The sequence below is a fragment of the Cryptomeria japonica genome, chromosome 11 (genome assembly GCF_030272615.1).
Source record: "Cryptomeria japonica chromosome 11, Sugi_1.0, whole genome shotgun sequence".
Classification (NCBI taxonomy): Eukaryota; Viridiplantae; Streptophyta; class Pinopsida; order Cupressales; family Cupressaceae; genus Cryptomeria; species Cryptomeria japonica.
Window position 1 is genome coordinate 570714062 of NC_081415.1, and position 144179 is coordinate 570858240.

Genomic DNA, 144179 nt, shown 5'->3' on the forward strand with positions numbered 1-144179 from the left:
TCTAAGTCTCTGGCCAGAGCATCTCGTAGCCCGTTTGGATAGATGCCTACCCCGTATGGGTAGATGCCTATCCCGTTTGGATAGATGCCTATCCCGTATTGGATAGATGGAATCTTACGTCCCGTATGGACAATTGCCTAACCCGTATGGTTAGATGCTCATCCCGAATGGATGAATGCCTAATCCTAAATGGATGGATGCCCAGAGTATGCAATTGAATAAAACATAATGATTACATTAAACAAAAACAAACAAACAAAAGAATACTCATTTTTTGTTGAATCAATTTTGGGTGGGTTATTTACATGTGGTATCAGAGCAAAGGTTCAAATCTAGGCCTTGTGCTCACTTCAATTTATTCAACTAAGGGAATGTTTTACAATAGTATAAATTAATTTTTAAAAATCCTAAATAAAAAAAAAAACTAACTACATAATTTAACTTTCAGGTAAAACCTAGAATGGCAAGAGGAAGAGGAAGAGGAAGAGGAAGGGGTAATGGAAGATGTACTAGGAGTTAAAGGGAGGAAAACCATGAAGAAAACCATGAGGAAGATCATGAAGAGGATCGACACAACCCAGGGAATAACGGAGATGGGGTCCAAGCTATAATCGACCTTCTAACCGAACAAAGAGATAAAATCAACTTCTTGGAACAATCACTACAGGACCTTAGGGAAAGGCAGAATGACTATGAAAATAGAAGTGGTACTGAAAATGGAAACCCTGGTAGCGATCAAGGGAATGTGATGGGTAATAGAAAGGAAAATAACATATTGGAACTCTCCAAGGACTTAAAGAAAATCACCCCTCCTAAGTTCGATGGGAGGCAGATTGGTGAAGGGGCTGAGAATTGGCTAGATGAAATGGAAAAATATTTTGAGCTAAGAGATTTTAGCGAAACAACCAAGGCTTTATGGGGTTCTTATCAACTCACAAGGGAGGCAGCTAGTTGGTGGACCAACACCAAGGAACAAAATGGGTATAGCAAGGATACGGTCACATGGGATCAATTTGTTCACCACTTCCGAGATAGGTGGCTCCCTCAATTGTTCTTTGATGAGAAAGTGACAGAATTCCATAATCTACGTCAAGGGTCCCTATCCGTTCAACAATATTGGGATGAGTTCGCCAAGTTGCTTAAATATGTGCCTATGTACCAAAAGGATGAAGAAGGCCAAGCAAGGAAGTTCATTTTGGGGCTAAATACCAACATAGGGGCAGAGGTTGACATGCATGGACCCAGAAATATGAATGAAGTACTTGAAAAGTCCCTAAGGAAAGAGAGGAAGATTCAAACACTAGCAGGGCGGAACTATAATGGGAACCACTCATTTAAAAGGAAGCAAGAATTCAATGGAAACACTAATTTCAACAAGGGTCAGAGGAATAATTCTTCCGAAAGGAGGCCACCGCCTAATCAATATCAAAGGAATGGAAATGATAATAACAGGGGCAATAATAACAGGGGCAACTATAACAGGAATGACCAGCAGAACAGGATAACTTATCCGCCCAGGGGCAATGAAACAAGGAATGGTCCCCCTAGAAATCAAGGTAGGAGGGGTCCTCCAGGCGGATGCTTTATGTGCGGGGAAAACCATTTTGCCAGAGAGTGCCCCAGGATGCAAGGACAAATTAGGGCCAATCAACCCCAACAAGGGCCCCAACAAAGGATTCATGCAGCGGTTAGGAACCAAAGAGGAAGATACCAGAATGTTCCCGTGGAAACTACAGGTACACTATTTGAACAACCAATATCAATTCTAATTGATACTGGATCATCTGAATGTTTCATCTCACCTGAATTAGTAAACAAATATGCATTAAAAGTTAATCAAATGGAGTCATCATGGACGGTTCAATATGGGGATAAGGCAGCTAGGGAAGTAACTAAGTGTTTACCGAGGGCAAGGGTACAATTCCCTGAGTTCGAAACAAGGGTAGATCTCTATGTGGCACCCTTAGGATTATATGATGTAATTATGGGAATGAGTTGGTTAACAGACCATCAAGCTAGAGTAGATTGCTATAACAAAGTTGTTGAATGTTTGGATGATGGGGGGAGAAGGGTCAAAATCCAAGGAAAGTTTAAACCCATTAATATAGAAACTATCTCAGCAATGCAATTAAAGAAGGAAAGGAGAAGAGGAGGACAAATCTATATGGTTGAAATTGATGAAGGAAAGGAGGGAAATACACCAACATTTGAAAATACCCCTTTCTTAAAGGAGTTTAAGGATGTTTTTCCAGAAGAATTACCCGGTTTACCCCCTAAGAGGAAGTTTGACTTTTCTATCGAAGTTCTCCCAAGAGCTAAACCAGTATCAAGGGCACCTTACCGAATGAACACAACCGAATTACAAGAGCTCAAAATGCAATTAGAGGAACTCTTAGCTAAGGGATTAATAAGGCCAAGTGTATCACCATGGGGAGCGCCAGTTTTATTTGTTAAGAAGAAGGATGGAACCTTAAGACTATGCATCGACTATAGGATGTTGAACAAAGTCACAATAAAGAATAGGTATCCCTTACCTCGCATAGAGGATCTTTTTGACCAAATGAAAGGAGCGGCAATTTTCTCAAAGATAGATCTCCGGTCAGGGTACCATCAACTCAGAATTAAGGAGGAAGACATTCCGAAAACAACCTTCAGGACTAGATATGGACATTATGAATTCACAGTAGTTCCTTTTGGTGTAACTAATGCCCCAGCTGCATTTATGAACCTAATGAATAGTGTACTCCATGACTACCTGGATAAATTTGTTTTGGTATTTCTAGATGACATATTGATTTACTCTAGAAATGAAGAGGAACATTTAGTGCACCTACAAATTGTTTTGCAAAGGTTGAGAGAACATAAGTTATATGGGAAATTGTCCAAATGTGCCTTCTTTGAGGAAAAGATTCACTACCTTGGGCATATAATATCAAAGGAAGGAATAGCAGTCGACCTAGATAAAATAAAGGCAATAGTAGAATGGCCAATCCCTAAGAATGTTTCAGAGGTAAGAAGCTTTATGGGGCTAGCAGGTTACTATAGGAGGTTTGTGGAAGGGTTCTCTAAGATAGAAAATCCCATCATCTCGTTGCAAAGGAAGGGCAAAAGGTTTGTGTGGACCGAGCAAAGTGATAAGACATTCCAAATCTTGAAGGGAAAACTAACTTCAGCACCCATTCTAAAGGTACCAGATCTGAATGGACACTTCACAGTCGTAACTGATGCTTCTATTGAAGGGTTAGGAGGAGTACTTGTCCAAGATGAAGGGGTAGTAGCTTACGAATCCAGGAAGCTAAAGAATCATGAAGTCAATTATGCACCCCACGACTTAGAATTGGCAGCAATTGTGCATGCCTTACAAAAATGGAGACACTTCTTACTAGGGAAGCCCTTTGAGCTAAAGTCAGATAACCAAGGACTAAAATACATCTTTACCCAACCTCACTTAAATGCCAAACAAAGAAGGTGGTTAGAGTTTCTAAGTGAATATGATTTTGAAATTGAATATATTAAGGGGAAAGAAAATAGGGTGGCAGATGTCTTAAGTAGGAGGAGACACTTGATGACTATAGCAACATTCAAAACCTCTTTCAAAAGGCAAGTAATGGATGAACAAGGACATGACCCATGGTACGAGCAAGTCAAATTGACTTTAGAACACAACCCAACTGATCCTAAGGTCGAAGGGTATACATTAGATGAGGATAGGTTGCTCAGATACAATAATAGAATCTATATTCCTAATTTAGGGAACTTAAGGGAAGTAGTCTTGTCGAAGGCTCACAATGCCCCTTATTCAGGGCACCCAGGAGTTAACAAACTTTATGCAGATCTAAAGAAGTTATACTTTTGGCAAGGGTTGAAGAATGATATTGTCAAGTATGTAGCTAAATGTTTGGAGTGTCAAAGAGTAAAGGCAGAACATAGACACTCAGCCGGATTGTTGCAATTGCATGATGTACCTCAACACAAGTGGTAAGCTATTAGCATGGATTTTGTGCAAGGGTTACCCATGTCACCTTCTAGGCATGATGCAATAATGGTGGTAATTGACAAACTCACTAAGGTGGCACACTTTATACCAGGAAATCTGACAGATGATGCACCTACCTTGGCTAGACGCTTTGTTAAGGAAATATTTAGGTTGCATGGAATACTAGAGAAAATCATATCAGATAGAGATGCTAGATTCACTTCAAGGTTTTGGACCACTCTTCAATCAGCTCTAGGAACTCAACTAAATTTTAGCACCGCATACCATCCTGAAACCGACGGTCAGACAGAAAGGACAAATCAGATTATGGAAGACCTGCTTCGCATGTACTGCATGGACCAACAGAGGAAATGGGAAGAGTACCTACCTTTGGTAGAGTTTGCTTACAATAATACATATCAAACAACTTTGGGAATGGCACCTTTTGAAGCTTTGTATGGTAGACCATGTCGAACACCTTTGAGTTGGGATAGTCTTGAAGATAGAGTGATTATTGGGCCAAATATGTTGAAAGAAATGGAAAGGAAAACTAAGGAAATTAGACAAAGATTGAAGGAAGCCTCAGATAGGCAGAAAAGTTATGCAGACAAAAACAGAACACCAAGGGAGTTTGAGGTAGGAGAGAAAGTCTTCCTAAGGGTTAGGCCACACAAGAGTTCCATAAGATTTGGGAAAAAGACTAAGCTTGCACCTCGTTATGTTGGACCTTTTGAAATATTGGGAAGGATTAATCTAGTTGCATACCGGTTGGCCTTACCTCCCCAATTGAGCCGAATCCATGATGTCTTCCATGTATCTCTTCTTAAAAAGTATGTACCTGATGAGAAACACATTTTGAATTGGGATGCTTTACAGGTCCGAGAAATGGGAGGAATAATGATAGAGCCATTCAGAATCTTGGAGAGGCACCAGTGCCAGTTGAGCAACAAAGAGGTTGATCAGTGCAAAGTGCAATGGGACCAGTATGATGAAAAGAATGCCACGTGGGAGGACACTAAGGAGATGCAGTAGTTGTTTCCTTTTTTGTTTTAAACATGAACTATAAACTCTTTTGAATGCATTTAATAAGTGCCTCGGGACGATGCACAAATTAAGGGGGGGAGGATGTCACAACCCTCCTTTATCACCTTTGGATTAAAATACAAACTCTATTATATTTCTTTTGGATAAACTATTTAATGAATATTATAAAGGAATAAAAATAATAAATCACACACACACATGAAAAATATACTTTTTTTTTTTAATTGTTTATTTAAATTTCCTCACCCAAATCATGGCACATGTTGTAGGAGGAATAAGAAGCTTCTAGAGGCTTCTCCACCACCTTGCATGTAACTCCTCCCACTAAGTCTAATCAATTTGCATGAAGGCCAAATTGGGAGAGAATCTATTTTTTTAAATTAAAAATTAGGTAGTGGAATTTGGAGATTTTTCTTATAAAAGATGTACAAGTTTTCAAAGAAAGGAGTTGGTAATTCCATAAAGAAATTCTTCAAAAAAAATTTTCTCTTGTAGTCATGTTTTCATTTTTCAGCTAAGATTTTTGCTTTGGAGGACTTCTCTTCAAGTTTGAAGGATCAAGGGAGATCCATAGAGGATTCTACACCATATTCAAGCACCCAAGTTCTTTCAAATTCAGTTTTTTTTTCATGTATCTTATTCTTGCTGCAAATTAGAGTAGATTAAATTGTTTAAGAAATTAGAATCTTTTGTTTCAAATTTTGATGAGAAATAGATTCATTTAATTTCAGATTCTTGATAAGAATTAGATCCATTAGTTTCAAATTTTTGATAAGGAGTAGATTAAATTGTTTAAGAAATTAGAATCATTTGTTCCAAATTTCGATGAGAATTAGATTCATTTATTTTCAGATTCTTGATAAGAATTAGATCCATTAGTTTCAAATTTTGATAAGTATTAGATCCATTGTTTAAGAAGTTAGATCCATATATTTCAAATTCTTGATAGGAATTAGATTAAATCGTTTTATTAAGTTTTAGATTGATTCTTGTTGAAGAACTAAAATCAGAACTATCTTTGTCTCCTTTCTCCATAATCATTTCTTTGGTTATTGATTTAAAATCTGAAACGTATATTTGAAGAGATCTCGCTGTGATTTCTTATTTTCTGGTTATCTAAATCCTCTGTAGAAATATGATTAACATTTCTTCTTTGTGAAAGATTTTCTCTCTGTGTACAAAAAAATCCCTCTCTGGTTACTTCTCTATTGTATTTTGTCCCTGGAACTTAATCTGTATTCTCTCTAACATTAATATTGTTTTTACATACCTATTATCTACTCTTCTCTGAGTGATTTTCAATAATCTGGAAATGCAATGCTCCTACATATAAAAAAATGCACACACACACACACACACACACACACACACACACACACACACACAGATATATATATATTATTTCAAACTTTAAAATTTCCTAAACACTGTAATGCACGACATTCAAGAAAATTTATGGGACGGCTAGCATGCAGGGACGGTTTATAATAAAACCGCTGCAGGGGGTATGGAGGGGCCCGCGGTGTCCCCTCAACCCTGCGGGCCTGCGCATGCAGGGCCGCAAGGGTGATGGGACCCGTGGTCCCCACTCCGCAAAAAACAAAGCCCTTTTTACCATTTAGTTATAATTAGTTTTTTTTACTATTTCGAAATTTGAAGTTTTTAATTTGGGTTTTTTTTTCTAAGTCAATTACTATTAATTATTTAGTTAAATTTTTAAGTTTGATAATAATGACATTTAGGAAATAATGATTTTTTTTCCTTATTGTAAATTTTAAGATATTGAATTTCGACTTAAAAAAAATAAAAATTGGGATTAATGTGTAGCAAATTCGTAATTAAATTATCCTTAGTAAACTTTATAATTGTAGACTATATTCTCTTAAATTGAGTTACTCAATCTATTAAGAATCATCGGGACACTTGATTGGCCTTTAGAGATTAACTTACATTAGTATGAGTTGAACCAAATGCTTAAATTTAATCGCTATTTTTGGATTCGCTAAATCTTCTTATGGCTTGCAAATTTCTCATGGAATAATTACTTTCATTGACGGTTCATAGCATGCGAATTATTTATGAATTAATTACATTTTTCTTGCAAGTACACATGTAATTACTATTATGCAAGTTTCGTGATGGTCATTATTATGCAAATTATACTCCAAGTAGTTATTTCAATTAAATAAAATTTTACGCTTTCATTTCGTAATTATTTCAAGCATGATGTTTTCGTAGTTAGAAAACTAAACAAAGGAAGTTGGAAAACCAAAACTAGCAGCGTTCGGTATATACGGTGCCTCTGGGTCACGCTTACGGGTAATGTCGTCGTGTTGAACTACTGCACTTAATGCCTAATAAAGCTGCATTAATGACGTCTGTAGCATCGTCTCTATAAATCGCCGGGGAGTAATAAGGGACACTTGGAAGTTAAAATCCAAGGGGCGGGTAATCCCCCTTGGATCGATAATTTAATAAGATAACTTTTAAATGATTTTCACATCCGTTGAGATAAACCATAGTAAGCCCCTTTTAGGGATGGTCAAGTTAAATGCTCTCATGAAGGTTGAGTAAGAATCCTAATTGAAAGATAAGATAATTAAATTGAAAAAGAAATTCAATGCATACTCGGAAGGAATCCCGTATGGATTCGCTTGACTTCCCGAGGCTTTAAGCCAAATTCCGAGGCGGAATTCAAGCTTGTATTATTTTAATTACTCCTAAGGACGGCGACCTCGGTGCACTCTTGTTAGAAGAGTGTAGTACTTAGTGAGTGGCTCAGGACCCGAATGGTCCCAATGAGTCTAAGTCTCTGGCCAGAGCATCTCCTATCCCGTTTGGATAGATGCCTACCCCATATGGGTAGATGCCTATCCCGTATTGGATAGATGGAATCTTACGTCCTGTATGGACAATTGCCTAACCCGTATGGTTAGATGCTCATCCCGGATGGATGAATGCCTAATCCTAAATGGATGGATGCCCAGAGTATGCAATTGAATAAAACATAATGATTACATTAAACAAAAACAAAAAAAAAAAGAATACTCAATTTTTGTTGAATCAATTTTGGGTGGGTTATTACAACCTACACCTGGTCCAATAAAAATTAAATACGCTTTGCAGAATTGGTTAGTCAAAATAGACTCGACCATCTTGCATGCCTTTGCAGAATTCTATGTCGTCGATCTTTCATGTCAAGCTACTCTCTCATAGAGAACACCTTCAGCGTAATTAATTTTGAGTAACTTGTCTTTTAAATTCATATGACTCATCCCTTTAAACGGTGTTTGTGCCAACCTTGGTAGGTTATACCTGAGCTACGAGGATGCATACACCAACTGTGCCTTGATGATTTGGACTAGGCCTACGTCTAATATTTAAGAAAAAAATAGAGTTAAGCAAGATCCCAGATGATTGGACAACCACAATGAATGATCAAACCAAGCAGGGGAATGAACCTTAACAGGTTGTACATTGTAATCATCTTCACCAATAAACGACGACCATTTTGATAATTAGAGTCCTATTTTTATCCAATTTTAATTAAATTTGAACTTTCAATACACTAAGATATATTTGTACTAATGTGACAAATTTAAGATGATCACCTTGAGATTGATAATTCGATTTTTTAAATTAAGATATCTGAATTTTAAATGCTTGTATATGTGCAGTCGCATGTGTAAAAATTTGAGTCAATATAGTGCCAATCTTAATCAGAATTTTAAAGAGAAATTAAACGGTAGCTAAGAGCTTTGGTAGTTATTATTCAAGGCCGGTAATTTTTGTTATCCACTCAGGAACAATACACACTGCCACTTTACCCCTCTCATCTGTGACAGTAGTATGCTTCCTGGTATGATAAATAGAAAAAGTTCAAGTTAACCAGTTCTTCAAAAACAGGCGACAAACTGCAAAAGTCTGGTTTGCGTTTCGATTCTAGGGTGGAATGGTCTGCGGTTTGCCTTGGGTTCTGCCTGAGCACCCACAACGTACCTGGTTGCCTGGGCAGAACCCAGGCCAGACCCAGAAAAGAATATGCAATTTTGGGCAATTGAAAAAAATTAGAACAACAAAACACTTAACTAAACCCGAATTCGCCTCAAAGTGCTCACATTTGATTCATTTTGCCTAAAGTCGCTCATATTACATTCTTTTCACAAATAGAGAAAACAAAACTGAAAACACAATTTTGCATCAAAGCTGCAATTCTTCATTAATTATGACTCATGAGTGTGTTGACTCATGAGTGTGTGTGTGTACATATATATACCTGATCCTGGGGAAAAAAGTTCCACCATATTGCATACCCTAACTTTCAATCTGTACCCAAGCCCGAATTGAACAAGGCAACTTAGAAAAAGAATAACATTCAGGACAAAAAGAGATTTGAACATAAATGGTCAGTAAATGCTTTCTTAGAATATCACTTGGTGGTTATCACACATCAACCAATCTTGGCAAGATCTTGTGGGTAGTAAACAGATTAACTTCATGAAAGAAAAATGTGCAGCCGATATAAGAAATTTAGGTGTATTTGGCTTTGTCCTTTCTACCTATTATCAATAGAAACAAGGTTTAGGTGCAGGTGGCTGGTTCTTTCTATTTAGCAAGATTAGCTTTAGTGGTTGTTAAACATCAAGAGTTAAGGATAAAGGAATAACATATAAATCCTTTGAATTTGTTATAACAACAGAATTTGAGTACAAGGAAGCCAGGGTGAGAAACAATGAACAAGTAGATCTCAGAGTACACTGCACTTGATGGTTGGGATTTGTTAGCGCATACAGAAAGTCAAAGGCACAATTAGGGATACATGGCTCAGGAACTGAGTCAAAAGTGATTAATAAAAGTCCTGAACATGATTTATAATAGATGAATGTTCATAACAATAAATGGAAGATGAACTTTTCAGAAATTAGAAATGACATGTAACCAAATTCTGAAAATGTGTAAACTAGTATGAGTTGTCATTATCGGTGTCATCATGGTAATTCAGATGTAGTTCTCAATGAGAAATTGGACCATATATTACAACGGAATTTGACTAAGTAAAAAAGCATACAGAACAAAATTACCTGAAGAGGATGGTTGACTAACTTCCAGTTAAATTTTGACCTAATAACCTAAGAGGTGTTTCACTTCAAAAGTATTTCTTCATAAATGGTGAAAACTTTAGAGGTGCTTGTCTACAAGAATGGTACCAGCCTATATGTTTTCTATCAGAGGAAACACAACAAAGAATTAAGCCCTTGTGGTTTTATAAGGATTCTAGTCTAGCTTTCTTCCATATCTTCTATTATTTTATATACTAAAACCGTTTGAATTTCATAGAACTGCAATCCCAAGCAACATGCTACTGGTAACTTTGGGAAATTCGTGGGAACGTGTGAAAGTTTTGAATCCAAGAATTAATATTTTCCGAAGTCCTCCCCACCAACTGCTGTTTCCTCTCTGTCAAAAAAGGGAGCTGTAATGCCCGGAAGATCCCCACCAAGCTGAGATTTGGCCCATTTGGGTTTAGAAGCATCCACATAGATTATCCTCCCATGCAGAACCTGGACAGATTTATAGAATCTTTCAACATACAAATCAATATAAGGCATCTACAGAGAATTGCACAAAAAGAATGAAAAAATGTACCTTGCCACACATTTCACTCTTCGCCTTTTCAGCATCTGCTTCAGAAGCATACCAAATAAATCCAAATCCTTTTGATCTTTGTGAACCCCTATCCATTATGATTTTGACTAGAATGGCCAAGGTTTTGAGAGAATGTAGTAAAATATTAGTATATAGGCAACATGCATCTCAATTCCACAAATTAACCTTTCCTGGGGAAAAAAAGCTTGTACATACTACATACCATCAACTACTTCACCAAACTCCGAAAACTTCTTTCTCAAAGCATCCTCTGTTGTATAGAAGGAAAGTCCTGGCATACAGTATATTTACGGTCAGGATTTCAGTTTTACATTCTCTTCTAGTTTAGAATATGTATACCCCTAAACATATTTGAATGGGAACATGCAGTTGGTATATACATTCCTTGGTTTATTCATAAACTTGGGTTCTTAACTGTCTAACTGAGATGTCCAAGAAATAAAAAACTAAACTTTTAACAATACAGTTTTGTCTCTTCATGGAATTTGATGTTTTCGGTGTCTATTTATTAGTTCAAAGTTCAAAGCTTGAATAAATAAACAGTGACCAATCCTTAGACTGTCACAATTAGAAATGTTTGAGATACAAAAAAGGAGTATCTACTTCTAGAATGAAATTCCTATTATAAGTTACTAGAGGATGTCGCTGAATGATGTACACAGAACTATTCTTGCCAACTAGATTGTCAATTAAATAATATTGCTATAAAACATTTTGGACAAATCACATTGTGGAGTTACAATTCTTGCTGTTAATATCTTAAAGCAAAAACCAGATGATAATTTAAAGCACTGATTTGAGTATGACATATGTTTCCATTATATAAATGGATCTTATTGTATAGGTTGCAAAAATCTTTGTATCTTTATGAGTACTTTAATGTAGCAAGAAAATATAGATAAATACATGGAATAATTACCAGTTCATATATTTTTAAATTGTATTGTCACCCCCCAACTTGCCAGCCATAAAATATTTCCGTTAAGGGGCTTCAGATTATAACAGATGCTTATTAGAGACTTGGATGATGTGATACAACGTTATTTAGAATTACTTGAGCTCATTGGCAACCGCATTGAAAAAATATTAGAGAGAACCATGGGCTTTATTCACTTGTCTTTTATGTCAAGGTTTCACAACATTTCCATATCTAATACCTTAACCTATTGTTCATAAGTTAGCATGGAAGGGGATAGAACTTGAGGGGTGGTAAACAATGCCAAGGCATGACAAGAGATCATTGGGTGGTCCATGTAAACTTTGATGTGTCATCACCCTACTTCTGAGGAGTACCATTATCAAATCCTTTTCTCCTTGATTATATTTGAAGTATAAAAATTTCTTCTCCCAGAATTTATGACCATTGATGTCACAGTTGCAGTAAAGAATTACAGTTTTTTCTCTACTTGTTTTGGTGTCGAAAGGTTTGGGCTGATTTTGATTGTGTTAAATCTGGGTTATACATAAGCGTCTTTGCTCTCAGTAAGGAGGAGCGTAGGACCTCTGCTGTTCCATATTTCATGATTACAATTCTAGGGTAATTGAGTGCCTATTGGTACCCTTTGGCATAATGGAGTCTAATGAAATGCAAAAAGTTGCTGTTGACAAATCTAAGATAGAGAATTTGTAACATGAATCTACCGAATAGCCAATTTCAGCAGAAATTCAGGGATTGTTTTTAGATCGAAATCCGTTCTCTGAACATCTTCATGGGAAGAGGAAACCGATTGTTCTATTCATAGCAGTAAAATCATTCTTGGCAATAATTTAGCAAATCAAAAGATCATGTTTTCAAAAAATCAAAGATAAAATCAAGAAAAAATAAGGGAAATTTTTAATTATCAAAAAATACACTAAAAAGGAAAAAAAAGCATGCTGTTTTTTAAATTTAAAGACATTTTAATTGTACAGAGATATAGAGCAAAGAAAAATGAGTCTTACCCCATGAATTTTGAAAATTAAGTTTTTTTATTTATGTTCATATTGCAAATTACATTGCATTGCACAATGCATAGATGATAACTACATAATAGTAGTTTCAATTAGAATCTACTTTGTACAAAATTAGTCTACAAACTAAGTATAGAGTTTCAAAAAACCCCACATAGCCAAGACTCTTGCTCCTACGGAGATGCCATGTCCCCTTTTCCAAACTGGTACCACTAAGAAGACCTCTAGCCTATCTTTATTTCCCATAGGCTAAAAAATTAGGTAAGGCAAATGTATTTTTTAATTGGGCCTGGAAATTGCATATTTAAGGGGCAACTTAATAATATTATCTATACAGTTTAAAAAATGTTTTTAAACATTAATTATTAAAAATGTTTTTAAATACTTAGGCGAGAAATTTTTAAATGAAGGTCCCAGGTGCTTTGGAGAGGAATATAAAGGTGGGGATCGGTTTCATTTGGCATTTTGATTTCACTTCCTGGATTTGAGGTTTGGCTCATTCCTTGCGTCCACAGACAATAACCCTTGGCTGATTCAAAGATCTTGAAGGATGAAATCCCTCATCTCTATTTAGGGCAACTCTTCAAAAGGGTTGCATTGGAGCTAAATTTTGGCAATTTCATGCACATATCAGGATTGTCGCGATTTGATTTGCAAGAAAATATCTTATTATCATCAAAGTGATTCCATCACTACATTTTCAGATTTTTCTTCATTTATTGTTGCTCATTTATCATTTATTTTTTAAGCATCTACATGCTAAGATAATTCTCTACCATTGAAGGTTTATTCCTAGGTGCAAACCTACACGTCAAGGCACAATTGAGAGGTGACCAGAATTCTGAACTGTTTTACTAGCATTTCTGGATAGCCGTACAGCACTAATTTGCAATATTTGTGAAGTGACCAGCATTTGCAGTCTCCAGGATTTGGCACCAGCCATAAGGAGGCTATAAGACAACAATTATTGCTGTTCTAGAACTGTTCCAGCTGCCCAAACATTCATTTCAAACATGTTGCAACTGCACAACTTCCTAGCTTCCACCATACAATCCTTCCTGTGTCGTACAACTGCATTTATTCATTGTCAATTTGGAGGGTTGCTGCCTAAGTTTCATCTGAATAGGTCTATGTGGGTGGATTCATGACATTCTATGATCTGAAATTTGATGTTTATGCAGCCATTTTGATATCAGCAGTTTTAATTTTCCAGCAGTAGATGTTTGAAATAAAAAATAATCTTTGGGTTTCAATTTGATGTTTTCAATCAAAATCAGATCTGAAAATAATTACTGCTCTATGGTTTGTACTGCTGTAAATTCATAAATCTACGAGTACAATTAAAAATTTGGGCATCTACATGATTGATTTACTATTGTGGTTGTGAATGCGGGTTTATATCAGCATATGAGGGTGAAGGGAGTGCTATAGGAAATCATAGAACCATGGTGGTTATATACGGTGAAAAATGATAATGACAAACTATTGCAAAACTCTAAAGATCCAACCACAAGAAAAACCCTAGTTCTACAATAAAATATTCACCATACACCAATGAAGAAATCTAAGAACATGCAAATCAACAAATTGAAACAATAATACCATTCAGATGCCAAGTAGAGTTTGATCTCTATTGATCTTGTTTGATATATTTGCTCTCAGATTTTGTATTGTGCACAAGAGCTCAACAAAGAACGGAATTATGGTTGTGAAGTCAATTGATTGCAAGAAGGCCTGATTACATATGTCATTATTTTTAGATAGCTGATTAGGATTGCAATGATGAGAGAATCCTCTTATATAAAATACACTTTAGCAAATGGAGGGATTTAAGAGGTGAAAAAACTAGATGGTCGGCTAGGATTAAATGGAAAGTAGAGGAAATAATAAAATATGAAGGGGGTAGGTAGAAGAAGATTAAAAGATAAATGGCATGTGTCATAGAGGGGAAAAAAGCTAATAAATTAATTAAATAAATAAAGATTTATTTAATTAATTCAAGAAGTGGGACCAATTAAATATATAAGATTTATTTAACTTAGAGAAAAGATAATTTAAATAAATAAAAAATATTTATTTAAGTAGAGAAAGCCTAGAAAAGGATAAATGAATTAATTAAATAAATAAAATTTATTTAATTAATAGAAGACTTACGATAAAAAATAATTAAATAAATAAAAATATTTATTTAATTATGACAAGACAATTTTAGGTGTCTACAGCGGCTTTGGCATCTAAGCCCTTCCAACCCAAGTTCCCATAGAGAGAAAAAGATCCTCAAGAGGAAGAAGAGACAAATTAGTAGGAAGATAATTTTGCAGAGTATAGAGCTCTTGGACCATAGTTTCATGCCCAAATGTCACTCAATAATTTATGCAACTTGAAGCTGAAGCATAGGAAGAATAGAGAAAGAAGTACAAATGCAGATCTCACAAGGATCTAAAAAATAGATTGGGTAAGCTAATCATTCCTACTTTTCGATGGCACAAATAGGAGTACTGCTTGTGTGAAATATACCAGCTTGAAAAAAACTTTTGCAATTCCTAACGGCAGATAAGTCTACAGTAGTATTGACTCAACTAGGAAAGAAATTGTGCGACCCAGGATTATTTTCTCAGATGATTAATAAATCAACACAGAAGATACTCAACAGTTTCAGAATAATATCCAGATGGTTTCATGTTTCTTTCATTTACCTCAGTCCTTAGCACAATAATGCACCACCTGGCAATGTTCAGGAATTCATATCATACACTGGCAGTCTGCATTCATACAAACAACCTCCCTATTCACTCAGCAATTATGAAATGATGACATTCTACTCAACTCAGATATACAATCTACCTCTGTGTGGAAGCAGAGATAAGTGAACTTAATCTTCTATGCTCATGGCCCTTGACTGATATGTATGGATGGCGATGGAACGGTCAGATGCTTATGTTTAAAGGTGCAAGCAGCTACTTCTGTCATGAGTTCTTTAGGCTGCATATGGTTTCCAATTCTCCTCTGAGCTTATGCTGACTTGACCTGATTTCCGAATTGATATCCCGTCACAACCTCACATCCCACCAGGCACCTGGAAGTTGCACAATCTTCCTCGGGAGCTATTGTTGGATCTGTTATTCCTGAGATCTCCCTGTATCCTCTCTTGATGCATTGAACCTGTGCAGTGGTGCAAATCAGAATTACCCAGATCAAATGTTGGAAACAATATTACATGAGCAAGGATAATGATAAGCAATAACTCTGGCAGGGATTCTGTCCCACCAGCTTATAGGTCGCCCAGGTTTGCATCTGAGCAGGCCTGATTTTGCATTCATTTAACACTGAGATGATGAAAACCTTTCCCACTTGTCTTTGAATACCAACCAGTATGAATACAAATTTTCCCAAGGTCAGCCACAGGGAAATAATCGCCCAAACATAAAAAAGTCGGCCAAGATTAAGGAATGCGACCTTAATAAATTTCTATCCAAGTCGGCCTAGAAACCATTAGGAAAATTATTTAATATTTTCATCTATTAATAATTTTATTTATTATTTACTTTCTATTTTGGGGCTGGCCGACCCAGCCATAAATTGGGGACATTACCTTGTGTTCCAATGCAAAAGCTAGACACCTACCTTTCACTAAACCCTGTGTACAAGGAAGAAGGTATCAAATTTGCTACACTTCATTTGGATGGCATAGCACATGAGTGCTGGTATCATGGATTGATTATCCAAAGACACGGTTTGATTAGCAATTATGATGAATTCAATCAGAGATCGACTGACAAGTTTGATATGAAGTTCTTGGAGAGTTGCTTAATTGAGATAGAGTGGTATTGTGGACAGTTATGTGTAGGAGTTTCAAAGATTACCAGTTATGGATATGGATGTTTCAAAGAGGGGACTTGATCTTTTTCATAGAGGATTTGAATGAACCACTTGGAGGTTGGGTTAAGGTGTTTGATCCTCCATACTTATCAGAAGTCAATAGGATAGCTCTAACCTTAAAGACTTCAATTCTTTAAAAACAAATTTCAGCATAAGGCAACACCTCCTGCACTATAGAAGAAAACATTTTACAAAGAAGTCTCACATCAAAAGGAGATGCCATGGAAAGTAGGCAACCAAGAGGAATCGAAGAAGGAACTTAGAAGAAGGCACACTACATTGAGGTAGCTTTGGAGGAGGAACCAGAAGTAGGGGATCCTGAACCCGAAGTTTTTGAGATAAAACAAGGGAGATCGAAAAAAGAAGTTTCAAAAGGTACTCTTTCCGCAGTTTAGACACTCCTAGGTATCATTCATTGAGTTTGTAGATATTTGTAGAAATAGAAGATTATAGTATTGATTGATAGAGGAGCAACTCATAACTTAATTGATGAGGGTTTGGTATCCAAGAGAGGATTACATAGAGGATTTGGATGGGTTCAATGTCAGTTGCAAATGGGTTCACTATTACTTGCACTAAGAAGATACAACTTGACATTATTTTGGGAAGACAGAGAGCGTGTAATGATTTCTCTGTTGTTGAACTAGGAAAAATCAACATGGTTTTGGGTGTGTAGTGGCCACATTCTCTTTGGAAGTTCACACAAAACGAGCTAAAATTCAAAGTAGAAGGAAAGGAGGTAACACTATAAGATATTGCCAATGGAGGACCAACAATTATTTCAGCCAAGAGGTTAGATAGATCTTTTCGTAAAGGCCAAGTGACTTGGGCAACATGTTGTTTCATAGCTAATACAAGATCCTCCAAAGGTGAGAAGTCTTATCACGTTGATATTTAGTCTATTTTGGAAAAGCACAATTATAATATTCAATAATTTACCTCCAAGATTTTCATTGAATAGATGATTTCAACACATCATAAAGCTTGTGACTAGATCCAAGTCAATTATCACCACCTCTTATAGCCATCCAAGAAAGCATAGGGAAGAGAGAAAAAAAACAGTTAAGGAATTTTTTATATGGGACACATCATACCTAGCTTTAGCCGATTCGCATCTTTCACACTCTTGGTCAAGAAGGATGGTACCATGATGATGTACATTGATTACAAGGCTCTCAACAAGAAGACAATTAAGAACAACTACCATATTCCTAGGATCAATGAGTTGATAGATGAGCTTCATGAGAAAGTATACTTCTCCAAGATTGATCTTCACTCAGGATATCATCAAATAAGGGTAAAAGAGGAGGATGTACACACGACAACTTTTAGGTGTCACTATGGGCATTATGAGTTTTTGCAATTTGGCTAGAGAGATGAACCAGCCACTTTTCACTAGCACGAATCAAGTATTCATTAATCAATTGAGGAAATTTATGTTGGTTTTCTTTATTAATGCACTTATCCATGCCAAGACTTGGGAGAATCATTTGAGACACGGTGGTGAGGTGCTTGGTATTTTAGAATAGCAATCATTCTATGAAAGGTCATTTCAGTATGAGTTTGGGATGACAAAGATCTTGTATTTGGGGCATAGAATTAGTGCCCAAGCTGTTTAAGTAGATGAGAAGAAGATACATGCAATCCAATATTGGTCCCCTCTTAAGATTGACACAATTTTGAAGCTTCTTTGGTTTGAGCAATTATTACAAGAGGTTTGTTAAAAGATTCTCACAATTGGTTGCACTATTGATAGATTTGAACTAAGTTATTGGTTCAAGTTCCAGTTCAATGGTTTGGTTCACGGTTTCGGTCAAATATTTTTGGGGGGTTGGTTTTGTTTTGGGTTTGTATAGGACTTTTGGGGCCATAGATTTGGTGTTTTTGACGTTGCAACCTTATAGACAATCTTCTATCAAAGGGAATGGAGAGGAAAATATCAAGCCACATTTATATGGGCCTTACAAAGTTTTAAGTGGAGAGGTTTCTTATAAGATTGAATTGTGAAAAAAAAGAAGCAAAATCCATAATGCGTTTCATGTTTTATGTAAGAGGGCACTCGGATGACATGTCACTCCTGCTAAAGACTTGCCACCTCTTGATGATGAGAGTAAGTCAAGTTTGGTGCCTAAAGCTATCATTGATGTGTAAGAGAAGAAACTAAGGAATAGACATAACATAGAATTTGGTGCATTGGAAGAGCCTTTCATTTGAGAATGTTACTAGGGAGGGTGCAGAGATTTTTGATCATCCTAATCTACAATTACTTACAAACAAGCAATTTTGAGAAGAGTGGACTATCATGTCCCCTTTTCCAAACTAGCATCATGGAGAAGACCTCTAGCCTATCCTCATTTCTCATGGGCTAAAGGATTAGTTAGGAAAACACATTTTTTAGATGGACCTGATAATTTCATATTTAAAGGGCAACTTAACAATATCATTTTAATAGATAAAAAGTGTTTTTAAATGCTTCATTATAAAAAAAAGTTTTTAAGTACTTTGGTGGAAATTTTTTAATTCAAGGGCCTATTTTGGAGAGGAATAAGAAAGCGGCGCTTGGCTTCACTTGGCATTCCACTTTCTAGATTTGATCTTTGGTTCATTCCTTGCATCCAAAGACGAAAACCGAGGTTACCAGGAGACTACTACTAAGACTGGTACAAGAGATTGGTACCGATACCAATATGTCTATTTTTGAAAAACAGGAAATGGGGGTACTTGGAGATGCCAATTTTTTTAATATAATTTAATAATTTATTAATTTGCTAACATTAAAACTAAAAGTATCAGTATCAATTGCAATGAAAGGAATCTAGGATAGCCATATCAATTACTGCTATACACCCACTCCCACAGGTCTTGCCATCTTGCAAGGTTGTTTCATTGGTTTATACATTTGTCATTTTTAAGGCAGAAGTACTTGTCACATATGTCTTTTCAACTATGGGCAGGTTGTGCAGGAGTCGTCCAGTTATTATAAGGCAGCTCCGGTGTTTTCTCGTTCCAATGCAAATCAGAATGATAAGAGTATGTCAATAGGAAATAAAGATTTAATAATTTATTTAGCATTTTATTCTGCCTACAGGAACAAAGATAAATGCAAAAAAGAAAGGTGAAGCACAGATATGCTGAAAAAACTTATCATATATCCCTGGTTGCATGGAAGAATACAATTGACAAGCAAAAATAAGCTCGCGTGACGGAAATGGTGGAAAATAAACTCACGCTATAGGGAAACAGGGACAAAAATGATATCATGTTTCACAATTTAGGTTTCTTTTTTAGGCAACTGTTTCTTGAATTTCGGGAGGTCTTAGTCTTGGAAATGCGTACCAGTTCCCAAGATGCATCCCAAGGGGCCGGAGACAAGTCTCCTTGCAACTACAATAAAAACCCTTATCTAATTTAGAGATCTTGGAGGACAAAAACCCTCTTGGATTTCCACGTCTAGATTTGGGGAACAAAATGCTCATATCCATTTAAGGCATCTCCACATAGAGGTTGCATTGGAGTTGAATTTTGGTGATTTGATGCACACTTCAAGAATGTGGCAATTTGGTTTGCAAGCAAATATTTTCTTGTCATTAAAGGGATTCAAATCATCACTACATTTTCAAAATTTTCTACATTTATTGTTGCTGAATATCATTTATTTTTAGAGTAATTTCATACTGAGATAATTCTGTACCATAGAGGGTTTATTTTTGGGCACAGCCATACAAGTTAGCGCACAATTGAGCACCAACCAGCATTCCGAACCATTTTACTAGCATTTTTGGATGGCTGTACAACACTAATTTGCAATATTTGTGGAGCGACCAGCATTTGCAGTCACTAGGGTTTGGCATCAGCAGTAAGGAGGGTATTAGAGAACATTTATCGCTGTTCAAGATCTGTTCCAGCCACACAAACATTCATTTCAGACTTGTTGTGACCATACAGATTCCTAGCTGCCACTGCACAATCCTTCCCCTACATTATAAGCTACATTTACTTTTAATTAGAGGGTTGCAGCCTGAATCTCATCTGTACAGATATATGACTGAATTTATGACATTCTATGATCTGAATTTGATGTTCATGTAGCCATTTTGTTATATCAGCAGTTGTAATTTGCTAGCGACAGGTATTTGAAATAAAAGTCAGTCTTTAGGTTTCAATTTAATGCTTCCAATTGAATTCAGATCCAAAAATGATTATTGTTCTAGGGTTTATATTGTTGTACATTCATAAATTTGCAAGTACAATTAATAAATTGGGAATCTACATGAATGATTCAATGTTGTGGTGTGAATGAGGGTTTATTTCAAGAGAGTCCAGCCAATTTTTTCATTTCTAGTTTGCTGTTTTCAGTTTTCATGTTGCTTCAAACATTCAAAATAATACAAAAATTATAGTATGGGCACATTATAGAAGGACATAATGGTGAATCTCCTGGTCAAAGCCTCTCTTGATTCATTCAAACACATCATTATCAATGTCCGCCTCCCAAGGAATTTCAAAATCCTTAACCTTGAAAGAGGGTTTCTGTTTATTTCATCATATGCAATTTAATTAGAATCTAAATCAATCTTGTCAAGGTCAATTGGCTGGTTTTCCTTGATGATACCTGATTTTTCTCCTATTGAAATCAAATTTGAAAAATAAAAGAAAACAATATTTACAATTACATGTATTTATGAGCTCTAACCCTGATCTTTCTTAAGCTTCAAGCATAGGTTTTGGTGAACAAACACCAAGCCAATCGTCTATTGTTGCATCAAATGGTTGTGTTTCTTGGAATGTATGTGTTCAAACACACTCCAAGAGAGCTCAAGAGCCAATAAATTGAATGGATTGTCAAAATGTGCATCACCATACATCAAAAAATTTTGATTTCTTGGCAACAAAATTCACATCGTCCGTTTAGGATAGGGAATTGTTTCTCCATGCATCTCAATAGGCCATGTGTGATCTTGGCATCGCCTCTAGATAAGGGGCTACAAAACAATGGTGGATTTTGATAGTAACTAGCCACATGGAGAGGAGAATGCATTTGTCATCAATAATGTCCAACAACAACATGTACCTCATTGGTGCTATCCATCATCTCATACTCATACTCCATGGAGAATTTATCCCCATCCATTAGTCTCAACTTTTTCTAGAGGATTTGTAAATTTGACAACCTATTGTGCCTCATCTAAAAAACTCATAGAAAAAATGTACTCTGCCATGCATTTGCCACTATTTGATTGGTGTAGCTAGATTTCATTTGCTCATTTGAAATAAACATTCATTTTTGTTGCCAAGGAGTTTGCAATTCAAGGAAGTGTGGAGCAAATGTTGTCACCCCTGGTCGAAGTATTCCTTGCCCTCTATGAAGATGTGCATCTTTGCAACACCCCTATGTGATTGTAGATGAACTTGGTAATAGTGTGGGCCTTTTGCAATACCTTCTCAACCCATTCAAGTTTTATAATGTCCTCTAGGGTTCGATCAAGATAGTATGCTATGTACATGCTAAATAACATAAAGGGATACTTGTCAATCAAAAGTCTCCTGGTAACAACACAAGCAACATGTCTACAATAAATTGAATCACATTTTGTGGTCATACATCTATGATCACCTCATCAAATATTTTAAACAATCCACCCATGGATTTGACCCTATTTGATGCATCCATGAATTGCAAAAAGATCATGCCAAGATTGCACAAAATAAGGAAGTTGATGAGAATTTGGATCCTCTTATTCATCCACTTGTCTACAATTATAGTGTGTCTAGTTTTTGCTTGCTCTACTTGATGTTTGGGAGCATTGGTAATGTCTTTTGCTATATCATTCACCATATCAATCCTCATTGCCTCATATGATGCAGCTTTGAAACCAAGATCTACAATTGCAATGGCATCTGCCATACTGTTGACGTGTATTTTGTACACAATCATACACAGAATAAAATACCGACAGGCATCTTATCCTCTCTTGAGAAAATAGTCTCTAACTGCTGAAGATCTGCAAAAGGATCAGTTAGATGGACTCCAAGGTTCTTTTAGTGGGGTCTCCACGTGTGGACAAGCTTTTAGTGGTATGATGTGATTTGCTGTTTCCTTCAAGGCTTCTTACGGATTCAATGGTTCGAAGATTTCACTAATCTAAAAGGAACTTTCAAAAAAACGGAAAAGGGACAGGGTTTAAGTAAATCTAATCTAGCCTAACCCTAGGAACGACTTAGCATGAATGAGATTTGGCAAGACTCAACCAATTTCAATTTCGCCATAAGACAACAACTCAACTGAAATTAGTGCGATCTTCTAAGGTAATAATGGTGTTCAATGCATCAAAGACCAAGGACACTACTACGAAGGTACATATCCTAGATGCGAAAATGCTTGAAGGTTAAGGACTCAAAGTGTTTTCCAGTCGACCACGCAAGGCATTCCTACAATCAGCAAGAAGCTAGTGGTTTGGATTGCGAATCCTACCAAATATCAAATCTCACACTTAGTCTTTCTAATTAACAAACTACTTTGATTGAGCGTGATTCAAGTACATCCAACAACCATGAAGATAACTCAAGAAACTTGCAACAAAACACCATAACTTCAATATTTTATTGATTTCCAAGTCATCATATACAACAATTGCTTGAACTTCTCTCTTCAAGACTCAATCTTGCTACAAAATAAAAATTGCTTACAATTCTAATCTCTCTATTTCACTCTTAACTCTATTCTCTATTAACTGACTATTACAAATGAAATGAAAAATGGGGGTATAAATAGCATCCCCAATTACAATGAAAGGTCCAGATCTAAAGCAAATCAACGGACAAGATCATGACACCCAAACCCTAATTAGGGTTTGTTACAAATGACCTCCTTTTTACTGAACAATATTAAATACATAGCCAAATATTAAATTTGGCACAAAAATCTAGGAGGTATCAACCAATGAGAAATAAGATGTCATGTCATCTGTAACAACCTTTCATCTAGAATCTTATTCCCTTTCCAATTTTCCTTCTTAGCATATGCAATGAATTTCGTCACGATTCCTTCGATTTCTGTGATTGGAATCTCGGGAAGATTCTTGATACTCTCTTCTAAGTGGATAACCTGATCAAATGCATCTAGAAGAGCTGCGTCCCAAGTAGGTTCAAGTTCCTTTGTTCTATCAATCAGGAGCATGGTGGCATACATTTGATCATACTGCTCATCTGTAACATCTGCGTCCTTGCGAAAGATGATAGTGATTCTATCCTCAAACTCTTGTAAATCCACATCTGTCTCGACCTCGATCCTTCTGCCAAGAATGGTACGAAGTACCTCAAATACTCTGTCCTGGATCGGATTGATCACCTCCTCAACTTGACCACATCTAACACTGATGTCCTCAAAGAGAACACTCTTTATATGGAGTAAGGTTGACCACTGAAACAAACTGTGAGAATCACCTTCTAAGATCCTCTCTTGTGCTAAAATTCTTCTAGATGTATGTCTTATAACTTTCAAGACAGGGATGACAACGTCCTTGGTATGGGCAAATGCAGCTACTGTTGCCATCAATCTGTGGATTATCTCAAGAACTTGGATAGCCTGATGGGTGATCTTCGACATCCTTGTAATAAACTCAATGGCCACCGTGTGAGATCTATCCATCCAATTACATGTACGCTGAACCATATTCCTGAATCTTTCTGCTTCATTAATTGATTGAAGGGGCAATGCCTGCAATGGTGATCTAACTGGATCCTGACGTCCCAAAGGTTCATTGATGTGACTGAAATATGTCCTCCATGCACCGACCTCTCTCTCGAGCTTTCTATTCTTTTCTACTTCTTCTCTAAACTTATCCTTCAATGCCTCAAATGTGTCGGTGGCATCATCTAAAGTCTGCTCTGCTGTGGATGGTCCTAACTCAATAGTCTGTATATGATAGTGTTCTGCTAGGATCTCACCCTCATATTTGTCTGCTGCCGGTGTAGCTATCTGCAGTTTTCTAGATCCAGTCTCATCTCGAATCATCTTGGACATCTTTGTAGCCTTCTTCTTCTCTGTTGTCATATGTGAGCGTCCAACAAGGCTCTCTAAATCGATTGCACTGTCCTCGTCCTCAATTACGATCACCTTAGTCAATCTTTCCTTCAACCAATCTGGGATATTTGATCTTGTCTCTTGAACTTGAATTTCTTTGTGTACTACTTCTTCTTGTCTGGGAGGAGATGTTACTTCATTATCATTATCTAAATCATAGTCTTGGAGAGATCCATCGGATGAAACATGCTGTGCCTGTTCTTCCTCCTGTCTGTCATTCTGTACCATCGATTCCATGGATTCTTCCATTCGAACTGTTCTATCTTCTGGCCTGGAAGAAGTACCTGGTGTTTGATCTTTGTTAGCACCTTGCTTTTTCTTGGAAGGCTCTTTCTTTTCTGATCTTTCCTTTCTCTTTGAACCTCTCGGATGGAGATTGCTCTCACTGGCACATCGAAGGTTACCTTCTCCTGAATTCCTAGGATTAGGATTGCCTTCACTAACACTGGCTCCACCTTCGGCTGGCTTTTCTTCCAAAGTAAAAGACATGGCTATGCCTTGTTCTCTCAACTTCTGATGTTGAACGTCTACCCATCTGCGAGTACAAGACAAGACTGGTGCCATCAAATCGTCTAAATCCACGGCTTCGGGCTCATTCCAATCCAAACTTATTGTTTTGCTTTCTCTATCATATGAAGATTGGATGTGCCTGCCGTTGTCCTGAGCTTGGTCGGCCACTCTGTAAATCTTACATTTCCTGATGAAATCCAAAGGCAATCTAGAATGTATCTTGCGTTTCACTTCAAGATCATCTAGGAGATTCATCATAAAATCTTCAATTTGGTACTCATGTCTAAATCTTCTACCGACTGTCTCCTCTAAATGTCCATGAGGATCAAAACTATTCCTCCAAGCAAAAGATGAAAAAGGATACAAGGCTAACTCCCTCTCTGCGTCATCCATGGCTGAGACATTGGGACATACCTCAACTGAATTACCCAAAATAATAGGTACCTGAACTCCATTCTGATGTCTGTGTCTGAATGCCTTCACATATGCTGCCAACTGCCTTGTTACTTCAAGTAACACAATTCTATCTGTCGGGTACCTTGGCAACATGTATGGAGGTAAAGGACATCCATACACTCTAATGTAAGTGAACTTGGGAAACTGAATGAACCAAGTACCGTACCTCTTGATTAATTCCTGGGCATCCTGAGATAATCTGTTGTGAATCCCTCCTTGCAACGTCCTGGTGATGTTCATCGTGAAAGTATCATTGATTAACTTGTAGTTCTTCCCTGGTGGATGATGCAAGTAGGTATAGGATTCACAAACTCTGACCTCGCCGGGTCCTCTTCCAATCACTCCTCTGTGAGGTAGTCCTGCGTACTCAACGCTCCTGATTAAGGCATAGATGACGTATGAACTCATGTGGAAGGACTTAGTAGCCCTGAGTCTTCTCAACTGTACGTCCAAGCAATGGCTAATTATTCTAGCCCAATGTATTGTACCCTTTCCTTGAACAATCACCTGGATGAAATAAAACATCCATTTCTCAAAATAGAAGGCATGAGGTGCTCCTGTAACTCTGTTGAGCATGGTGATCAAATCTCTGTACTCCTCTTGGAAATCAATCCGATGTGGTGTGTTCGGTACTTTGCTCAAACGGGGACGACTCTTAAGTAGCCAGTTCTTGTTGATTATGCTTAGGCAAGCATCTGGATCATCATCGTACACTGATCTGGCTCCTTCAATGCTCTTGTATATCATGTCCCTGTGCTCTGGAAGATGGAAGGCTTCACTTATGGCCTCCTCTGAAAGGTACGCCAAAGTGTTTCCCTCATTGGACACAATTGTCCTGGACTGTGGATTGTAATGACGGGCACACTCGATCATCAACTCGTGGCACTGAATAGCTGGAGGAAAACCGGCCGCCTTGATAATGCCACTCTCTATTATTCTCCGGGCGACAGGTGATGGCTTGCCGATGTAAGGGACCTCTCGGAACTTCTTCGTGCTAAAGTTTCCCAAGTTTGTATCTCCAATGTTGCTCCACTTGGGCACGATCTTGGTCTCCACTTCTTCGGTCTTCTGATCTTCTTTCATGAGAGCCGAGCGACTGGTGGATGCTCCCGCCTTTGGGGTCGCCATACCTACACAACATTTCATTATAAGAAATAGATTTTGCAATAAATAACGTAAATAAGAGAGATAGATTTTAGGAAACCTCATGATAAGTCCCTAGAGTTATCATTTCCTAAAATACAACGATTGAGCTAAGAGATTTACAATTCAAAATTTGAAATATGACGATGAATGAATAAAACAATAATAATTAAATCGCCATACCTCGATAGGGAGCTAACTCTAGAATGCAAAAAACAAAATTTGCCTAGGCAAAATTGAGGTATGAAGATAATCTTCAATATGATCCCCTCAAACTTGATTTCGCCACCTCTGGAGAGAATGTGATCTTCAAATTCGCACAAATAAAACACCAAGTCCTTAGCAAATTCACCTTAGGCGTGGTCTTGGATGGATCTTCAAATTCGCTCTACCTTTGATCTTCAATGCAATTCGCACCCCTTCAAACACACCTCGGACGCCTCACACCACCTTGGGAATGTCTAAGCGCCACCTTAGTTTGAAGTCGCACCACCTTTGGAATGTCTAAGCGCGCCACCCTTGGTCTTCAATTGAAATCGCACCACCTTTGGAATGTCTTCGCCACCTTGGATAAATGAAACTCGCACTATATTCGCCTCTTGTCAACTCGCATGAAAGAAGGTAAAATAATGATGTAGAAAATGATAATTCTACCCCCCTTATATAGCGCTTGCATCCTTTACCCCTTAGGCCGACTTAATAAAAATAAAACCATTTTTTAAATGATTTGCAATGACATAACAAGGCCGACCTCCATATATGAGCGCTTAAAATCGATTTTTTATTAATTAAATAATTAATTATTTAATGCCTTGCGTTTTTTAAATTGCAAATTTCGATTTTTAAATAAGGCAAAAATAATTAATAGATGTTTAACGCCACATTAAATGCCAATAAAAAATGGATTTTTAATTTTTAAATTGATTTAGCATTTAAAGTAAATTCGAATTGTTTAATTTGGCGCCAAAACTGGAAAATAAAGGGACGTACCTCATCGCTCTGGTCCCTTGGAGAGGGACAGGAGCGATCCATAATTTTGATCTAGATTCTTGCGTTTTCAACGTTCAACTCCTTCATTTCCACGTCCCAAATCGATCATCTGGTGGTCCTTCGAACTTGGATTTCTTTTCTTGTGCGAGCAAATGCATCCCATGACCATTATCGCCCTGGTCCCTTGGAGAGGGACAGGAGCGATCTCCATGTTTTTGCTTGAAATTCTTCATTTTGGTACGATCCTTTCCTTGCATCATCTTTTGAATGTTATTTAAAACCCTGTGCGTCCTTGATTTTCAAAGAATATCATGTGTTTTGTCTAACATCGCCCTTGTCCCTTGGAGAGGGACAGGAGCGATCTCCATGTTTTCACGTTCACCTTGTATCTTTGACCTTCGAAATATCATTGCTTGTGTCCTTTGCGCTTATTCCCATTCGCTTTTATCATGTGTTTGGATGCATTAAAGGGACCATCGCCCTTGTCCCTTGGAGAGGGACAGGAGCGATCCATTATTTCTCCTTGATCTTGGTGACTTTTAAACTTCGATCCTCTTTGCAATGTCCTCCAAATGTCGTCCTTCGCACTTCCTAACCTCGCCTCGCCTTGATCTTTGAAGGAACGGGAGTGTTTTAATAGTATCGCCTTGGTCCTTGTCCAAAGGACAGGAGCGATGGGAGACTTTTAACTCGATTAGCAATGTTTGGACGTTTAAAACTCTTGCAAACTATCTTCAAACGATGTCCTGGAGCATATGTAACCTTGTGTATCTTTGTCTTTACGTAAATCTTGCATGGATTAATCTAATATATCAATATCGCTCTAGTCCCTTCCTGAGGGACAGGAGCGAAGTTCATCATAATGAGCTTGTTCTTGTTTATTTCAACTTACAATTATCTTCAATGCGTGGAATGATGTCCTTTCGACCCTCTTGGTAACTTGAAACTTGTTTGCCTTTTGAAATTTACGCCATTATGTAGATATCGCTCTGGTCCCTTGTAGAGGGACAGGAGCGATCTAGGTCTTTAGAGTGCAAATCCTTCCATGTGATGACCTTTGCAACGTTGCGCTTGATGGAAATGCCTTGAAATGTCCTCGCCATCCTTCGTCCTGACTTGGATCGGCCTTGAACCTTGGAGGGACGACCTTGAACTTTGGAGGGACGCATCATCACCCTTGTATCGCCCTGGTCTCTTGGAGAGGGACAGGAGCGATCCTTCCCTTGTGGCTTTCATCTCACTTTGCCATGCGCTAAGTTTATATTCAACGGATTCGTCCTTCTTTACTCTATCCGCCCATGCCTTGACATTGTTTGTAATTTTGCAAAAAAGGCAGTTATATCAAAAATCGCTCTGGTCCCTTCCTGAGGGACAGGAGCGAACTAGGCATTTAACAGTGGTATGGACGTCCCAAAAATCTTCAATTTATATTCAATGTGCTCATCTCATGTTCTCCTTTGTTTTTGAACGTAAACTTGCCTCGACCCTTGTCTGGATTTTGCAAAATGAAGGAAATCGCTCTGGTCCCTGGGAGAGGGACAGGAGCTACAAGGTACCTCGCCCTAGTCCCTTGGAGAGGGACAGGAGCGATTTAGTCAATATAGGTCATTTTCCTTCGTTTTTTGCATCTCAAATTATATTCATTTGGCAAAGTATCTTCCTTCGGACGTCCTCAAATCATTAAGTTTTCAAAATCTTGCAAGGACAAGGCGAAATTTGAATCGTAGCTCCGGTCCTTCACTGAGGGACAGGAGCGATTTTCCTCCTGGAGGCCTTTCTGCGCTCATGAAAATCTTCAATTTATATTCAAATGAAAGATCTTGTCGTTCTCTATCACTTCAAACGTAAAATTTGTCCGGACTCTGCAAGAATGATGAGATATCTGAAAATGAGCTCCCGTCCTTCACTGAGGGACAGGAGCGATTTTGCTCCTACAGGCCAAAATAACAAGATTTTTCACATTTTAACACTTCACGAGGCGAAAACAAATCAATTCCAATGCTCAGGATCAAACTTCAAAAAAAAGTCAAAATTTGGTCAAAATATTCAGTCAGACAAAAATTCACATTGACGGTCATCATTTAGACAAGTTTAAGCTCTGCATGAACATTCCAATTGAAAATTAGACCATTTTGGCGAAATCATTGCATTCAAAAATTTGCATTCTAGAAAAGAAGCTCAAAAGCTCTCAAAAATGACTGGATTTTGGCTTGAAAAGGCAAAACTTAAAACCCTAAGGCTTAGCCCTAAATCCAGACAACTAACTGACTAACAAAACCCTAAAAACGAAAGCGAAAACAAGCGAAAAACAAGCAAAAAGAGGGGGTCCCCATTTGCGATGGGGCGATGTGTGAAATGGTCACAACACATACCTTGTCAATATGGAGACTCAATAAACTTGAACGATAGGCTAAAATAGTACCAAAAATTTCCAATGGCCTACTTTGCTTGTTCATGGGCAATCTTCCTCCTGTTGGGATTAGGTGTCTCAACCTTGGAGTCCTAACATTGGTTATTTAATAATTGATGTATTCTAATTTGTTAATTTCCTAAGTTGCCATTCACTTTGTGGGTCCTCTTGGTGAGGTGGCATCCTACATGGCAGTGATGAGATGGCATAATCTTGTTTTTTAGGAAATTGGTGTCCACTTGGAAGATTCTACATTTTGGGAAGGTGTTGTCGTATATTTTCCAGTTTGGACTGGAAATTGATTTGGCAATTTCTTATGTTGACTAAAGAGTCTTGGCTTGTGTTTTCTATTATGGATTGGAGTTGTATTTGAGCAGTTAATATTTATGGTGGAGATCACTTTTGACAAGTGGTGTGAGGTAAGGAAAGTGCATATTCCTAGTTATGGGAGTTGCTATGTTGAACTTGCATTACACTGGGCAAGATAACCATTTTGGATGAGATAGGTGTTAGTGCTTTGGAAGGTTGCTATGTGCAACATGTCATGATAATGGTAATTGTATTGTTTATGACATGACTTACCTCTAAGCTTTGAAGTTGGTTTTGGAAACCATGGAAGCCTACTACTTTGTGTTGAGCTCTATAAATATGTGATGCCTTGGCTTATTTTGTATGAGAGGTTGAAGATTTTGTGAGACATCGTTATGCTGCCGGAATTACGCTTGAATCCTGTAATAGTGTGAAGACTCTTGAAGAGAATTGGCTATGTGCATTGTATTGTAACTGTTGTTGCTGATAATACAATTGGAGTGTGGGTTTTTTCCTAAAAGGGTTTTCCCACGTATATGTTGTGTTATGTGTTTATTCTGTTTTGAATATCTATTAATGTTTAATTAGATGTGCATCTGAATCTGTAATTGTTAAAGGGTTTAGTAATTTTTGCATTCACTCTCCTGATAGTTCAATGTAGGAAGTTGTATGCCGCTACCTGGTTTCCTTTCACCTCCATCCTATATTCTTTCAAGTGGGTTGTGATCTTGGCAAAGTATGAGGTGTAAATAAGGCATCAATGTTTCCTCTACTTTGAGTTTGAGTTGTGTGTTAGAGAGCTAGGTGCCAATTGAGAGTCCCTCACGAACAACTATTGTGATTTCTTCTCATCCAAAGGGCCAACCCTACCACTTGAAGAATTTGAACTCACTTGTATCCTTGTTCTTGCCTTTTTAACTTATTATTTGAACATGCCTTGAGAGCCATTGCACCTAATGTGTGACATCCATAGGGACTTCTTTACAATGAGCTACATCATGCCCTAACTTTTTGGCATATGCCACTTGAAACAATATATGCTTGCTATCAAGCCCTCAAAAAATGCATTTTGCCTTGTTTGTACCTGAACCTGATGTTTCATGTCTATGCAAAGTCTTTCATGCAACATGATGAGAAAATTTGCAAAAAAATATGAATTTAGCCTTTCATATTGAAAGGCAAGAGTTATAAGACTCCAACATTATAACTCCCACAATTGAATATACCTAGATTTCCAACATCAACTTGCCCAATATACCACATCTCCACATATACCCAAAGGTACATGGAAAAGTGAAATGCAAAAGAACAATCCTCTCAATATACCCAACCTTATGATATGCAGGGCCTTATGATATACATCACCTCCCTATATACTTGACAAAGTTCCCAAACTTGCGTGAGTCAGGCGAGTTTGCTGAGTTGGTGAGTTGAGCAAAGCTCGGCGAGTTTTGCCAACTCGGGACTCGGACTCGACGAGTTTTCTCGCCGAGTCCAAGCTCCAAGACTCATGCTGCAGCATGTAAAAATTTTGACTTGCAAAAACAAAAAAAAACAAAAGCTTTTTGACATGTTTTTTTTTAATTTCTTTTTCATTTAACCCTAAAAGATTTTCTAATTGCTAGGTGTGAGAAGAAGAGAGGAAAAATGAGAGAGAGGAAGGAAAACAAGAGGCCATAGGTTTGCAACCAGCAAGGAAGAAGAGCATCAAGGAGACCACAAATCACATTGGGGAGGCCATAGGCTTGCATTGAGAGCATCAAGGAGTCCATAGCAAGACTTCTCAACTCATTTGAAAGAAGTAAGTGTTAAACTTTGCAGATTTTGTTGGTTTTTTTTTGGTATGTTAATAGATTTTTTTCATTTGTTCATTAAATTTTTTTAGTTTAATAGTTAACTTTCCAAATCTTGAATGTTTTTATATTTTTAGTTTAACTTCAATGAGAGAAGCAGAATAATAGCAAAGTGCAAACCCTGCATTTTTTTAGAAAAAAATTGTAAACATGTATTTACAATTTTTTCTTAAAAAAAAGTAGGGTTTGCTGATTTTTTCTATTAGTTTATAACTTTATAAAATTTTCTTATTGCAGCAGCCTTCACATTTTAAAAACATTCATTTTTCACAATGCCTAAAACGAATGAGGCTTGGAAATATATTGAAGAGTTTCCTGGCAGACAAAAAAATCAAACAAAATGTTTTTTTTGTAAAGAAATTAATTTCGGCGTCATCAATAGATTTAAATACCATATTGCCGGCATACCTGGCCTTGATATTGAGGTATGTAAATTACAAACTGTTGAGGCGAAACGTTTATGTTATGTCCAATTAGAAACACATGAACAAGAAAAGTTAACTAAGAAGAGGCAATTGGAAGAGTTAAGTGCTATTGGCTCCCATGCACCCACATCCGCATCCGCATCCACATCCGCAGGTTGTGTTGGAGAGGGTTCTTCCATGCTGATGGGATGGGGTTTGGGATAGACTAGCCTAGTCTATGCTCTTGGATCCTTTCCTGGATCACTTGGTGTTCCCCTCACACCCTAGGGTCTCTAGGACTTCCTTTGCTTGAGGAATCCCCTGACCTTGCCCAATCCACCCACCAATGAGTTGCTTTGCTGCTCCTAAGGTCTCACCTACTCATGAGACTCAAACCCCTTACTATGGCTAATAAGGGCTAAGGTTTGCTTCACACTTTCCAAGGTCTTAGCAAGGTTAAATCAGGTCTCAAACCATGTTTTACATCCCTCCATGTGCCCCCAAGAAGTTGCTACCTTCATCCTTTCTACCGATTTCACTGTTTTGTGTTTTTGCTTGCAAAACAGGGCTACAAGGATTAGGACCAATTAGGCCTCCTACCCGGTCCTTTAGGGCTTTCTCTCACAAATGATGCATACACAACCCAAACTCCCAAAATGGACTGCCAATCAATTGGCAAGGGCTCAAGGATTTCCTAGGTTTTGGGCCTCCAAGTGGCCGTACAGTGCCTAGAGCGAATTTTTGGGGTTTTTAAGGGTTTTGTGAGGGTTTTGTGGTCTGCCTGGTCACAATGAAGGTTTTGTGTGTTAGCCACCTTGTTTGGATTGGTGGAGGCTCCTCCTTCACACCAATGATGCTTCTAACACTCCTCTGTACTTCCTCCAAAGGATGTACTCTCCTCTGTCCAACCTTGCTCTCCAAGACCTCTGCAATCTAGCCCCTCCTAACCGGGCACTGTCCAGTCTCGCCTAGGAGTAGGTCTTTGCTTGGCCTTCCTGCATTTTCAAGGGCCCTGCTTGTTTTGCAATATGGTACAAGGTCTTCACTCTCATTCCCCATGGTTTCATGGTGGTTCCACAACAGGGAATGGAGTTAAGACTTCATTTACACAATCCTGTCCAAAACTGGACAGTAAGAAGACAGTTTACAAACTATTTACAAACACACTCACTCTGCAAGTAAAAACCTAAATTAATTGCTTGAAATGAAAGTATTTACACCATGACAAACATTCCACACAGATTTGGACGTTTCTCAATCCATTAACTTGCTTGTTTTCTTCATTCAAACTGACTGGTAACAGTTTTACAGTCTCAGTCTGATCTCTTTGCTAGGGCCGTACTATGTCTGACATCCAACTCATGAATTTAGGGTTTGCAAGTACTTATACTACCTTTGCCTCGGTCTGTGTGCCCAAACTAGGGTTTTCCATGCTAACCTAAAGAACTTGACATCATGGTGGAAAAGTTGCTTGACAACTTTTAAAAGTTGTCGTGCAACTTTTGCAACTTTTGAGCAACTTTCCCTATGTTGCTTTTTATGACTCCTAGACCAACATTGGGCCAACCTAAGGACACCACCTAAACACTTCAAGGACACACACACCCTCCATTTTCAAGAAAATCCCAATCTTGACTCATGACCCCTAAGATCTCCACTAAGACCCTAACTAGGACCTAGTCTGGCACACATGAGCTCACAGCTCTTATTCATGTACAATGGCTTCATAAGAAGCATAACACCAACAAAACAAAGAAAGAGAAAGAGTTTGGAAGGGTGCTCCTGCACCACATGCCTCCCTTTCATCCTTGTGCTTTTGCTAGTGCTAGTGCTTCTACTTCTACTCCTGCTAGTGGCACTATTACCTTTCGCCCTAGAGTCCAGAAATCCAAGTTGGATAGTTATTTTGTGCCACGCAGTACTCCTGGGGCACAACCCTCACTTGAGAGCATGGGTTAGAACAAGGAGGTTCATGATGCTGCAAGAAAACAAATTTGCAAGTTTTGGTACTTTTGCAACATTCCATTTATTGCAGCCAGGTAATTCTTTTTTATTTGATTGCTTTAAGTTTAAAAGTAAATTTATAGTTTGAAATTGAACTCTACTTTGTCTAATCATAATCTATTTGTGATAGGTCTCCTTATTAGTGAGGCATGGTAGATGCCATAACCATTTGTGGTGTAGGGTTTAAAGCCCCTACTAATGCTGAGTTAAGTGGCCCCCTCTTGTTAGAAATGGTTGAGGATATGAAAGTTGAGCTAGAGGACCACCGACAGTCTTGGAGCCAAAGGGGTTGCACCATCATGACAGATGGTTGGACGGATAGGAGGAATAGAACACTCTTAAATTTTCTTGTTTCCTGCAGAGGTGATTGATCATTCTAATTTCTACTTCCCTAAATGCATTGAATAAATTAAATTTTGATTTGTTGAAACTTGATTGATACATGATAATTGATAATTATTTTGCTCTATTTTCAGGATCCACCATGTTCTTTAAGTCTATTGATGCTTCCTCACATGTGAAAAATGCCACATACTTATGTGAGGCTATTGAGGAAGTCATACAAGAGGTGGGGGAAGAAAATGTGGTGCAGGTGGTGACAGATAATGCGGCAAGTTATGTTGCTGCAAGTAAACTTTGAACTTTTCAAGTCTTGATGGAGAGGCATCTATGATTATTTAAAATTTTCTTAACACATCAAAATTTCTAATTAATTTAAAATTGCTGCAGGTAAACTTTTGATGGAGAGGCACCCAAAAAAAATTTGGTCTCCATGTGTGGCCCATTGCCTTGACCTCATGTTGGAGGATATTGGTAAGCTTGAATGGGTGAAATCAATAGTTGAAAGGGCCAAAAATATTAGCAAGTTTATCTAAAATCATGCATTGGTCCTTAGCATTATGAGGCAATACACGGGACAAAACGAGTTGGCTCGTCCTGGTAACACGAGGTTTGCCTCAAACTTCCTCACACTGAAATCCTTGATGAAATCAAAGGCGGCTTTGAGGTGTATGTTTGTTGGTGAGGAGTGGACTTCCTCATCCTATGCTACAACCACTACAGGGATAGATGTGGTAAATTGCTTTTTTATGAGCCAAGTTTTGGGACCCCTTGTGGAGAAATCGTGCAGGTAAATTTATTACAATTTAACATTTTGTAATTTACTTTTGATTTATTAACAATTTACCTTTGCAATTTTGCTTTTTTTTATTTAATTTGTGACTTAATTGTTTTTGTTTAACATTATGTGTAGGTCACTGAGCCCCTCATAGTTCTCCTACAAGTTGTTGATGGGGAGAAGCCCTCTATGGGCTATATTTATGAGGGTATGGATAGGGCCAAGGAGGCCATTAGATCCATATATGCAGGAGACGAGGATAAGTATGGCCCCTTTTGGGAGATTATTGATAGGAGATGGCAGAACCAGCTTCACAAACCCATCCATGCAGCAGCCTATTACCTCAATCCGGCATTTCGATCCCGTGATGACTTCACGGCGGATGAGGAGGTTCTTAGTGGCCTGTATACAATGGTACAGAAGTTGTGTACTGATGGCATAGCCTCAAGTACAACGCTCCAACTGGATAAATATAATAATCAAGAAGGGGCAATCTTCGCAAGCAGCATGTGCATAGAGGCTCGGACACAATTGCAGCCACGTAGAAATATATGTAAACTTAAGATTCTTAAGTTCATGGCTTATGCATTTTAATTTTTGATTTTATAATCTAGCCTTAAAGTTGGAAATGAGATTGATTTTTTTTTCTTTTCGTTATTTCAGATAGATGGTGGCAAATGTTTGGGCCCTCAACCCCGAACCTTCAAAAAATTGCCATCCATATTTTGAGTCAGCCATGCAGTGCTTCTGGATGTGAGCGCAATTGGTCCATGTTCAAGCACATCCACTCGAAGAGGCGTAATAGATTGTCTGCGCAGAGGTTGAATGATCTTGCTTTTGTTCATTACAACCTCCGTCTTAGGACCAGACAAATTTTGGACACTGACTCCTCTCCGATCACTCTAGCGGAGATCGATCTAGAGTCTAAGTGGATCATTGAGTCTACCGATCCCGTCTTCACTGAGGAGGACCATGGGTGGGTTGACTAGGTAGACAGAGAGGCTGAGGCTGTGGCTATGGCAGAGGAGGATAGAACACGATTTGGCACAAGCATAACTGATGTTGATTATTGTGGCACCTCACAGACGGAGACTATGGCTACTCAATCATCCAGAACCTACCTTAAATGCCTTTGTAGGAGGCAGACAGACTACTCTTGGGCTGAGGCTAAGGATGAGCTAGAGCTTGAGCCATAGACTTGTTTTTGTTTACAGTTACATATATGTTTGGGAACATTTAATGTCGTGGATTTTATATACATTTGACAACATTTATAAATCTATATATCTATGTTTTCTATTTCCTTCAGCTACAATTTACATTTCTACACATGTGATGGATGTATGTTTATGTATGTGATCAAATTAGCTTCTATTTGATGATGTTATAGTGTCTTTAAGCTTTATTCAATAATGGGTGCATGAAACAAGTTTTAAATAGTTAAAAATCTCTAAATTTCAAGGGTTTTTTAATTTTGCCAAGTCACAAGTCGAGTCGGCCTTGACGAGTCCGAGTCTAGGAACTTTGATACTTGAAGATACATGGAAGATAGATAGATGTATGTGAAACTAGGGTGGTATGGGTGAGTAGAGTGGCATTGAAAGAAATGGCATGTGAAAGGTCTTCAGTCTATCTAATGGCATAACATAGAAATGTTTGCCCATTCAATACCACGATCCCCCTACATCAATTTTGCATGCAAAAACATATCATTGAAAGAAGAAAGAGGGAGAATAATAGTAAGGTAAGATAACTATAGAGAAAAGTATATACAATCTCCTAACTTCAACCTCTATAGCCCTCAAATATACCTTTTTGGCAAGAATTCCTAGAGTGCTAGAGGGTAATCTTGCCAAATATTGTGTTCGGTGCACTAAGGAGGGGCTTAAAATACCAATTTGTTGCTGCTATTTACATCAGATTCCTTGCAAATTTTAGTACTTCATAACAAAATACAACATTAAAACACATACAAAGTTAGACAATTGCTAAAAAGCTCTCCCTAGACCTACACATTCAAGAACTGAAACTTCAAGAAACTTGGCACCTCAGCTTCCATACACTTCTAAATAGTATTAAAAAATTAAACCATCATAGAAACAATCTTGCAAACGAGTAAACATACAAAGAGATTTGAAGCTCCAACCATCCATAATTTAGGAAATCGTGCTTCTAGAAAAGACGAGTGAGAACTTTTTAACCATGATTTTTTTCAATTACAATATATGATCCATCGTCAAGATGAAACACATATTAGATTGCAAATATGAGCTCCTTGTATAGATAACCTGTTATATTATATTGTATGCCAGGTAGGTCCAATTAGATAAAAGCAACATGGATGAGGACCCATTGATGCAAAAACACAAGTGGGTAATGAGTCAAATGAACAACCAGCTAACAGTTGCTGAGAGTTACACAACAAAAGCACAAGAACAAGGAAGGGCAAAGAAGAATCAGCAAAACACCCAATCTATATTATTTGAACCGCCCCAAAATAGTATGAAACAATGTTACCCAACCCAATGAATATTAAGCCTACTTACAAAGATTCTTTGCGGTACAATATACCCTCTATAACAAGCTTAGCTATGCCTTTGAACACTTTGTTCTCACTCTCAGCTCCAACTACAAGAATATGTCTGTGGCACTTCAGCTAAGACTTCAACTAAGTGTCATATAGAAGGAAATTTCCCCTTTTATGCTGATATGGTGATTAATTATCTTCCCAACAAATGAGGGAACTAAAAGGGTCCTTGCCACACAACATGTGTATAATCAAAACTTCAAGAAACTTGATGCTTCAGCTTCCAACATGCAGTTCTGGAGATACCCTGTTGTTTATATATGCCTCTAAATGCCAATCCAACACTTAGGACCATTCGAGAGAGTCTGACATAACCAACAAATGAGTGTGTGTCGCTTTCCACCTATCGGCCAGAGAATGGGTCCTTGACATATCCACTATAAAAAGAGCCCGCTCAATCCTACATGGCTTTCCCAAGCTTCCACAATAACATGTGGCACTGTGATGACACACTCAGCTCTGTGTGGCTCTGCTAGGATTCACTTTGTCTTTAACTTAGGCAAGAGTCTAGTTCATCCTATGTGCCTCATGCTGCACTAATGACACAACCAATGGCCTTTGTGCTAACATTGTAAATTGGCCAGCCTCCCTATCACACGATCAAAACTGCAAACTAATATTCAAAATGCACACTGCAAACCAAATACACAACATCTAACACACTGTGAAGAGCAGGAACTAAAATACCCCAGGGTGCCCCTGCATAACCAATATTTAAGTCTCTTCTGAATCCATTTAGGAACTTTGTGGTGGTCATTTAATTTTGGTTATACGGTTTGATTAAATTATTGAAAATATATCAGAAAATCATTGCTTTAATCCATAGTTCTAAGACTCAGACTCGGTGTGGACTCGGCAGCCCAAAATAAGACTCAGATTCAGGACTCAGCACAGAATCAAAAAAAAACTCAGCTAGTGCTCGGCAAAAAAAACCCGTATTTTTACAAAAAAACAAAAAGAAATTAATGCATTTGGAGAACATAAAATCCTAATTTGAATATCAATTTGTCATGATTCAAACATTACACATGTCATATAATCTTCAAAGTTCAAACACTTAATATTTGAAATTTCATAATTCATACTAAATAACTAGTGGGGGTTTGGGAGTGGACACGCTAATGGGTTTGAGGGGCAGCAATGATAAGTTGTGCAAGGTGATAGATATGACAAAAAACCAATGATATAAGGGTTGCAAGGAAACGACATTTTGTTTCCCCACGGGCCAGAAGAGGGTTTAGGGGCTATGCCCCTAATAGAAAAATAAAATTGGATGATTGAAAATGGACGAGTTTGTACTATCCCTTGGCTAATCTGACCCTATTTCGCTTATTTGAACCCCAATGAATATTGTCAAACACTTGGCATACAATCTTTGAAGCCGCTGTAGTGAATTCTTTATTTGTCTTCTTTGGGTTTGTAGGCTGCAAATGAAGTTATGGAAAGCTTCTAACAATGCAAAGTTGTTATAGAAATGATATACTAGCTGTTTTAGACCTTACACACACATGGAATGACTGAAATTAACTAGTACAGCTAGTAGACATTAAGACAAACACTTGTCATGCATCCCAAAGTACACCTACAGCCATTAGGCATTTAAGCAAACAGTTGGCATGAAAGCTAAGTGGCTGATCAATGTTGAATGTCACCTGGAATATCAATCGACCCCAATCTGTAGGTGATGAAGGCGGCTACAAGGGTTTGCAGAATGTAGAAGAAGCAGCCAAAGACTCCTTATTCAATCTTCATCATAAATCTGAACAAACATCCCCAATTTGGTCTCCACAAAGACCACAAAATTGGCAAGGTACTGTAGTGCGACACTGTAGCAGCAAATAAACCCTTTGTATGATGTTCTCAGTCTGCCATATACATATGCCCTCAGCTATGCCAATAAATCTGAAAATAAATCTCCAATCAGCACAATGTCAACTTTTGGATGAAGCCAACCCTAGGAGCAACTTCAGATGAATATCTCACACCCTCAGATTGTTGATGCAATGAAGTCTTCACGTTCTCCAATGCTGATACTCTGGACAAGCTGCAGAAACCCCAACTTCTTCTCCAAAGCCAAGAGACAAGTCTTCTCATCAAAAATAACAATGATCAATCCCCCTTCTCTTCTTTTCAAAAGCCTTATACATATTTCCCATGAAGGTTCGATTTTCTCCAATAAGGCATTAAATCAATTAATGATATTAAATGACATTTAATGATATCATATTTTCACTTTGTCATTTAATATTTCACCTTGGTAAAAGAGCCACAATTAATTAATTAAATGGTCCCCTTTAATGATACTTGGACCCTTACTTAAGTTATAATATTATATTATAACTTAATAATATAAGCTCAAAACATTAATGTTTATTTAAACTAAATAAACATTAATATCTCCATTAATACTCAACATTTTGAACGCCATCTGAGCTGGGAGTTGACATGATGAAGTTGCATATGACCATACCCCTTTACTAAAAATAGAAGGGGTCCATCTCTAACATCTCAAACTTACTATAAATAGTAAGTATAGCAAATGAAGTCCAAATGATACCAAAAGAAAGCTAGATCGAAACACACTGAACTCTGGAGACGAGACAAGCCTCAGGAGACCCTATATCCATACTCATTAGCCTACGAGGGTCAGAATGATAGGCTAATCACCCAAAAACCATGTCTGCTAAAATGGGGACATTATAGTCCGCCACTCCTGAAATTGCTTGTCCCCAAGCAATATCGGCTACAAATAAACTCGTCCACCTAGATCCCATTTGAAGACCTGTGTAATGTCCCTGGTATTACCAACCAACTTTTGTAATGCCCACACCAAGGGCACAACTAACAAGACCTGCCAAACTAAATCAACCTCAACAGCAGGTGTCACAAGAACATGAACATCAAGTGGAAGCAATTCTGAAAACTGACAATGTTTGCTTCCCAAAACTGTGCAAGATAAGCTGCCAAACATATCATCTAACACATGCGCAACTGAACTGTGCATCTGAGACAAATCATGTACATGAGAACCTGAAATGAGACTACCAACGATGCACACCATGTACATGAGAGAACCTGAAATGAGACTACCAACGATGCACACCATGTACATGCAATGAAACCTACCAGGGAACACCAACCGGAACTCGGATGCACACAAAGGATACCTCAACATACTCGCCAGTGTCCCACATAGTATACCTGGATTCCAAATCCAAGGTAGAAATCTGCCATGTAAACCTCCCTCAGACTTTCGCTGCTCAACACTGATCGCCACTTCACCATGTGAGATGTGGTGAAGCCAACCCATGCGACCTATCCAAACTGCAACACTAACTATGTCATCACCTGGTTCCCAGTGCAATCTATACACACATCCATCTGTACTGTGAAGATAGGAGTACCTAGAAACATCTGCTACGCAACATCTCTCCACAACCTCTGCTAAACCCTCATGGATGTGATATCCAACTAAACCATCATGCCCATTGTCACCATAGTCTCTCTGAAGCCATGTATCCAAAGATAGCCTCTGTGTCATAGGAGTAACAATCTCCACCGGATACACATCAGCATGATGGGAAACTGAACACTACTCGAGCAAGTAGCCACCAACAATCAACTGAGTCGAGTACTTGCAATTGCTAGTTCCATCTACTGAAAATGGTAACTCTCCATCCCACAAGGGATGATATAACCCCTGAGCCAATCCACACCTACGCATCATCAGGTCATCCACGTGTGTATCAAAAGGAAAATGATGAGCGTTCATCACTGTAAAGTTGCAACAAAACGCTCCAACCTCGATCAAGGGCTCATCTCTAACAATATTGGAATCAAGAGACGACTCCAACATCTGATCCTTAATAGCTACTTGGGTAGGGGCTCTGGTAACCTTCTCTGCAAACCCAATCACAAAACCTCTATCAGAAAGCATTGTAGTCATAGTATCTACAATTACTCCCACACCACGCCTGATGGCGAGAGAACCTCAAATGAGAGTATCCTTGGTGGCTCCAAATGGACCCTCTCGAAACTCAGGACTCTCAAGAAGGTACTCAACAAATGAATCTGTGCAGTAAAAACAATATAAGGTTGAGTCAACCTTATCCTCTAAGACCTGCAGCTAATCACTCTGACTCTAAGGAACAACAAGATGGCATCCAAAATCAGCTGCATGGGATGAAGTAACAGATTTGCTTCCAGGAGAGGGAAACAAATCTACATGAGAGCCATACTCCCAACCAGATGACACTATGCAAGTTCCATGTGAAGTGGATGGAGTAACGTCGTGTACTAACACACAACTCTCTGGACAGTCCACCACTGCCACACAAGAGCTATCAACAATCTGACCTGTATCATTTGTCATAGCACTAACCTTGGGAGAACCTGATGCAACAAGTGGTTCTCTGCTACTCTCAACCCAAATACTCATCCCAGCTAAGTCACTTGTACCTGCATTAGTGACGGATGTAACCACATCCTCAACACACCCATCACTACAACCCGTGGGTGTAAACTTATCACCAAGTGCTGCTATAGGAAACTCAACTGTATCCACAGATGGTGAAGACTGTGCTAAACTCAACACCATGGTAAGTTCCTCAACCTGTGACTGTGACTCACAAAGGGCTGATTGAGTGCTCTCCAACGAGTCCATAGTCACCTCAAGCTCATGGGTGAGCTCATCAACCTCCTCCTCCTTTCCCTTCAGTGCATCGTAGCAAGTGCAATCCCACTCGAGAAGATAATCCCTATCAGCAAGTAACTGCAAGTAATTCTGTTTCATTATCCCAATAGCTGCTCGAAGTGCATGGAACTCTGCTAGGGAAAGGCTACTATCACCGTGCTCTTATGTCTGAGAAGTACTCCAACCAAAGGTCACCAACATCTGTCGAGCGACATCAAAATGCTCCAAAGCTGTAGCAATCATATCATCATTAACCTTCAACTGCCCAGCCAAATGATGATACCCCTGTGACTCATTCTTTCCACCCAAATCTGCATTATGGTATGAAGTTGAATCAACATCACTCACCTCATGATCAACAACATCATGTGTGCAATCAATTGTGCACACATCAATATCTAAGGTACTACTGCTATGTACCTCGTAGGATGGCTCAACTGGCAAGGTAGAAGTTGTTGTTATAACAATATCTTCACACACTTCCACTTCCAATGTAACTACATAGCCATCCAACTCATGACTCTGGGATCCTATGCCAACACATGAATCTTCAAACTTGTTTTCTAAGGTGTGATCTGAAAAATCAGACTCAAAATGACATGAATCCACGTCACACATTACACCATTAGTACCCAAATCTCGAGTACCTTCATGCGGCAACTTAATAGAAGCATCTTGCACATGTGTAGTCACTGTTCTCTCATGCTGATACAAAATTTCATCGCTGCTATCATGTAGATCAAAACTCTTATGAGCCAAAATTCCCATGCAATCCTCATTCTTGACACTTGTATCACGAGTGTCAATACTCAAGGTCACTCCCACAACACTTTCTAAACTTTCCATGACTTTCAAATCATCATTACGCTCAAGTGCAAGGCTGCTGTCATGAAAATCAGACTTGTTATCATGACTGATAACAACTTCTTGAGTGCCAATAATCACCACATTCTCTTCAAGTTTCACCTTCTTATCCTTAAAAATAGATGTCATATACCGAGCAATTCTATCAAGTTTTGCAGGGTGTGAAATCAATTCATCTAGCTTCTTTTGGTTTTGTTTGAACTTCTCCAATGAGGAATACACTTGCTTCATATTCTGGTCCCACTGATTCTGGGTACTTCAAGTAACCATGATTAACTAGCTGAATCAATCTACCCAACAGATTGGCAGGAAACCGTTCTGATACCACTGTACTATCCCTTGGCTAATCTGACCCTATTTCGCTTATTCGAACCCCAAGGAATATTGTCAAACACTTGGCATACAATCTTTGAAGCCGCTGTAGTGAATTCTTTATTTGTCTTCTTTGGGTTTGTAGGCTGCAAATGAAGTTATGGAAAGCTTCTAACAATGCAAAGTTGTTATAGAAATGATATGCTAGCTGTTTTAGACCTTACACACACATGGAATGACTGAAATTAACTAGTACAGCTAGTAGACATTAAGAAAAACACTTGTCATGCATCCCAAAGTACACCCACAGCCATTAGGCATTTAAGAAAACAGTTGGCATGAAAGCTAAGTGGCTGATCAATGTTGAATGTCACCTGGAATATCAATCGACCCCAATCTGTAGGTGATGAAGGCGGCTACACGGGTTTGCAGAATGTAGAAGAAGCAGCCAAAGACTCCTTATTCAATCTTCATCATAAATCTGAACAAACATCTCTAATTTGGTCTCCACAAAGACCACAAAATTGGCAAGGCATTGTAGCACGGCACTGTAGCAGCAAATAAACCCTCTGTATGATGTTCTCAGTCTGCCATATACATATGCCCTCAGCTATGCCAATAAATCTGAAAATAAATCTCCAATCAGCACAATGTCAACTTCTAGATGAAGCCAACCCTAGGAGCAACTTCAGATGAATATCTCACACCCCCAGATTACTGATGCAATGAAGTCTTCATGTTCTCCAATGCCGATACTCTGAACAAGCTGCAGAAACCCCAACTTCTTCTCCAAAGCCAAGAGACAAGTCTTCTCATCAAAAATAACAATGATCAATCCCCCTTCTCTTCTTTTCAAAACCCTTATATATATTTCCCATGAAGGTTCAATTTTCTCCAATAAGGCATTAAATCAATTAATGATATTAAATGACATTTAATGATATAATATTTTCACTTTGTCATTTAATATTTCACCTTGGTAAAAGAGCCACGATTAATTAATTAAATGGTCCCCTTTAATGATACTTGGACCCTTACTTAAGTTATAATATAAAATTATATTATAACTTAATAATATAAGGTCAAAACATTAATGTTTATTTAGTTTTCTCCATTAATACTCAACATTTTTTAACGTCATCTGAGCTGGGAGCTGACATGATGAAGCTGCATATGACCATACCCCTTTACTAAAAATAGAAGGGGTCCATCTCTAACATCTCAAACTTACTATAAATAGTAAGTATAGCAAATGAAGTCCAAATGATACCAAACAAAAGCCAGATCGAAACACACTGAACTCTGGAGACGATACAAGCCTCGGGAGACCCTCTATCCATACTCATTAGCCTACGAGGGTCAGAATGATAGGCTAATCACCCAAAAACCATGTCTGCTAAAATGGGGACATTACAGAGTTTGAGCCAAAATATGAAAAAATGGACAAGTTTGAGTTGCAACAGACCTGTTTTGAATAAGAAAGTGCAAAAAGAAGTGAAAAAAATTTTAAAACCCCATTTTTAAAGCTGTTGGACATCCCAGTTGATAACGAGAGTCCCATGTTAAGACTCGTGAGTCTGAGTCTAGAACTCACGCAAGTCTCATGCCAGGACTTGGCGAGTTTTGGCCAAGACTCTCAAGGACTTGACTCGCAAGTCCATGGCGAGTCGAGTCGGTGAGCCTTAGGACTCGCGAGTCTTTGCCAAAACTTACCAAGTCCAAAAACTATGCTTTAATCAATTTAGTATTTAGAATACTTAGTATCTAATATAATGTGAACAGTTATTTATATGAAGAACTCTCAATTACATTTTAAAATAAAAAATGCAAATTGCTAACCAATAACAAAAACAGCTAATCCATTGGGCGGTGCGGGAACTAAAATGACCCAGGTCCTCGCCTGAATCCATTCACAAACTTCGTGGTGGTCATTTACTTTTGGTTATATGGTTTAATTAAATTATTGACCTTATATCAGAATTTTATTGCTTTGATCTATTTAGACAGACTAAATATCTAATTTAATATCAACTAAAAATTGTTTATATGAAAAGCTCTTGTCTACAATCTAATAATTCAACCTGACATCCTCATAATAGATTATGTAATATAATCTAAAACATCTTGAAAAGCTTTTTACACAATTCTTTCCCTTGTTGCACCAAATAAACATACTTTAATAGATCCTACACTCTGCTTTGACCTAGAGGACTTTAATCTCATCTCATGGATCAGACGTGCAGATATGTATCCATTTTTGCCAATTGAAATAAACATCCTTCTACTTTTACAATTTGAATTAACTAACTTATCAAGATTTCAATAGAAATTAGTTTCAGCAATTAAAAACATTTTAGACACTATTCCTAGGCTAAGATATATATAAAGTTCTAAAATTAACCAAAATGTATGTATTGGCAGTAAGTTCCGTATCATCAAATAGAGAATGACTTATGAAAAATGCTGATTTGGAAAGCGTATTAATTGGGGAATAGTTACACCATACCTCCGACGAAGAGTTTTGTAGTTATTCCTCTTGTATGGCTTGGATAGTGAGAATAGAGGGCGTCATCCTTTGCTACCAACACACGCCATGCTGCACTGCTTTTCAGAAAACGTCCAATCCCTGCGACCATAGCCATCTTAAACCCTAACCCCCAATCAGTTAGTCGTCATTACCCTTATGCTTTCAGCTCCACAAATTCTCTGGAGTTGGAAGTACAAATCCATAATACGACTTGAGGGGAATACGTTTGTGGGTTATTTCCAGGGTTTTATATAAAATTAAGCACTTCAGGACTCAAGAGGCTGTTTCGTTCGACATCCGGCTCCAAAGGGTTGTATGGTTTTTAATTTTTTAACATTTAATTAGTGGAAGCATAGTTTAGATGATTTTAAAATTTTAACATAATTAATGTTTACTATTCTGAATGATCATGATTATTGATGTACTTAATATTCTTTATTTTTTTTATTTTGTGAGTTTGGCAACATTAAATTTTAAATATTTGTCATATTTACCATGTTTTTAAAAATTGAAAAAAATAAACATTTGTTGAAATTACTAATTGTTATAAAAAAATGAACTTTAATTTTAAATTTTTTAAAACAAATTAGCATTTTGAATTAATATTTATGATTTTTTCTATTCTGAGACATATATATTACCATGTCGATATTTAGATAGCTATATGTAAAGTACATGGAGAGATTTCTATAATTGAAACCTAACTTTTATTCAAATGTAATTGTTATTGAATTATTAACCTAAAGGCATTGTCCATTTGTATCTAAACTAAGTGTCCTATACCCAAATACTTCCAAATTAATACGTGGAAAACTCATATTCAATCACCAAAATTAACCCTTACCCTAGTTGTAACCTAACTATAAGCCTAATAATAATTGTAATTGAAACTTATATGTAACTCGAGTTGAATCATCACTTTGTGTAAACTCTAACCCTGATTGCACCCTATCCATAATTAAACCTTAACCCTCACCCCCACCATAATTAAACCCTCACTAATATATAACTCTCAATTGAATCCTAATCCTAGGTTGATGCTAACATTATTTGATCCTCAATCCTATACCTAAACCTAAGCTTAATCCTAAAACCAACTCTAAGCATAACATAATTTGAACCTTAAGTAAACACTAATGTGATTCTGGTCTTAATTTTAATTAAACTCCAACCTTAACTCTAAACCTAATTAAATCTTGACCTTAAATAACCCTAATCCTAAACTATATAGTAATTGAATCATAATTGTAATTAAACTAGAACATTAATTAAACTTTAAGCCTAAGCCTAGGCCCAACCCTAAAAATAACCCTATTTGAATCATATAACTAACCCTAATTGAAATGTAACCCTAACCCTAACCCTAAACCATACCATAATTGAACAATAACCCTATGTAAATCCTAACCATAACCATAAATATAATTGTACCCTAAACCTAACCCTAGAATAGTAATCCTAATTGAATAATATAACTAACCCTAAATGAACCCTAACCACAATCCTAATTGAAACCTAACTGTAATGATACCCAAACATTCATTTTCACACATATAGTCCTAAACCTCAAAATTCAAAAAAAAAATACAAAATTTTCCCACTCCAAATTTTTATCATTAATGTTATTTGAATTAAAACATTTTAAATCTTGCTCCCCAATTCATTATAAACTCGTGAATATTTGATTTAAAATTTTACATTTAAATTATAATTGAATCAATTTAATATGAATTAAGATTAATAATTATTGTAATGTTATCTTCTTTGCATTTGTTTTTTTAAGAACATCCAAAAGACACCTAATTCATTTTAATATTTTAAAAAAAAAAATATTATGTCTATTTGCATAGAATTAATTAAGATTTTTTTATAATTTGTTTATATGAAAATAAATATAATTAAAACATCGAATTAGCCATAAGATCTGTTATTGGTCAAGACCGGCTTCTTGCTAATCTTTTTGCATTTTATACTGAAATTTATTCTCGATTCCCATCAATCTACGTGGATATTATGCTTCATTACGAGATGGTGTGGGGCCTTGCTAATGTCTATTTGCAACCTTTTATGTTCACTATGTCCGACTTGGAAATTGCTTTTGATAACTACTACTTGGCAGTTGGAGAGGAATCCATTGTTGGGTTCATGAATTTGATGGATTTGGTGTCAAATGCCAACTATCCAAGCCTCCTCTTCATTGTTTGTGCAGGCATTATCTATGATGAATTTGCAGAGTCGATATCGATGTTAGAAAGGATGAATGATAGAGTCCATCCTCGAGTTTTATCTGATGTCTTGGATTGTTTTTCTACCCTACTTATGTGTTTTGTTTCGACATCCAATGCATCTGCATGATGACCCTTTGTTGATTCCTCCTTTGTAGATGGTTCCGCCTAAGAAAGGCCCTAGCCAAATGGTGCTTTAAGGTGCTCCTCTTCTAGAAATTTTTAATGTAATTTGGTATATAGCTCTTGAAAATTAGCTCTAATACTGATCCATATGTATAGTTGGGGGATAGAATGGTGGGTTCTTTTTGTTTATGGATTTGTTGGCAACTCTCAATTAGGTTGTTGGCACTAGCCACTTTTATCTAAAATAAAAAAGAAATTAGAAACAATATATATTAAAAAAGGAAAATTAAAAAGAAATTAATGACAAATAAAAAATCAAAAGTTCTTCTTTCAGTTCAAATTGAAGCAAACAACACAATTCTTTAGCATGATTTGGATTGGATTCGAAGATGTATACAATACTCACTAAGCCAACATAAATAATTTCCTATGCAATGGATCTCCCTGCAATGACTTCATTACCTTATGACATTGTAAATGAGAGTGCTATTCAAATTATAGTGTCACATGTTTGTGACCTCAATACAACTATAAACATAGTATGATATGATGAGAAGTAATGTGACTTGTCACTCTAATCTGCTAGGTTGCATTATTATAGTCAAGACATAGAAAAAGGTGATATAAGAATCTATAGATGGTTATGAAGAATACATAAAATTGAATGTGTGTGTGTGCGCGCGCACAACTTCTAGGCATGAATGTAGTTTAAATACTATAGTGCATTGGTTAGAGTGAGTATTTACTTATATATTTAATGGATTTAGTCATGACCATTTCATGTGTGTGAGTCATAGGGCATCCACATACATGTGACAATGAGTGGCACTTATTTGGTTTTCTTTCAAAGCTTTTTGCATTTGCATAGATCTAACAATTGAGACACAAAGAACCAAAATATTTTATTGGCTCTAATTATTATTGTGCTAATTAATATCAACATCATACAAACAACATTGCTACATTCTATTTACATGACATCAATAATCGGTTCATCTTTGAAGATAGTGAAAAGATACAAATGCATATAAAAAAAAAGGGTGCCAAATATCATTGATAAAGATGTAATCAATTATTCAATAGAAAATTGTAAAGCATGCAAATATTTTAAATAAATAAAAGCTACCAAGGTAAATAAGTCTCATGTTGGTATAACTATTTTGATGGCAGCAACTACATATGCTTTCTTACATTTTCTTATATTTATTTTTTAAATTATATTGTATGTCAATAAATATGTTCTCACCCCCTTGTTTATGGGGTCAAACAAGATGATATGTCTTCAAATGTGCAAAAGGATATCAAGTGGAATCCACTTGACAAAGGATAGGTAAAGGTTATTTTTTATGAGGCGACTTGGAGCAACCCAGGGCCTACCAAATTTGGACGTGTAGTGAGAAATCATGAGGGACGGGTATTATGACTAGTCAGAGCTAGATTGGGGATCGCAACTAACAATGAAGCAGAGTTCCACACAACCTAATTAGGCCTACAAGTAGGCAGATTTATACAATGTGATAAAATTCACCTTAAGGGCAATTCCCAAATTGTGGTAAATTCTATTTGCATGGGGTGTGTTGGAATCCAAGAACAATGAGAGGGGGGGTGAATCAGTGTTCTACCAGAATGATCAATTTTAACCTTATTAAAACATGCATTCACCAACCGGTAAACCGGTACATATAAGATTGAAAGAAGTAAAGAAATCAATAAGCCAATCACACAAATGAATACCATAACATAGATAATTATACGTGGAAAACCTCAAAGAGGAAAAACCACGATGGGATTTGTGACCCACAATATCAATCCACTGGCCATATGAAGAGATGTTACAAAATATGGGGGCTTGCACCTACAGGAAGGCTTACAGCCTAGAGCACACTGCTCATCACAAAAGAGTCTCACTAACTACAGTTACTTTGAATAATAAAACATAAAACTGAACTCATTTAATGCATCTGATATGCTTGATAGAGTTCTAATTCAAGCTCTGGTTGTTCTAGTTCTGATACCCTAAACCCATATCGGAATAACCTCTTACATAATCAACATTCCTCGCATTACAATTATCTCTCTCTCACTCATATTACATTACATCATACATATATATTCCAAAATGATCTAATCAACTAACCTATATACCTAGAGGTTTGAATCGACTTCTTGCTCAGATTGGAAGAAAAAAAATGAAGTATGGGAGATTCTTCAAGAAGGAGGTTTGAATGTTTTTATGGAAAGGCTTTGTGGCAAAGACCCTATTGTCACTAAGCATTTCATAAAAAACTAGAAGAGTGGTAAGATTCTTGTTGGCACCCAGATGATGCAAGTGGATGAGGATGTCATTACGGAAGCTACGGGTATGGTGAAAGAAGGTATGAAATTTTATAGAGATCAAAGTGTTTCTGACAAGGCTGCAGATAGGTTTCCTGTCACGGATGGTGAAAAAAGGAAATTGGTGAAGGCAGATAATCCCTACTATTCCCCTAAGTGTATTTGCAAGTCGTGGAGGTTTGTGTTGTTTGCCACCATCAGTTACATTACTCTGGACGAGAGATTCACAAGGGCTTATGGGCATCACTTTGTGTTGCTCAACCACTTTCGCCATGGTGATAAGGTTAGTCTACCTTACTATCTTTCTTGCTCTATGGATCATACTATTCGTGAAATGCAGAAAGATTCTCAAAGAGATCACGCCCTTCACCAGGGTTTAATGGTTTTAGTTTACAAGATGTTGAAAGGGAAAATTATTGAGAACCCCATTAGTAAAGGCAAACAAATTAGGGATGATGATAGTGAAAGTGAGGATAGTGGGTCAATCTCTATTCTGAAACTGAGGGTGAGTCTGAAGATTTTAGCAACAAGGGGAAGACCAAGGTAAAGAGCAAGGGGACTGCTATAGACTCTGATCTTTCGGACTCTGAGGAGGAGTCTTTTGATGATAAAATCATAAAAAGTAAGAAGAGAAAGGGAATGGGTAAGCAAACCCAAAGGATCAAGAAGACCAGTAAGGGGATAAATAAGGTGAAAAGGAATATTATTATTCCTTTTGATGAGGATTCTGAGGCTGAAAAAACGGATAAGAACAAGGGTAAGGAGGAAGATGAAATGTTGGATGTTGACCATGGGGAGAACCTGGAAACACAAAGAATGCAGAATGAGGGTCAAGAGACCAACATGGGCAATCAAAATGTCTGCCAAGGTGCCATAGGTAATGATAGCATCAAGGGTTTCTGTGAGGTCATTAGCAAAATGGCGAAAGAGATTGGTGATTTGAAGACTGATCTCAATATGATCAAAAGGGCAACCATGGGTGAGAAGCCTCTCTCTATGAGTCAAAGAATTAATGGTTGTTATTAAGAAGGTTGAGGCTATTGAAGAAATAGTTAGTAAAATTCTGGAAACGGAAAAGAAGGTGAAGGAGCTGGATGGAATCAGAGATGATAAAGGTCTGGAAATTAACTTGGACAACCTAGTCAATAGAGTGGATAAGATGGAGCTTACTGTGAACAGATCCTTAAGGTCATTGTCAACCATATTAACATGCTGATAAATAAATTTGAACAAATTAAAGGCAAGGAAGATGAGAAGGTTCAGACAGAGAAGACGGGTCATGAAAAAAGAACAAGGGCCAACACCCAGAAGCAGGTGGGCATCAAGGAAAAAGAGCTCAATGATATGAAGAACTCTATGGTCAATATGAAGTAGATGGTGGTTCATGTGGAATAACTCATAAGAAACATCTAGTTGTCCTTGTCTTTGTGTTGTCTTGGTGTTGTCTTTGTGTTGTCCTTAGGCTGTCTTGTGATGTTCTCTTTGTCTTGTGATCCCTTATTCTTTTTCTGGGATCTAATCTTTGTATGGGTGTCCAGGCACTGTTATTTCTTGCTAATTTAATGCTTTATCTTTCTCCTGATATGTAATCAAGGTCCTAGGTTCCTTCCAAAAACTTGTTTTTTATTAATCAAAACTAACCTATATACCTTTATAATCCTTCATGCCTTATGTTGGCTTACATAGATAATTGCAAAATGAATATACAAGTCGACTCAATTACATATATACATAAATATCAAAATTAATTGTCAATAGTCGGATCTCCCAAATGATGTTGGCCTCCTATACCGGTATCCTAATGAAGTCATGCCGATCTCCAATGTCGATACCCATAGAATTCCTCCTACCGATGAAGATACTTGCTGGTGCCGGTGAAGTGTCTGCTAGTAAACAACCAAACCAAAATATGAAATTCGAAACATGTTGCCATCAATGACAACATATTGAAACTGATCAAATGAGTGTCAATTGCCAACAATCTCCCCCTTTGGCATTGATGGCAACACTCAAGTGAAAAATGATAATGGTTTCCATTTGTCGGTTTCACCCTGAGACTGTTCCCCCCGAGTTGAATATCCATCAGTGATCATGACCTAAACAAAATACTCCATACCTCCCGATGTCAAGAATATATTTTTCACCTATACCTCCCCCTTTGACATCAATGCCAAAAAAATACCAAAAACTGGGACGAAGAATGAAAGATTGTACAAAGAATGTCCCAAAACACCTTACCGGAGCTGAATATATTTGAAAATTTCCGGATAGGCTTTCTCCAAAAGCTCTAGATAGGTATCCCAACCTGATTTGAGTATTCCAGAAATATATACAAGTCCATTAATCATGTGAGCATATGACTCTTTATCCTTAAGTTCTGTCAGTGTGGGTTTACCAACCATATCAATACACTCCTTATGTACACTCAAAGAGTCCAATCAGGGACTCACCAATCCTCTCAGACCTCTAGCTCTTCTTATAATTTTGTCTTTACCCCTCTCAAGAGCTAAAACTTGAGCTTCCAATACCAAAATCTGATCATCAATAGATGTAGTCAAAGAGTTTGATCCATCAAAAGAATTAACTATACCTACAATCTTCTCCTGAGTATCCTTAATCCTTTTATCTAAATCTATTGTAAGTAAACTTGTGTTGAAACACACTCTATATATATTTGTGCATTGCCTTAAGGCATTATCAATCAACTTCAACTTATCATTAATCTCCTTCTTCTCCGACTCAATCATCTGATCAAATGTTGTTCTCTTGGTTTGTGTAAACCTCTCCAGTGCCTGTCGAATAGATATTTGTTGTAAATATTGAAAGTCCTAAAAAATTTGCTTTGTGATTGTTTTAAGCTTTTCGGATGGGCTTGCTCTGTCAAAATGGCACTCTGAGACAAGTCTATGCAAAATTGGGATTGATTGATCAATAACTCCTTTGTCGACAGATCCTTCCTTCATCATCTTTTGTGCAACCATCATCATGAGCTCAGTAGAACTCATCTTGGTTATGTTTTTCTTCTCTATCTGCGAGGTGTCAATTGACAATGATGTTCTCGCTACCAATTCCTTGTCACATTCCTCTTTCTTCTCCTCTGATAGTTTATTAACTTTTATAACTTCCTCTTTTGCACTGGTGGCTTCGCCACTTGGTGCAGTATCAGTTACTGTTGGTTCCTCCTTATGAACTGTGACCTCAACCTGTACATTCTGATCCGGAGGACTATAGTCCTCAACATTTGTAACCTGTACATTCTGTGAATCTACCGGTATCTCTATATTTGTTGGTACCACTTCTCTGTCCTGTACATTAGATTCTATCAGGGGTTCTATATATAATATCTTAATATGCTTTAAAATTGCAGATGAGGTACCCATTATACCTTTGCCTTTCCCTTCAACCGGGATGTCTGTAGTGTTTGTTTTAACTTTCAGTGAGATGTAAAAACCAGGGTTTTTAGCAAAGAATTGAACCCATGCCTTGTGGGTCTTAGTGATTATCTCATTAACCCTTCCTAACATAAGACTAACTATCATGTGCTTGTTGTGAAAGATTTTCCTGTCTGCAACCTCAAGTGTCATATCCAACTCCTTTGGAGTAATGGATCCACAGGTAGTTAACAACTCTTGAATCTTTATCCGCTTGTCCTCCTCCATAGCTGATAATCTTCTAGCATTTAAATTGTCATATAGCTATGCCGGTATTTTCTTCTCAATTTCCAACAAAGATTTCTTATATATATCCAAATATAATAAAACTACTTCCTCGACTTCTCTTTGCTCATCATCATCTAAATGCTCATAATAAAATTGTACATTTTTCAACATACCATCCTTAGTAATTTCATCTACCAATTCTGCACAAGTCTTGGGTGGAATAATAGTTACATTATCGGTGACAATTGCAAGATCTATGTCATCCATCTTCTTCCTTCTTCTAGTATCAGATGGAGCAGAAGGTGTTTCCTTTGGAGCTCTTTTCTTTTTCAGTACCTTGATTGTAACCTTCCTTACCAGTTTCTTTCTTGCTTCCTCCTTAGTCTCCTCACCTTTCTTCCTTAATACCCTCTTGAATGCTAAGGGTGTGTCATCTTCAGTTCCAGAGTCTAATGGAATAGACTCAATAAAAACTTCAGGCTATTTCCTCTTCCTTCCTTTTTCCAGAACAACATCCATTAATGCCTTGATATCCTGAGATACTTGTTCAACAAATTTGCTTGCCTTGCCTTGCTATTTCTCCCTCTTCTTTCGGGGTTTGACTACTTCTATCAAGGTTTCATCCTTTTTAACCATGAAGCATATCTCGATTGAGTATTTCTCAACAATTTGCTTTGGAACCCTCTCTCTAGATTTCATAGCCTTATGGAATGCCTTGAATTAACCCCATACCTTATCATCTCGTTGACTACCCAATGTAGCAATATATTATTTCAGTTGTCTTCCTACCGGGATATCAAATGTCCATTGTCTCTTCCCAAAACCGAGAGTTTCATTAATGAAAAATAGCATCAAACAGACAATAAGAATTCCATACTGGAATGTCCCCTTCTTCTCTCCTTTGATCTTCCCTAGGTTAATTAACAACTCATCTAACATCCATCCATAGAGATCTAACTTTTCATTATCCCTCATGATCTTATGTGCAACATAAATGCAAGAGCTATAAATAGAGTTAAGATGATTGGATTGAGTTACCTTGTATCCAATAATCATGCTATTGAATCTAATGTATTTGTTTGTGATGGTGCTAACCCTCATTGATTGCCGGTCCGAAGTTGCGCCGGTGAGTTTGTTAACTAGATCATTAGAAATCTTCTTCTCCAGACGCTGACCAATCTACGACAAACTGGTGATGGCCCTAATGGCCTCCTTTGAGATCTTATAATGCTTGTCCAACTAGATGAATTCACCATGCACTCTGCTCAAAACATATCTGACAATCTCACCCTCAAATTCAAGAATATCCATAATGTCGGTAAACCCTAGATCCTCAATGTTCTTGTACTTGAGCTTGATCTTTCCGGAGTCTCCCATCAACTCGCTCATATACATGCTCTTAATATCACTGGTACCCAAATCCTCAATGTGGCAGTGAATGTATGCTCTGACATCTTCCACATATACAACTCCTTCCGGGACACGGGAAAAAGCGCCAACCCAATCATCCAAGGTGGCAATATGCGGACATTGTTTGAAAATCAGCCTAGGATGGTCCTTAACCTCAACAACAATAGGATTTGCAATAAAAGTAGGTGTTGAGGATGATCCCGCTTCCATGATGAAAGATAATATCGATAAGTACCCAAGAAATAGTTGCGATGAAACCCTAAAGAACTCTTCTGATCGCTAGTGAAATCACTAAAGAAGATATCGGATCACACTAAACCGCCTTAGACTCACTCTTAATCGCTCTTAATTGATTTGAATGCAAGGTGATCAGAAATGAAGTGGATTCAACCTTTTAACCTTCAAGAAACCCCAATTCATCATTGATATGAATGACTTCTGGTGAAAGATACTAGATCTCGGTCGAACATCTCCATGTCGGATAAGAATTTCCAATGTCTGGAACATCTTCTAGAACTCCTTCTCGGGGCTTAAGAAATATGTTCATGAAATTTTGTGTACCCCTAAGGCATCTGCCTCAGTTATCAGATGAGCTTCCTATCGGTGCAGGAGCAACCTCCTCTATTGGTTGAGTAACCAGAGCATTCCCATCTACTGATTGATCATTTGACTTCCTGACCCATTTCTTGATATGATCTTTCCAAATTTCATTGACCTTCTCTTTTCCTTTATCATTTGATCCATCATTGTTAACCAGTGGATTTTTGCTTCTACACAACTTAGCTATGTGTCCAATCTTGTTGCATGCATAACATGTAACATTGTTCTTTTGAATTGCTTTGCTATAACCGGTATAATTGCTTGACTTGCACTGATTAGCCATGTGTCAAAATTTCCCACATGCATAACATTTAACATTTATTTTGCAATCTTTTGTCTTATGACCATACTTATTGCATTTAGAACATTGATCGGGAGCAGAATTATAGTTCTGATTTGCTCTATTTATACATTGCCTAGCCATGTGACTAAATTTATTACAAACAAAGCATTTACCATTAAATTTGTAAGCATTGAGCTGCCTTACCGGTGTCTTCCAGTTTTGATCTTCATTTGCAGTACCAGAGCTCTGACCTTGTTCAAATCCAAGTCCACTGGAATCTCCATTCTGTCTTTAACTTTTCAATAACTCATCAAGTTGTGTTGAACTAACCTTGAATTTTTCCTTATACTCACTTGCAATAGCCAGATCATCTCTCAGAATTATCATTTGTCTCTCAAGTTCTTGTTCATTACTCTGGGATTGCACTAAGTCAGTTCTCAACATATCATTTTCATGAACCAACCAGCTGCATTCTTTAGATCTATCTTTGAGGGATCTCTTAAGATTTACTTCATTCATCTTCCGGTCTTCAATCTTCTTTGACATCCTCATACTTAGGGCTTGCATTTCATTCCTCATGACCATGTTCTCTTGACTCATCTTTTGACATCTTTCATTAAGGGCATCCTTCTCATTATTATCTTGATTTTGTAGAAGTTCCTTCCTCCTGGCTTGAACAGATGACAACCTCTCCTATAGGATAAGAATGAATTCTTGAGCAGAATTTAATTCATCTTGTAACTTCAAGTTCTTCATCTTTTCAGCATCATAATCTTCAAGTGATACCATGGATGTCGGATTCAGGATCTCCCTCAAGCTGTTAAACTTCCTCTGAGGTACAAGGCTTTGATACCAATTGTTGGAATCCAAGAACACTGAGAGGGGGGGGGGGGGGGGGGGGTGAATCAATGTTCTACTAGAATGATCAATTTTAACCTTATTAAAACATGCATTCACCAACCGGTAAACTGGTACATATAAGATTGAAAGAAGTAAAGCAATCAATAAGCCAATCACACAAATGAATACCATAACACAGAGAATTATATGTGGAAAACCTCAAAGAGGAAAAACCACGGTGGGATTTGTGACCCACAATATCAATCCACTAGCCATATGAAGAGATATTACAAAATATGGGGGCCTGCACATGCAGGAAGACTTACAACCTAGAGCACACTGCTCGTCACAAAAGAGTCTCATTGACTATAGTTACTCTAAATAAGAAAACATAAAACTAAACTAATTTAATGCATCTGCTATTCCTGGTAGAGTTTTGGTTCAAGCTCTGACTATTCCGGTTCTGATACCCTAAACCCTTACTGGGATAACCTCTTACATAATCAACATTCCTCGCATTACAATTATCTCTCTCTCACTCATATTACATTACATCATACATATATATTCCAAAATGATCTAATCAACTGACCTATATACTTTTACAATCCTTCATGCCTTATGTCAGCTTACATAGATAACTACAAAATGAATATACAAGTCAGATCAATTACATATATACATAAATATCAAAATCAATTGTCGGATCTCCCAAATGATGTCGGCCTCCTATACTGGTATCCTAATGAAGTCATGTTGGCCTACAATGTCGGTATCCATAGAATTCTTCCTATCGGTGAAGATACCTGACAGTGTCGGTGAAGTGTTTGCCAGTAAACAACCAAACCAAAATATGAAAGCCAGAACATGTTACCATCAATGACAACTTATTGAAACCAATCAAATGAGTGTCAATTGCCAACAGGGTGGACCTCAAAATAGAAACTAATGAATAAGTTTATGGATGAAACTACTAAGTATGTGGTTCATATGATAAAGGAGGTTTTGGTAGTAACTTCTATGAAAGATTGGCACACTCTTTGATGCCACTTCACCCGCCCTTAGTCCTCACATGTAAGCTTCTTAGTCAAGATAACTTCTAATTATGTTGGATAATTATAGAGTTGGATGTGTACGAACATTTATTTGAATCATATAACATCACCTTTTAAACTAACTATAGATGGATACTGCCACATTGTAACAAGTGATAGGTAAGAATGGATACCACTATATATCTGCTAGCCAAGAAGAGGAAAATTCCTTTCTTTGATGACATCTTAGAAAGGAGTTTGATGGAACTCCTTAATTTGCAGATGGGAGTGGTTCTACATGCTATTTTTTATGGTGTTGGGGGATGACTATTTTGGAGGGAATGGATGCTACTACATCAACTCAAATGTAGCATCAATGTTTGTGGAAATGCTCCTAAATGTTGAAGAGTTATAGAAGATGGTAGAGGTCATCATGGCGAAGCTGGTATGGAAGCAGTGGTGTGGTAGGTTGAGGGTATATTCAGAGGGCCATCCCAAGACAAGACTTAATATCGAATGGCAACATGTGTCCCAAGATCAGGGAGGACTCGACAACCTGTTGCAAGTCTTTGTAGTCTAGGGTATGGACATGAATTTTGTGGCAAGGAGAAGCTAGGTTAAAACCAAAATTAAATTCCTCAAGGGTTGTATTGAAGGGGTGGCAGTTGGGGAGAGCAGATGTGCCTTTTCTCTAGTTGAGGACACTAAAGATGAAATGGAAGATGGAGAGGCTAAGTAAAGTCTAGAGCCTACACTATCTTTTTTGGTTGTAAAGGTATTTTCTATAGTTTCATTACATCAATATAGGATCTAGGGATGGGTTATAGTTTTATATAGCTAAGTATGGTGGTGTCTATTTGTGGTTTTTTAGCTGTTTTATGAGCTAATTTAGTATCAATGTCTTGATTTGTGAAGGGGATTTCAACTATATGACTTTTTGCCTAGGTAGGGTCCTTTAATGTACATAATTTTTTGAGATCAATATACAAGTGTGGCCCCAAAAGTGCTACATTAACTTATCAAAAAAAAATTCTCACAAAAATATGTTTATTGTCCTTTACAATCTTATATCAAATAACTCTAGCCACATTAGTACTACTATACAATTATTACTACCTTGCATTTCACATATCACTTCAATTACCTAGATATAATTCATTTCCTATTTAGAGAAAATCAATATTGGCATATTGACCATGTGTTATTTAAAGAAGGGTGGTGTCTTCCTCCTTTGTGGTGATGTTGTGTCATACATATTTACAACTTGACCATATTTTATCTGAGGAATAATGGTTCCTAATGTATCTTCTATGTTGATAGTTTACATATTAGATTTTGGCAACATGACAATGTTTTATCTTAGGAATGGTAGTGCTCACATTCTTTATGATAATATTACATCATATATATTTACAATCCATAAGACGTGAATAAAATAATATTTAATTAGGGCAAGGGAGCATTTCTATGCAGTGTTATGTTACAATTCTTTACATTTTATAAAAATACCAAATATTTTTACTCAATTATACATAAGAAAAATTAACTCCTACATGGTAGTCATGTGTGCTTGATCTTTATGATACATAAGAAAATAAATAAAAGTACATTTGATTATCCATAAGAAATAATGATCATCCACAAGAAGGATATCATATGCCAGTTTAATGTTTGGCTTAGCATGACCCATTTTTATTTTTTTTATAGATCCAACTAATCAAATTCAAATATATAATCTCTAAATTTGATGAGACACTAGTACAATTGAATGAAACATAACAACTAAATAATACACAATCCTTTACATATGTCAAATACCCAATTCATTACAATGCCTAACAATGTAATTCAAATCAATTCCTCAATAATCAATATCCTTATCCTGATGTGAGTTCATGATTGCAAACACACCTTCTTCCTCTTTCAATTTATCAATATCTTCAAGACTTTGAGGCTATGACCCCACAATCATATTGGGTGCGATATGAGTGTAATGTATTCCCGCAAGAGAATCAAATCATATCTCCCTTTTATTAAAAAAAGGATCAAATTTGTGCATGGTATAGACCTCTAATTCAAAGGAATTAGTTATGAATAGAATTTAGCATAAAGAAAGCCAAGAGTTCAAATCTAGATCATGATGATATTCACATGGGTGTATTATCTATCACTACATTTATTTGTTATATTGATTTGTTTTTTTGCATACATACATAGACCACTACATCTTCTAACTTAGGTATAAAGGACACTAGTAAGGGTTGGGGAATCTTTCGTACAAATGCAATTGATAACATAGAGTTGATTAGTGATCGTAGCTTATCATTGTGTTTCAGGTTGAGGTATTTCAAATCATTAGACAACCATCTAAAAATGAAATCAATTGGTCTAAAAAATTACCAACAATTCTCTACGCTAGGTTAAAGAAGTTGTGAATGATTCCACACTGGAAAGAACGTATGCATATTTGTAAGAGAAAATCGTATCATTTCAAAAATGAAAACTTCAAGAATCAATTTGAAACAAATGGAAACTTTTTGATTGAATTCAAAGCCATTATCCTTGTCCTATGTTATGTGTTTGAGAATTATTATCCTTATCTTGTATTCTTTTAGAAGAATTTGGTTTCACGAAATACCATGATTATAGTATATGTTCAAAATAGAATTGTTTGAAATATTTTAAAACCCTATAAGATCGAGCAATATTCTATAAATGTTTACCTATAAAGATCTCAAATATTTAATCAAACATTTTTCATATTGTCGCTCTACAAATACAAATAGCTAAAAAGAACAATTGCAAATATATCTTACTAATAGAAATTGTAGAAGATAATTAACAATACTTAAATTAAATAAGAGAGAAACATACTTGAAAATTTAAATACCAAAGTAAAAAGCTGAAAAGAATGTCTAATAGTTGCACTCATGATTTAAAACCTCCTCAAGGTGAAAAATAAGAACCTGCAATTCTTGAATGAAAAACAAATATAGTTTAGGCATTATAAATATAGTTGTTTTTCATCAATTTAGACATAAATAAGGTCTATGACAAAGTGAATTGGAGATTCCTTTGCAAAACCTTAGAGCCTTTGGTTTCTACAAACAAAGGATAAACTATGTCTTTTATTACATCTCCAGTTTGAGATTCTCAATCTTAGTGAACAATTTTGTTCAAGGATTCTTTGAGACATCTAGGGGTCTGAGGTAGGGTGACCCACTCTCCCCCTTCCTATTCATAATCATGGAAAAATCTTTAGGTAGAACAATCAAGAACTCATAGAAAATGGTCTTATTAAGGACGTAAGGGTTACTAACTCTTTAAATGCCATTGCCCACCAATAATTTATGGATGACACCATGTTGTTTGGGGTTGGGAAAAGGAAAGAGGCTCTCTAGTTCAAGAAAATATTAAGGCAATATTCTTTAGCCTTAGGAAGCATGATCAGTCAAGAGAAATTAGAGGTGATCTTTATTTTCAATGGAGCCAAGGAAGGAGACTAAGATCCTAAGAGCATTAGGATTCAATAGAGGGAAAGTGCCATGCATATATCTAGGACTACCCCTAGACAAAGGGATAGAAACTTCAAATTTGTGGGTCTTGCTAAGTGACAAAATGGATAGGAGGCTCTCCTATTGGAAAGGTAGATGGCTCTCTTGGATAGGGTAGATTGTCATGCTCAAAGAAATTATCTCTACACTGTTGATATACTTACCATCCTACCTCTCTCTTACAACTGGAGAAAATGCCAAAATGGTGTAAAAATTGAGGAAATTTCGTTGGCAAGGTATAGAGGATAAGAAGAAGATTCCCATGATCTCATGGGACAAAATTTGCAGACCAAAGTACTTAGGTGGGTTTGGACTAAGAAACTAGTTGTGGTAGAACAATGCACTAGGTGTCAAACTAGTTTGGACAATGTTTAAGGAACCCTATCTGAAGTGGGTCAAGATCCTCCAAAAGAAATACTCAAACAATGAAGATCCAATAATGATGTAGGAGCATCCCTGGTTCTTGGCAATCTTGTATCAACCAAAAACATTTATTTTCCAGTTTGTTTTTTGGTTTGTAGTTTCAACATTTCTTTCTATATTTTCTTGCATTGGCTCACCGGATCTTGCAGAGTTGGATTTTGCTTGAGGACATGATCATCTTCCTTATTCCTAAACTGCGGAGAATTTGGATCATTTTCTGACAAGTTATCGATTCCATATTTTGAGACAGTTTTTTGGCATCAGAACCACTTGGACCTATTTGCATTGGTGAATCCACCAGATCCCTTCAATAGCTTGCAGAGCCCCAGTTCGTCGATTTCGATGTTCCTTAGTGTGTGGCCAACCTTTCCTTTGATCTGCACTTCATCCTTTGGATTTTCCAAAGGAATCTCTTTGGCGGAGGTTGACCTGTTGGTTTTACACATTTGATCTTGTTCTTCGGCATTTGATCCCTCTTGGGCAGACTGGATAGCTCTAGACCATATAAATATTTATAATTGAGCATTAGAAATCAATTAGATAGAATATAGAAGATATATCCTTAGATTCAGAGGTTCGAAGTTGACCAATTCTGTAATTGAGCATGTATGTAGCAGGCCAGTGAGCCGAATCTTGTAATCTAGATGATATCGGTTATCTGTAATCAGTTTTCATGATCTAATTCATTTAGTTATGCATTGCCTCCATCATATCCTCTTGTTTTTGTTGTGTTTACTCTTGTTTCCTGGCCTGAATTGATCTTTTTGAGGTCCCTCCTAACTAGTGACTACACTAAGTCGTATAAGAGCGAGATTTCATTCTAGAGATTGTGTTGTCCTGAGAATTTTGTTGTAGGGTGGCAGACTATGGATCCGACTTGTAGCTGCAGAGGACTGGCGTGAAGATGGCACGAAGAGGAAATAGGAATGGTGGAGCATGTGGGAATGCATACCCTCCTGTGATGGAAATGTTGTGAGGAATTACATTCCAGTTGGAAGTCATTGAGACAACCCAGAGAAGAGGTTGACCTATTGATGATGTGAGCAAAGATGAAGAAGAGGAAGCATTGACGGAAGTGGTAGCAAACCCATCAGTGATTGATCAAGATGAAAAGAGGTTTTTGAGGGTTTTGAGTAGGGTGAACACTAAACCACATTTTACCCCACCAGAGTATGATGGTAAGTTGGATTCATATGAATTGATGGATTAATCTCGGAGATGGAAAAGTACTTTGATTTTGAGAACACTGCAGAAGAAAGGAAGGTGAAATATGCTTGTACCCGGTTGAAAGGTCATGCATCCCTTTGGTGGGAACATTTGTAGGTTGATCGACAAAGAAGAGGAAAAGAGAAGATCAAGTCATGGGAGTGGATGGTTGCCAAGTTAAAATCGAAGTTTATGCCAATTGATTATCAAGTAAATATATTCCAAAAGTTGCAAAACTTGAAGCAGAAAGAATCTAGTGTGAAGGAGTATACCGAAGCATTCTATAAGTTGAATATCAGATCCGAACATGTCGATGATGAGGTTAAACAAGTTGTGAGATATTTGAATGGATTGCGGATGTCTATACAGGATGAACTCAGTTTGATCAAGTTGTAGAGTGTTGAATAAGCTTACCAATATTCCTTGAAAGCAGAAGAGAAGTTGAACAAAAGGCATGAGCAGAGACAGAGGTATAGAGGTGGAAGGTTTTCCGGAGGAAGATTTCAAGGAGAAAGAGGAGCCTATACAAATCATAACAAAGACAAGGAAGTAAGCAAAGAAGTTAATTCATATTGGAAGGATGACAAAAAATTCTACCGAAGAAGAGAACCTGATGGCTATCGGAATGAAAGTTTTGGAAAAGATGAAAAAAAACAAGAAAAGAGAGTGTTTAAAGGAACTTGCTTTAATTGTGAAGGATAAGGACATCATGCTTTTGAGTGTAAGAAGATAGAAAATACTGGGAGAACAACCTTGGTAGAAGAAAGCCCCACCAAATCAGCTAACAAACCAGAAGATGGAGAACTTTTGATGATGGGGAGAGCTTTGTGTCATACCGAAGAAGATGAAGAGCCCTTGTAGAGGTGAAATTTGTTCAAGACCAGATGTAAGGTATCTGGTAAGTGTTGTAAAGTAGTTATTGATAGTGGTAGTGCGGATAATCTTGTTTTAGAAGAGATGGTGAATAAGTTGAAGTTGGAAAGATTGAAACACCCTAAGCCTTATCAGATAGCATGGATTCAAGTTGATCATAAATTGTTAGTAAGTGAGAAATGTTTGGTAAATTTGAAAATTGGGAATTATCATGATGAAGTCTTGTGTGATATCATGCGTATGGATATTTGTCACCTTTTGTTGGGTAGACCCTGACATTTTGATAGACATGCAATACATGATGGGAGAAAGAACATATACACCATTGTAGTAAATGGGATGAAATAGACCTTGTTACCCTTGGAGGAGCCTTTGAAGAGTGAAGTTTGTACAAATGCTAGAATCTGTTTAGTGGATGGAAGGAAATTTCTAGATGGGATGAGACATGAGAATGTGTGCTTTGCCTTAGTTCCTAAAAAGACTGAGAATCCAGAGCATGAATAAGAACAACCAGAGGAAATAAAGGAGTTGTTGATAGAGTATGAAGACATCATTTCAGATAATATGCCTGATGGATTATCACTTGTGAGAAGTATCAGTCATTGCATGGACCTGGTTCCCAGAGCTTGTTTGCCTAACAAAGCTACACATCAGATGACACTGATAGAGAATGAGGAGTTGAATAGACAAGTGCAGGAGCTATTGAAGAAAGGTTTGATCAAAGAAAGTTTAAGTCCCTGTGCAGTACTAGTAGTGTTAGCACCTAAGAAGAATGAAGAGTGGAGGATGTGTACTGATTCCAAAGCAATAAATAAGATCATGGTAAAGTATTGGTTTCCTTTACCTAGGATGGACGTCATAATGGACTGCTTGAGTGGAGCCAAATACTACACAAAGATAGACTTGAAGAGTGGATATCATTAGACCATAATCAAAGAAGGAGATGAATAAAAGACAACATTCAAGACAAATGAAGGATTGTATGAATGGTTGGTAATGCCTTTTGGGTTGAATAATGCACTGAGTACTTTCATGAGGTTGATGAATGAGGTATTGAAGAAATTCTTGGGTAAGTTTGTTATTGTATATTTGGATGACATTTTGATTTTTAGTAAGACAAAAGAAGAGCTTTTGTTGCATTTAAGACAAGTTTTGCAGAGGTTGAGAGAAGAAAAGTTGTTGATAAACCTTAAGAAGTGTACTTTCATGAAGGAAGAGTTAGTCTATTTGGGATTTGTGATATCTACAGATGGATTGAAGATGGACCCGAGAAGGTGAGAGCAATTGTTGAGTGACCTACACCGGAAAGCATTGGAGAGGTAAGATCATTTCATGGATTGACTAGTTTCTACCAGAAGTTTATCAAAAAATTTAGTTCAGTTTGTAACCCTATGACTGAGACAATGAGAGGAGATAGGAAGGAATTCAAGTAGACCACTGGAGCAAATAAAAGTTTTGAATTGTTGAAGCAGAAAGTGACTGAGTAGCCTGTGTTTGCTTTACCAGATTTCAATAAAGTATTTCAAGTGGACTGTGATGCAAGTGGGAATGCAATTGGAGCTATGTTAAGTCAAGAAGGGAAAATAATAGCTTATTTCAGTGAGAAGTTGAATGATGCCAGGAGGAGATATTCAGTGTATGATCAATAATTTTATGCCATAGTTCAAGCCTTGAAGAAGTGGAGACATCTTAGAGTAAGTTGAATCAAAGACATTTGAGATGGGATTTTTTTTTGCAAAGTTACACCTTTGTATTGAAGCATAGGAGTGGGAAGTCCAACAAAGTTTTTGATGCATTGAGTAGGAGAAGGAATTTGTTAATAGAGATGAGAGTGATCGTAATAGGATTTGAGGAGTTGAAGACCTTGTATGATGATGACCCAAATTTTGTAGAGCCTTGGAAAGCATTGAGAGAACTAGTTATGGTAGACAGAAGTCAGTGGTTGGATTATTTCATTCAGGATGGGATGTTATTCAGAGGAGTTCAGTTGTGTATACTTAAGAGTTCTATGAGGGACAATCTGATAAAGGAAAGGCATAGTGGAGGATTAGCTGGACACTTTGGTGTTGACAAAACAATAGCATTGGTGAGTGAGCATTACTTTTGGCCTCAGATTCATAAGGATGTTAGGAAATTTGTGCAGAGTTGTAGAGTTGGTCAAGTTACAAAAGGTAGTAGTCAGAATGTGGGATTGTATAAACCTTTGACAGTACCAGAGAGACCTTGGGAGGATATATGCATGGATTTCATACTTGGATTGTCTAAAACATAGAGAGAAAATGATTCTATATTTGTGCTGGTGGATAGATTCTTAAAGATGGCTCATTTCATACCTTGTAAGAAAACATCAGATGCAGTACATGTAGCTGAATTATTCTTCAAGGAGGTAGTGAGATTGCATGGATTACCTAAGAGCATAATTTCAAACAGAGACACTAAGTTTGTTTGTTATTTTTGGAAAACATTATGGAAGAAGATGAAGATAGATTTGAAATTCAGTTCTACTTTTCACCCACAAACTGATGGATAGACAGAGGTAGTAAACAAGAGCTTGGGAAATTTTTTGAGATGTTTAGTTGGAAATAAAATAGGAAGTTGGGATTTGATTCTTGCGTAGGCGGAGTTTGCTTACAATAATTCAGTGAATAGGAGTATTGGAAGAACACCTTTTGAGATTTTTACTGGAGCACACCCTAGAGGTATATCAGAATTGAGAGATATTAGTAATGACGATAAGAGGAGTGCAGAAGCAGAAGAGTTTGCAGATATGAACAACATTTGGAGGATATGAACAATAAGTATAAGGAGAAGGCACATGAGAAGAGAAGACATAAGGAATTTGAAGTTGGCAATGAAGTGATGGTGTATCTGAGAAAATAAATATTTTTAGTTAGAATCTATAACAAGTTGCAGATGAAGAAGTTTTGACCTTGTAAGATCTTGAGGAAGTTCAGTTCCAAAACTGCGTATGAAGTGGAGTTACTAGATAGTTTGAGTATTTCACCTATATTCAATATTGCAGACCTACATCAGTACCTTGAATCAGAACTCAGTGAAGACAATATTGCAGAACTAGAGAAATAGTTGTCCCAAAAGGAACCAGAGCAGATTGAAGACATTTTGGATAGTAGGATTGGGCATAGCACCCAAAGTAGTTAGTATAAGGAGTATCTTGTGAATTGGTAGGATAGACCAGTCGAAGATTCATCTTGAATTTCTCAGGCAGAGGTGGACTGCATTGGTTTTCCTCGGAACCCAGTAAAGTGAGAGACTCACTTTTTTAGCGACCCCAACTATCTGATGCAACAGCATCCTCGGTTCTTGGCAATCTTGCATCAACCAAAAACATTTCTTTTACAGTTTGTTTTCTATTTTACAGTTTCAACATTTCTTTCTGTATTTTCTTGCATTGGCTTGCTGGATATTGTGGAGTTGGATTTTTCTTGAGGACATGATCATCTTCCTTATTCCTAAACTACAGAGCATTTGGATCATTTTCCGGCAAGTTATCAATTCCAGATTTTGAGACAGTTTTTTGGCACTAGAACTGCTTGGACCTATTTGCATTGGTAAATCCACCAGATCCCTTTCATAGCTTGCGAAGCCCCAGTTCATCGATTCTGATGTTCCTTGGTGTGTGTCCGACCTTTCCTTTGATCCGCACTTCTTCCTTTGGATTTTTTGAAGGAATCTCTTTGGCGGAGGCCGACCTGTTGGTTTTACACGTTTGATCTTGTTCTTCGACATTTGATCTGTATTGGGCTGATCGGATCACTCTAGACCATATAAATCTTTGTAATTGAGCATTAGAAATTAGTTAAATAGAATTTAGAAGATATATCCTTAGATTCAGAGGTCTGGAGTTGATTAATTCTGTAATTGAGCATGTATGTAGCAGGCCAGTGAGCTGAATCTTGTAACTCAGATGATGTTGGTTATCTATAATCCATTTTCATGATCTAATTCATTTAGTTTTGCATTGCCTCCATCATATCCTCTTGCTTCTAGTGTGTTTACTCTTGTTGCCCAGTCTGGATTGATCTCTTTGAGGTCCCTCCTAACCGATGACTGCACCAAATAAGCATTTTTAGAACCTCCAATCCACTCAAAGGATCACATGCATGTAACTTTATGATTAGTTGCAGAGATGTCATAATTGATCACTTATCATGGGACATCCTTGATGAGAGACTTGCATTATTCTAGAATAATGGGGTGGATACCCGACTATTAATAGGCTAATGGACACAAAGCAAATCAAGAATTATCTCACTTAATTATGGGGTGTGGTGGTTATAAACTATGTGGAGATAAATAATAATGATCCATGTCCATTGGATGGTCTTGGAAGAATTTGAAGGCAATTCCCCTACCAGAAGATGACATCAATCAACTCATTCGGATCCTTAAAGGTGGATCATTGATTTTTAGAAATGGACAAGACAAACTTGTTTGGCTGGGCTCCAAGAGAGGACAATACAATGCAAAGGATTGATATAACTTGGGAAAGGGTAGTTTCACAAAATAGAATTGTCGATATAGTTATGTTGAAGCAAGCTTTGCATACCTAAAGCTAGCATTTTTTTCTGGGCTTTTCTACAAGGTAGGATACTCACCTCTAAAATATTTAGGAAAATGGGATTCAATTGCCCCTCAAAGTGTGTCCTCATGGGAATGCAAAAGAAATTGTGGATCATTTACTCGTAGGTTATGTTTTCTCCCAAGCCTATTTGAGGTGGTTATGTGCCAAATTAGGCTAGTTCTCGACCCTCCCAAATGACATCCTAAGTTTGTTTAAAGATTGGCCCATCATATATAGCTCCAGACTATTTGATGGCCTATTGGTCTCGAACCCTTCCCTATTACTATGGGAGATCTAGAAAAAACATAACAAAACATCTTTCAAGACAAGAGCATGTATCTTGATGTCTTTTTAAACAAGGCTGGGGTGTCTATAGTTGAACTTATTAACAAAAAAATGGCCACACACTTCATAAAAAATATCCATTTCACAAATTGGGATAGAAAAATGAGAAGCTATTAGAACAAGCTAAAGATCCCCATTTTTTTTGGTACTGGTATCAAGGATAGTATTATTGCCAAAGAACAATCTAAATGGGATCCCCCTCAAATAGGTTGGTTTATGTTAAACTTCGATGGGGCCTCTCATGGTAATCCAAGCCCCTCTAATGCAAGTTGCATAGTCCATTTTTCAGATGGTTTCGTTGTGGAAAATATTGTAACACCTTTAAAAGGTGACATAAACAATGTCGGCGAGTTCAAGGTGTTAACAAAAGGCCTTCTTCTCTATAAGGATCTTGGTATTTTAAAGAGATAAATTAAAGGAGATTCAACCATTTTTATGAATTCAATGAGATTAGGTGCCACTATTAATTGGTGTCTTAACACACTGTTGGGAAAAGCTATTGAACTTCTTAGATTCTTTAAGTAATGTGATGGTGGTGAAAGAGGGTGATGAAGAAATCAAGAGGAAATCTTTTCTCTCCTCAAGAGAAGGAGTGAAAGTTTCAAAAAAGATTCTCCTTAACCTTTTCACGCACATTACATTTAAAAGAGGGGGGAGAATTCACTAGATCCAATCTCAAGAGGTTGAATGCTAAGCGAATTGTTAATGAGTTTAGAAAGTAAAAGTAACCCCTCTTTTAGAATGTAAAAGGTTGGATTATGCGATTTAAGACTAAGTGTTAAAGAGACAAAGAAATAAATATAACTTGAGATAGGAATGTGGGATGAAGCTGTGCACCTATAATTGGCAGTAAAATGTCGAGACAAAGCTCCCCTGCAAATTTGAGTGAAAGTTATCGGGACCATGTTGAAAGTGCACACGGTCCTCCGAAAAATCCGCACGTTGAAAAGGGTTTTTCCGCCTCTGAGAATGAAATCCAAATTTGTAAATACAAATGGGCACCTGCAACCTACACACAAAAAAGAGAGGAAATGTTGTTGGGATTGAGGGTTTGCCTTCAGGTCAAACCCCACTTTTGGAATTAACCAAATGATGAAAAGTAATTGCAAGTAATGAAAGTAAATGACTGAAATAGAATTCACCTCAAGAGAGGATGCAATTGAAATATTTTTGAATACGGTAAAAGCAGGTTTTGAAGGGACCCTGAAACCCTTTAAAAAAGATCCTTAAGAAATAAGAGCATTAAAAAACAAGAAGGAACAAACAGCTAAAAAACCAGCATAGATACTAGCAAAATAAAGCAAAAAAGCCCCACAGAACTAGCAACGTCTAGCCAAAATAGACAAAAAACAGAAAAGGAACTACTTAATGTTTTTCAGGGCATTAGCTAGATTTCTGCTAATCCCATGCAATTCTTTAATATTATCCCTAAGTTTAGGGATTTCCTTAGAAGAGGCCACAACAACTTTCTTCATGCTTGTCCTTGTTCTCTTTGCCGCTCCACCAGGAGCACTTTCCGCAGTCCCAGTCTCGATGGCATCTTCATCAATATCAAGGTCCATGATGGGTTTGGGAGTGCTTGAGCTCTCAAGGACCTTAGAGATTTCCTCTAGGTTCTTAGTAACAACTGTCAGGATATCCAGAATCATAACCAACAGGTTTTTCATATCAGTTTTTCCTTCCTCCAGATTATCAATCTGAGCTTCCATCTTCTTAGCTTTTTCCTCCATATCTTGCTTCCATTACTTCTGGTCCCTTTCATCTTTCTTCCTTTTCTCTTCCCACTGCTTCCCATTTTTTTCTAGATTCTTGATTTCTTCATAAGTCCACCTATCAAAACCCATTCTAGCCTCAGATAGGTTTTTGAGATTATCCAAAGATAACACTTCTCCAACAAACTCCTTATCCTTGCTTGGATTCTCCTTGTCCATCATCTGCTCAAATTCCTTATTCTTCTCCTGCTCAATATCCATTTCTTTTTCCTCATTAATATTATCATCATCCTCCTCCATTGGCTGGCTATTGACATTGCCTAAACTAACACTGTGGGTAGGACTATCTTGGTCGGAAACATCCTCTTCTTTCCATCTTTCCTCCCCTCTAGACTCATCCATTTCCATCTCACTACCATCTTTTCTGGTATCCTCTGAATCATTCTTGTCCTCTTGAATTTTCATCCCAATAGCACTTTTGCTCTTTTTGCTCTGAGTCGACTCTTCCTTGCTGGGCCCGCCTTCCTCCACCTTTCTATTACCTTTTCTTGGAGATGCAGATAATCTCTTATTTTCTTGGATGGAAAGGATTTTGCAGTGCTCATAGATGAGAAAAATGAGGCCACAATGAAGCACCGGAGTCAAAGGATTCTTGCTGTGCTTATTAAGAGACCTCGACAAAGACCTGAAGAGGTAGTAGGGCAGGGAAATCCTTTTCTCATGCCTGAAATGATTTAACAACACAAAATGGTATGTGTGGACCCTAGTAAAACAACCCTCCACTGTAATGTATTCCATGATAGCATTCAACACACAACCCCAAATTTTCTTAAGATTGGAAGCATCATAATATCCCCCGTAGCTTTACCAATTTTTTCCCTCTCCTTCTCTTTGTGCGGAAAAAGCTTAACCGCATTATTAGAAACTTTCAAATCTCTAAAAAAATTAAGACCTGAGTGGGGCATACTTGTTACTGTCACTTTGAGGTCCGCATCCAACTTAAACCTCACACCATGAATTTTAAATGACTCGTTAATCCAGTCTTCAGTGACTACAAGATTAACCCTACCTTTATCATAATCGACCAGCTTCTCCATGAAATTCGTCATGAACCCTTTTTCCAGCATAGTCCATACCTTTGACATTTCTTTCCATCTGGAGATGTTATCTAGTTCCTCTCTCCTTAGATCCCCTCCCATTTTCAAGTTCGAAATACCAACTCCGTTCTTCTACAATTTCGGAGCTTCCTTCCAGTTGCCTCTCGAAATTTTGAAAATGTTAACCCACAAAGTGTGCAGAAGATTAATATCTTTGATTAGGATTCTGCCACTCTGCCAAGTAATCATAACCTTTTTATAAATGTGAAGATTACTCATTACAACTTTCATAATTGATTGTGCGATCCATCATTCCCCATGAATATGTCCTTTCTTAGAAGATCTTTAATATTAAAATTAATATTACCTTCCCCGTACCAAATACTTTGAGCTTCGGAATTAACGCCTAGGTTTGCCAAGCCATCTGCAACCAAATTTTTTTCTCTAAAGGCATGTTCAATTATAATAACTTTAAAGCTAGCTATAATTTCTCTAGCTTTAAAAATTATATTTTCTATAGACCACGATGGCTCAGTTTCTCCCTTCAGGCACTTGATAATGTTTAGAGAGTCTCCCTCCAGCCATAAGTTTTCATGATTTAAATTTTTTGCAATAATAAAAGTAGTCAAAGCTGTAGAGGCTTCTGCATAATGACTAGTTTGATTACCTAGAGGGCCAACAACTGCCACAAGGCAACTTCCAGCAAAATTCCTGACAATGCCCCCATAACCAGCTTTATCTGGATTCTCCTTAGATGCCCCATCAAAGTTGGCCTTAATCCATCCCTAAGATGGAAAACACCGCACAAGACCCTCCCTACCCTTATCCTTACTAGATTTGGTATTAGAAAGGTTCCATCTATCATTAAAGTCCTCTTTAGCAGCTAAACCATGATCAGTTCCATTTAAACATTCAAATATTCCTCTATAGATTTTATCCACCACAACTTCAGGGTTAGCATTTTTATCCCTAAAAATCCTATTGTTATGCTCCTTCCAGATATTCCAAATAACATTAGGGAGAGTAAGTTTCCATAGCTCAACATTCTTAGAGTTGGAATTAGTACAGTACCATTACTGCCAGAACTCCCCTAGTGAGTTCGGAAAAACCAAGCTCAACTTCCACCTAAAAATAATTTTCCAAATTTCCTGGCTAAAAGTGCACTGGTAGAGGATGTGACAAGCAAACTCCTCTTCCCTACAATAAAGAGAACCCCTGTTAGGAAATACAAATCCATGCTTTTGGAGGTTATCAAGAGTCGACACCTTGTTTTGGATAAAAATCCAAAAGAAGATAGTAACTTTGGGTATTAACTTCTTTATCCACACTTTAGCCCACATAGGAATCTCTTCCAGAACTTTGTTGTGGATAGCCACTGCCGAAGACACAGAGTAATTCCCATCTGAAGTCTCCCTCCAAATCAAACTATCCTCCTTATTATCCCTCAAAATTTTAGAAGAAAATAAAATCTCAAGAAACTTTAATCCCGAACATTGCTGGCTAAACACAGTCCACTTCCCATTTCTCCAATAGTCTCTAACAGAACCACCATACCTATTTTTGAACCAATATTTCCATTCCTTAAGGATAGGAGTATCCTCCAGAGGTTTATCCAAGAGCCATCTGTCTTCCCAAAATCTAATAATTCTTCCATTCCCCAATTTCCACATTCTTCCAACAGCAGCCCAACTTTTAGCCGTTTGAACTGCATTCCAAATTGCAGAGCCTTCAACAGAAAAAGAGTTATCCAAAAATTCTTCCTCAGAAGGTTGCATATAAAGATATTTCTTTTTCCAGATTAAATTCATTCTCTTTCCTCCCCTTTCATTCTCCAGATTTGTTTAACTAACAAGGCATTATTCATTGAAATAATATTCCTTAAACCCAACCCCCCAGAAGCCTTAGGAGAACAAATTTTGTTCCAAGCAATAAGGGGAATTCTATTCTTGTCTTCCACTCTCAACCAAAGAAATTTTTTTTGGATTCTTTGTATTGCCTACGCAAACTTTCTAGGGATTTTAAATAGACTAAGGGCATAAATAGGCAAATTTTGAAGAGTAGCTTTAAGCAGCGTTACCTTGCCCACTTGACTAAGGATAGCTCCTTTCCAACCAACCAATTTAGAGTTGAATGTATCAACCAGCTTCATCCAGAAATTCTCTGACGACTTAATACAAAGAGGGAGCCCCAAATAAGTTGAAGGAAACTCATCAATTTTACATCCAAGGATTCTTTCAATCCTTATTTGTCTTTCAACATGGGTATTGATGAAGAACAAAGAGCTCTTATCCCAATTAATTTTTTGGCTGCAAGTAGTTTCATAAGTGTCCATAACATTCTTTATATTTCTTGCTTCCCTAATAGTAGCTTCCCCCATAGTAATCGAATCATCAACAAATTTTTCATGAGTACATGTTAAGTTGGAAGATGAAGGTTTCAGGCCTTTGAGTTTACCTTCTTCCACATTTTTTATAATAAATCTACCCAAACTTTTAGCTAAAATTGTAAACAAGATAGGGGAGATGGGATCCCCCTGTCTTAAACCTCTAGAGCTTTTGAAGAAACTGGAAGGGGATCCATTAACAATAACTACAGAGGAGGAAGTTTCCGTCAACTGGGAACAGAGCTGAATCACTTTTTTTGCAAACCCAAAAGCTTTCATAATTCTAAAAAAGAATTGCCAATTCACTCTATCATAGGCTTTAGACATATCCAACTTAAGAAAAAAACCTTGATTTTTAGCAGTCGTTAGAGAGTGAATATTTTCATGAACTGAAATAATGGAATTCAAAATCTGTCTACCAGGGACAAAACCATTTTGCTGAGCTGAAATAATTCTGGGAAGAATATCCAACATTCTAGAAGTAAGAACCTTAGACATAATCTTGTAAACAAAATTACAAAGACTAATAGGTTTGAACTTATTAAGAGAGTCAACTCCAGAAATCTTCGGAATAAGAATGATGAAGGTCACATTCAATTCTTTTAAAAGCCTCCTGGAACCAAAGAATTCTTTAACTCCATTACAGATACTAGTCTCCACAATATGCCAGAAGGATTGGAAGAAGAACATTGGAAATCCATCCAGACTAGGAGACTTATCTCCCTAAAAAGAAAACACGGCCTTTTTGATTTCCTGAATAGAAGGTATCCGAGAGAGATTTTCGTTGTCATCCTCATTCAAAATGGGAGGGATAGCCTGCACAAGAAGGTCTTGATTTCTGAAATCTTGATCATCCACCTCTCCCAAAAGATTTCTAAAAAAATCCAAAGCTTCCTTTCTTATATCATTTTCATCCGATAAAATCCCCCTATTACAAGATAACCTGGAAATCCTATTAACCGCCCTATGCTTTAGAGCCGTCAAGTGGAAAAATCGAGTGTTTTTATCACCTTCCTTCAAATACAAGGCTCTTGATCTTTGTCTCCAAAAAGTCTCTTCATTAGAGATAATTGTGTGGTATTTAGACAACAACCCATTTTCAATAGATCTCAAGTCCTCTAAAAGCCCTTTCTCTTGAATTTTATCTTGGACTTCCTTAATTTTAGTCTTAATTTGGGCTTTGCTTTTGAAGATATCACCAAATATCTCTTTGTTCCATATTTTGATTTTGGCCTTTATTATGTTGAGCTTTTTGGCTATTCTGAATAAAGTTGTTCCCTCAACCTCAGAATTCCACCAATCAGCAACACAGACTTCCAAAGACGGGTGGGATAACCACGCTTTTTAAAATCTAAAAGGGAAATTTCTCTTCGCTGAAAAAGAATTAGCAGTAAAAGAAATAGGGTAATGATCAGATCCAGTCTTAATAATTGACACCAAAGAGCAACTATACTTAGAAAACCACTCAGGAGAAATCAGGGATCTATTCAACCTTACTTGAATAAGATCAGATCCAGTTTTGCGATTGGTCTAGGTATAATTAATCCCTTGGAGATCCACATCCATAAGAGCTTGATCATTAATAAAATCCATAAGATATTATCTTCCCTCCAGCTGCAAAGGAAGGCCTCCCATCTTTTCATCCTCTTTAAGAGGTGTATTGAAATCTCCCATTATTATCCAGCTTTTATTAGCAAAATTTAGTCTGTCTTCAGCAAGTCTCCTCCAATATTTAGATCTCCCAGCTTTAGAGTTAGGCGCATAAACATTAGTGATAACCCAAACAAAGTTATCCTTAATATGCTCGAGCAGAACTGAGGTCCTATTAACTTCTGAAATGATTTCCTTCCTATAATAGTATTTTGGTTCCAAAAAATCGTTGTTCCTCCAGAGGCACCCTTCGAGTTGGTTCCAATAACTCCATTATTTTTTAATATTCTAATCCTTTCCACTTTACCCTTACACATCTTAGTTTCCTAAACAAGGACAACATCCGGTTTATGATCTCTTATAATATTACGTAACACATCTTGCTTATGGGAGGCATTCAGCCCTCTTATATTCCATGAAATTATCTTCATACTTTATCTGGGGATAAGGCTGACTCGATGGAGCTTTGTGTTTGATCACCATGGTTCTTCCAACTTTCCTGTTCCCTTTGATTTTTTAGAGAAGGTCTCCCCTGCTTTTTGTTGTGGCTTCCAACTTCTGCCATTTTCTTATTATTGCTTCTAGTTGAAATACCTCCATTGGGTCCTCCATTATTTGATTTGGCTTCTTTAGTACTGAGAATCCTAAGATTTCCCTCCAGAGCCACCATTTCCAAACTATTAGATGGGGTTTTGCATTGAGTCGACTTAGGGCTTCCATTGGTTAATAACAAAAAAGGCTCAAAATCCGAAATATTATAGTCCTGCGCTTCATTAAAGTCTCCCCCATTTTCTTTTGTATTAGATGAGGCAGATGCATCATCATTGGAACTCTCATCAACTTTATCCTTAATGATAGGCCCTCCCTTTTGGTCCTCTGATTCAGATTTTTGAGCATTTACATCTATCCGTTGCTCTTTCTCTTTAATGCTTTCTATTTGATTGTTAGAGCAGGCACAAACATATTTTTCATTATTACTATTCATATCCTTCTTTTCCTCATTTTCCAACTCAATAACTTCCTTATCAGGAACACACTCAGCAGATGGGTCTTCTCTCTTCCCTTTTGTTTGCCATTTCTGCTCCGAACTACTATCACTCTTACCACTCTTACTCTTCTTGAGCGGGCAAGATTTTGCCCAATGACCTGACTTTTTACAATTAAAACAAGCAAATGGGAGAGATTCATATTCAATCACTTGGGTCCATTTCCCCAATTTAGATATAATCTCAATAGATTGAGGCATATCCATCATTTGATTAACATTAACACAGATACAGGCAAAAACCAACCTTGATTTTGTTGCAGTCATCGGGTCGATTAAGAGAAGTTCTCCAAATGAACTCACTATCCCTTTAAAGACTTCCTCAATCCAGAACTCCAGCGGAAGGCCAGGGAGACGCATCCACATAGGCGCTGACACAAAAAAGGACTCATCAAGAGAAAGGTTTGGAGCCCATTTCTGTAAAGCCAAGGTTGACTTGTCGAACATCCATGGTCCTTCACATAGAGCTTTATTCATGTCTTCTTCGGTATTAAAAGCAAAGGTAAAAAAACCCCTAGGAAAAGCTGCCACATCCACTTGACCTTTGAGAACCCATTTCCTACTTATAAAATTCCTAACAACATCAATGTTAGGCCTAAAACCAGCAAACCTTCCAACTAAGGTCATAGCTAATCCAGACATAGTGAGATCAACTAGTTTATCCAGAACAAAAATAGCAACAACCCCTATCGCACGATCAGATATATTTTTAACCTCCAGAAGCCATGATTTCACCAGTGGCCTCACTCCAAAAAGTGATGACCATTTTTTTTCCTTGCCTCTATCATGTGGGTCCCCATTTTTGGAATCTTTGTCTTCCACCGATTTGATTATCGCCTTGTCCCCTTCAGTACCCTGAGAGGCTTGGAAACCAGCCTGATTACTAGCTCCACCTGCAAAAAGACTGCCATCCTTAAGAAATCCGCCATTCCCAGGTTTGAAATTTGAATTTCCCGCTCGCCGCTCCTCTTGCCACTCCCCTTGCCACTTCATTCTCACATTTGGTTCAATCATATGTAGAATTGTATGTCACAAGAGATCTCCTCTTCAATGGTTGAATCCTTGACTTGAATGCAACACCTAGCCTTGAAAGGAGACTTGATAATGCTCAATGCTTGAAAGGAATGCTTGAATGCTTGAATGACGATAATGATTGTTCACCTTACTTTCACTTTTGAACTTATGACAATAGGATAGAAGAATGCATCTTATATATTCATTAATTAGGGTTAATTGATTGATTTTTCGTCATAGGCTGACATAGGGAAACATTTCCCGCTTTCCAAATGCAAAGCCCAATGAAGGATAAATGCAGAGGGGGTCCAAAATAGGGCAAGGATAGGGGCTCCACGCCCCTGTCCTTCCCTAATTCAGGATAGGAAGCAACATAGGAGAGCGTGGGGTGTGAGGATATGTAAGCTTCGGGTAGTGTGAGCATGTCTCAGGTCTCTAGTCAGGGTTAGGGATTCGATTCGCCAATGTGAAGACCCAAATGTGGTTAAAAATACCAAGGTCATAATTTTATGATGCTACAAGTAATATACAATCAACCGTGTATACAAAGAAGACAACATGGCTACTGACACCTTGGCCAATGTGGTTGCTGATGGAATCAAACTAGGAGCAATAAGGCTTGGGGACTGAGCTAGCGACAATCGAGAGTACACTTTACTCTTGGGTATCCAAATGTAACATTAAATAGGCCTACATTGAGAAGCAAAAGGTGCCTTGAAAATGAGATCATTCCCAAATATTCATCCTTTGTTTGTCAAATTCAAAATTAGATTGATATTCGTAGAGATTGGGGTCCTTTCAAATATTTATCGAGGGGTGACATGTTGGCATTTGGGACTATAACAAGAGAGAGATTTTAATGTTCTAGATGTTGTAACAGGGGAAAACTAGGGTCAGGGTTAAATTAAGATAATAAAACTACTAAACGACCTAATTAAACATTACATTAAAGAGGAGAGGAATCTAATAGATCTAGCTTCAAAGACTGAGATTCTGATTAGATTCCTAGTTCCTTTTGATAGGGTTTTCTCCTTCTTAAATTGAATTGAATTGATTTGCTGAAGATTAGGGCAAGATAGTGAACTATTAAAGCAAAATAGTAAGGTATAGATGTCCCACAAAGCCACTAACTTGGATCTGTGCAAAATAATTTGTTTTGGATCTGTTCCTAAAAGTTTGGGCTAATTTTTCGGGACCAGGTAGTATCAATTTGCCATGGTCCTCCAAATTTATTGTCATCGAAAGTTGAATCCGTTTGTCGTTGTGAAATCTGTCGATCCTCTTGATTGCAACTTTGTACCTATTTCTGCACACAGAGAAAAGGGGAAATATGTTTGGAATAGGGGTTTTCCTTAGGTCAAACCCTGGTTTTGGAATTAACCATGAAATTGAATTGAAAAAATGTAAATGAAAGACTGCAGTAAAGTACTTTCATTTTGAGGGAAAGGTTGAAAATGCTTGAAACATTAATGATATACCTCAATGAAGTTTGATTTGTCTTCACAAAGGAATTAGGGTTTCATGTAGGTTGTCTTCATAAAATATAGATCATGAAAGTCATCTCCAATGCTTGAATCTTGACCTCACTTTTGCTCCAATGCTTGTTAAAAGACCTATTTCTTGCTCACTTGAATTTTCTAGGGTGTAACCGAGATCTTGATTGAGGATCATTAGGTTTAAAATGAGGGTGGTAGACCTCCTTTTACACTTGCTTGTCGAAAATCAAATTGATTTTTTACAACAGGCCAACACAGGGCTACTTTTCTCGCTCACCAAAGATGACCGTTAGAGGGGGGCCAAATTAAGAGGCCCAAGGTGTGGTACATCCTGGTCTTGTTTTAGGGATAGAGTGTGGTACATACTAGTCCTGAAAAATTAGGATTCCAAACTGGGGGCTAAGCTAGAAAATTGATGAAAATGTGAAGTAGATGGATGGTGTGAGCAGAATTAGTATTGTGATTAGGCCTTAGAGGATAGAACAACAAAGTGAGGCCTAAGTGAGGAAAAAATTATAGGTGAGTAAAATTTAGGATGCTACATGTAGCCCCCACTTTGGCAGGAGTATGAGATTGAGCATACTCATGGTATAGTACAAATGTCTGCATTGAAAACTTTCACCAAGTTATCAAAAAGACAAGACACACTAAGCCCCTAAGGAATTTAGGATCTTACTACTCCAATATTAAAACAAAAGGGACATCTTAAGAGAGAGAGTAAAGAGAGAGAGAACATGACTACAAGCCTAGTAGGATTTCCTTACTATGAGTCATGAAAAAGAAAAATAACAAATTACAAAGAAAAAGGCACAATTTGCAAAGTAACTTGAGTATCAAAACATGGCATGGTGTATGAATAAAGTGTAACATTGAGTGGAGTGTATACCCCCACGTTAAAGAAATTGCATATGCCTCATTGGGAGAAATTGCTTTAAGGTAGCATGCATCCAAAATGAAAGCACATTACCACAATGAGATTCCCCCAAGAAAGGACAAATCAAAGGATAATAGTCACAAAGTTCATAAAAGCACATAAGGGATCCACTATCTCTGGGGTCAGTATGCTCTTATAATAAATAATGTATATCATGAATATTTGTATTGAATTGACCTCATCCCCCAAAGGTAGTGGAACTTAAGGAACAATGGAAGAAGAGCACATGTGTCTTTTGAGTCAACATGGAATAGACCAAAAGAGATCTCAATGCTTTGCATCATCCCCAAGTAGACAAAACAAGGTGCAACATATAAAAGAATTGAGATACAAATAGAAGAATGTCACAACAGATTCAACCTCTTTATTACCTTGTACCAATAGAGTAACAAGGGTCATCTAAAGAGAACCTAATAAAAACACATTACGAGGGAAACACATTACAAACAAACAAGAGAGGATCTATGACAAAAATAAAGATAATCAAACAAATCTTTCGCCTCCCAATCTTGTTGAACATTATTTTGGGAAGGTGGACAAGGTGCAAGAGGAGCTACTTCGAGCATGGTAGATGGAGCCACTACAAGTTCCAAACAAGGACCATGCTCTAATGATGAGTCACTTTGTTTGTTACTGGGAGCTAGGGTTAATGCTTTTGAAAAATGCGAAGATAAATCATGATTAACACCTGAAGAGGGGAAAATAGATTAGAAGGTTAAATGATCAAAACATAACAAAACAAACCTACAAAATGCTAAAATAGAATGAAAAGACCATTTTACCTTGCTATTTTACCTTCTCCTTCAGATTGAGCTTGATGAAGTGAAGGCGCCCCTTGATAATGCTCCACTTGATGTGCTCCTTTGATTGCTAGATGTGGATGGCTCTCCAATGATGCGCACAACATGAAATGGATTTTAGGAGGATGATAAGGATGAAAATGATGAAGCTACCAAGATGATTTCTGGGGCTCAAAAGGGTAGCGTAAGCTTACTGGATTTCGAGATGTTCAAATGAAGGGATGGAGCCCTTTATTTATAGGAAGAGGAAAGAAAAACAGATGGCTAGGATGGATTTGAGATGAAGGGCTAATATTTACTTGTGAGCTCACACAAGCTCCAAGAGAGGGTGTGGAGACCAAGAAATATGCCTTAAAGGCATTTCGTATCTCCACACTCCACAAGGTGCATTGGAGGAATTAAAAATTCTCCCAAAAAGGATATTATGGGGATTGGAGGAATAAAAAAGGAATTAAAAATTCCTTGAGAGAGGGGATACCTGGAGGAATGTGAGATTTCAAAAATCTTACATTCACCTAGGAAAAGATGATTTAAAAGCAAGGAGTTGACTTTGTGGTTAATCATGCTGATTAGCCATTAATGATTCATTAGGAGAGGATTAGAGGAAATGTTAGGTGGGATTAGGATAATTTGACTAGGAGAGAGAATGAGTGGAGGGAATAAAAAATTAGAAGAATAATGTTAAGTAAGTTTAGGGAGTTTCTAGAAGAATTTATTAGGTTATGATGAATTAAGAAGATGATTTGTAGGAATCATGTAGGTTAACTAATTAATTGAAATTAATTAGCTAAGAGGAAGATTTGTGAGGATTTGATTTTTTTTAGAAGAATAAAGAAAGGGATTGATTTATTAAATAAATCAATCACATGCTATAGTGACAATATTAATTATATTTAATTAATATTGAGGAAAATTTGAATTAACATAATTAATAAATTAATTATGTGAGGCATTAAAAATAATTAAAATAATTATTTTTAAGTGTCTACATTTTGCCCCTCTTTGAAGCGAGGTGTGATGACGCATTGATTCAAAGAATAATCTTGTTTTGATGTTGATATTGGTTTGATAGGATGCCCCGGCTCTTGATTGATAGATTATGGTATGGTGATGCCCCCTCGGGAAATCAATTGAGGTAATTGATCTTTGGAGTTTTGTGAAATTGATTTCCCGATAGATTTGATTCGATTTGATTGATAAGATCTAGATTCAGTCTAGTTTCAGGAAGGATTCATCTTGTATAAGACAAACATGATCAAAGCGTCTGGTTTCAGGAAGGATTCATCCTGTATAAGACAAAAATGATCAAAGCGTCTGGTTTTAGGAAGGATTCATCCTGTATAAGACATGATCGATCACAACATCTGGTTTCAGGAAGGATTCATCCTGTATAAGACATGATCGATCACAACGAATGGTTTCAGGAAGGATTCATCCTGTATAAGACAAACATGATCAAAGCATATGGTTTCAGGAAGGATTCATCCTGTATAAGACATGATCAATCACAACATCTGGTTTCAGGAAGGATTCATCCTGTATAAGACATGATCAAAGTGTCTGATTTCAGGAAGGATACATCCTGTATAAGACATGATCGATCACAACATCTGGTTTCAGGAAGGATTCATCCTGTATAAGAGATGGTCAATCACAACGTCTGGTTTTATGAAGGATTCATCCTATATAAGACATGATCAGAGTGTCTGGTTTCAGGAAGGATACATCCTGTATAAGACATGAATCAGAATCTGAATTGATTATGTGAGGAAAAATAGAGGAAGAAAAATTAGGGTGGAAGGGATAAATGAGGAAGATATATGAAGTAGTCATGAGGTATTTGGAAAGAAGAATAAGAGATGCGAGACCGCGGAGGAAAATGGGGGCAATTAAGAATTCCATGGGATTATTGAGTTTAGGATTTGATGGAATGATGGTGAGATTTTGTGCACAACAAATGTGGAGAGCCAACCTAGTTTGATGTTGCCCTGAGTGACTTACACCACTAATTATAGAAATCAGGATGCCATGAGAAACCCAGGGCGTGGACCGACTCTGTAGACAAACGGGAATTTCTTGCACACAATAATGCAAGTGTTAAGAAACACTAATACAAAATTGTGGGTCGTGCAAGGAAACCCTCAAACACACCGATACCTCTTGTACACGAGAAGGTAAGTGTTGGTAAACACTAGTACCAGGTCGCCGGTTTATACAAGAAGAATCCAAAACATTCTATGCTATGAAATATGCCCCAGTATGGTCCTATCATAACGTACCTGGATATGAAAGAATCTAGGCAGTTGTAAATAGTGGTAGTCGTAGGGCAAAGATGCAAGTCTATATGAAAAGATCTAACAAAATCTAACAAGTCTCTTCCTTGCGACCAAATGATACCTCTTGCCAAGAGTAGAACTAGGATGGACTTGGGATTGTTGTTCAAGACTTCTTGAAGCTTACACAAAGGCATAAAAGCTCAGTTTCAATGGGACATTCCCTATTCATGACTCAGGTGAAGACTCATCATCATACAAATGTTTTATTGGGAGGTGGAAAAGAAGGAATGTTGTGCATGGGTGGGTTGGATGGCGGATGATTTGTAGTATCAACATGATAGACAGTGGATCCGGTTATTTACCTTGGCGCCTGCACACAGGTTTTCACCAAGGTACTTGTCCATAGCGCCACCAAGTGGTTTTCACTAATGGACAAATTGTTTTTCTTTCTTTTTCTGATTTAAAAAAAAAAAAAAATTGTGTCATAAGGCGCCTGTTTGCCAGGTTTTCACCAAAGTGACGATTTTTTCAGGATCTTTTTCTGATTTTTTAATTTTTTTCGTGATTTTTTTTTTTTTAACAATTTAAGACTTTCTAAGGACTAAGCATAAAATCTTTTGAGGTGCATGATATTCATTGGATCATCCACAGGATCGCCTTCAGGAGTAGCCAATTGATAAGCTCCTGATCCATATTTCGCTGTGATTACATATGGTCCAAGCCAATTAGGCTCGAACTTGCCTTTCTTTTCTCTTTCTTGTAGATTTTTCTGATTCTCCATGAGGACAAGATCACCAACTTGGAATTCTCAGGTTTTGACTTTTTTATGATAACTCATGCGCAGACGGTTTTGATATACCCAGAGATGATTCAAGGCCTTGAGGTGCCTTTCATCTAATAATTCTAGCTCTTGTAAGCGGGCAATTCTGTATTCTTCCTCTGGTAGGATGTTTTGCAGCGATACCCTTAGAGAGGGGATCTCGATCTCAATAGGAAGGATGGCTTCAGAACCAAATACTAGGGAATAAGGAGTGGCACCTGTGGGGGTGCGGATGGAGGTGCAATAGGCCCACAATGCAAGATGGATTTGGAGGTGCCAATCACGGCCTACTTCATTGACTATCTTTTTGAGGATTTTTATTAGGGTTTTATTAGAAGCCTCAGCTTGGCCATTGCCTTGGGGCTAATAGGGAGTGGAGAAGCGGTGTTGGATGTTGAATTTTTGGCAGAGTTCTTTGACATCCTGGTTTTTAAATTGTTTACCATTATCTGTGATGATAACTTTTGGGATGCCATACCGATAGATTAGTTAGTTCAGGATGAATTTGGATATTTGCTTTTCAGTGGTGGGAGTAAGAGGGATAGCCTCTACCCATTTGGTGAAGTATTTGGTGGCAGTGATAATGAATTTATGTCCGTTGGAAGATGAAGGGTGGATTTTCCCAATGAGATTGAGCCCCCACTGCGAGAAGGGCCATGGTGTAATGAATGGCTGCAATTCTTGTGATGGTGCATGAATCTTGTCACCATGCTGCTGGAAAGGGATGCATTTCTTCACATAGTTGTATGCATCTTCTTCCATTTTAGGCCAATAGTATCCTGTTCTCAAAAGTTTTTTAGCCAATGTGAGTCCACTTGAGTGTGCCCCACAGATACCCTCGTGTACTTCGCGTAATGCCCATTCTGCTTCTTGTTTATCTAAACACCTTAGGAGGGAACCATCAAAATGCCTTCTGGACAAGGTGTCTGCAAGGATGGTGTAATGGGCACATCAGTGGATGAAGGTTTGTTGTTGGGTTTTGGTGAGGTGTGGGGGAATGGTGTTGTCTTTGAGGAAAGCAAAGGTTTCTTGGTACCAAGGGGACTCGGGAACAACGAGAACACACACCATTTCAGACTCTGGTAGGTCATATGCTGGTATAAACAATTGCTCGACCAAGAACTCGCACTTTTGACTGTGTGTTGGCATTTGGAGGAGGGAGCCAATGGTGGCCATTGCATCTGTAGCCATGTTGTTTGTTCATGGGATTTGATCAAACTTGATTGCCGTGAAATGTTGCTTCAGATCTTCAACCATGGTATGGTAGGGAAGGAGTTTATCATCTTTTGTCTGGTATTCATCATTGACTTGTTTTATGATGAGTTGGGAATCGCCATAGACTTGTAATTCCTTTATTTTCCAGCGGATAGCCAAGCGTAAACCTGTGATGAGGGCCTCATATTCTGCTATGTTGTTGGTACATGCAAAGGCTATCTTGTATGATTTTGGGATGCCATCTCCTTGAGGTGTGACCAATAATATTCCTGCCCCCGATCCATTTTGAGTGTAGGAACCATCAAAATACAATTGCCATGTGGAGGATGTAGTAATAGTCATAATAAACTCATCTGGTAATTCTGTGAGAAGAGGATGGTCACCTGGAAGTGGAGCTTCAACCAACTGATCTACAATGACCTATCCCTTGATTGCTTTTCTGTCCACATATTCAATGTCAAACTCACTTAAGAGCATGACCCATTTAGCCATTCGGCCAGTAAGAGCAGCCTTGGACAAGAGATATTTAAGTGGATCGATTTTAGTAATTAGTTTTGTTTTGTTGTTTAGCATATAATGTTGGAGTTTTTGTGTGCTAAACACCAATGCCAAGCATGCTCTTTCAATGGGGGTATAGTTGAGTTCATACCCTACCAATGTACGACTGATGTAGTAAATGACATGTTCTTTCCTTTGATCATCTGTTTGTGCCAATAATGCCCCCAATGCCACTGCAGTAGCGCATATATACAAAATAAGGAGTTTTCCAGGAGCAGGAGGCATCAATACCGGAGGTGATGCTAGATATTCTTTTAGTTTCTCAAAGGCCTTTTGGCATAAGCAGTCCCATTTGAATTTTGTATCCTTGCACAGGAGGTGTGCAAATGGATGACACTTATCTACTAGTTGTGAAATGAAATGCCTGACAGATTGGAGTTTTCCCTGGAGACTATGCAGTTGTCTAAGAGTTTTTGGTGGAGGCATTTCCATGATAGCTTTTACTTTTGCAGGATCGACCTCGATGCCTCTGCGGGAAACAATGAATCCTAATAGTTTTCCTGATGTGACTCCAAACACACACTTTTTTGGATTCAGCGGTAGTTTGTATTTTTCTAATCTTTCAAAGATTTACTTTAGAATGGGAATGTGTTCTTGTCTTGTCTTAGATTTGCCTAGCAGATCATCCACATAGTCCTCCATAATTTTGTGTAAGAGGTCATGAAAAATTGTTGTCATTGCACGTTGGTATGTAGCTCCAACATTTTTGAGATCAAAAGGCATGACCTAATAACAGAAAGTCCCCCATGGTGTTGTGAATGCAGTTTTATGCTGATCCTCGTTTGCAATCCTAATTTGGTTGTATCCAGAGAATCCATCCATAAGCGACAACATCTCATGTCCTGCTGTAAGGTCCACAATCATATCTATGTTTGGGAGTGGGAAATCATCTTTAGGACAAGCTATATTTAGATCTTGGAAATCTGTGCAGATGTAGATGCCCCCAACAGGTTTGCCGATAGGTACAATGTTGGAGACCCATTAAACATAATCTATTGGTTTGATAAATTCTGCATCTAACATCTTTTGGAGTTCCGCCTTGACCAGGAGTGCAATATGTGGGTACATTTTGCGCAATTTTTGTTTTACAGGTTTTGCATCTGGGCGGACGACGAGATTGTAAACCACCAAGGCAGGATCCAACCCTGGCATATTGGAATAGGATCATGCAAAATTGATTTTTACCTCTGTCAGGAAGTTGATGAAGTCTTGTTTCTCTATTTCTGTGAGGGATTTGGCAATGAGCACATTTTTCAGAATGACTTCAATGCCCATGTTGATGATGTCTGTTTCTTCTATCAGCAAATTTGATTTGTCTTGTGGAAGATAACCAATGGTAGGGAGGTCAAATCCCTCATCGTTAAGTGCCTTTTCCAGGTTTTCACTTTCGGATACGCCCTTTATTTTTATTTTTTGCTCATCCAAAGGTGCCTCAGGGAGGTTTTCACCTAGGGAATCATGTCTTTTCCTTTTATTATCTTTTTTGTGGCTAAGGGAATCGACCTGACTACCAAAGTATCCCTTTTCATGTAGTTTAATACCCTCGATTCTGTTACAATCTTCCAGATTTTGCACTATCAGGAGAGCAATGAGAGCATTATCGTCGATGTAGATATCTAAAGTGGGTTTGTCTCACTGGCCCCAGTCAATGAGTTCAGGATGGACAAGATATAGCTCATGTGAAGTGGGAAGGGTTATGGGGGTGATGGTATTGATGTAAGCGTCCAAGAAGATATCTTTCTCGTATTCATAAGGCATTTCATGGAATTCCTCTTTGTCAGTGCTTTCGATATCCAAAGAAGGACTAGAAGGGGCACCAACAATAGTAATATTAGGCACTAGGGAGTACCCCAAGCCTCTGTTGTATCTGTAGGAGATAGGATTTATGGGTGCTTTTCTTCCTTTCTCCTCTGGTCCCAGGCCGTGTCCTTTGTAACCCATTTTTTCAACTATGGCAGATGCTTTTGGATATTCTTGTTGAATCTTCATCCTCTTCCCTGTACAGCCATGAAGAGATATCTGCTTCAAGGCTCTCGTTATCAAATGGGCCCCATTGCTGGAAAGTGGTGTTTATGCATTGCATGACTGGTTTCAGGTCTTTTTTGAGCTCTTTTGGTTTGCCAAATGACTTAGGAGAGAGAGGGAGGTTGCCTATCAATAAGACGTCCTCCAATTTGTATTCTCCGTAGCCATTGTCCAAGATCTTGATTTGATTATTTGGTTGGGATGATGTGGAGGCAACATTTGATGCATCAGATGGAGGCGTTGGCGAGGGTCTATTTAGTGGGCAATGATACAGATGCTTCCCCTCTAATAGTTTGCAATATTGAAAAGGTTGGGGATCACCTTTGATAGTGATCACTCTTCCATTATAAGGGAATTTGATGCATTGGTGATAGGTGGAGGGTACAACTTGCAAGGAATGAATCCATGGCCTCCCAAGGAGAATGTTGTAGGGGAGATCAAGATCTAGTACTTGGCAAGGGGTTTCAATTATAATGGGGGCCCACTTGAAGAGGTAAGGTGATCATGCCCTTTGAAATTCTTTCTGCATCATCATATGCCTTTATTGTGATCCTTCCTGATGTGTCTATCAGATCCTTAGAAAGTCCCAATTGTTTTATTAATTTGTATGTGCTCAGATTAAGCCCGGATCCATCGTCTATTAGGATACATTTGACCTTGTGCTTGTGGATGAGAGCTTCGATGTGCAAAGGTTTGTTATGGTCTTCATCTGCGGGAGCATCTTTGGAGTTAAATACAATGTGTTGCTGGGCAGCAAGGTTTCCAATGAGGGCTTGGAATTGGGTGGCGTTGATGTTATCAGGAACACGTGATTGGAGAACCTGCTTGTTCCAAAATTTCTTTATGGACCGGGGAAGTCTTGAGAAGTTCTAAAATGGAGATCTGCACAGGTGTCTTCCCAAGTTGATCAAGGAGGTCATATCGGTGGGTGGAAGACATGGGTGGGGGGTTTGGTGGGGGAGGGACTCCTTGGATGGTGACTCTTCCTCGGCGTGTAGTTGCATTGCAGTCATTCTGGAAATGGGAGGTGGAAGGTGTGGTGCCTTGAATGACTATCCTAGCAGGATTTGGTCTACTTTGGGAAGGAGGAGAATTGACTCCTTGGATGGTTATGACATTGACATGATTGTCTGCAGGTTCAATGCGACCTACTAAAAAATCAAAACCGGTTATGTGATTAGCGTAGTCATAACTCATTGCGTTAGATGATGAGCCTTTTCCTTTATCATGATTCGGGAAGGGTTCCTGGTACATTTTGAGTTTGTCATTGTTATTACCAAGTTTTGCATTTGCTACTTCAATCTCACCTCTATCAATGAGATCTTGTATGTAGATCTTCAGTTTCATACACTTTAGTGTATCATGTCCCTTGATACGATGGTATTCACAATACTCATTTTCATTATACCATCTTGGTTTAGGTTGATTGGGGTCAAATGGGCGAGTGATTGGAAAAACCACTACACCTGCTTGGACAAGTTTTTGAAACACCACTTCAATAGGCTTAGCCAGAGGAGTGAAATCTCTTGGAGTCCTGTTATCCGATCGGGGTGGTCGTCCCTGGATTGAGACATTGTTGTAAGGTTTTTTGGATTGATTTGGATTGTCTCAATTATTGAATTGATGATTATTGGTGGTGGATTTTGGGGGAGCGACCATGGTTTGGACCCGCTTTGCATCAGTTACGCCATCATTGACCACGTTTTTGTTTTTATACCAGAATTTTGGCTTGTCATTATGATAAGAGGAAGAACTTTGTGTCGACTTCTGGTAATGTTTCAAGGTTCCTTCCTCTAACAAGACACATTCAAGGGCGAGGCCCTTATCGGTCAATTTTTGGAAGGATATGATGCATTGGGATATTAAGGGTCTTGAAAATTTAGGCACCAAGTTCTTTTGGAATAGTTCAATTTGATGTTGTGCTGGCATGTGCCATTGGAATTTCTTGATAAGATGTCGCCATCTTTGTAGGAAATTGGCGAAGGTTTCTCCGGGCCTTTGTTTTGTATTACATAGGTCCATCATAGAAACATCATTACCCATGTTGTATGCATAGTGGGCCACAAATTTTTCTGCCAAGTCTGGAAAAGAGAAAATGGAACCTCGTGGTAGAGATGAGAACCATGCCAGGGCGTCTCCTGTGAGACTCTTGGGAAAGAGTCTACGAAGATAAAGGTCACTATAGGAGACTTCTTGGCATAAGATGTGGAATTCTTGAACATGATCATGGGGGTCTCCTTTGCCTTCATACTTGGTGAATTTAAGGATCTCAAATCCCGGGGGATATGGTGCAACTGATATAGACGGGTCGTAAGGACAAGGGCAAAACTCTTCAAATGAGTAAGTTTCTCTTTTATTAGTCCTTTGTTTCATGTCCTTGATGATATTTTTCATGTCTTGAATTTCCTTGATGAGGTCTTGTTGTGGGCTTTGATAATGATGAATTGTATTTGCCCCAAGAATTGGATGAGCCAAAGAAGGTGCACCACCACCAATATATTGATATGATGAGGAGGTGGGAATGTGGGATGTGATGACCGATGTCACTGGGGTTTGAGTGACAGTTGGTTGTGGTCCGCAAATGGTTGTGACGGGATTGAATACGGCCTGGATAAAATTTGCGACATTGTTGGGAGGAAGGGAAGTTGGTGGAATAGAAATATGTGGTTGAATAGAAGGAGGTGGTATAGAAGTTTGGTGGAGAATAGATGAGATCGGATTTGATAGTGGTATAGATGGTAAGGAGGAAGAAGGTGGGATGGAGACCACGGTGGGAGGTACCGCGGGTGGCATTGATTGAGCTTGGATGATTGATGGGGCTGTAATTGATTGAGTTTGAATAGTAGGTGCAACACTTTGTGTGGGAGCGAGGTCTCCTTGTGGTTGTTGGGCGAGAGCAGATCTATTAAACTCAAGCGGAAGTTGAGCTCCATTTTCAAGAAGAGCTTTTAGAAGTGTAGTAGGATTGTGTTTAATAAACTTGTCCATCATCTCTTGGTTGTAAGAATCTGCTAGGAAAGTTTGCACTTCTGGACAAAATTCATCTTGGCTAACCATGTCAGGATTTTGACTTTGATATTGATTGCTAGGTTGCCCACTTTGTGTATGATCTTGCGTGGGATCTTCATATAGGACATCAATGTCCGACATGCCATATTGTTGTTCAACCATCTTTTTCTTTTGAGATCGAGTTGCGACCATACACGATATTTGTGATGAAAGGACTTAAGAAATTTTTGATGAAAGGACTTAGGAAATTTGAGGATGATTGATGGAGGAGGTATAGTAGTGATGGTTTAGAAGAAATTTGATGACTAGGTTGTCTTTGGTATGAACATGAAGGATTGATTTGAATGGCAAGCTGTATGAAGGGATACAACCACCCTGATTTGGATGATAATTGGTGTTTCAAAGGACAAACTTGAATGTTGATGGAGATGACAGACTCTTAGCTTCTCTTTTAGGCTTATGAAATATGGGATGGACAGAGCTTTGACGCAATTTTTTTTTTTGGACTTGGTGTGGGTAATGACTTGGACAATTGTTTGTGTCTTGACAAGTGTTTTTGCAAAGTGTTTGGGAATAGTGATGTGTTTTTAGTCTTCTCCTAGCAAGTATGTATCAAACAAAGCAAACACAGTGATCAAATGCATATTATATCAAAGACACTCATGCTCATATACAACATTCTTAAGGCTGGCAAGGACAATAGTCATTAAATCCCAATTGGTTTCCCATCTACGCTTACCCAGAGCGGACACTTAGATGCTTGACCCCACTGGCTCCCCTCCATGACACTCACTTTTCGGGGCAGCCAAACATCAATTCCCATGAAAACTCCTCATGGCGAACTTTGTGTCTCTACTAAGGGCGTAAGAATATGGGCCTCTTCAGAGGTCCGACCTCCTGTACCAATGACTAGAAGGTTTTTCGCCACTATGAACAAGGTGTTTAGTAAGTCTTCCCATTAGAAGCTACCCTTCAAAGTTGCGCAAGCACAATTGAGGCCTATAGCCTAATGAGGCACCAAGAACTTAGTAGTCACGCAAGCATGATTGAGATCTCTAGGATCCTACTAAGCACCCAATGTGAGAGTGAACTCTCATATAGCCCCAACCATTAACCCTTTCATAGTCAATGGCCTATTTATTATAGTGAGTTGGGAACCCTAGGTCCGGGTGTACTCACTTGGGTCGTTCCCCTCTTACCTTCTCAAAGAGCAAGTTGGGAGGGCAGGCCCGCTAGAGGTAAACACACAATCAAACAAGAAAAGGTTGGAAGGTCTGGATTTTTGATCGTCTAGTAAGACGAGAGCATACTTTCCTACCTTTATGATTTTCTTAAAGACACATAAGACAATGGTTCATTCCATTTTAATTAATATCTAGGTGCCTAGTTTAAATAAATGCACAAGATTTGGTTGAATCAGCTAGGCAACCTGCAAAACAACTTGATTAGTAGTTTTGAAAAATGGAGTCTTCAACAAGCGTCCTGCAAAACAACTTGATTAGTAGTTTAAAAAAAATGGAGTCTTCAACAAGCGTCCTGCAAAACAATTTGATTAGTAGTTTGAAAAATGGAGTCTTCAACAAGCGTCCTGCAAAAGACAACAAAATGACAAAATATTAATTTTTTTGATTTTTTGGGAATAAGTAGAAAAACATAAATAAAAACTTTTTTACTAATGACAAATGTGGATTTGAAGGAAACTTTGATGGGTAAATGGGGTTTGACTAATTTTTTGCCACTTTCCAAGGGATAAGCGAGCAAAAAATGGGGATTTTGGAGGAGAGATGAAGGAATGAGAAAATTTGTCAAAGAGGGACAAAGAAGCAAAAGTTGGAGATGGATAACATGGGAAAAATTTGGAGGTGATTGGATAAAAGGGGAAGAAGTTATGGCAAACCCTAAAAATAGAGAAATATGGGATTTAGACTTCAAAAAATGGATTTTTGGGATAAGGCCCCCAAGGAAGAAAATGTGGAAAATGGCAATGCGGAGAATCTGGTGGAGTTTGGAGGAAAATGGAGTCAAGATAAAGAAGATATGGCGAAAAAACAAAAAAAAAAAAATTTAATTTTTTTTTAAAAACCCTAGATTTAGCAGCTCAAATAGAAACCCTAGATTTAACAGAGCAAACAGAAACCCTAGATTTAATAGAGCAGACAGAAACCCTAGATTTAATAGAGCAAACAGAAACCCTAGATTTAACAGAGCAGACAACCTCACTAAACAGAATTAAAAAAAAAAGCCAAAGGTCTGGATTTTTGATTGTCTAGATAGACAAGCATACTCTCTTACTTTCACACTTTCCTGTGGTTAGACAGATTATGATTAAATAGAGCAGATAACATGAAATGAAAAGAAAATGCAGACTACTGTTAGCGCCTAACAAATTTCAGACATATTAACAGAGCAGACAGTCGCACTAAACAGATAGAAAAGTGCCAAAAATCTGGATTTCTGATTGTCTATATAGACAAGAGCATACTCTCCTATTTTCACACTTTCTTGTGGTCAGAGCATACAGTCGTGCTAAACAGAATAGAAAAATGCCAAAGGTCCGGATTTCTGATTGTCTATATAGACAAGAGAATACTCTCCTACTTTCACACAAATTATAAATAAACAAAACAGATAACAGAGTTGTCGTGCTGAAACAGAAAATAAACAGAAACAGAAAAGTAAAAGAATAAGGAGGAGCTGTTGCACAGAAATGCAGAGCCGCTATTCTGGAACCTGCGAAAAAGATAATTTTTTTTTTTTGCAGTCGCGCTATTTTGGAACCTGCGTCTCACAACTCACAAAAACTTAAAAAAAAACATTAGTTCTTAGGGACGTGGGTCCCACCAGACATGCCAAAATAAAGAGAGGAAAATAGATTAGAAGGTTAAATGATCAAAACATAACAAAATAAACCTGCAAAATGCTAAAATAGAATGAAAAGACCATTTTACCTTGCTATTTTACCTTCTCCTTCAGATTGAGCTTGATGAAGTGAATGTGCCCCTTGATAATGCTCCACTTGATGTGCTCATTTGATTGCTGGATGTGGCTGGCTCTCCAATGATGTGCACAACATGAAATGGATTTCAGGAGGATGATAAGGATGAAAATGATGAAGCTGCCAAGATGATTTCTTGGGCTCAAAAGGGCAGCATAAGCTTACTGGATTTCGAGATGTTCAAATGAAGGGATGAAGCCCTTTATTTATAGGAAGAGGAAAGAAAAACAGATGGCTAGGATGGATTCAAGATGAAGGGCTAAGATTTACTTGTGAGCTCACACAAGCTCCAAGAGAGGGTGTGGAGACCAAGAAATATGCCTTAAAGGCATTTCGTATCTCCACACTCCACAAGGTGCATTGGAGGAATTAAAAATTCTCCCAAAAAGGATATTATGGGGATTGGAGGAATAAAAAAAGAATTAAAAATTCCTTGAGAGAGGGGATACCTGGAGGAATGTGAGATTTCGAAAATCTTACATTCACCTAGGAAAAGATTATTTAAAAGCAAGGAGTTGACTTTGTGGCTAATCATGCTGATTAGCCATTAACAATTCATTAGGAGGGGATTAGAGGAAATGTTAGGTGGGATTAAGATAATTTGACTAGGAGAGAGAATGAGTGGAGGGAATAAAAAATTAGAAGAATAATGTTAAGTTAGTTTAGGGAGTTTCTAGAAGAATTTATTAGGTTAATGATGAATTAAGAAGATGATTTGTAGGAACCATGTAGGTTAACTAATTAATTGAAATTAATTAGCTAAGAGGAAGATTTGTGAGGATTTGATTTTTTTTAGAAGAATAAAGAAAGGGATTGATTTATTAAATAAATCAATCACATGCTATAGTGACAATATTAATTATATTTAATTAATATTGAGGAAAATTTGAATTAACATAATTAATTAATTAATTATGTGAGGCATTAAAAATAATTAAAATAATTATTTTTAAGTGTCTACAACACCAAAAAGGTCATACATATCATTGGAATCATTAGAATCAATATTGTTAGCATGAACAAGATCATCATCCATATCATCTAGATTAATGAAAATAGGATCTCTAATACAAAAAGAGCATGAACCATCATTTTTCTTAAGCATTTTTAGTCTTGGCGATTTAGGTTGAACTTCCTCCCTAGGGTTAGGCGAAGGTTGGACAAATGGGATCAAGTCAAAAATTGTTATCTTTTGGGAGGTAATGGTTTGGGAAGCAAGTTCACGAGCCTTGGCACAATATCTTCATTGACGTTCTCTTGCACAATGATTCCTTTTAGTTCTAGTCAAGGGTTGTGAAGGTTGAGGATCAATAGACATAGGCTTCTTTTATTCCTTTAGATGAAGAGGAATGAAAGAAACTACATTAGGTTGGGATATAGAAGATGCCAAGAGATTTCCTTTGTAGGATGTGGGAGGTGGGACTGCAACATATATAGGAGGAATAGAAGGTGTGGGAAGAATACCAAGTACATCATGAGGAGGAGGAATAGGTCTAGGATCTCTAGGCTTACTCAAAGATATGCCATCTAATTTTTCCACTTTTGATAAGATAGAAAAAGGGCATCATTTTGAGGCTTGAGAGGCTCAAGTTGTTTAGGCCAAAAGTAATCAAGGGCAAAATTTCCATGCTTCATTGTGGGTTGGTAAAGTCTATAGTTAATTATTATGATAGTGCCATTATGAGAAAATTTTAAACATTTATGAATGGTAGAAGGGATAGCTTTCATGGAAGAGAGCCAAGGATGTCCCAACTTCACACAAAATTGATTTGATGTAGGAATTATAGCAAAAGTCACATCAAAGAACTTAGTACTAACCTCAATAGGGTGAGTAATAGAACCAATAGTAGGGCAAGAGAAACCATCAGACACCTTGACCATAACATCAGATTTATCATATGTTACTTGATGTAATTGTAAAATGTAAAGATATTGTTAAGTGATCACATTGGATCAATGAGCACTCCTTGGGAGAGTTTGTCTTTGATCTTCGCAGTGATATATAATGGGCCATCAGGTGCAACAATAGTCTCGCTAGTATCAAAAGTAATGCATAGGTCTTTAGGAGGTGTAGGTTTGTCAACAAAATTTAGAACATTGTTAGACTCAATACCAAGGTCATTGGGAGAAAAGGCAAGAGACTCAAACTCAACAATATTAGTAGAGTGGGAAGGCAACAAATTGGTGAAGATTTGGAGATTTTGATTAGGAGGAGCTACAAATTTTTCTCCTTTGTCATTCACACTACCTACATATATGGTATTATTATCAATGAAGTATTGAATCTTATTCCTTAAAGTATAACACTTCTCAATATCATGACTGAGTTGACATTGGTATTGGCAAAAGGCTTTGGGATCATGATAAGATGGAAAAGGTTTGGATGTACCAATTGGCTTGATGGAAGGAAGTTTCAACATATTAGTACTTATCAATTGTGACATTATACTATGCAAAGACTCAGAAAGAGGAGTAAATTTTTTTCTAGAGTATTTGGATAAAGCGGCCACACCTGATATCATGGTTGCCACTTGAGTATTTTCATTTATCTTGATTTATCCTTTTTTTGATTTAAACTTCACAAAATATTGTTGAGCACTCTCATTCTTATCAACCAAAGCCATTGAAGGAGATGGTTCAAATTGAGTCACTTCAAGTTGATAATTATGAAGCACCACACACAATTGCATAGAGGAATTAAACTTAGAAAATAGGAGTTTATCCCTAATGTATTTTTCCAAATTAGCAATAAAAATTCTTTGAACATCATGATCAGGCATGGGATAAGAAATTTGAGAATACAAATGTTTATATCTACTAAAAAAATCAGTCACTTTTTCTTTAACTCCTTTCTTACAATGAATTAAATCAGTCAAAGTGATTTTAGGACCAATATTATTGTGAAATTGTTGAATGAAAGAATTAGCTAATTGTTGAAATAATGTAATAGAATAAGGAGACAAGGAACCATACCATTGCAAAGCTTTATCCCTAAAGGTTCTAATAAACAATTAGCCATAAGTCTTTGGTCATGAACAAAATCACTACACAAAGTTTGAAATTTTTTACACGAGTCAAGGGATCACCTTTTCCATTGTACAACTCCAATTGAGGGACTTTCATATGCTTAGGACAAAAAGAACACACAATGTCATCGGATAATGAGCTCACTACATCAAAAGTGGGCACATTAAACTTGGATTGGGTAATGGAAGCCAATTTTTATTGTAAGGATGTAACAGTTTGGGCTAGATTGTTTTGGATTAAGGCAAAAACAGGTTTTGAAGGGACCCCAAAATATTAAACAGGCTTGGGCTAGATTGTTAATGGTTTCTTCAGTGGATGGATTTAAATTGGAGATATTGGATTGTGATGGAGGAGTACAACATTGTTGTTCATGGGTGGAGGTTGAGAATAAGAAGGTGTAAGACTATGATATGTGGATATGGGAGATGATTGGGATACAAATGGAAGACTCATAGAAGGAGTTATGTAAGAATATTGATTAACGGGATTGCCCCCATGACTAACATGTGTAGGATTAACATTTTTTATGTAAGAATTCATGATAAAAGATGTAAATGTAGGCACACTATGCAAGTATGTAGGCATAGGAATGGAATGATTGACTTGATTAGTGGGTTGAGAGTAAGCAAGGACTTCAACACAACTTTTTATTGGCATGATATTACTTGCAACAATATGAGCAAGGCCACACAATAAATCAACACCAATTTAATCACTTTGCACCATTCTTTTTAATCCTTCAATCTATGGGATTATCTCACTTTTTCGACTATTGTTGACTCATCTATTGTTGAAGACTTTCAAATTCATTGTTAATCTTCTCCAATTAGTTAATGGTAACCCTAGTTAGTGATTCAACCTCATCATGTGAATTATGAAGAGAATGGGGATAAATGTCATCATTTGTTGGGTTGGAGGAAGCACCAACATTCTCATGAAATAAGTTATCCAAATTCAGCTCCATATCCTTAGTAATTAAACCTTGGGAAACCTTAATTCTACAACTTCTTCTCACAAGAATATTGTAGGTAGGACTAATGGTAACAAAACTCATGCACAAAGGAGGGAAATTTAAATGCACAAATTGAAGATTATGATTAAACAATGCATTTTTTTGTACGAATGGTTGATTAACCAATTAATTAAGCTATTTGAATTGTGAATTTAAATAATATATGCCTCTAAATCATAGCATAACATGTCATAAAGATAAGATCTGAAAATAGACAAGTGAAAAATTATGCAACCCACAAGTTAATTTTAGAATTATAAATTAGGGTTTTTGATGAGTGCTTGAATATCATATTTTTAATGATAATTTATGCTTAAAACTCTTAATATTTTGTTAATTAATGTGCTTGGCGGCAGACTATATACATGCATGTTTTTTAATTTTTCTTTTATACTTTTCTAATTAGATGATATATATTAGAAATAGTATTTTGTGTAAATGTATTACTTTATGACCGATTAATGAAGAACCAACCAATCTTTTGAATTTTTTCTATTATATCTTGTACTATCTTTCCTGGATATGTTTTAGATATGCATGGAAGATACTATAAGACATGGAATCATGAACTTTTTGTTCAAACAACATGGAATTCTTGGTCACTCTTGATCACTTTAGATGGATGATTCCTCCGTTTTCTCCAAGTTTGCTTTGATCGACTGTTTTATGAAACTTCAAGTTTCAGATTGAATAATAAATGCATTGTAAAGTCTTCTGTAGTTTAAGTTAGTAGTTATTACTCATTTTAGGTAGGTAACATTGTTTTGAATTTGAATAAGGATATGTATATATCCTATGGATTTTGTTAGAAATGGAGTTAGCTAGTTCGTAAGTTACCCGTCAATTTAGAGTCTCATTTCCAGTAATTCCAAAACTTGTTTTACTTCCCCCTGGGAGCCAATTGCAATGAAAACTTGAATTTGATCTGAGATATCAATGCTCACGAATCCCACCAGAGGAAGAACAAGGCCCGTTCAACCAAAGGGAGGTGATCCTAGTTTGATTTTGTTTCTATTTCAATTTCACATGTTGATTTGGTTACAGTTTTCTCTATGTGTTCATGGTAATTTTAAGAATAAAAAATCAATTACATTTTATAGTTTTTACTCATATTTAGTAGCTTTCTGAAATATATCAATACATTCATATAAGTTCAGATTCATGCTTTGTTAGTTAAGTTCAAATTTGTTAAGTGGATGCATTCTAGTTTCATATTAATCTTGTTAGAGTAAATGACAATGGTGATTAAAGTTATGATTAAGATAGAGGCTTTGTTAAACTTGTTCATGGGATTTAGTTTACTTTAAATGTTCTGTAGAATAGATTTCATTTTTCCTGCAAGCATAGAATAGATTTCATTTTATTGCAAGCGTAGAATAGATATCATTTTATTGCAAGTGTAAAATAGATTTCATTTTTCTACAAGCGTAAAATAGATTTCATTTTTAGCAAGTAAAATAGAATTTAAATTTCTGTTGTAGTTAGATATGTTAGATAATTTCATGAATTAGTTCTAATAATGTCTTGTTTAGATTGCCCCTGAGGCACCCGAGTCCTCCTTAGAATAGATTTAGTATCTTCAGTTTAGTTTTTAGATGTGTCATTAAAATAAGATTCAGTTCTTAGAAAGAGATCCTGAGAGCTCCTAATGGAGCATGCATAAAGAAAAAGTCATTGTTCTCAATGCAAAAACCCCCCAACTTAAACTCATCCTTATCGCATACAACTCTGAGACACACTTGATTCAATATTGAAAGAATGAAATGATGCGAGTTATGACACCAACATCCTCGACCATCAGTTTTTGTGAATTTAACTTGTAAATTTATGCAATTCAACTGAAAATGAGATATATGAGTGCAAATTTGAATTTTAACATGCATAAACAATCAAATCTAAGACAATGGGTCAAATTTGAATTGAAAATGAAACTGATGAGTGTAAATTTAATTTGAAAATGCATGCAACTTAGATATGAGATTACAAATCAGAAATTAAGGTGTAAGAAGTTAGGTTCACCAATTTAATGTAATGGAGAAAAATTAGGGTTAGGGTTAAATTAAGATAATAAAACCACTAAATGACCTAATTAACCATTAAATTAAAGGAGAGGAATCTAATAGATCTAGCCTTGAAATATTGAGATTCTAATAAGATTCATGGTTCCTTTTGATAGGGCTTTCTCCTCTTTAAATTGAACTGAATTGATTTGATGACGATTAGGGTAAGATAGTGAACTATTGAAGAAATCCAAAAAAAATAGTAAGCTATAAATGTCATATGGAGCCACCAACCTAGATCTGAGAAAAATAATATGTTTTGGATATGTTCCTAGAAGTTTGGGCTAATTTTTCGGGACTAGGTAGTATCAATTTGTCATGGTCCTCCAAATTTCTTGTTGTCAAAAGCTGAACTTGTTCATGTGTATGAATTTTATCGATCCTCCTTATTACAGGTTTGTACATGTTACTACATGGATAAACGGGGAAATATGTCGGGAATAGGGGTTTTCCTTAGGTCAAACCTCAGTTTTGGAATTAACCATTAAATTGAATTGAAAAAATGTAAATAAAAGACTGCAATTTACTAATTTCCTTTTGAGGGAAAGGCTGAAAATGCTTGAAACACTAATGATATACCTCAATGAAGTTTGGTTTATCTTCACAAGGGAATTATTATTTCATGTAGGCTGTCTTCATAAAACATAGATCATGAATGTCATCTCCAATGCTGTAATCTTGACTTCACTTCTGCTTCAATGCTTGATGAAAGACTGATTGCTTGCTCACTTGAATTTGCTAGGGTGTAATTGAGATCTTTAATGAGATTCATTAGGTTTAAAATGAGAGGGGTAGATCTCCTTTTATACTTGCTCATCAAAAATCAAATTAAATTTTTGCAACAAGTTGACATGAGGCTACTTTTCCCACTCACCAAAGATGACTGCTATAGGGGGCTAATTTGGGACCAATTTAAGAAGCCCAGGGCATATACACCTTGGTACTGATTTAGGACTAGGGCATGGTATGTCCTAGTCCTAATTTGGGACCAGGGCATGATACATCCTGGTCCTAGAAATCAAGAATCCAAACTGGGGGCTAAGCTGGAAAATTAATGAAAATGTGAAATAGATGGGTGCTATGAGCGTAATCAGTATTGCAATTAGGCCTTGGAGGACATAATGCCAAATTGAGGCCTAAGTGAGGACAAAATTGTACCTACGATTACAATTTAGGATGCTACAAATGGCAACAAAGCTAGCATGTGTGGGTGCAAGTAAAACCTATTATAAATAAACTCTTTCGACATTCCTTAATTCACACTTCATCCTCATTTCTATCTAGTGCCAAGGAGTCCCCTATACATTAAGGATACAACAAGTGGCGAACGACTTTCCTAGGTTTCATCTCAAATAATTGCCTACAAGCAATTTGTAATGTCCCTATGGTGCTAACACTAGAGGCCATTAGAATGGTCCTGGGAAGAGAATTTCTCACGAGTGTATTTTCTAGTGGGTCAACATGGATGTCTCCTCAAGGTTCTTGGAATCTCTCCTAGATCTTGGGGAGTCGAAGGTGCAAGTTACACTACTACTGCTGAGGATGGTCTTCAAGACAAACATTTTGCTTGATGACATAGATGTAGTGGTGATTGACAAGCCAGGTGTAGGCATCCCATGTCTTGATGATATTCTTAGAATGGTTGAATCCGAGGATGATGTGGCTATGCAACCCTTCATTCTAGGTTTGGACAAGCATGGCTTGGAGCACCATTGATGTTGGGCATGGGTTGAGTGAGAGTTCTTGAGCTGAGCAATGGGCATTGAGATAGAGAATGAGTCTCCTTGGATGGAGGAATTTGCCAATGTGGTTAGCTCTAAGACTTTCTATGAAGAAGAATGATGTTGGGCCGATTACATTTTTGACCTTTTATTGAACCTAGGGTGATATTGTCATGCTTTTGTGAGGGGTCCTTTGTGCTACAAGTAGGCTTTTGGTGTGACAATTTTGGTATGAAATGGGCTCATTGGTTTACATATCTGCCATCATTAATGTTCTCATCCCCTTTGTATTTTTCTCATGGAATGTTAGTCTATTTTGCCTCTTGGTAGCCATTAATGATGTATGGGCCTCTCTATTGTAGTTGGCTAGTGATTCATGAACATGTGTAAATATTTTATAAGATTAAATATAATTTCCACAACTTTTGTAGTGTCTTATCTAGCAAAAAAAGAAGAAGGTATTACTAAACATTTTATTTCACCCACCATTCCTCTTCTCTTATTAGCAAACCCCATCCTAAAACCCTAGCCAAAATAGTTAAACAAACTCCTTTCCAAATATGTGCAGGGAATTGCATGGGCCAACTACCCTACTCCTCTATTTGTGACAAAAAATTATGCAAAAAAGGTAAAGAAAAAGCATGGGATTATAAGAAGAAACATGATGAACAAGTAGATCCATAATAGTGATGAGACCCTAAATCAACCCCCTCTGCACCCACCATATGAATAAATATATGTAGCATATAAACTTGTATATCAAAGTTTTTTATTTTTATTTTAAATATATAATATTAAATGTATAGAAAATAAAAAATAAAATAGTAACTGTGTTGCAATTTAGGAAAATATAAAAAATAAATAATATTAGTTCAAATTGTTTAATCTAAAAGATTAAAAACATACTAATTGTTTACATGAGATAAGAAATTACTATAAACAATTTTCACAAGATGTGGATGTTGGCATTCTACACTCTGATGAGAATAGTTGATGTTGTCATTGATGGCAACCAACTGGCAAATCACTGGCAATTGGTTTCTACATGCCCGACATCAAAAACTTCATACACTGACAGACATCGGCATCGGCAGGCACTTACACCGGCATTCAGATTACATCGACAACAAAGCATACCGACACTCCAGCTGAGATGGCATGAACTATTTTTTATTGTAATATAATTATCTTTTGTAAGCCGACATGGTATATTGTAAAAGACTCATATATGTATGAGATCTTATAAGTCATTTTGGTGTGTGTAGTGGAAGACATGTATGGTAGATAATAATTATTTAATGGCAGTGAAGGTTTTTGATAGGGTATCTATTTGAGCTTAAACTAGTATTGAACCTGGCATTAGAGATGTTGTTTTGAGCAGTACATTGTATTAGATTTATTAATCCATTTTGTAGTCAGTGCGACTCTTTATTGAGCAGTGAGCTCTAGGCTGTTGGCCTCCCTGCATGTGCAGGCCCCTTATTGTAAGTAGTATTTATTCACTGGCTAGTGAGTAAATATTGTGGGTCACAAATCCCACCGAGGATTTTCCCACACCGGGTTTCCTCGTTAAATATCTTGTGTTATGGTGTGTTTCTATGTTGTCTCTATTATTTCTATTTACTACAATAATTCTTATTTACTGGTACACCGTTTTGGGTTGCAAAGTTATCAATAAGTTTAAATATTCTTCTAACCGGTTAAACACTGATTCACCCCCCCCTCTCAGTGTCTTTGGGACTATCATTGAATCTAACAATTGGTATCAGAGCCTAGTCCTCTATTTGCAAAAGCCTAACAGCTTGAGGGAGATTCTGACACTGGTACAAATGGAGAACTTAAGAAAATAGTTGGAAGGAGCTCTTGAAGATTTTGATGTAGAAAAATTGAAGAATATCAAACTTGAAGATGATCTGAGGACTGCTAAGGAATTCATTAAAGAACTGCAAGAAAATCTAGTTATATCACAAAATAAGAGAAAGGAACTTCATGAGAAGATGCAGAATGATGATGTTGAAAAAGAGACTCTTAGAGACATTAAACATAAGTTGAGACAAGAAAACAATAATATGAAGAATGAAATGTAAGATATGACTATGAGGTTATGTAAGGATATTGAAGACATGAAGAAGAATGAAGAAGACTTGACTAGGAGACTTAATGATGCTAGAAATGAAAATCTCATACTTGGTCATGAAAATGATACGTTAAATATAGATCTGATTCACATGCAACATGATAAAGATGAGCTTGTGAGACAAGTTGGAATTCTGGAAAATGATTTGGTTACTGCAAATAAACACAAAGACAAATTCAAGAAAAGTTCAAAAGAACTTGATGACATGCTTAAAAGACATAAACTTGATGGAGATACAAATGGACTTGGATTTGAACATGAAGAAAGTTCCGGTACTACAAACAACCAAGATCAGAACAAACCGGTAAGACAACCTAATGCTTATAAATTTAATGGGAAATGTTTCAATTGCAACAAGTATGGTCACAAAGCAAAGTAGTGTAGATTTAGAAATAATCAGAATATAAACTCACCCACCGGTCAATGTTCCAAGTGCAACAAAGTTGGTCATAATTCAGAAAATTGCAGAATGAATGTGAAATGCTATGTTTGTGGAAGATTTGGGCATTTATCTAATCAATGCAGATCACAAACTGGTCAAGGATATAGAAAGGTTATTCAGAGGAATAATGTAACTTGTTATGCATGCAACAAGATTGGACATATTGCAAAATTCTGTAGAAGCAAGAATACACCGACAAACAAGAAAGGATCTAGTTTGAAGGGCAAAGAAAAGGTAGATGAAGTAAAGAAAGAATTTTCAAAACAATGGATTAAGAAGAGTGATCAGAAAAATGATGAAACTATCTCTGCACCGGTAGAACCGAGTAATCCTCCACCGACAGGAGATTCTTCATCTAACTGAGGAATAATCCTTAGGGGGTATTGCAGCAAGTTGAAAATCATGCATTCTACCCTTGGTTGATGGTGAGAAGATACATTTCTTCTTTATCGACAGATGTGTTAAGTTTTCACTTAACCGACAAGCATTTAATGCAGTTTTAAAGAACCTTTTTGGCTATAAAGCATTGAGAAACCCTCATTTCAAACTCACCGAGCATTCAAACAATTAGAGAGCACGAAACTGAACAAGGGTATTCTAAGGCGAAGCTGTGAAGTGATTTTTCAGGCATTCAGAATTTCAGTTAAGAGGTATTTATCTTTGAAATGGCTTCCTCATCTTCTATTTCAGAGTTTATTGCAAAACCTATTATTGTGGAAAATGTCAAATGCCCTAGACCTGTATTTAAGATTATCCTTGAGATTGCAAAACAAGATGATTCTGTTGGAGCTTTTTTGAAAATTCTGAAGGGTGTAGCATTTGTAGAAGACCCTAGAATCTACATACATTGCAACATAGAAAACCTAGGGAGTGAGGATCTAAAGAAAATATTCAATGAGGTTATTACTGATGGAAATGGTGTGATCAAACCTGAACATAAAATTGTGGAAGACTTAGGTTTTATAGAGATTCTGAACATTTCTGAATTTCCAAAGGAAGTTGTCAGACTTGTATTGAGCAGAGTCCATGGAGAGTTTATGTGGTTAGAGTCAGTTTGCAAGATAACTAGGGAAGCAATTAAGGCAGTTATTGGTTTACCTTCAACTGGTAGTAAACTTGATAAAACCAAGAAAATACCTAACAAGGGAGTTATGGAATTAACCGTAGCCACATTTGATAACATGTCACTTAGAGTGAATGATGTTAAGGATATAAATGTGAGATATGTGAGTATGGTACTAGGATACAAAGCAACTCATACAAATAGACTAAATTCTGTTTCTAGCCTTTGTATTCATAGTGCACATGAGATGGTGAACAATAATGCTAAGATTGATGTGTGTGAATGGCTTAAGGATGAATTGATTGACAATTTGAAGAAGATAAAGGGAGACAAGAAAGGTACTTTCCATTTTGGAAACCTACTAGTATGCCTGATGCTATACTTTACCAAAGATATACCCGACATAGGTCACAAGGATTTAGGTTATGACATCTCGGTAGGAAGACAGATACAGGAAAATTGCATCGGTATGGGCACTGACAGTGTTAACAACATCACAGACTACTTCAAAAAATTTCAAACTAAGATGAGAGCAAGAGAGAGACTACCACAGAGCATAATTGACAAGTATGACAAGGAAATCTATTTTGTCATTAAGAGAGATGACACTTGGATGGAAGCAGTAAGCCCTAGAACTATTTGGGTTACTGAGATGGGATATGAGGTAGACCTATTTGTTCTGGAAACATATGCTAAATCTCTACTTGATGCACCAAGGGAGCCATCTAAGAAATTCTTTGGAAATGCATAAACTATTGAGAGCAATATATCTATAAAGAAAAGGACAAAAAGAAGAGAAAAATTTATCAGAGATGCCTCCAAGAAGGTCAAGGAAATCAAAGAAAATGTCATGAGTATCAATGGTATATCAGCTAGTGAGCTTGAAGGAATGCAACCTGAACCACATGTTTCATCAGTTGTAACATCCTCTGATACTGACAATGGTAAGGCTGCTAAATTTAAAAGAGTAGAAAGGAAGAGAAAACCCTCACCAGTACCCTCTCCTTCACCTAAGAAAACCAGGTTACTAAGGAAGAAACAATGGGTAGTTAGGGAACTGAAGAAGAAGCTTACACCTAAGAAGAAACAGACACCAGTTACCCCCACACTGAATGATCTATTGAATAAGATTACAAAGGAAGGTAATCTGGCTAATGTAAATAAATGGTATAATTCTTTCAATGTTTCTAACAAAAGCACAATTGAAGAAAGTATTATTTTGCACTTAGATATTTATAAGAAAGTATTGATAGAAGTGATTGATGAGATACCAAATGATTTATACATGAGATTGGAAGCAAAAAGGCTATCTGTAATGGAACTAGACAAGAAGTTGAAAGTTGAAGCACTCTTGGCTATACATCCGGTAAATTCTAAGGAAGAGATAGATGAGCTTATTTCTAAAGCTAACCGGTCAGTATTTGTTAGTGGACACTGACAAGTGAGCCTGATGGTTGGAAGGGTTAAAGAAATTGCAGATGAGACTTCAAATAAATGGGACACATTCTTTGTAGAAAAAGAAAAGCAAGAGGAAAGAAGCAGACCAAAAATGGAAAAGACATTCAAGGTATATCAAAAGGACAAGGGAAAAGGTAAAGTAGGTGGTGTACCTTCCATAAAAATAATAGATAATATCCCTCCACCAACCCAGGACACCCCTCCATTAACACCTTCATCACTGGTTCATACAGCTAATCCACCAGATATAGCTACTAAAGGTCTAACCCATGATGATACTAATTTAGAGTCGGAGATACTCTTTACAATGAATGTAGATACTTAGGAGGTAAACATTGTTGTGGACAAAGAAACTTCAGAGGTTAAGGCAGACAATGTTGAGGACAACAAGATTTCAGAGAAATCGACACAAACTATTGACTCTCAGGAAACTGAGATACCAGCTCAAGCAGAGCAACCAGAGACTGAGAAACAAACAGAGGATAAGACAACTTGCACAGGGCCATTGGAATCTCAAAAACCGGCAATGGTACTGACAGAGAAACAATTTGAGGCAGAGGTACATGTTGAGTCTGTAACACTGACAGTTGCAGACAAGTCTAATCAGACTGAGAAACCATTAAAGGTAGAGGTATAGACACAGACAAATCCACCAAAAGAAAAGATAAGTAAAGTGGATGCATCTGATGGAAACAAAGAGGATATGGTGAAGGTGATTGGTCAAACATCTGTTGAGAAGAAACCTACAACAAAACCAAGCACTTTTATAGGTGAATTCAGACCCACTAATATTATAGAGGTACTTTTGGATTCAATTAAAAGGATTACTGATTGCAATGCCTTAGCATTTAAGGCAATTGATAACACATTACCCATTCTGAAGATGATTGCACCCATTTGTAAGATATATCACATTAATGATTCTTTAGGGAAATTGGACACATTGTCCAAATTCATTGCTGATAATGTAATAACTATAGATAAGATAAATGAGGATACAATAAAGGAGAGAGCTGACAAAGAGAAAAACACATTCTTTGAAAACACCATAAAGAAATGTACTGATCACTTGGATACACTTTTATCGGTACTCAATTCTACAATTTTGGAGTATAAGGAGTTATATAGGGAAGCATGTAAACCTCACTGTTTAACATAGGACATTGATGAGGAGATAAAAAAGACACGAAAAGAAATTGATGACATTGTGGACAATATAATAGGTTCATCTATACTTATATCAGTTTTTGAGCAGAAAATGGCAGTTTTTTAGGAGAAATTGGAAAAACTTGAGAAAGAGAAGGCAAGAATAAGGTCTAGTGCTCGCGAACTAAAGGATAAACTTGGTCTGAGGTTAGATAGTCTTATTACTCAAAGAGGTGAAATATCTAAGGAATCAGTTCAAGGAGAACAATCATCGGAGTAGCAAATGCACTATCTCATCGGTATGATCCAACAGATTGAGGCAACTTTAACTGACAATAAGAAGTTTATGCATAGTTTGAATATGATTTTGGCAGACATCTTTTAGATTGTAACCAACAGGTTACAGACTTTGAGGTAGCATTTTTTTGTACTCTTTTTGATTATTTATGACATTCTTTGTCATTTATGTCAAAGGGGGAGTAGTGATGAGAAAAATACATGTACAGAGGAGATCACTTGCTCAGGGGGAGCACATCTTTTTGGATTTCAGTTTTGATTTTTCTCATGAGTGTTGCCATCAATGCCAAAGAGGGAGATTGTTGGCATTCTACACTCTTATGAGAATAGTTGATGTTGTCATTGATGGCAACCAGCCGGCAAATCACTGACAATTGGTTTCTACATGCCCGACATCACAAACTTCATACATCGGCAGACATCGACATCGATTGGCACTTACACTGACATTTAGATTACATCGGCAACAAAACATACTGACACTTCTAGCTGACATGGGATGAATTGTTGTTTATTGTAATATAATTATCTTTTGTAAGCCGACATGGTATATTGTAAAAAACTCATATATGTATGAGATCTTATAAGTCATTTTGGTGTGTGTAGTGAAAGACATGTATGGTAGATAATAATTATTTAGTGGCAACGAAGGTTTTTGAGAAGGTATCTATTTGAGCTTAAACCGATACTAAACCTGCCATTAGAGATGCTATTTTGAGCAATACAGTGTATTGGATTTATTAATCCATTTTGTAGTCATTGTGACTCTTTATTGAGCAGCGAGCTCTAGGCTGTTGGCCTCCCTGCATGTGCAGGCCCCTTATTGTAAGTAGTATTTATTCATTGGCCAGTGAGTAAATATTGTGGGTCACAAATCCCACCGAGGCTTTTCCCACACCGAGTTTCCTTGTTAAATATCTTGTGTTATGGTGTGTTTCTATGCTGTCTCTATTATTTCTGTTTACTGCAATAATTCTTATTTACTGGTACATTGTTTTGGGTTGCAAAGTTATCAATAAATTTAAATATTCTGCTAACCGGTTAGACACTGATTCACTCCCCCCTCTCAGTGTCTTTGGGACTATCATTGAATCTAATAGTGGATGGCCCTAGATTACAAAGATGCTATTAAAACCAATAAAAACATAGCCAAACCTAAGAAAATACAAATACTTCTTATTAAAAAAGCAACTAAAAATTGCATTGATAAGAACCCTTTTTATAAAGGGGTAGGTGCAAGGTAATGGGTCACAAATTGGTGGAAGTTCGTGCATTGGAAAACATGCTCTTAGAAATGGGGGCTCGTTTTCAAGAAATGGGGGCTCGTTTTCAAAAAATGGGGGCCTGTTTTTGCTTCGGGCCCCCGAGGCAAAAAGTAACGGGGGCCCAATGAGAAAATAAATGGGCCCTCATTTTTTTCTCAAATGGGGCCCGCTTGAAAATAAAACGGGGGTCCATTTTCCTCATTTCTAAATCCGATTTTACCCATTTTTTTTGGGTGCATTTTGTCATTTTTACCTGCAACTGAAGTGAGAAAAGGAGATAAAAAATGGGCCCATGTAATGTGGACTCCATTTCAAGCCTCCACCACTATCCTAGGTACACCTTCGATCATCCATTTTCACATTTTGTAATTTTCTTGTATATTTTTCCTATTTTTTGAGTATTATTTAAGTTTTTTTTTAAAGTAGCCTATGTAAATTTTTAATTTTGATCTGAAATATTCTTCAAAAGTTAACCCTAAACCCTAAACCAAAATCAACAAATTTACAAATTAAAACCAAATCTAGATAGTTAACAAAACAAAATATCAAATTTACAAGATACAAGATATCTCACAAACATCAAAACCAAAACCAAATCGAAACAAAACCAAAAGTAAATGGAAATCAAAACCAAATCGAAACAAAACCGAAACTAAATGGAAATCAAAACCAAAACCAAAACCAAATCCAAACCAAACCGAAACTAAATGGATGTATCAAAACCAAAACCAAAATGAAATATTCATTAAGAATTAGCCATTGACATAGTCAAATTATTATAGATTTGATAACTATTTTCCTATTATTCCATGAAATGACATAATAGGACCAATTATGGACCTATTATGGCATGTCATGGCATAATAGGAATATAGTAGTTCCTATTATGCCATTACCTGGCATAATAGGAATATAGTAGTTCCTATTATGCCATTACCTGGCATAATAGGACACATTATGCCATGATGGCAAATTATGTTCCTATTATGCCATGTAATGGTATGATAGGACCAACTATGGACCTATTATGCCATGTCATGGCATAATAGGACACATTATGTCATGATGGTATAATATGCCCTATTATGCCATGACATTGCATAATAGGTCCATAGTTGGTCATGTCATACCATGACATGGCATAATAGGACCTATTATGCCATCATGGCATAATAGGTCCTATTATGCCATGACATGCCATAGTAGAAATGGCACAATAGGACTGTTTATGCCATGTCATGGCATAAAGGTCCTATTATGGTCCTATTATGCCATGTCATGGTATGATAGGACCAATTATGGACCTATTATGCCATTATAAAAAATGTTGCATGTTGCACCATGTTGTCTCAAAAATGTAATCCTGACATCAAAAACCATACTAGAACTATCAAGATCTTTTCATTAAGATATGCTAGTTTTCTCACCAATCACATCACCATCTACATGCAATATAGTCAATGAATTCATGAAATCCATAGTGAAAACTACTGAGACATCAAGAGACTTTACTTGTAGTAATATTTGATCCACTATAGTAAATTTAAAATGGACTTTGAATCTTTCAATATTGAATTTGTGAGACTTGGGTTAAATGTTTCTAGGAATTATTTTTTTAGGTATTGGGCCTTTCAACCAATAAATGAAAAAATTTAATCACTTCTAGCAAGCCATCATTCTAATTCTTTAAATTGAACATATGTACCAAAATTGTTCTTAATCCTCATTAGGCAATACAAAAGTTACCACTATTAGTTATTGGTACCTTTCTAGTGCCTTGGATCATTTTTAGGTGACCATGTGGCCTTTTGGGATATTCTAGTGGGTTATGGGAAGTCAAAAAAATAGGCGAGATGTTTTAAATTTCATGGATTAGACAAAATCCATAATTAAAACCACAATTTGAGCTACTGGACATTGGGGTAACTAAAAATTCATTTTAGAAGAGGGAAATCCAAATGTATAACCGTAAGTAATTAACATTACTCTTCAAGTTTTAGATATCAAAGTTTAGGCTTAGGTTTATGCCATGTTGTGGCATAAAGGTCCTATTATGGTCTTATTATGCCATGTCATGGTATGATAGGACCAATTATGGACCTATTATGCCATGTCATGGCATAATAGGTCCATAAATGGTCCTATCATGCCATGACATGGCATAATAGGTCCATAATTGGTCCTATCATACCATGACATTGCATAATAGTTCCATAGTTGGTCCTATTATATCATGTCATGGCATAATAGGACCTATTATGCCATGACGGCATAATAGGACCTATTATGCCATGACGGCATAATAGGACCTATTATGCCATGACGGCATAATAGGACCTATTATGCCATGACGGCATAATAGGACCTATTATGCCATGCCAGCATAATAAGTCCTATTATGCCATGACATTGCATAATAGTCCACCTATTATGTCATCATGGTATAATAGGTCCAAAATAGGACCTATTAAGCCATGACATGACATGATTTTCTCGAATTGCTAACTTCATCATCTAATTCATCTCCAACACTGAAGTACTAATTCAACATGTTTACTTAGTATGATAGGACCAATTATGGACCTATTATGCCATGTCATGGCATGATAGGACCTATTATATCATGTCATGGCATAATATGACCTATTATGCCATGACGACATAATAAGTCCTATTATGCCATGCCATTGCATAATAGTCCACCTATTATGCCATCATGGCATAATAGGTCCATAATAGGACCTATTAAGCCATGACATGACCTCAAATTTCCAACTTCATCATCTAATTCATCTCCAACACTGAAGTGCTAATTCAACATGTTTACTTAGTAAATGACCACTTAGAGAGGTTACCATCTAATATATTAGTACTATTCCAACACAAAGTACTAATTCAACATGTTTACCAGAATTGTGACTAATTATTTATTATATAATTACTTTATATATGTTGATCTTATTTTACTTTTTTTACAAGTTCATGTATGGAATATTTTATATTGATTTTAATAGTTGATGCATTTTACAAGAAATGAATGCATTAAATTGAATATATGATAGATTTATAAAGTTTCAATGAAAGTTTTTATTAAGTTTTGTGCACAAATTTTATATTTAAAGATTCAATAGTATGTACATGTATATTTTCTTAAGTTCAATATTATATTATATTTCATGTGTATCTCATTCAATAAAATAGAAATGCTACTATTTATAAATGTTTAAAAATAAAATAAAATAGATTCTTCTTTGACATAGAGTTGTATATAATTCATGTATATCTTTATATATACAGGAGCTCTTTGTTATAATGGATGTGTTTGACATAGATGAATTGTTAGGTGAAAATCCCACACCGCAACCCCCTCCTCCTCCTCCTCCACCTCCACCTCCACCTCCACCTCCACCTCCACCCCCTAGATTATATGAAATTTGTTTAAGAGAAAGAATTAATGAAAACCTACAAGTTATTGAACAAAATATTACTTCTATCCAAAATGAGCCAATCACCCCCCCCCCCCCCCCCCCCCCCCCATCTTCTAGAGTTTTCAAAATCAATGCAAAATATTGTCAAGTTAGTTAGATCAGTTGATTCTCAATTAGATCAATTTCATAGACGATGAAAAGAGTTGCATGATTTTTATGCTGATGGAGTAGGTCCTACTGTTGATCTAGGATCCGCTTCAGTTGTAGCTGAGTATGATGCAATAGATGATACTATGATGACATCATATATGGATTTTCTTTGCTCTGATGATCATCTTGAGCAGGTATATATATATATATATATATATATATATACATGTACATGTCAATCTAATACTTCATTAAATATAGGTATAAATTAAGTGCATGTATTTTATTTATGCATTCTAATACTTCATTAAATAAATTTGGTTTATGTAGATAAGGACCACCGAATGTTCGAGTCAATATTGCATCTACTCCTACACAACTTGGCACACCTTTTGGGGTATAGTATCAATTTATATCTAGACATTGTACTAGCTTTTTAAGTTAATATGTTATCTATTTGACACTTTGACAACCTTTGTCATTGATGCCAAAGGGGGAGTAGTGGTACGAGAAAATAATCAGGACTCATCTGCTCAGGGGGAGTTCACACATTTTTGGTTCATACATTTTTGGTAACATATTTTTGGACTACACTTTTTGAATTTTCTCATGAGTGTTGCCATTAATGCCAAAGGGGGAGATTGTTGGCAAACGCACACTCCAATGAGACATAGTAGATGATTGAAGGTTTTGTCATTGATGGAAACCTTACAATTCTATGTCACCGGCAAGGCAATCCACCGGCACCAGCAAAGTTAGATTCTACACCGGCACACAGACCACCGACACCGACAGTGAAAACAAGCATACCGACACAAAAGCCGACAAGAATTTTGTTGTTAATATATTCTGTTTATTATTATAAAATCATTTTAAGCCGACTTGGAAACATTGTAAAATGACTCATATATATAAGAGATAATTGTAGAACATTTGTGAAGAGAGGAATAAATGTAATTAGGCGAAAAAGGCAGACCTATTATGCGAATTATAGATTAAGGGTTTATGTAAGAAGCAGAGCAAAAACCGGTACTGGATCTGGCATTATAGATGCTATTTTGAAGCAGTACAAGACACTGAATTTATATAATCCATTTTGTAAGTCAGTGAGACTTCCTATTTTGTATTTGAGCAGTGAGCTCTAGGCACTTGACCTTCTTGCATGTGTAGGCCCCTCTTGTAGCAGTAATATTCTCTTATTGGCCAGTAAGTGAATATTGTGGGTCATAAATCCCACCGAAGTTTTTCCCACACCGGGTTTCCTCGTTAAAATATTGTGTTATGGTGTGTTTTTCATGTGGTTGTTTTTATCTCTATTTATTGCATTACTTTCTGTTTACCAGTATACAGTATTAATATGCTTTACATGTTTTAAGTTAAGAAAATCTAATTATCGGTTAGATGTTGATTCACCACCCTCTCTTAGTATCTGTGGGAATCCTAACATTATCATCGTGTACTATATAATTTTTCATGTTGATACATTAAATGCTTCTTTCTCTAGGCTTCAGGTCACGAGGGACCCTCTACATAACATTGAGAAGAGGGTGTGACAACTGTGACACCATCTATTGTATGTATCTTAGAATTCATAAATTAAATATGAACTCTTACAACATTGTAACTTAACTTGAAATTATTTAATACACATATATGTTCAATAAATATGATTTCATTAAATGCATGTTTGTAGGTGGACACTACTATTAGGATTGGTTATCCTCATCATTTTTATCAAAGCCAATTTGAATGCACATCGACATCCTTTGAGGTCTTAATATGTAATACTTAATTTGACCTTATTTTGACTCTTAATTTGACATTTAATTGGACACTTTGAATTTGACCTTGTACAGGACTTAGCTAGCACTACATTTGGCGTTGATTTCAATGTACATACACGTCAAGGTGCACAAGATACTGCTAGGGGACATGAGCAACCTTATGTACAATATTTTATTATATGATTATTTAATCAAATTATAAATGTTCATTTTTATTTAATAAAAAAATAAACATATGTATGTGCTCATGTTAGTTGTATCATGTTTCTTATCTTGTATACATGATGACACAACTCCTGAGCATATAGTACACGCAGAACAAGTTATTGGAGTTGATGTGCACACACATACGATAAGTTTGTAACTTAATTTATGAATTCCAACTGTATTTGATAAATGATTATCTTTTAATAGTTAATCAAGTATTTTAATATTATTTTTTCCTTGTACATCATGAGACGGGTGGATCTGGTCCACATCCCGGGGAGAAGAGACCACGAGATGTTATTGATGATAGTACTTAGATTTTACTATTTATTTGGCTCTGATATGATGCACATGTACTATTTTATATGATATGTACTTTTTTATGGACTTTACACATTTTTTTACACGTGTACTTATTTTTTAACATTGTATATATTGTCTTGGACGTGCACATACTTTATATATATATGGATAGTTGCATAATAGGATTAGATCATATATATTTTTTGGACTACATATATATATGCACATTAGATATTATGTGGAGTTCATCATGTTACAATCCAGATATATATGGATTAGATATTATATGGATTATGTGGACTTGAAATTTTATTTAAATAACTTGTGATTAGATAAAATAAAGGTGTACATCATGAACTAACAATGATGATAAGACCAAAGTATCAAAACATATCTTATAATTATAACATATTTTAAACTAAATTAAAAAGTATTAATCATCATAGATACACAAAATATATAATCAAATATATAATTACCATTACAATAATAATGATGATAAGAGAAAAGTATCAAAACATAGGTTTAAATATATAATTACCATTTCAATAACAATGAATAATAGAACTTGATTAAAACATAATTATCTCATTCATAAATCTCATTTATGAATATTACACAAAGAATAATCAAGTAGACCTATCTAAAATCTTTGACTTCATCTCCTAAGGGACTTGCAAAAAAAAACATATCGTATAAAATACACAATCATAATTCAACATTCAAGTGCAAGAATATTACTTTACTCAAGTAAAGTTTAAATATTTAACCTTAAACATATTTGTAAATGCACAAATTATAGTATTCATTGATGCCATGTACATATGGAAGACCCAAAATAAAATAAAAAATACTCTATTTAAATTATAACAATAAGGATATATCTCTCAAAATACAACATTAAGTATGCACAAATAGTAGTAGTCATTTAGGCCAAGTCTAATTTGAGAGATTTGGAAAAAAAAACAAACATATGATTAGTTTTTATAATGAGGATGCATTCAATTTAAAATACAACATAAATCATACATCATGACTCTTCATAGGGAGTTGCCTTAAGGGTACAAAAATTTAACTTGTAATTATTCAAAATGAAACATAAAGTATGCACAAATAACTTGGTTTTCATTGATGCCTTCTACTTGTGGTAGACCTGAAACAAAATTACTAGATTAGATTTTATAATTAGGATGCATGATTTAAAATGCTATATAAAATATACATCACGACTTTTAAAAGGGAGGTGGATTAAGGGTTCAAATTATAACTTACTTGTATATATTCATTATGTTATACTATCTGCATCCTCTCTCTTTTGCAAAGCATCTATAATTGTCTCGTGCTCTTCCATAGAGAGAGTCCATAATTGTTTATTATTAGGTCTGCCACGATATCTATCCAATTTTATATTAGTTGTCACTACCAAATGCAAGTAATGTATAATCTTCTTCTCTAATTCATAATCTTCAAACACGGGTAATCCATTCTTTCTTGTTAGATATTTGCATAGCCGGGTGCCAACAACAACCACAGATCCCGTTGGATAGTCATAACCATCATCATCTACTCGAGGAGTGGTTAGCTTATGTTTTGGCTCTACACATCGAGCCAACCAATACTCTATCCCCTCTTCATTTTCCTCTGGTGCAACAACAACATAGACATGTCCTGTGCACAAAACAATTTTATTTTAATATTTAGTGAGATATAAAAACAAAAATATACACTGTAAGATTTCATATATGTACTATTTAATAAATCAAAAGAAATTTCAAAAACAATTTTACCTTGTTGTATAAGATTTGAAATACGATCATAGTCATTTGATGCAAACATTTTTTCCATATCTTCACCAGTTCTTTCATGCGGATCATTTGCATCTATGGGTGTCAATGATCTTTGTTGCCATTCTTCAACCCATTCTTTATTCTCACAAAATTCCCAATCTTTGGAAACACAAAACTGACAAAAGCAAGCAAGCTCCCTCATGAATATAGTCCATGTGTTTGAATTAGAACTCTTAAACGAATGCCATTTAGCTGATCCAATGATGGTATTACAATCATGCCGAATAGGAATACTATCTTCCTCTACCAACTAGAAGAAACGTCGAATTGCAGAGTTCTCAGTTGATCCTTTTGGCAACTTTGAATTGCACCAATCTACAACTACATGAGCATCTATGAATTTCACGACATTCTCGAATTTCAATTGTTCTCTAGCAAGAGCTCTTTTTACACAGGCACCAGCTCCATCGTGTTCCCCCTTACCATGTCCCGCTTCAAAAAAATTCCATAAATGTTGGACATTGGTTTTCTTGTGAACTCTGCATAGACAATAAAACATTCTTGCATTTTTGAATTGTCCAGTGCAGTTATCTGACCATATCATATGTTGTTTCATGTCAATTTCTCTTTCTTTAATATTATCATGAAATACCTCGAATAAATGCTGAACATGTAATCGATTATCACTAACATAGAAATGATACTCCCTCAAAATTTTTCTGTTATCTTCTATACTGCCATGGTCATGTCTATATATAATGTGCATAAGTATGGCCACTTGCACTGAGTTGTAGTATTGTGATTAAGTTTCCTCTTGTGGTTTTAGAGTATAATTTTCTGCAAAATCCACAACTGATACTATTGTTCCAACTGGAAATATGTTCTTGCATATGCGAAACTATCCATCAAGCCATCGGGCATGTTGGGAATATTTCATATATTTTGGAAAAATATGAATTTTAAACTCACTGATAAATGCATTCACACTATTCTGTTCTGTAATCAATTCTAAATGTTTCCCCATCTTTCCATCCTTTAGAGGGTATTCTATATTTTTAAATCTCCTAACATCAACCATTTTTTGTCCAAACTTATATGAAACATGATCAATCAAACATTCACCTATCAAAGAATAGTTCCCACATAATTTGCAAAGGCCATAAATGCACGAACTGGAAATAAATAATTGCTCATTAGGTGGTTTACAAAATAAACTTTCAATAAAATCTTTTATAGTTTCAGGTGGAACATAAACACCACAATCCTGGACAAGATTATTACCATGCAACATACAACGTATATATCAAAAAACATCATAATAGTAACGAAACTGAACATGAGTTTTACAACAACAAGATATTCTTTGTTTATTGATTTTAACATACTAGGGTTTGCATTTTTCAAATGATCTTTGACTAATTCGTAAATTCATTAACATAGATTCATCACTAAATTTTTTAAAGAATTCGGTTTGAGTCATGTTAAGAAGATGTTTTGGATCCCGGTTCATGAATTTTTGATCCCACCCTTAACTTTAAAACATCTCTAGCATTTGATGAAACTCTAGATTTATCATGCCAAAATTTTACGATTAATTGTTTAGTTTCATCATTTAATTTCATGTTCGACCTTTGAAGTCTACCACTAAAAAACCAACAATGGTTTAGTGGATCTATTTCAATTGTGTCTCTTCTTTTGGCCGCTCTTGACAAGGTTCTACGATTTAAGTTTAAATAGCCACTTATATCACTTAACATTCTTTTACTAACAATTATTTTGTCAACTATAGCAGTTGTTATAACTCTATGTGCCACATTCTTATCTTTAGACCGACTTGTTTTTCTGATAGAATCGATGACATTGGCAACAATAGATACAACTTGCTTATATGATTCATCTTTTCTTTTTGGTTTTGCATAAATACCTTATTTTTTCATGACTTTACACATTTCTATTAATTGTAGCATTAATTGACATTGGAATCCTAACTTTTTATTATAGAAAAATTGTTTATATAATCTGTTCACATGTGTTTTGATTTGTCTCCAAGAAACTAACCCATTAAGATTATCTAGCACATTGCTATCAATAGTAAACAAATTACATTCATTTTCTTTTAGAGAGGGTGGTGTAATATTTTCAATTTTTATTTCTTTTTCGTATTGGTGTATTAAATTTATATCCAGCTTCATTTAAATCAATAATTTGATTGGCATCATAGTCTTGGGGATTTAAAAACATACCAGGATTCACATCCACATGAACATTTGCATCAACAACCATACCCGTGTTTGGTTCTACATTTCTTGCATCCATCATGATCTCTTCAATGGTTTCATCTACAACGGGCACTGAACTAGATGCTTCAATGTTATTCAATTATTGTTGTTGTGATCTTCGATCTCTTTGGTGTTTTGCCTCCTTCTCTCTTTGTGCTTGAATTTCGTCCACTGTCATTGTCTTCCTTTGTTTCTTTTGACATTTCTTAGAACCCATCTTTACAAACTCCTCTTCACAAAATAATATTTTTTTTTATCGAGTTCTTCTGAAATCTGTATAAAAAAGATAAAAAAGTAATGCCAAATGCAATAAAAAATGTTTGTCAGTACGAATTCCAATGATAATCTGGTAAATTGATGCAATTAGTCCTTTTTTTGACAGTAATGGTAATTTAGGAACGAACCCTCGTTTTAAAAACGAGGGCCTATTCCTAAAACCAACGGTTAAAAAATGGAATGGGCCCCCGTTTTAAAAATGAGGGCTCGTTCTAGGGAAGTTGATTCCACAACCCACCACTTGCCTCAGGATTAGGTCCGGGATAGGCCTGGGATGGCCACACCTCAGACATGGACCTGCAAATTCAAATCTCCATGAATGAAAGCACAAATATGAACTTCTGAAATAGTTTACGTGCCTCTAATCAGAGAATTTTTATATGAAATTAAAACCCATTTCAGATTATACTGTCTAGATTCTAAATATGTAAATTTATTTAAAAATTGATTATTTTAACTATTTTTCATTTAATTTGTACTAAATCGGGTCCTGAAACTTGAAATATTAATTAATTTTGTTAATTTAATATTTTTTATTTTAATGAATTTAAAAAAAAAATTATGTCATCAATCTACACAAAATTCTTTTCTATTTAAAAAAAATAAAATCAAAAAATGTAAAGTGTGTCAAATTATGTGGGCCGTAAACATCAAATTTTTAAAAAGATAATTACGGTCATTAAAAAATTAATTAAAAAAAATATTTAAAAAATAAATACAAAAAAATATGCTCATCAATCTTCAGTGTGTTACAAACTATTTCCTAAAACAGTTTGAGAAAATAATTTTAATTGTGTCAAAAAGTGTGGGTCGTACACATGCATGGTATGGTCCTGAAATAGGCATTTTTAAAACATAGTTTTTAGAACTCCATTCAAATAGTTATTTTTTATTATGTGGGTATTAAAATAAATTACATATTTGGAAAGCAAACTCAAAGGGCTATCTTTTACATTAATGACTTTTTCCAAGATTCAATCTCCAAGTGTTTCAAAATTTAAGGTCAAATGAGACAAAATCTGAAAATCAAGGAAAATACTTCTTTTTGGCCAAAAAGTGGACTCAGCTTCTTGCACTGACCCAATAGGGATAAATCCATGAAGATATCTAGGGTGTTGAGAATTAAATAAAAATGCAGTGAAGCTCCTAGCTCCTGATGACAACCAGGAAGATGTTTGCCATTCACAAATACAAATATTTATTAAAAACATAGCAAAAAATAGTATTGATCAAAATCACCCTTCATTAAAGGGAAAACCATAGCTTTGGGATTTAAAAGAAAATAAGCTATTATTAAGCTCCTAGCAAGGCATCAACAAACCTCCATAGGGCATGAAGTATGAATAATAATAATAGGTCTATTATCTATCTCATCTGAACCAAATGGATTCTTGTCATTCACATAATATATTTGAACAAAATTGGAGGTCCTACCATTCACATAGTTATACAACCACCTAACACCCAAAATTATTGTCAATCCAAAGCTATCCCCTGTGAATGCTGAAATTATACCTATATGTAAACCCCAATAAGGTCCAACTACTGACCTAGATCTACAAACTAATTCAACAAATAATTAATAGAGAACTACAGTGCATGCAAATAACGTAAAGTAACCAAATATACCTTCACATACATAGTAGGCTTGTCTCTACTGGTCTCCTATCCTCCATGATCTTGTATTAATGGTGTTTGCTCTTAGATTTGTATGCACTTGAAAAAGAGCTCAAAGATGAATGGACTGTGGTTGTGACGATGTAAAGCTATAATTGTGATGACATATGGCTAGAATGATTTTGGCAGAGTGTAGGTATGCTCAAGCTATGTGGGGTGTAGAATGATAGGAAGAAGCCTCTTTTATAAAATCACCATGACAATGGAGGGTTTAGAATAATAGGTTAAAAGATGAATGCTCATGATCACATAGTTAAAAGAGAATCAATAGGATTAGAGCGAATAGGATTAAGAGGTTGATTTGAAATGGAGGGATAAGATTAAGTGGTGGGTTGCCTTTTAGATTCAATGAGTGTGGATATTTGAGAAAGGACAAAGTGAATAAAGAGGAATTTGACACTTGTCACATGCCTACAAATTTAGATTGTGATCCATGTCAACAAGTTATAGGGTTAGGATTAAGGAGGAAAAAGGTACTCAATTAATTAATCAAATAAAAGTATTTATTTAATTAATAGAGGAAAGGAGCTAGGTTAACTAACTAAATAAAAATATTTATTTAATTTAAGAAAAAGACGGGATTTAATAAATAATAAATATTTATTTAATTTAGAAAAGAAAAGGCTAATGAATTAATTAAATAAATAGAAATATTTATTTAATTAATAGTGGAAAAAGCTAATGAATTAATTAGATAAATAAAAAATATTTATTCAAATAATAAAAGAAATTATAGTAAAATAACTAAATAAATAAAAAATATTTCTTTAATTAAGGTCATTTTTAGGTATGATTTAGCATCTAAAAATGAACTTTATTTATGTAGATACCTAAAAATGGTTGATGTGATTGCAGGTTGATTTAGCACTGGTGATGTCATAGGAGAGATTTCCTCCCATGCAACGTATGTAGCCGAATTTGATAGAGGGAGACAGAGAGGTTCTAGGTTCACTAGGTTTGTGGCATGCTATCTTATGCTTGAGATCAGGGCTAACCTCAACATGTTGTCTACACTAGCAAAGTGATGGCACATGGAGAACAACTCAATTCATCTTGCAATTGGGAAGATGTCTGTGACATTAGAGAATGTTTGTGGATTTTGAAGATTTTGATTGCTAGAGATTTGGTAGTCTATGTTGGGGATGGGGATGAAAATCCTTAGCACTGGGATTTTGGGGATGAGGATCTATATATCTGAGGAGGGACAGTCAATTGGAGAGAGATGATGGTGTCATGTGATCTACTACTATCAATTTTAACAGGAATTATTGGGGACTAGATCTATCCCAATAGGCAGTCACACATTGTCGATTGGGTGCGACCAAACACTAGAGAGGATGATTATGGATGGGACACAATTTTTATAAGGTCCATGTATGTTAGCACGTCTATACCATTATCTACACTAGTTCATGTATGCAGGAGGGGTCATTCTATTAGCTGGTGTGACTCTACTTCATGTATGGGCATATCAGCACATTGTCATTTTGAGACCAATTTGTATGAGGTTTCGAGGGGCAAGGCAACTATAGATACATATTTATAGCATGATTATCACCTAACCCAGGCTGGGCAAGATGGAGTCTTGGCGCCATGTGATTGATGATATAGATATAGTCATTTAGAGGTTGTATTTGGACTACAAGGATTGGGAGGATGATGATGTAGAGATGCCATTTTGTTATCATACTCAATGCCTTATAGGTCATATTTAGTATATTATTTAGAGGCATCTGCTATAAAAGGCATCATGATAGTTCAGGAGGATATAGGCTCTGACTCGGGGGTTAGCAGAGTTCTTGCAGATAATGAAGGGAATGCATTAGTGGGGGCCTATGCTGTCAGATGATGTTGTAGTGGCTAAGTTCTAGGAACTTTGTCATGTGCATTGGGACATGAGGAAAGATATAGAAGATGCATGCACGTCACTTGATTTTGAGGCTTGGTTCATGGTGCATCCATTTCCATGTCTCATTGGATGAGGGTGAGATTCATGCATTTATAGGTGATGATAATGATAAGCCTTAGTTGAAGAGGCATCATAGGATGAGAGCTCAGGTGGAGGGATCTATGGGAGGAAATGAGGGAGATGGGGATGGTAGAGGTGCATAGGGAGGTGGTTCATAGGTGGGGTTACCACCGAGGCCATTGAAGCGTTGAGGGGGATAGCCCTAGGCGAGAGCATAGCTCGACGTATAGATCTAGGATTAGCTCAAACCATAGGTACATGGATAAGGGTAGGGACAAGATGAACCTATGGTAGAGGCATAGGGATGGGGAGATGGAAGAGGTGACATACAAGTGGCAACATTGCAAGGGTAGATACACACGCAAGATGCATATATTGGGATATTGTAGGGCGTGATTATTGCAAAGGATGTGTAGATAACATCCCTACAAAGATAGGTACAAGACTTGACTAAAAAATGGGATACTGCCATCCAACAGTGTGGGAGGGCATGTGATTATTCAATATGTTAGGGTGACAAAGTAGGGTGATGCTAGGGGCATTATGGATTTTATCTATCGGTCTAGTTAGGAGGCATTTTACTACTGACAATTATATGAGTCGGTAGTACTATTGAGTTAGAGGGTAGGGATATTTTAGTAGAGATTATATGGTTGGTTGAGGAGGGCTAAAGAGTGGAGGGGTTATGGGACCACCACCACCACAGTAGTAGGGTCAATAGGAGGGGCGCCACCATCACTAGGGGGTGAACTCACAATACTGGTTCCCACTTTTTGACCAACTTTGACACTTAGATGAACATTTTGCAAAAAACCTTCACTTTTCAATACCTATAACTTTTAAATCATTAAGAATTTGAATATGATGTAAACTAGTGATTTGTAACATCCTTTTTGTAGATTCTAAATATATTTTTTTCAAATTTTTTTGAATAAAATTTTATTGATTTTTCCATCTCCCTCAAAAGTAGTTTTTTACAGGAAACAACATTTTTTAAGAGTGATGTGCATCCCGAAACGTATAAATTTTTTTCTATAAATGATAAAAACTTATCTCTTTTAAATTTTGGTTTGTAACATCAATACCCAGGGCATGCAGTTGGTTTGATAGTGATATGTTGAATATTTTTTATTTTATTAAGTTTTGATGTCCGACTTATTATAATTTAGATATAGGTGTACGTTTGAACACATAACTTGCTCTATATATATCAAAATTAAGTTTTATTTTTTTTGTTAGAAAGAAGACATCAATACCTAGGGCGTAGATATTTTTCATAATTTTTTTGAATTAGTTTTCTATTTTTCCCAATGCATTGAACAAAGAAGTTCATGTTCGGTGAAAAACCTACATTCATAAAAAATAAAATAAAAATATATTAATAAACTTAAATATATTAAAAATTATACTATTTGGAAAGCTTATAATAAGGACTAAATCCTCAAGAAAACAAAACTTCTAAATGAATTCGTTTGACCCCTCAAAAGCTAATGTAAAATTGGTTTTTTATCAACATTTGATAGATGCAAAGGAGACTCCATTGCAAGTATGATTTAGAAGTAGAGAGGTTCTATCCAAGAAATTTTGATCTAAGAGCCTTTGATCTAACTCTCTTCAATTAATTACTTCAAATGGGACCTCTTAAAGCTTAAATAATTATATTTTCCAAAAAATGTATGATTTCAACAAAAATCAGGATGTACCAAAAAGTGGGAACCAACTTTGTGAGTTCACCCTAGGGGCATATGAAGTGGGCTATAATGAGCTAACTTTTGTGGATGTGGGATGTGATGTTATATGACATGTTTTTACATATATGTCATGTAGAACTAACATGTGGTTATGCAAGATGGACTCTAAATGCAAAAGATTCCCCTACTATTTTTGATGTGTCAACGTACTTAGTCAATGGATGTGAGACTACTAGTAAGACGGAGGGGGATGAGGTGATTGATTGGCCATAGAATAAGCATGTGAAAATGGATAGATTAGAGTCACTGAGGGTGATGAGTTCTTGTGTGTATCTAAGTGCTATATCATCATTGAGCTTATTATGACAAGAGATGTGACTATCTAAATATGAGTTAGACCTAGATAGTCCACATAACATTTGTGAGGAAATAATGCACTAGTAAAGAAGGAATACCCTCGTTCACACTAGACTCATAGGTCCTTGATGATCATAGACAATAATGTCATAGGACAAGCCATAGTGTTATAAAAGAACAATCCAAAAACAACAACCAAGTGATCATGCCCCATCTTGGCCACTATAGTCAATGGACATCCTCAAGTAGTGTAGACCTTCTAATTATAGCTAGATTAGTTGTAGCTTGATCCATAGATTTTTTTTTGGCTCACGAGGTTTTATTTTTTGAAGGCATGGGTTCTTCCTAGAAGTTGACCACATGGAAGTCCCGTGGGGTTCAATGTTTAAAAAAAATGGTTGCAACTTATTTACACCCAACAACCATGTGTCGAAAGGGACATTTTCATTGCCAACTTTTTCTTGCACATTTCCCCAAAGCAATAGTTGAAACTTCCTGAGGAATTGCCATTTATCACCTATTCAGGAAATCATAATGAGAAGAGAGAAAATCCTTGCAAAGCTTCCATTGTCATGCCACATGTCTGAAGGACATATGAAAGTTTTGCAAAGAATCAAAGAATGGGCCCACTAAGTTCAAAACCCAAATTTTAGAAAGTAACTTAGTAAGAAAAGGCCTAGTGGTAGCTGAATTGCGACACCTTAGTTTCAAAGACAATCTTCAAGCGTGCTCGCAATCAAGAAAACTAGAATGAACCAGGATGCTTAGTAGATCAGAAGAAAAATCAAATAACATAAGATTCCACACAGAAAAGGCATGCATAAAACTATTTCATTCCATAATGATGAAAGTTCCAAATGGCGGTCATGGCTAAGCATTAGGTGAGAATTATTGTTTAAAAAAGAAATATTCATGCAAGAAATTAAAGCAAAAATCATAATTATCGAGGACACATAGAAAATATGCAAAAGAGAAAGAAGTTGTTAAAATACGTCCATCTTTGGTGGAAGGTAGGATATAGAAAGATAAAAGCATCTTTGTAGGGGTAACTGAAAAATAAAAAATTGACAACACATGAAGAGAGGAAAAAGTTTTGTAAACCTCTTTCTTAGAAGAAATAAAAGAATCTTTCTGCACCCAGTGAGGTGCTTACGATCCGACCTTAGCATGTTAGTTCTTAGTATGGGCATTTGACTGTGTCGTGTTTTCCTTTCTTCTGCTTTACTTAGATTGTTATGTTTTGTGTCTCTCAAGTGTGGAAGCACCTCCTGTTTAATCATTTAGGCTTTTTTTATTCCAATTAATATGAGGATAATGGTTCATCTAGTGGAATTCATTTTGTTAGTATTCTTAGGTGTGGAAATAAACTATGCCAATAAAAAATAGATCTTTTATTAATGGTTAATTATTGCAAAAACCTCAAAGAGTTTTTCTGTTTTCCTTTAAGCCTTTATAGATGCAATTTATAAGAGAATTCAAAAGTGATACCTTATGTTTGCATGAATTCATGCATCTCATTCTTCTCTCATCTATAAAAATTGTTATGTCATGTGTCCTTTCCTAGAAAACTGATGCCTTTGAGTCTTTTCACGAAAAGGGAAAATCTAATTTGTTGTAAAAGCTTTGTATCTAACATTTTGCCTCTATTTAAGTTTGTGTTTTTTACTCTCCCTTTTCCTCCTCTCTTTTTATAATGAAGAGTCGGTTTCTAAAATCTTGGAAGTTGTTTCACGAAGTGGAACAAAGGTCCCACATCTGTGAAACTTCTCGACTATCTTTTCTTAAGGCAAAAGCCTTATTAGGGATCAACAATTTTTTTTGGCATGCCCGGTGGGACCCAACTCACAATCACCTAATTAGAAGTGCACTCTCATGCATTCATCCATTAAAAGACAAGATTTAGATCCTATATTTTTCCCATAACCATCTCTTCTCGTCTTCAGGGCTATTTTTGAGCAAGTTATTTTCTATATCTCATTCCTAGTATGGGGGGGTATTCCCAGGTATACCCTTCCCAGTTTCATGAAAATGGAGAAATCTTGTCCACATATTCCTAATCTTTTTATCAGCAAGCCTATTATGCTATCGTCTTCCTAGATGAAAGCAACCCTAATAATGACAGTATCAAAGAGATCATGGAGAATTTCCATGATCAACTAAAATCTATTGAAGTGAAGGAATTGTAATATCAAAATCATCTTGCATATGACGCCTTCCTATGGCGACAAAACTAAGCAACACAAAAAAAGCAAGCTTAATTATATTCTACCCAGATTGTCATAAAACATCAAAGGAGGCTTGCATGTAAGAAAGAAGACCTTGAATCAGGCCCCACACAAGAAGATCAATATTCCTTATCATAATTAAGGAAATTCTTTCCTCCATAGGTGATTATTTTAGACACCATCTTGCTCTTCAAAGGTGGAAGGGTGGTCTAGAGATCAAATTGGACTCATGAAGAAAGTGAGGGAAGATACAAGGAAGGTAACACCTCATGTTCAAGAGAAAGCAAGAAAGAAGGAGAATCTATGCCTACTTCAAAAATAATCTTATAATAACAACAAAATGAAACAGATTTCAGCAAGCATCTTTGGCGTAGTCTAGGGTCTAAGGATGAAGTAAGAATTGACAAAAAAAGATGAGGTCATCATAAAAAAATACTAGGTCCCCTGAGGATTCTACAAAAGGAAAGAAAGAAAAGAGGAGATGGAAGAAGCTTAATTCTGGGATGAAATGGAAATTTTTTGTGCATCATTAGAAATTAGAACATCATCCCAGGAAATGATAAATTACCATGAAATTATGTGAAACAACAAGGAGCCTTCAGGATTGAATCATTAGAAGTGCTTGAAGATGTAAGTCACATGGGGAAAGAAAAATGCAGTTACAAGCACACAAATCTAGTACTTTCAAGGGGATGCCCAATTCAGTATCTCGCTTGACACGGGTATATCCAAATCCCTTTTGTCATGTCCATCGCAAGAAATAAAAATAAGCTCAACAAGGAAGAAGATGGTCCTCCTCTGTTTTAGGAAAGTGCCAAGGGTAGTCAAGAGGTTCTTGTAAGTCTCAGCTTACGAGCAGTAGATAATCACTTTGTAAGATGCTAGTTTCTATTCATATTCTTGCCTTCGATCCAAACACATGGGAAGTACAACAAATTAGGTAAGAAGGGAAGTTATTTCAAAAAGTTGATTATTGGTTTCATTTAAACTTGATATTTTTGTAGTAGGATAGTATTAGAATAGGTTAGTTAGCTGCTTTTCTTTTCCAAGAAGTGTTGTTGCACATTTCTCCCCTTCGTTTGAGAGTTCATTTTTTGTTTCCTTTTTGTTGCGATTTCTGCAAGTGTTGTTTCTCAAAACCCCTTGTTAAATTTTTTCATGTGTTTTCATTATTGGAATAAATCACGAGTGGTGTGTGCTTTACCATTTGTGATTGTGAGAGTGTCTCAATGCATGCCTTATTATCCTAAGAATGATACATAATAAGGTTTGAGTGTATGTGCTTAAACACATGATCATTCATTCTCCATTAGCAGGTACATTCTACGCATCAATGTTTCCTGTATATGGTGTTTTGGGGTGAAAATATTTGTCCCCTTAAGCCTCAAGGGCCTCTCATGAAGGCTAAAGACAAGGAACAACTATTATAATCTACAAAATATAGCAGTTCCTAAAACAAATTAGCCAAGTTCTAGCAGTACAATTTACATTTTATCCATGCATTTAAACTTGATTTACTATTAATGAGAATTAAAGACAAAAGACACAACACATGCATAAACATTTATACAAAAGTTTTTGATATCAAACTCATGTATATTTATTTATATATATAGAAAAATTTATACAAAATGCACGCAAAGTTGCACCCTTTTCCTTTTATCATTGCAAAATTTCAAAAATAGGTTAAGAGAAAAATAAACTTTATTTTATGTTATCATGTGATAAGAGTGAGTTACAACATTGCGGTGGAGGTTTGTCTCCTCCATCACCACTTTCTCCTTCATTGGTGTCCTTGTCTATCTATAGCACCTCCCTCTCATTAGGCAAGTTGGTGTCATCATCTTCACTATCTGTCGAACCCAATTTTCCACTAAGAACCTAAAGCCCTCAAACCATTCTCTATCAAAGGAAGGATCCTCTTTGGTCACCTTGCACCTTGTGGTCCTGAGGAGAGCAGCTTCTAAAATTGGTGATGAAAGGCCACCAGGGTACAACCTCATCCTTCTCTAGGTATGCCTTCAAATCAATTGTCGTAGGGATGTCGATTCCATAGTGAGCCACCTCTAGGATTTAATCCAACCTACTAATTATGTCTTTTCCGAACAACCCCATGGCCAACCTTGCAATTAATTCCTTTGGAGCCCCAAGATCAAGCAAGGATCCTATAAAGCACGACATGATATCAGAATTCACCCAATACCGATCATCTCTTACTAGAAAATCTTTCCCAAGGACTCATTTTACAATGTCTAGCACCAAGTCATTGTATGTATTTATCTATCACTCCATCCGAGTGTCACTTATTGGATGAAGGAGGCCCTTTGCGATTTGTTTTTGATTACGGGAAAAACAGGTTTCGAAGGGATCCCGAAACCCTTTACAAAAGATCCTTAAAAGGCCCTTTGCGATTTGTTAGCAGTTAATCTAATTAGAGTATCCATTACTGCTCAAACCCTCAAAACTATACTGAACTCTTTGTAGGCCTAATCTTCAAATTTGGAATAAATTTTTGTTTGTAGAGTAAATGCCGTTTATAGATAATGAAAGTCACTTTGTGTGTGTATAACTATGTGCCCATTTTTTGAGGTGTACAATCATGCCCATTCTTAGGTTTCAAGATGTCTTAACAACCATGCTCAAAATTTCCATATTCAGTAAGTTTATTTGAATGTCCTTTGAATGATAGCAAGGATGTTTGTATTCCCTTTTTTCTTTTAAAAGGAAAGTGGGAATTGAAAGCATTTATTTCTCTTATTTATAACTAAATATTTATCTTGATTTGGCTTGGGATTATAACTGATGTCAGAAATTTGTTGTACCAATTGGGTCCTATCATTAGTCATGTGACGATGTCCATGATATCATTCATGAAAGGTACTTGATTTTTCTTAATGTGAAGCCTTTAAGAGACATGTACCGACATTAAGTTAAAAACCTAAAGGTTGCCCTTGCTACCACTTTGGTTTCCAACCTAATTATCTAATTTTATTATCGGCAAAATTTTAAGTAATTGAAAAGCAAGGTAAAAGAAAAAAGAAAAATATATATTGCTTAAAAATGTAATGTTTAAGTGACGCAGATAACTCTACCAGGGCTATGGATACTCAGCTGGTAGTAGAATAATATTCGTTGAAAACCAAAGTGATATCCTTGTTAGGGCTATGAACGCTTGTTTGACAACAAGGCTTTATTCAGTTCGCTATGAAGGATTTACCAAACTATGTAGCTTAATGCTGATGCATCCTTCTTTTTATTTCACCTTAAGAAAAGGGGTAATTAATGATCAATTCACACACAGTTGACTGGTATTCCCTATCTAGTGTTGTGACCTTTCTGGTACGATCTATTTCTTTATATTAGATTTTTATCCTCAGTCAAATTGACCTAATTGTTTTGTTATAACTACGAGGATTCAATTCGTTCGTTCTTTTACTTTCTTTTAAAAGGGAAAAGACCTCATGTTAGCATTGTTGGAAATAAGAGATTAACATAATTATTGCTAAATATTTCTTGCCTGAGTAGTTCTCCATATTTTTGGTCCAAGAAGCCTTTCCCAATGTTTTGGAGTCTTTAGAGGTTTTCCTTGTATCATCTGTTCCTTGTGCTAACCATGTGTTTTTCTGAAAGATGAAATTCTAACATAACATGAGTGCAAGAGGCGTAACTTTTGAAATTTTTCCTTAGAATGTGAGGAAGTTACAATTGACTGCAGGTATGCTTTGCATTTAAAAGTTTCTAAGACAATAGCTAAGACTCAGATTTTATTATCTGCAGTGCTAGCAAAAGAGTAAACTACAATATATGAACCAACTACCATCTACGAGAGGATTACTGGTTCCTAAATATGAATGCAGTAGTTTTATAGAAGAAATATTCCCTTCTACCATCATCAATGACTGATCAGAGATATTTGAATGGTGAGGATATGTGTTAAGGTTGGTTTGCAGAACTAGAGATTCTGAGTTAATCCTTCTCAAAAGGACTTGTTGGAGCCTTTCAAAATTTTCTCTAAAGTTATTTAGATTTTGAAAGCCTTAAACCCTAAACTCTAGATTTATTTACATTTTATCTTCCCAAGGCTTAAAAACCATCATGTCTTTGGTCCTAGTTTTATAACTTCATCGAGCTTTAAAAACTTTTCTTATGTCATAACTTTATTACCTTCTTCGTATTCCCGCGAGAGTTGTTAATTGATTCCAAGAATTTCTAGCGAGGTGGTGGTGCTTAATAAATTATAAACAAAGGCCTCACCGTGGTCTTGCATAACTTAACATTTAAGGCTCAAGAAGCCTTGCAGTAGAGAGGTAAAACCACCAACCCGCAACACTCACAAAGTACAAGTAAAAGTAATTTGAGGGATAACGTTGAGGATATAATGTTCACCCAAATTGAACCCTGTTGTCCTGCAAGGAGAAAGAAAATTGCCAAGGAGATGGTTGCGGTGTTACGATGCAAGTATTTGAGCTTACTGCTAATTCGCTATTGGGAGGGTGGAGGCTTAAAAAACATCCTGGGGGTTAGTAATCCCGCTAAGTTGTGAAGATTGCAAAACTTGTTTAAGGGAGGATTGCAGTAAGGCGGTGAATGTATCTACAACTACCACAACCTCGCAAGGAAGAAAGAAGAGGCAAGAGGATTAGACATGGTAAAGACACTCAAAGATACCTCTGCATTAGAAGTTTCTACAATGACAATGCACTTAACTATGTTCACTCAAGCTGCTGTGAAGAGTATGGAGCATAAGTTGGAAGAATATGAAAAAGGTTCAAGTGGATATGAATGAAGAAATAAATAGATTCTTTATGGAAAATGTGAAATCAAAGCAACAATTACAAGGAATAGGCGTCACCTCATGGAAGATAAATTTTTATTTTTCAACAACCGGGTGTTAGTACAACCCTTATTGAATAGGGTGATGCTTTGAAGAGGAATTTGGAAAAGGAAATTGAATATTTGAAAAAATTAAACGAAGTCACTCAAAAAAGGCCAGCAAGAAGGTTTTTGCTATGTTTGAGAAAATATTGGAACATAGGGTTAATTATTGAATAATATAGACTAAGTGCATGTGAGCTATACAAACTTGTTGTAGGCATTGCAAATATTGAAAGAACATGTACCTATCTTAGATTCATTATTTAAAAGATGAAAACCTGTCCACCAAACTTTGATTACTCTGTGCAAGGTTTTACAGAGAGATCCCATTACTCCAACAACTCTGAAGCCCACTAAGAAAATGGTAAAGGTGGTTATTGAAGAAAATCAATACATATCCGAGGAGGAGCAGAGAATCAAAGTGAAGATTGATTCATTTTACACATTCAAACATTGGTCCATTCCAAAGGTTCTTAGCCAAGGTAATCAACTCAAAGACTTTGAACAATGGAGAGGGGAATTCATTCAAATGATTCCCAATAGTATTGCTCATCTGAAAGAAGAGAATGATACAAGTGTCTAGGGATTCAATCTCTTTCTAGATAGGATAATTGCACTTGATACAGGTTATTCTAGATTCATTATAGATGTAAAGACGTAAATTATTTAAATAATGACCACTGATCTGTAAATCCTGCTCCTCACACTCAAAAAGGGAACACAATCCATCAATGCCATCTTCGTGATCATATACAACTCTCGTGCCATGGATGGGAATATGCAGTATACACCAAATATCCTCTAAAGTAATGGACGCCTCACCAGTAGGAAGATGGAAGGAACATGTCTTGGAATGCCACCGCTGCACTAATGCGATAAAAATTTGATCAAACACATGACAAAAAGATTCAATTAACAATGAATGCGTAAAGTTTAATACTTATGCATAGTATTTAACACTATTGCGATACAATTAAAGCTTATGCGTAACAATTGTAACGATTGCGTAGCATTTAACACTAATGCATAAACATATCAAGGAATGCGTAATGTTTAAAACTTATGCGTGACACTTACACTATTGCGGTACACTTAAAGCATTTGCGTGGAACTTATGGCGTATGTGTGAAAATCGATAGGCGTATGTGTGATGACTAAAACCTACACCTCTAACAAATTTTACAAAAAAATACAAAAACAGACAAAAAATGAAGCAAAAAATTTGGAAACATACCATGCCGCCAGTCCCTGGAGGTCTCTGGTAGGAACGTACTTGGTCAGACAGGTGCACTCGTGCCCTATAGCCAACTATGATGATCAAATACTCATAGGAAAGAAAAAGACTCGCAAGGATCTCCAAGAACTCAACACAATGCAAATGAGCAAATAAAAAACCAAAATCACTATTTATAGCTCAAAATTAGGGTTTTTTCCACTTCGACGCCTGTGGTCCCCATCAACTTCAATGAACTTGTAGGATACTCAAATGATCTCGAAATTGTACAAAAATTCACACGATTACTCACTATAATGATATCGAAAATATGGTCTCAATTTCTGAAATTTTCGACCACCTTTTCCGAAGGGGCATATTTACACTATACAGCGTCACCAGAGCATACCGAGGTAGGAAATTTTTCATTTTCTTTGAAACAATGTCATTCCGATATTGTCTCAAAGAGGGGCAAATGTAAACACCTAAAAATGTCTCATTGATCATGTACTAATTATTCCACTAATTGATTAAAAAACTCTTTAATTCTTTAATTAAGTTAATTAATCTTATTCTTCTAATTTCATATTTCTTTGTCATCTTACTAATTATTCTATTTTTAATTCTATCATCATTTAATCATTCGAACCATTTTCTAATGTTAATTAAATATTTATTATTTAATTAATTATGATTTTTAATCCTCAATTTAAATAATCTTTATTATTTAAATAGATTCAAATTCTCTCTAATCAATTAATCATTAACCCTTTTCTAAATATTAATTAAATATTAATTATTTAATTAATTATGATTTAATTCCTTTAATTTAAATAATCTTTATTATTTAATTAAATTCAATTTCTAAATAATTAAATAGTTTCTTTAAATGATTTAATTAACTAATTAATTCTTCTAATTTCATTTAATTTCTAATTTCTTCTAATTCCAAATCCCCAAATTCTAATTTCATTAATTCTTCTAATTTCATCTAATTTCAAAGACATGTGCATGATTTCAAAAATCAAAGTCAAGTTCTAAATATATTCAAATAACAAATTGAATTTAAAATAAATTTAATATTTGAATTAAATCTCATGCAAAGATTAAATTAAAAATCAAAGTCAAAGTGCAAGCACATGCTAAATTAATTAATTAAAATCATTATCTTTTCAATTCCCATTTCTATCTTCTAGTTATTTTTTTCTAAATAAAGTTTTCTTTGTCATCAATTAATTATACTCCAATCATTCTTTTTCATCTTTCAATCAGCTTTTTTCCCAATAAGTTAACTCATTTAATCTATTCAATCAATTTTGTTCCACCTCCAAATCAACTGTTCAACTATCAATCAACATGTGAGCTCACTTGAGTTTCACCTCTTAATCAATCTGTTCCACCTCTCAATCAATCCTCTCCAATAATCTATAAATTGAGCATTCAATCTCTATTGTCAACAATCATGAACAATCGAGAAAAATCACAAACTTTGAATCTTTGTGTCAATTGCAGGTTGCTAGCGTGATATCTAAGAGCCACCATACCACAAAGAAGAGGCGAACAATGGAAGACATATGCGATCATGGAATAGGGAGTTTTTAATTGATTTATTTGACATTCCTATTTGATTGATTGTGTTATTTCATTGAGTTTGTTTAGAATTCTTTAATTAGATAGGGATTCATGATTTCCCTTTATTTCTGATTGATTTGATGATGAATTTTACATACGACACAACAAATATGTAGGTTGAAGATATTGAACCTCTGACACCAAATGTACATACTGAAGAGCTTAAGGTTGGAAAGATTACAACACCAAGTGGCAAAGCCATTGGTGCAAGTCTTGAGGCTGAATCTTCACGAAAGATTTTGGATAGTCATTCATTGTTGGCACTTGATTCATCTAGTCAAGTTGATTTTACACAAAAGAATATTGAGAAACTGAGTAGTTTTGAGTTGATGTATGTTGCAGCTCAGAAGTTAAGGAAGGAAGGGATTGAAGACAAGCAGGTTATTGAGCAGACCATTCCGGTTTTGCAGTAGCTTACACCAGAATATAAGGTAGATCATATTGGTAGTCAATCAGGTAAACGGAAAGGTTTGATTGAGCATATTTCCAAAGAGTTTAAAACTCTTCAACATGTATCAAACTGACAGTTGGTTGAGTGGTATAATGCAACCCGAAAAGTCACTTGTGACAACATGATTTCATCTAACAAGGCCAACCTGATAGATGAGATATCAAAGATTGATGTGGCTCTACATGAGTGTAGAAATATATATAGATCCTGTACTAACACTGACAAACTAACAACAGACCTTGAGGTGAAATTGAAGGAAACAAAGGCTTGGTTAGATCTTTTGGCTCACAGTTTTGATGGTACTTAAACACTTACCAGTACCATTGATGGTAAAATTTTAGATTATAGAGTCTGATATTTCTGGATTAGAGAAGGACAGGGATAGGTTAATTTGACATAAAAGAGAATTAAGAGGTTTGGTGAGTCCTCGGTTGAACAGTCTGTTACTTCACAAGAGGGAAAGCATAGAGTTAATGAATAACCCTACTCCGACATACCTATCAGAAGAAGAGCTTCATGCATATAGTCTTAATGGTTTTGTATCCATTTTGAGCACATTGAAGACAGGTTCAGATGCATATTTCGGATTTTTGAAGAATGCTTACCCAAATATTTTCAAGTATATCTAGATCCGGTAATCACATTTTGGTTTGTACAAAATTTCGTTTCCTTCATTCATTTGCCCCGACTTTGGCATTGTTGTCAAAGGGGGATAGGTTGATGTGAAAAATGTCTAAGGACATGATAAGTAATGTATAGCTCAGGGGGAACAGTCTTTCAACAGTTTTTGAGATCAGTTTTGGAGTTTTTGGTAGGAAACCGAAACAACACTTCAGCGATTCATTTTTCACATGAGTGTTGCTATCAATGCCAAAGGGGGAGATTGTTGGCAATTGACACTCATCCATCTTAGTTGTGTTGTCATTGATGGAAACACACACCATTTTGGGTTGGTCACTTAATTGGTACTCACTGGTATTCATTGTCTGGCAACTGGCTTTTAGTCATCCGATACACAAAGAACCGACACCGGTAGGAAAGGGAAACCAATAATCTAGGAACTAGTATATGAGGCCGACACAAGAAATTGATCCGGCATGTCTACACGACAACAATTAAAGGCATCCATCTTGAAGTTTAATGAATTTATTTTTGCTTAGGTTGACATGTAAATAAATTGTAATATCTTTGTAAGCTGACATAAGGCATTTATGTTTGGGAAGGGTATTGAAGTCAATTCAGTTAGGTTATTTTGGCAATATGGATAAGGATGCATAATAAGGTAATTAGATACAGTAATGTAATCTTGATTGACAGAATGTAAATGTAATATTCTATATTTAGTCTTGGATTTTGGTTTAGAGATTTGGGAAGCAAAGCAAGATACCGGTAAGGAAGGACACAGTTGAAACCGGTACAGATTGTGTTTTAGCCGGAACTCATCTAGCATAGCAGATGCACTCTTAGAGTTTAGAATTTTGTTTGTAACTCCATATATGGTGTTTGTAGTCAGTGAGGCTCCTTTTATGATGAGCAGTGTGCTCTAGGTTGTTGGCCTTCCTACATGTGCAAGCCCCTATTGTAATATTTATTCATCTGGCCAGTGGATAGATATTGTGGGTCTCCAATCCCACTGTGGTTTTTTATCTTTGAGGTTTTCCACGTATAAATATCTATGCTATGGTGTATTCTCTTATGGTTACTTCATTTCAATTTTCTGTTATATTCTTTAATGTTTACCGATTACTGAATTGCATTGTTAATCAGGTTAAAATTGATTATATCGACAAAACACTAATTCACCCCCCCTCTCAGTGTTCTTGGATTACAACAAATGGACAGTTGATAAGTGATCTACAAGACGCTAGAGATCATGAAGAAGATCTTGGAAAGAATATCCTAGTTCTTAAGGTTGATCTTGAAGCTACAAATGAATACAAATAGAAGTTTCGAGTCATCTTAGCCAAGCTTGATGAGATGCTTGCTAGTCAGAAGAATCCAAATGATACTCAAGGTCTTGGATATGAGAAAGTCGAAAGCTCCAAATTGACACAACAAATCAACAATTCAAGAAAGCCTCTGGTAAGGTAGGCTAATGTTAAAAAATTCAATGGTAACTATTTTATTTGCAATAAAATTGGACATATGGCTAGTCAGTGCAGAAATAGGTTGAACAATAATGGTCCATCTTTTATCGGTCAATGTTTCAAATGCAATAAGTATGGTCATAAGGAAAATGTACACAAAAGTATGATAAAAAACTTTCAGAATAGAAGAAATGTTAGATGCTATGCATGTGGTATGTTTGGACATATTGCTAATGAATGTAGAACAAGGATAAATTAGAGGAACAATGTTGTTTTCTATGCTTGCAATAAATCCGGTCACATTGTTAAGTATTGCAAAAGCAAAAATGTTAACAGGAGAGGTCTGGAAGACAAAAATAAGAATGTGAAGCCAGATGAGAAGGGAAAAGCAAAAATTGAAGAGATCAGAGAGAAAATAAAGAAGACTTGGATGAAGAAGAGCGATAATGATGCAGGAAGTGGGTCCGCACTTGATTTTGGTGCTAGAACCTCATTTGGTAACTAAGCTAAGGATTTCGGCCTTAGGGGGAGTTTTTTCATGAAATTATTACAAACCCCCTGTTGAGGATCTGTACCTACTTCCGAAAGGTTGTAGAGGGGTGAACTCACAATAATGGTTCCCACTTTTTTGCCACTTTTGACACTGAGATGAACAATTTTAAAATAATCTTCAACTTCCGACATCTATAACTTTTAAACTATTAAGAATTTGAAGATGATGTAAATTAGTGATCTGTAGAATTTTGTCTTTAGATTCTATATATATTTTTTTCAATTTTTTTTGAAGGATTTTTTTTTAATTTTTCCATCTCCGTTGAAAAGTAGTTTTTTACAACAAACTACATTTTTTAAGAGTGATGTGCCTCCCGAAATGCATAACTTTTTTTCTATAAATGATAAAAACTCAATTCTTTCGAATTTTGGTTTGTAACATCAATATCCAAGGCTTGCAGTTGGTTTGATAGTGATATGTTCAATATTTTTCATTTTATTAAGTTTTGAAGTCCGACTAGTCATAATTCAGACATAGGTTTACGTTTGAACACATAACTTATTCTATATATATCGAAATTCAATTTTATTTTTTTTGTTAGAAAGAAGACATCAATACCCGGGGCTTAGATATTTTTCAGAATTTTTTTGAATTATTTTCCTATTTTTCCCAATGCGTTGAACAGAGAAGTTCATGTTCGGTGAAAAACCTATATTTGGTAAAATTAAAAAAACAAGTTCATAATAAACTCAATATGTAATAAAATTATATTCATTGGAAAGCTTGCTTCAATGACTATACTACTACATTTTGGGTTGTCAAGATCATTCCATTTGAGCCTTCAACCAGAGGTTTCAAGGCCAAAAATCTGCAAAAAAATGTATAAATCTTCAGAGAAGTGTTAAAAAAGGGGTTCGAACGAAGGGGGGTTCGAGTGAACCCCCCATTTTTAGGGGGGTTTGAATGAAGGGGGGTTCGATCGAACCCCCGCGCTATAATTGAAAATTAACATAAACGGGCATTAAAGGTGCTTCGCTCGAAAGATGGGGTTCGAGCAAAGTGGGATCTTCGCTCGAACCCCAAAGGGTATTCCGTTCGAACACCCCCACTTCGCTCGAACCCCCCGTAAACAAAATTTTCCACTTTCGCCAATTTCCTTCGTTGGCAAAAGTGGGAACCAGCTTTGTGAGTTCACCCAGAGATGTGTGTGATGGTCACTGATGCATTTCTAGAAGATTTGAACTGAATTGAAGGTCCATAGAAGATAACTCTGTGTATGCAAGGTATCTAAAAGACTTAGGGTTAAAATCATTTATTATACCTAAAGGTTAGGTATGCGGTGGATAAAAAGTAACTTAGACTTTCATTTCTCACTTTGCATTCGAAGCGAGAGCGCTGAAGAGTGTGGTGAAGAATATTTTGTAGAGATTTCAGAGTGAAAGAGAGACTTGGTGAAGATATCTTGCATCTGGTTGAAGATTAAGAGGTATTTCCCTGAGTTACAACCCATTTCAGTTTGAACCTAAATTTTTGATATGGCATCATCTGGTGTTGTGACTCCACTAGTTGTAGGTGTAACTGAAAGGGAAAGGGAAAAATTAAAGAAGCACTCCTACAAGTCGATGGAAGATGATCTAAAAGGGGCATTTTCATCAGTTCCGTATGGATTTTTACATGTGGAAGATATTAGGGCTTATGTGCATTGCAATATTGAGGAACTCATGAGGGAAAAAATGTTTAAACTTTACTCAAAGCACATAATTGATAACATGGGAACCTTGAAACCTGAATTCAAACTGCTTGAGGAGAAGGGTTTCTTGCAGTTTGTCAATTTCTCCAATTTTAACGAACCCGAATGGGTTAGATATGTCTTGAGAAGGGTAGATGACAAATTTTAGTGGTTTGATAAGTTGCATAAGATTACCAAGACAACAATCAAGGCCGTGAAAAGTTTGAATGCAACCAGTGAGGTGCCCAACCTAAGAAATGTGAAGAACCATTCAGTGATAGAAGCAATTGGTTCACAATTTGATAAGAGATCAATGTCAATCAATGATATAATTGAATATGATGATAGATTTGCATTGATGGTGATAGGATACAAGATCTATTAGTCCATCAAGGACAATTCAGTATTGCATATGACTATCTAGCTGCTTATCAGATTCTGAAAGAAGATAAGTTATATGATCTATGTGAGGTGCTTCAAAGTGAGCTTATGAGAAACCTGAAGAAAATCAAGCAAGATAAAAAGAATGCATTCAAATTTGGCACTTTGATTATGTGTCTCTAGTTCTTTTTCATGAATGAGATTTCAGGAGTAGGCAAAGTTCAGTGGGCCTATGACGGACTGGTGGCTGTGCAGATAAAGGAAACACTTCAGGGTCTAGGAAAAGCACAAACACAAAAATGCATTCTTTGGGGATACTTTAAGACTTTCCAAAGTATGATGCAGAGTAGAGAAAGGATTGCTAAGGAGATTAAGGAAAAATATGAAGAATATATCTGTTTCATGGTTGAAACCAACCAATGCCGTATGGAAGCCATGGAGTTGAGGACATCATAGATCATGCCCATGGGGTATGAGGTCGAGGGACATGTTATTAACATGTATTCTCAACACTTATTAAGAAAATCAATGGAAAAATATGAGGAGAGGTTTGGGACATACAAGGAGAAGAGATTGAGTCTGCATAGTTAGATCAAGAAACTTGAGATTCAGAAGAAAGTGAGGAAGGAGGTGGAGCAACTAGCAGAGAATATAGGGATCTCCAAGGAAGTGGTCCAGAGAGATCAAGAAAAGAACATCTTGAAGGAAGAAGATATGATTAAATCAAAGAAGGCCAAACCAGAAGCTCTTGTCCCTAAGTCGAAGTAGCCTAAGAGCTCTGCACCCTCCTCCAGTGCTCAGAAACCTACAAGATCACCTAAGACTTAGGCCAAACCATCTGGTGAGGGAAAAAGGAAGAGAGGACAAGATATACCATTCACTCTTGTAGATGAAAAGGAAATAGAGTCAGATGAACAAGTCAAGGTGGTGAAAGACCAAGCTACTAAGGTCTCTATGATCTCAAAGGAGAAACCATCCGATAGAACAAAGCCCAGCAAGAAGCCTAAATCAGAGCTTGATGAGGCATTGAAGTTAGGAAAAGCTCAAGGTAATTACACTATTGTGCCTCCTATTATATTAGAACAAATTTTTAATTCATTTGTTAAGGATGGAAGTTTGAAACCACTATTTGAGTGGTATGAAAATTTTGATGAAAATGGGAAGAGGTCATTAGAAGAAGTTGTAGTTGAATATATGAATGTATATAGTAAAGCCTTGATAGAGTTATCATCTGTAATTCCAAATAGTTTGTATGAAATTTTGGATGCTAGAAGGCTAACAATAAGTAAGGAAGATGAGAAACTAAAAGAGTATGTATTGGTTAACCTATGTTTAGTTATCTCTAAAGAGGAGATAGACAAATTACTACAATCAACAAAGAGTGAGTTCAAAATTAAACATAGAGTTAACAAAATCATGTTTGGAAAAATCGATGAAGTTGCAAAGGAAACAAAAAAGAATTTGGCAAAAAATTTGTTAGATAATCAATATGAAGTCAATCATCCAAGTGATCCTAATCCAGAAGCCAAGTAGAGAAGGGATGACACTTCTATTTTGGATATTCAGACTGTTGTATAGGAAGGAATTGGAACTGAAGATCCAACTGACAAAGGTGGAGACAATGCAAGAAGAGATGATGAGGGTAAGGAAATGAGTGACAACCCTTTGGTTGATATAGACAACACTTCAGTTTAGGAAGTCGATGTAGGTGAGGGAACTTAGAACCCTTCGATGGTGATTGTTAAATTGGAGAAACAAATAGAGAAAATAAAAAGTAGTGTTTAGCAAAGTCTAGTGGCAAGAGACACTGAGAAATCAGTGAAGAGGAAGCAAATCATGAGCAACACAAACTTCGCCCAACACCCCATCAATATTGACTCTCTATCCCCTATCTAGGCACTTAAACTAGTTGCACTTTCTCAAGCCAAAGAAAGTGAAGATTTATTGAAATCTCACATGAAGGACAATGAAGTTATAGCATTGGCAACGTGTGTTCTTGAGAAAATTTTGCCATCCTTCAAACAAGACTCATCCAACACTCCTTCTAGAAAGATAATGAGTTTTCTTGAATCAGTTGATTCTCATTTTGAATCCTTGGAGAAAGCTGCTGAAGTAAATTTTTTTAGTCATTTTAATGCTAAGAGATTGAGGATAGTTTTGAGAATGATTGAAGGAGATAGAGCTAGTTTGTTAACCAGTGTCAAAGGAATTCAAGAAGCATTAGCCGAAGGAGGAAATATCTACAAATTATGCCTC

General features: G+C 36.5%; 1 protein-coding gene across 1 annotated transcript; it reads right to left on the reverse strand.

The window, feature by feature from the left end:
• Window positions 1-9852: 9852 nt before the first annotated feature.
• On the reverse strand, window positions 9853-47089 carry LOC131064779 (small RNA-binding protein 11, chloroplastic). Its single transcript, XM_057999046.2, has 4 exons — window positions 46758-47089; window positions 10890-10958; window positions 10667-10773; window positions 9853-10581 (listed from the first exon to the last, which is right to left on the reverse strand). The coding sequence occupies exons 1-4, from the start codon at window positions 46891-46893 to the stop codon at window positions 10435-10437; spliced, it is 459 nt and encodes a 152-aa protein (XP_057855029.1). The 5' UTR covers window positions 46894-47089; the 3' UTR covers window positions 9853-10434.
• Between the last annotated feature and the right edge of the window lie 97090 nt (window positions 47090-144179).

What these genes read in the sequence shown, in the direction of transcription:
- LOC131064779 (XM_057999046.2), bottom strand. Translation starts at nt 46,893, where the DNA reads ATGGCTATGGTCGCAGGGATTGGACGTTTTCTGAAAAGCAGTGCAGCA. An exon ending in GTTTGGTGAAGTAGTTGATG is followed by an intron (nt 10,774 to 10,889) that starts GTATGTAGTATG and finishes TGGCCATTCTAG; the next exon opens with TCAAAATCATAATGGATAGG. An exon ending in AGAGTGAAATGTGTGGCAAG is followed by an intron (nt 10,582 to 10,666) that starts GTACATTTTTTC and finishes AAATCTGTCCAG; the next exon opens with GTTCTGCATGGGAGGATAAT.